The sequence below is a fragment of the Caretta caretta genome, chromosome 28, assembly GCF_965140235.1.
Source record: "Caretta caretta isolate rCarCar2 chromosome 28, rCarCar1.hap1, whole genome shotgun sequence".
Lineage (NCBI taxonomy): Eukaryota > Metazoa > Chordata > Testudines > Cheloniidae > Caretta > Caretta caretta.
The window spans coordinates 2155856-2288651 of NC_134233.1; the positions used below are offsets into that span (position 1 = coordinate 2155856).

The 132796-nt window shown below is 63.2% G+C and overlaps 9 protein-coding genes across 25 annotated transcripts in view; 3 read left to right on the top strand and 6 right to left on the bottom strand.

The window, feature by feature from the left end:
• Positions 1-4739: 4739 nt before the first annotated feature.
• EIF5A (eukaryotic translation initiation factor 5A) lies at positions 4740-12120 on the top strand. The gene is made up of 6 exons (XM_048833957.2): positions 4740-4849; positions 9645-9830; positions 9986-10090; positions 10211-10342; positions 10765-10838; positions 11054-12120. Exons 2-5 carry the CDS (start codon positions 9666-9668, stop codon positions 10825-10827), a joined length of 465 nt encoding a protein of 154 aa, XP_048689914.1. The 5' UTR covers positions 4740-4849; positions 9645-9665; the 3' UTR covers positions 10828-10838; positions 11054-12120.
• Positions 12121-14750: 2630 nt separating this feature from the next.
• GPS2 (G protein pathway suppressor 2) lies at positions 14751-22774 on the bottom strand. 6 transcript variants are annotated; one of them, XM_048833904.2, is made up of 11 exons: positions 22631-22774; positions 19875-19984; positions 18677-18789; positions 18332-18411; positions 17875-17957; positions 17604-17769; positions 17427-17513; positions 16429-16508; positions 15218-15313; positions 15075-15134; positions 14751-14952 (listed from the first exon to the last, which is right to left on the bottom strand). In XM_048833904.2, the coding sequence occupies exons 1-11, from the start codon at positions 22722-22724 to the stop codon at positions 14878-14880; spliced, it is 1044 nt and encodes a 347-aa protein (XP_048689861.1). In that variant the 5' UTR covers positions 22725-22774; the 3' UTR covers positions 14751-14877. The 6 variants fall into 6 exon arrangements, with proteins under 6 accessions (XP_048689861.1, XP_048689860.1, XP_048689857.1 ...); XM_048833903.2 differs by having other exon boundaries at positions 17604-17772; XM_048833900.1 differs by having other exon boundaries at positions 19875-20080.
• Positions 22775-23579: 805 nt separating this feature from the next.
• On the bottom strand, positions 23580-42781 carry NEURL4 (neuralized E3 ubiquitin protein ligase 4). Its single transcript, XM_048833572.2, is given in 30 exon segments — positions 23580-25229; positions 25324-25400; positions 25402-25490; positions 25959-26071; positions 26222-26366; positions 26645-26752; positions 26897-26990; positions 27199-27378; positions 27505-27663; positions 28514-28678; positions 29058-29207; positions 29849-29947; positions 30507-30722; positions 31391-31536; positions 31719-31847; positions 32529-32704; positions 33255-33333; positions 33953-34029; positions 34203-34401; positions 35110-35272; positions 35362-35447; positions 36157-36338; positions 36711-36981; positions 37120-37192; positions 37550-37638; positions 38002-38113; positions 38923-39221; positions 39811-39882; positions 41250-41628; positions 42507-42781. Coding segments are annotated over 30 exon segments (4506 nt in total). The 5' UTR covers positions 42681-42781; the 3' UTR covers positions 23580-25024.
• Positions 42782-42852: 71 nt separating this feature from the next.
• On the top strand, positions 42853-67876 carry ACAP1 (ArfGAP with coiled-coil, ankyrin repeat and PH domains 1). Of its 2 annotated transcripts, XM_075124150.1 has the most exons (23): positions 42853-43075; positions 43876-43994; positions 50762-50819; positions 52602-52721; positions 53571-53624; positions 53866-53924; positions 54810-54993; positions 56117-56161; positions 57492-57587; positions 59080-59154; positions 60362-60474; positions 60723-60774; positions 60990-61090; positions 61312-61423; positions 62248-62453; positions 64803-64872; positions 65112-65206; positions 65472-65638; positions 65938-66122; positions 66219-66328; positions 66550-66660; positions 66778-66827; positions 67115-67876. In XM_075124150.1, exons 1-23 carry the CDS (start codon positions 43004-43006, stop codon positions 67213-67215), a joined length of 2355 nt encoding a protein of 784 aa, XP_074980251.1. In that variant the 5' UTR covers positions 42853-43003; the 3' UTR covers positions 67216-67876. The 2 variants fall into 2 exon arrangements, with proteins under 2 accessions (XP_074980251.1, XP_074980252.1); XM_075124151.1 differs by lacking the exons at positions 42853-43075; positions 43876-43994 and adding an exon at positions 46326-46579.
• A 1262-nt stretch (positions 67877-69138) lies between these two features.
• LOC125628539 (monocarboxylate transporter 13) lies at positions 69139-77078 on the bottom strand. 2 transcript variants are annotated; one of them, XM_075124156.1, is made up of 4 exons: positions 76998-77078; positions 74377-74520; positions 71774-72541; positions 69139-69886 (listed from the first exon to the last, which is right to left on the bottom strand). In XM_075124156.1, the coding sequence occupies exons 2-4, from the start codon at positions 74468-74470 to the stop codon at positions 69624-69626; spliced, it is 1125 nt and encodes a 374-aa protein (XP_074980257.1). In that variant the 5' UTR covers positions 74471-74520; positions 76998-77078; the 3' UTR covers positions 69139-69623. The 2 variants fall into 2 exon arrangements, with proteins under 2 accessions (XP_074980257.1, XP_048689530.1); XM_048833573.2 differs by lacking the exon at positions 76998-77078 and adding an exon at positions 74869-75864.
• Positions 77018-82944, bottom strand: LOC125628646 (monocarboxylate transporter 13-like). 2 transcript variants are annotated; one of them, XM_048833885.2, is made up of 5 exons: positions 82836-82944; positions 82022-82300; positions 81669-81812; positions 79877-80644; positions 77018-77637 (listed from the first exon to the last, which is right to left on the bottom strand). In XM_048833885.2, the coding sequence occupies exons 2-5, from the start codon at positions 82236-82238 to the stop codon at positions 77483-77485; spliced, it is 1284 nt and encodes a 427-aa protein (XP_048689842.1). In that variant the 5' UTR covers positions 82239-82300; positions 82836-82944; the 3' UTR covers positions 77018-77482. The 2 variants fall into 2 exon arrangements, with proteins under 2 accessions (XP_048689842.1, XP_074980256.1); XM_075124155.1 differs by lacking the exon at positions 81669-81812.
• Positions 82945-88171: 5227 nt separating this feature from the next.
• LOC125628644 (monocarboxylate transporter 13) lies at positions 88172-100875 on the bottom strand. 4 transcript variants are annotated; one of them, XM_048833881.2, is made up of 5 exons: positions 100492-100872; positions 95115-95324; positions 94841-94984; positions 92976-93315; positions 88172-91927 (listed from the first exon to the last, which is right to left on the bottom strand). In XM_048833881.2, the coding sequence occupies exons 2-5, from the start codon at positions 95314-95316 to the stop codon at positions 91489-91491; spliced, it is 1125 nt and encodes a 374-aa protein (XP_048689838.2). In that variant the 5' UTR covers positions 95317-95324; positions 100492-100872; the 3' UTR covers positions 88172-91488. The 4 variants fall into 4 exon arrangements, with proteins under 4 accessions (XP_048689838.2, XP_074980254.1, XP_048689836.2 ...); XM_075124153.1 differs by having other exon boundaries at positions 91540-91927; positions 92548-93315; positions 100775-100875; XM_048833879.2 differs by having other exon boundaries at positions 91540-91927; positions 92548-93315; positions 100492-100871.
• A 13918-nt stretch (positions 100876-114793) lies between these two features.
• BCL6B (BCL6B transcription repressor) lies at positions 114794-120828 on the bottom strand. The gene is made up of 9 exons (XM_075123825.1): positions 120746-120828; positions 119990-120204; positions 119088-119309; positions 118264-118734; positions 117721-117833; positions 117175-117369; positions 115837-115967; positions 115382-115519; positions 114794-115126 (listed from the first exon to the last, which is right to left on the bottom strand). The coding sequence occupies exons 2-9, from the start codon at positions 120163-120165 to the stop codon at positions 114995-114997; spliced, it is 1578 nt and encodes a 525-aa protein (XP_074979926.1). The 5' UTR covers positions 120166-120204; positions 120746-120828; the 3' UTR covers positions 114794-114994.
• Positions 120829-123680: 2852 nt separating this feature from the next.
• TRIP6 (thyroid hormone receptor interactor 6) overlaps positions 123681-132796 on the top strand; it is a 10583-nt gene continuing 1467 nt past the window's right edge. Inside the window, exons 1-11 of one of the 6 annotated variants that reach the window (XM_075123824.1) lie at positions 123691-123993; positions 124704-124902; positions 125056-125201; positions 125561-125680; positions 126374-126964; positions 127502-127592; positions 127821-127990; positions 128735-128913; positions 129013-129133; positions 131239-131365; positions 132594-132666. In XM_075123824.1, coding sequence (XP_074979925.1) covers positions 124713-124902; positions 125056-125201; positions 125561-125680; positions 126374-126964; positions 127502-127592; positions 127821-127990; positions 128735-128913; positions 129013-129133; positions 131239-131365; positions 132594-132666 — 1808 coding nt within the window. In that variant the 5' untranslated portion in view covers positions 123691-123993; positions 124704-124712. Of the gene's footprint in view, positions 123994-124703; positions 124903-125055; positions 125202-125560; positions 125681-126163; positions 126965-127501; positions 127593-127820; positions 127991-128734; positions 128914-129012; positions 129134-129569; positions 130794-131238; positions 132667-132796 lie in introns of those variants that run through there. The other 5 variants (XR_007354259.2, XM_048833804.2, XM_048833803.2 and 2 more) reach the window with 5 other exon arrangements.

Here is a 132796-nt window from a genome sequence, read left to right on the forward strand (position 1 = left end):
CACACACACACACACACAGATCCTCTCCAGCAGGGGGCTCCGCACACACACAACCACACACACACACACACACTGATCCTCTCCAGCAGGGGGCTCTGCACACACACACACACACACACACACTGATCCTCTCCAGCAGGGGGCTCCGCACACACACAACCACACACACACACACACACTGATCCTCTCCAGCAGGGGGCTCCGCACACACACACACACACACACACACAGATCCTCTCCAGCAGGGGGCTCCACACACACACACACACACACACACACACACACACACACAGATCCTCTCCAGCAGGGGGCTCCGCACACACACACACACACACACACACACACACACAGATCCTCTCCAGCAGGGGGCTCCACACACACACACACACACACACTGATCCTCTCCAGCAGGGGGCTCCGCACACACACACACACACACACACACACACACAGATCCTCTCCAGCAGGGGGCTCCGCACACACACAACCACACACACACACACACAGATCCTCTCCAGCAGGGGGCTCCGCACACACACAACCACACACACACACACACTGATCCTCTCCAGCAGGGGGCTCTGCACACACACACACACACACACACACTGATCCTCTCCAGCAGGGGGCACCGCACACACACACACACTGATCCTCTCCAGCAGGGGGCTCCACACACACACACACACACACACACACTGATCCTCTCCAGCAGGGGGCTCCGCACACACACACACACACACACACACTGATCCTCTCCAGCAGGGGGCTCCACACACACACACAGATCCTCTCCAGCAGGGGGCACCGCACACACACACACACACACACACACACACACAGATCCTCTCCAGCAGGGGGCTCCGCACACACACAACCACACACACACACACACTGATCCTCTCCAGCAGGGGGCTCTGCACACACACACACACACACACACACTGATCCTCTCCAGCAGGGGGCACCGCACACACACACACACTGATCCTCTCCAGCAGGGGGCTCCACACACACACACACACACACACACACTGATCCTCTCCAGCAGGGGGCTCCGCACACACACACACACACACACACACTGATCCTCTCCAGCAGGGGGCACCGCACACACACACACACACACACTGATCCTCTCCAGCAGGGGGCTCCACACACACACACACACACACACACACAGATCCTCTTCAGCAGGGGGCACCGCACACACACACACACACACACAGATCCTCTCCAGCAGGGGGCTCCGCACACACACAACCACACACACACACACACTGATCCTCTCCAGCAGGGGGCTCTGCACACACACACACACACACACACACTGATCCTCTCCAGCAGGGGGCACCGCACACACACACACACACACTGATCCTCTCCAGCAGGGGGCTCCAGACACACACACACACACACACACACACAGATCCTCTCCAGCAGGGGGCACCGCACACACACACACACACACACACACAGATCCTCTCCAGTAGGGGGCTCCGCACACACACAACCACACACACACACACACTGATCCTCTCCAGCAGGGGGCTCCGCACACACACAACCACACACACACACACACTGATCCTCTCCAGCAGGGGGCTCTGCACACACACACACACACACACACACACTGATCCTCTCCAGCAGGGGGCACCGCACACACACACACACTGATCCTCTCCAGCAGGGGGCTCCACACACAGACACACACACACACACACACTGATCCTCTCCAGCAGGGGGCTCCGCACACACACACACACACACACACACTGATCCTCTCCAGCAGGGGGCACCGCACACACACACACACACACACACACACTGATCCTCTCCAGCAGGGGGCTCCACACACACACACACACAGATCCTCTTCAGCAGGGGGCACCGCACACACACACACACACACACACACAGATCCTCTCCAGCAGGGGGCTCCGCACACACACAACCACACACACACACACACTGATCCTCTCCAGCAGGGGGCACCGCACACACACACACACACACACACACACTGATCCTCTCCAGCAGGGGGCTCCAGACACACACACACACACACACACACACAGATCCTCTCCAGCAGGGGGCACCGCACACACACACACACACACACACACACACAGATCCTCTCCAGTAGGGGGCTCCGCACACACACAACCACACACACACACACACTGATCCTCTCCAGCAGGGGGCTCCGCACACACACAACCACACACACACACACACTGATCCTCTCCAGCAGGGGGCTCTGCACACACACACACACACACACACACTGATCCTCTCCAGCAGGGGGCACCGCACACACACACACACACTGATCCTCTCCAGCAGGGGGCTCCACACACACACACACACACACACACACACACAGACACTGATCCTCTCCAGCAGGGGGCTCCGCGCACACACACACACACACTCACACTCACACACTGATTCTCTCCGGCAGGGGGCTCCGCACACACACACACACTCACACACACTCACACACACACACAGGGGGCGGAGGGTCGCTAACCCTCCAGGATCGGCCTGGGGAATCTCAAGGGCCTGAAGATGAATCTTGAATTCGAGATGTCGCGGGATGCAACCACCGGCCAAGGACGACCCTACCGTGGGGGACAGGCAGGGGAGTGTCCCCCGTGGAGGACAGCGGGGGGGGGGGGCTGGGATGGGGTGACCCTGGGTGGGCTCAGTGGGGGAGCAAGGAGCGGGGTGAGCCAGGGGGACAACACAAGGGGGGCAATGGAGGAAGGTGACTTTGAGGGGGGCAGCATGTGGGGAGGGGTGTGACCCCTTGGGGGGGGCAGCACATGTGGAGGCAGGGAGGGGGTAACCCCATGGGAGGAGGGGGTGACTCGGGGGGGAACAGAGACCCGATGGAGGTAGGGGTGATCCCGTGGGGGGGGCGATCCAGGGGGGCAGGGAGGGGGTGACTTCATGGGGGGAGGGATGACCCTGTGGCGGAGGGGCTGATCCCGGGGAGAGGGTGACCCCGTGTGGGGGATGATCCCAGGAGGAAGGGGGAGCCCTTGGGGAAGGAAGGGGGTGACACTGTGGGGCAGCAGTGATCCAGGGGGCAGGATGGGGGTTACTCTGTGGGGGGGGGGTGATCCGGGGAGGGAGTGACTCTGTGGGGGGAGGGGTAACCCTGGGGGTTGACTCGGTGCGGGGAGTGGTGAGCCCGTGGGGGAGAGTATGATATTGGGAGGGCGGGAAGGGGTGACCACGTGGGGGGAGGGGGAGCCCTTGGGGAAGGAAGAGGTGACCTCGTGGGGGAGGGGCTGATCCCGGGGGGGCGGGGAGTGGATGATTCCGTGGGGGGAGGGGTGACCCCGTGGGGGAGGGGGCTGATCCCGGGGGGGCGGGGAGTGGATGATTCCGTGGGGGGAGGGGTGACCCCGTGGGGGAGGGGCTGATCCCGGGGGGGGTGGGGAGTGGGTGACGCCGTGGGGGGAGGGGTGACCCCGTGGGGGAGGGACTGATCCCGGGGGGGGTGGGGAGTGGGTGACGCCGTGGGGGGAGGGGTGACCCCGTGGGGGAGGGGCTGATCCCGGGGGGGGTGGGGAGTGGGTGACGCCGTGGGGGGAGGGGTGACCCCGTGGGGGAGGGGCTGATCCCGAGCGGGGGCGGGGAGTGGGTGACGCCGTGGGGGGAGGGGTGACCCCGTGGGGGAGGGGGCTGATCCCGGGGGGGGCGGGGAGTGGGTGACGCCGTGGGGGGAGGGGTGACCGCGTGGGGGAGGGGGCTGATCCCGGGGGGGGCGGGGAGTGGGTGACGCCGTGGGGGGAGGGGTGACCCCGTGGGGGAGGGGCTGATCCCGGGGGGGGTGGGGAGTGGGTGACGCCGTGGGGGGAGGGGTGACCCCGTGGGGGAGGGGCTGATCCCGGGGGGGGGCGGGGAGGGGTTGTTAAACACCCCCAATCCTTGGGGATGATTGGTCATATTTTTATTATTATATTAGCCTAATTAATATTAATTACTTTGCATAAATTTGCATCTGTAAGGACGGAAGAGGCGCAATTTGACGGTTGCTATGGTAACCATGGCGGCCACCCGGCTTCCGAGATGGCGGCCCTGCTCCCAGCGGAGGGACACTCTCTCCTCCCGGCTCCCGCTCTATGGTTCTCCCAACGGGTTGAAAGAGGGCAGGCCGGAGGGGCGGTTAGAAGTGCGCATGCGTGCAGTGGAGATTGGTTCGCGTGGAGAATGGCACGCATGCTCAGTAGGGAACCCAGCGCGGTGGAAGGGCACGTGGGCACCCTGTAATAATGAATGGAGACGGGGGGGGCTCCTGCGCGCATGCGCATCGGACCATTTGCGGCGAGCAATGAGGCAGGCGTTTTTCGGATGCGCATGCGCCTTGTATGGGTACCAGGATGGAACGAGGCAAGGTGCCTTGTGTACGCATGCGCATGGCACCGGTATGTGGGCAGGGGCCGGCTGCGAGGCGGGTTTGGTCCCGCCTCTGCGCACGCGCGCTGTCGGCATGGCGTGTGGGGTGGCCGGGCAGAGCTCCCGCGACTTGGCCGGCGTGTGGGGAGGGGTGGGGCCTTGCCGCTCTCGCACGTCCCTTTCCCAAGCGCGCCTGCGCCGCGATGGCCGCCGGGCCGGCGTGCCGGAGCTGCGCAGGCGCGGCGCCCCCTCGCGCAGGCGCGCTGCGGCGTGGGCGTCCCCCCTCGCGCCGCTGTCAGGCGGGGGGCCGCCTCGTTTGGGTGTGGGGAAGCATAAGTGCGCGTGCGCACTGCGGGCTGGGTTGCAGCAGCAGCAGCAGGCAGGCAGGCAGGCAGAGCCAAGCGGCGGCGGCAGCGGCGGTTGAGCTCGCGGTCGGGTGAGTGCGCGCGCGCGTGCGTGCGCGGCCGGCTGGCCCGTGCGCACGGGAGCGAGGCCGAGTGGCGGTTGGGCGGCCCCCCTCCCCCTCCCCCTCGTCGCGCGAGCGCGGCCAGGCCGCGCCGCCCCGCCCCTCCCCCCCCGGCCCCACACCGCGTGGAGAGGCCTGGCTGAGGGGAGGGGGTTGGGGTTGGGCCCGGGGGGGCCCTAAGAGGGGGGGGAGGGAGGCCTGGGGGTGGTATGGCCGTCCCCTCAGGGCTAGTGGGGGGGCTGGGGGTCCCCTCAGGGCTAGAGGGGGGCTAGGGGACCCCAACCCCGCCCCTAAGGGCTGTGGGGACTGGCGGGGTCCCCTAAGGGCTGGGGAGGAGCCCTTAGGGGACCCCAACCTTACCTCTAAGGCCTATGGGGGCTGGGGGGGTCCCCTAAGGGCTAGGGAGGCTATGGGGGTTGGGGGGGTCCCCTCAGGGATAGAGGGGGGCTAGGGGACCCCAACCCTGCCCCTAAGGGCTAGAGCAGGGTTGGGGTGGGCTGAGGAGCAGGGGGGTCCCCAAAGTGCTAGGGGGCAGGCTGAGGGGTCCCCAAAGTGCTGGGGAGGGGGTTGGGGCAGGCTAGAGGGGGACTCCTGGGGGGGCTGGGGTCCCCCAAGGGCTTGGGGGTCCCGTAAGGGCTGGGATCTGAGGGGGGCTTGCCTACCCCCTGGAGGGGAAGGAACCATGGAGGGGGAGTTTGAGTTCTCCTGGGAAGTTGGGGGGGGGGGGGGTCTTGCTGTGGGGGATGGGAAGGTGGGCCTCCTTGAAAGGGAAGGAGTAGCTGTGATCTAGTTGGTGGTCCTTGGTTCCTCCTGATGGGGGGGGGGGGGGGAGAAGGGGAGTTAAGGGTTTGGGCACCTCCGAGGGGGTGAGGGGGGGACTTGGGTCCTCGTAAGAGAAGGAGTTGGGGGGGTGGCCTTGGGTCCACTTGTAGAGGTGGATGGGGTCTGGTGGGGTCCCCCTGGGAACCAGGGAGAGGGGAGGGAGGAATGAGATCAGGTTAGCTGTGGGGGGAGGAGGCCCTTGGATTTCCTGACAGAGGGTTAGCTAAGGGGGCCCCTTATGGGGGCAGAGTGGGGAGGGGATGAGGAAGGGGGGGTTTGGGTCTCCTTAGAGTGGGGAGCAGAGGGGAGGGGTTGGTTCTCAATCATTTTAATTTCCTCCAGAGCAAGGCATAAAGGGGGTGAGGGGGACCGTGGGTTGCCCTAGAGTGAAGAGGATTTGGGGGAGGGTCCCCTTAGCAGGGTGGGGGATTGTAGTGATCTCTGTGGTTTTCCCCTATAGGATAGAGGGGTTTGGGGTGTGGGGGATTCCCCCTAGGGAGTGGGATGGGAGGAAGGAGAGTTGGGGGGGGCTGGCTGTGGGGATTGAGCAGGCCATCTCCCAGGGAGGTGTCAGGGTGTGGGGGGAATCCCTCTTGGGGTCACACCTCCTCCCCATGGACGATCCGCTGCCTCTGGGGGGAAGAACTGGGGTTCAGGGACTGGGGTCAGGACTATGAGGTGAAGGGAACTGATGAGGGGATAGATGGGGGAGACGCTCGCCTCCCTCTTTAAAGGAAGATCTCCACCTTTCCCCCCAAAAATGCGTCTGGAGAGCCTTCCTTTCACTGAAATTGGGCGGGGGAAAGGCGTCACTGCTGGTGGCTGGGCATTGCTTAAGAGACCCCCCCAGCCCCATGCTGTGGGTAGAGAAAATGGGGGTGACTGGTGCCTGGATCTGCACCGTGTCTTAGACCCCTTTCTTGAGGGGAGTCATTGCTCCCTTCAGTGTTGGGGTGGGGGGCTCTAGGGGTTGGAGGCCTGTTGTAAGGAGTATGATGTGGTTGGGGGGGGGGTGCAAAAGGCCTCTAGAGTGAGGTAGGGCAGGGAAACTGAGGCAGTCCGGAATCTGCAGCAGGGTTTTGGGGCTATAGATTCCAGGTGGCTTGGGGGGTGCAAGGGGGGCCTCTACCATGGCCTAGGAGGGTTTTTAGAGGGAGATCAAGGCAGCGCTTTCCAGCACAGGGTCGGGGGGTGCCCTCCCTTGGTGCCAAAGTGGCCCTTGTAATAATTCCCAGGATTTGGGGGGCAGGAAGGCAAGTGGGGGCAGAGAAGTGATGGATGAGTGGCATTGGGTACGCAGGGGGCAGCCGACCTCGACTGCGGGGAGCTGGGGCTCGGGCCGGGTTACAGCTGCAGCAGCCACCGAATGACGCATGGGGCAGAGCCGTGGGGCAGGGAGGGCCCTGGCTCCGCATGGGGCGTGTGTGGGAGGGAGCTGCCGGGCCACCGAGCCGGCCTGGTTCCTTCCCCAGCGCTCGGGGCAGGAACTTTTTTCAGCTGCTGGAGTTTCCCCCCCCCCCCGCCCCCCACAGCTGCAGACGGAAGCACGTGTGTGGAGCTGCGCGGCTGTCACCCGGCGTGAGCTATGGGGAGCAGTTGTGCTGATCAGTTACGGGGCGGGCGTGGGGGGGGGCGAGTTGAAAACCGCTGGGCCTGTGGGCCTTGTTTGCCGGTCATTACACCGACACACACAAGCCGGTCCCCTGCGATGGTGACGATCCGCTGCCTCCGGGAACCGTTCACCCTGGGGTCTTGGCCCCGCTCCCTGCAGCCTGCCTCAGGCTCCCCCCGGGGCGGGAGAAAGAGCCCCCGCCCCGTGGCTAGCGGGCCCTGCAGGGCGCTTGCCTGCTCTCGCCTTTTCTGGCGTGTCACGGCGCTTGGCAAGCAGACCTGGCCGCCTTGCTCTGCTATGGTTGAACCTAGGTCAGTGATGAGTCATCTGGTCCTCGCCCCCACGCTGGGGGGGGGCAGGAGAGAAATCCAGGGCTGCTACCCATGCCCTGACTTGCTTTTGGGGGGGGATCTCTGAGAAGGGGGAGTTGGGAGCAGAGCTGGAGAACAGGTGCTGGGACTCGCCTCGAATGGGGGTGCCAGGATGCCTGGGTTCTCCGAATCGGCCCTTCATGGGTGGGGGGGGTTTATCGCTCCATCCTAGAGGGGCAGATGGATGCCGTTAGCCCCGCAGTGGGGCAATGGGGAAGTGATTCTCCCAGCTTGCACATAACCCAATGGCAGAACCAGGGATGGAACCCAGGAGTCCTGGCTCCCAGCCCCCGGCTCTAACCACTAGACCCCACTCCCCTCCTGAAGGAGGAAGGGCTGTGAAGCAGGACTCCTGGGTTCCTCCCCGCCCCAGCTATGCCACAGATGTGCCCGAGTGCCCCCTCTGCAGGCTGGCTCCTCCCTGTCTGCCCTGTGCCTGGGGCTCGCTGGGGGAGGGGAAATCCCGTGGGGCAGAGGTGACTCTGCTGGAGAGATTTCCCCAGCTGCCACGTGTGCTGCCCCCGGCCCCGTCCCTTCAGCTTCCTAATGCAAATACAGGACACTCGGCCTGGGAAGGGGTCCTCCCGGGAAGGGGGGACGTGGGCTAACGGGCACCCAGCCCTGCTGGCCAGGAGGGGGGAGCCGCTACGCGCACTGTGGGGGAGAGTTGGGAGCCCAGGTGGTTACTTAACCCAAATCCCTCTAAACCGGTGCTGCTCTGGACTCCAGTGTGTTAGCCCCCTGCTAGCCCGGCCCTGGGCTCCCTCACTCCTGACCCGCAGCCCCCTGCTAGCCCGGCCCTGCCCCAGCCCGGCCGGTGCCCCTCACTCCCGCCCCAGCCTGGCCAGTGCCCCCTCATTTCTGACCCACAGCCCCCTGCTAGCCCAGCCCCAGCCTGGCCGGTGCCCCTCACTCCCGACCTGCAGCCCCCTGCTAGCCTGGCCGGTGCCCCTCACTCCCGACCCGCAGCCCTCCGCTAGCCCGGCCCTGCCGTAGCCTGGCCAGTGCCCCTCACTCCTGACCCGCAGCCCCCTGCTAGCCTAGCCCAGCCCCGCCCCAGCCTGGCTCCCTCCTGTCCCCCAGCTGGCTGCTGCCTCTCCCCAGAGCTGGTGGCAGCCAGGTGCTCTGGCCCCTCGTGGGGAATGTGCCTGGGTTGCCCTACACTTGGTGGGCTCGCGATGCCAGGCCACCCTCCCCATATCTCTAGGGCTGGGCCTGTCTCCTCTGTATTCTCCTGTCTCTGAGGTCATGGCGGGATCGGGGGCACAGAGAGGAGGGTCTGAAACCAGGTAGGGCCAGGGTGAGGGATGGGGGGCTGGATCTGGGGGGGGCTGTAGGTTGCCCCTTGCCTGGGGTGGGGGCTGATCATTGATCAAGCGTTGGACTGGGCCTCGGAGCTGCAGGCCCTGGGTGCGTTGTTCTACCCCCTCCCTCTAGATGCTCTAGGACAGGGACTCTCTCTTGTTGTGGGGCTGGGCAGCACTTACTGGGGTGTGGGGGAGGGCAGAGGGGTCTGCGTAATCCCTGGTGTGATTTGGTGGGGGCAGGTCTTGGGGGGGAAGGGGAGGGTTGTGTAGCCCCTGGTGTGGTGAGCGGCCCAGATCTCAGGGTGGAGGGGGTCTGCCTAAGCCTTGGTGTGGGGGGGGGGGTGGGACCCAGATCTTGGTAAGGCAGGGTATGTGTAGTCCCTGGTGTGGTGGGGGGCCCAGATCTTGGCGTGGAGGGGTCTGCAGAAGCCCTGGTGACGGGGGGGCCCAGATTTCAGGGGTGTCTGTGTGTGTATGGTGTCTGCATAAGCCCTGGTGTGACGGGGTGCGGCCTGTGTAAGCCCTGGTGTGATGGGGTGGGCCCCAGATTTTGGGGGCAGGGGTCTGTAAGCCCTGGTTTGATGGGGGCAGGGGTCTCCGGGTGTTACTGTAACCTGCCTGCTCTCACCCCCCTCCTCTCCCCCCCCCCTTAGTTCCTCTAACGCCCGATCACCATGGCCGATGACCTGGACTTCGAGACCGGCGATGCCGGGGCCTCCGCCACCTTCCCCATGCAGTGCTCGGCCCTCCGCAAAAACGGGTTCGTGGTGCTCAAGGGGCGCCCCTGCAAGATCGTCGAGATGTCCACCTCCAAGACCGGCAAGCACGGCCACGCCAAGGTATGGGGCTCTGCCCGCCCTGCCCTGCGCCCGCTCGCTGGGGGAGAGCTGTGTGCCCCGGCACCATGGGTTGCCCGCAGATCTCGGGGTAGGACCCTCCCGGTGGGGCGGCTGATGCCCAGCCCCCAGGGTGACTCTGTCCTGGCTCCCCCCAGGTGCACCTGGTTGGCATCGACATCTTCACCGGGAAGAAATACGAAGATATCTGCCCTTCCACCCACAACATGGATGTGCCCAACATCAAGAGAAACGACTTCCAGGTAAGGGGAGGTGCCCGCGGACTAATGAAGATCTGGGGCGCTCCCGTCAGTTTCGCCGAACCCCTTCCCAGAGGTGGCGTTTGCTGGGCCTGGCTAAGGGGCCCCCCTCTTGCCTTGCAGCTGATCGGGATCCAGGACGGGTACCTGTCCCTCCTCCAGGACAGCGGGGACGTGCGGGAGGACCTGCGTCTGCCCGAGGGGGACCTGGGCAAAGAGATCGAGCAGAAATACGACTGCGGAGAAGAGATCCTGGTAAGGGGGGGGGCGGGGGGAGCAGGTAAGGGGGCAATGCTGGTGGCCCCCCCAGATCAAAGGGGCAGGGGATTAACACCCCTTTGCTGTCCAGTGTGGCTCAATCTCACCAGTGGGCTCCGGCTCTCGGCAAACTCAGGCAGCTCTGAGTGATGAGCTCGGGCTCAGCTGTGACCCCTGTTACCATAATACCCGGGTCCCCTGGCGGCAGATCTCAAAGCACCTCACAGAGATGGGGAAACTGAGGCCCGGAGGGGAGGGTGGTGACTTGCCAAGGGTAACCCCACCAGCTGGGACTCGAATCCAGGGCCCTGTTTGCTCCAGAAGCATCTAGAGGCTGCCCCCCCCCACCCCAGGAAGGGAGCTGGGGGGGGGGCAGGATCTTCTGGAGCATGGCCCCCTAACCCCTCTCCTCCCCCCAGATCACTGTGCTGTCCGCAATGACCGAGGAAGCTGCTGTCGCCATCAAAGCCATGGCTAAATAAAGGAACCACAGGTGGGTGCTGGGGGGGTGGGGGCATGGGGGGGGGCATGGAACGGACATGGGGGGCGGGGAACCTGGACCTCCAGAGCCAAAGGCACTGGCCACTTGTGGGCCTTGCTAGCCAAGCTTGGGGCAGGCCTGCCAGCCTCTGCAGGGCCCAGCTGCTGGGGGGGGTGTGGTGGGGGGGAGGCAGTGGCCCCCCCGTAATTGCTCCTTCCTTTTTCCAGGGCGGCGACAGCAACTTTTACTACAAACCAGAGAATTGCAACCCCCCCAAAACCGGCTCCATGTGGCTCAGCCCCCCCAGATCTCAGCCCCCCCATGAAACTCCCTAGCCCCTGCCCCCGGGGAATTAAAACGAAGGAACAAAAATCCTTTTAATTTGGTCTTTTTGTTGGTTCTGGAAGCTGATTCTCCCCCCTGCCCTCCTGGGGGGGGGTTGTTTTTGGCTCCCCCTTTTTCCCCCCTGCTCCTCCCCTGGGGTGCTTGGAACACTACATCGGTGTGAGGAAGGGGGGGATTATTTAAAGGGGGGGTTGAGAGAAATTGACAGAAGTGGGGTGGGAAGCCTCCCTAAGCATTTTTTTAATGTCCTCCCAAACCCTGCAGAGGGTGGGGTCCCCAAAACCTGGCCATTGTGGATCTCAAACCAAGAACCCCCCCAAAGTCCCTGCAGATCTCAGGTCCCCCCAAATCTAAGATCCCTTTGAAAAATGGGTGGGGGGGTGCCCCAAACCCAGGAGTTCTTGGGTCCTTTTGAAAATGGAATCTCAGCCCCCTCCCCCTGCAGGCCAACACCCCCCCCCCCAGCCCCCCTTTTTAGCCTCTCCTAGGGCAAAAAGGCTAGTGAGTGACTGGGGTGGGGTGAGGGCGCAGCATCCTGCTGCCTCCTCATTGGTCGAGGTGACCTGAGCTGTCTGCTTCCTGTTGTCTCTCCCCCCAGCTGTGGGGCAGCTGTTGCCAGGGGTGATGCCCCCATTCTGGCCCCACCCCCCCTAAAAGGGCACCTGTCTGCCCTGCTGTTTGGAGGACGGGGCCCACCTGGCTGAGGGGCGTAGCTGCTCCCCTTCCCTACTGCTGCGCGGGACCCAGGGGTGTACCCAGCACCCCCCTGGTCGCCTCCCTGCTGGAGCTCTCGGGGTGGGGGCAAAGGGGGGGTGTCCTGGGTCACCCACTAGCCCCCCTTCTCTTGCCCCCTTCTCCAGGTTCATCTCTCCCCCCGCCCTGCTGTCAAGGGGTCAGCACCCGCCCCCCACACATTTGTTAATCAGCCTCAATAAAAGTTTAATACGAAGCTCTGGGGTCGTGTCTCCTGCTGTGTCCGGTTCTGGGGGGGAGCGAGTGGGGAACCCCACTGTCTCCCTCTCTTCCCCATCCCCCACCTGGGGTGTTCATTTCCTGTCCTAAATGGGGGGAGGGACTTGCCCCTGCAGGAGGGGAGAGGCCAGCTCCCCTCTGTACCCCTCCCCTTTCACATCCTGCATTGCAGAACTGGGGGGGCTGTGTTCCTGGCCCTGATCTCATATATAGGGTGTCTCCGTCATGGTGGGTTTGATGGGGGGACCCTGATTTCAGTTGGGGGAGGGGTGTCTGGGCAGCACCTGGCACAAGGGGGGGCCCAGCTCATGGCAGGGGCCCCTGATTTCAGTGGGGGGGGGCAGTCTGGCCCTTAGTGCCCCCTGCGTTTGGCTGGAGGCGGAGCTCAAAGCCCTGAGTTTTAATGGGGCCCCAGTGTCTCCTCTCCCTACCCCCCCATGCCCAGCTGGGAATGAAACACTGGTGGGAAATCCATGTGGTTTGGGGGGCACAGGGGAGCGATTCCTCCCTCACCCCCCAAAATCTGAGCCTGGGGGCTGGAGCCCACCCTGCCTGCTGCCCTGGCTCCAGCTCCTCTGCTCGGGGGCCGGATGCGCTTCCCCTGCGGGCTGAGGACAGGGGGGGACCCCACCCCCAGGCCTGAGGCTGAGCCCTGGCCTGCCAGGTGGGGGGGGGGTGTGTGTGTGGGGCAGCTCCTGCGGAGGTAGTCTCTCTGAGAGGCCTGGGGCAGCCAGTGACTCCTTCTTGTGGCCAGCTTGGGGGGAGGCCCCCCCTCAGGGCAGCAGCTATGGGGGGGCTGAGTTACATGTAAGGGCAGGATGTGGCAGACAGGGGGTGGGGCCAGGCATCCCCAGGGGGTGGAGTTACATGCCAGGGCAGGATGTGGCAGACAGGGGGTGGGGCCAGGCATCCCCAGGGGGTGGAGTTACATGCCAGGGCAGGATGTGGCAGACAGGGGGTGGAGCCAGGCATCCCCAGGGGGTGGAGTTACATGCCAGGGCAGGATGTGGCAGACAGGGGGTGGGGCTAGGGACACCATGGGGGCAGAGTTGTGACAGAAGGGGGGCGGGGCCAGACACACCAAGGGGGGGAGTTATGTGACACAGGGGGCTGAGTTACATGCCTGGGCCGGATGTGGCAGACAGGGGGTGGGGCCAGGCATCCCCAGGGGGCAGAGTTACATGCCAGGGCAGGATGTGGCAGACAGGGGGTGGGGCCAGGCATCCCCAGGGGGTGGAGTTACATGCCAGGGCAGGATGTGGCAGACAGGGGGTGGGGCTAGGGACACCATGGGGGCAGAGTTGTGACAGAAGGGGGCGGGGCCAGACACACCAAGGGGGGGAGTTATGTGACACAGGGGGCTGAGTTACATGCCTGGGCCGGATGTGGCAGACAGGGGGTGGGGCCAGGCATCTCCAGGGGGTGGAGTTACATGCCTGGGCCGGATGTGGCAGACAGGGGGTGGGGCCAGGCATCCCCAGGGGGCGGAGTTACATGCCAGGGCAGGATGTGGCAGACACGGGGTGGGGCCAGGCACACCAAGGGGGCAGAGCTGTGACAGACAGGGGGCAGGGCCAAACACACCGAGGGGGGGAGTTACATGCCCAGGCAGGATGTGACAGACAGGGCAGGGCCAGGCACACCAAGGGGGCAGAGTTATGTGGTGGGTGGGGGTGGGGCCAGGCCCACCCAGGGGGCGGAGTTACATGCCAGGCCATGATATGACAGGGGGTGGGGCCTGGGGTGGGGGGGGGAGACGAAGACCAGGCAGCAGAGAAGCCGGGGGGGGGGGAGGTCCTCCCCATCCCTGGGTCACACAGCAGTACCCCCCCACCCCTTCCCCAGAGACCACACGCTGCAAGTAGAGGGTCCCCGTTTATTGGGGGTGTCACAGATATCCAGGGAAGGGTGAACCCCTTTCAAATCCCTCCTGGCCAGAGGAAAACTCCTCTCACCTGTAAAGGGTTAAGGAGCTAAAGGTGACCTCGCTGGCCCCTGACCCGAATGACCCACGAGGGGACAAGATACTTTCAAAGCTGGGGGGGGGGGGAAAACAAAGGGTCGGGGGCTGTCTGGGGGATGCTTTGGCCGGGGACGGACCGGGAAGGGAGCCTGAGGGCGGAGCAGGTCACCTCGGGCGTCCGATTTCCTGAAATGGCGGCGAGAAGAGCTGTCCTGAATAGTGACTGGCCCTGGCTGTGTCTTTTTTTGTAATTTAAGGTTTTGCCGAGAGGGCTTCCCTCGGTTTCGCATCGAATGCCCCTGTAGAGTATCCCCCAGCCCGAGTTTACAGAGCTGAGTCCGTCACTGCCATTAAAAGTCGTCTTGTAAGGAAACCGAAATGTGTTTTCATTGTTCTCAGAGCCGAGGGTTTGGGGCTGTGGTCACCTATGCAAATGGGTGAGGGTTTTTAACCAAACCTTCCCCAGGAAGTGGGGTGCAAGGGTTGGGAGGATTTTGGGGGGGAAAGACGTCTCCAAAGGACGTTTCCCAGTAAACCCCGTTAGAGTTTGGTGGTGGCAGTGGAAAGCCAGGGGCAAAGGATGAAAATTCATTTGTACCTCGGGGAAGTTTGAACCCAAGCTGCTGAAAGTAAGCTTAGGAGGTTTTCATGCAGGTCCCCCCCTCTGTACCCTCGAGTTCAGAGTGGGGAAGGAACCTTGACGGGGGGCAGGGGGCCGCGTCGGCACGGGCCCCTCCCCAGAGCTGGGCGCCCCGCGGCCCGGGCGGGGGCTCACTTGTGGTAGAAGCGCTGGCCCTGGATGAAGGGGAGACGAGAGGCCGGCTGGCCGCTGGCGGGGAAGCCCGACTGCAAGAGACAGACAGACAAGGGTTAACGAGGGGGGGGGGCTGGGCAGTGGAATCCTTCCCCCCCCCCCCAGACTGTGCCCCCGAGGGGCTGTGCCAGAGTCACCCCCCCCACACACTCACCGTGTGGGCCTGCTGGGGGGTGGAGCCGTGGGGGAAGCTGCCAGGGGAGGCCAGGCCCGACTGTGGGGAGCAAAGACGGGTGAGTTAGAGATGGGGGGGGGTTGGCCCCCCAGAGAATGGGGTATGGGGGGAGGGTTGCTCACCTTGCTGGCCGGCTGCATCTGGACAGGGAGCTGGGGGCTGGGCAGCAGGGTCTGGTTGGGGTGCAGGGCCTGGGGGTGCATCGGGCGCAGGGTTGACTGCGGAGAAAGGAGCAGAGTGTTGGGGAGAGACCCCCACCGGGCAGGGGCCCCGGCCCCATTCCCTCCCCGTCCCCATCCTGGGGCCGGATGGGAGCCGGCGCCCCCTAGAGGGGACAGGCCCCTGCCCCATTCCCCGCCCCCCTGAGCCAGCCAGTCCCCGCCCTGGGGCCGGATGGGAGCCAGCGCCCCCTAGAGGGGACAGGCCCCTGCCCCATTCCCCGCCCCCCTGAGCCAGCCAGTCCCCGCCTGGGGCCGGAGGGGGAGCCGGTGCCCCCTAGAGGGGACAGGCCCCTGCCCCATTCCCCGCCCCCCTGAGCCAGCCAGTCCCCGCCTGGGGCCGGATGGGAGCCGGCGCCCCCTAGAGGGGACAGGCCCCTGCCCCATTCCCCGCCCCCCTGAGCCAGCCAGTCCCCGTCCTGGGGCCGGATGGGAGCCGGCGCCCCCTAGAGGGGACAGGCCCCTGCCCCATTCCCTGCCCCCCTGAGCCAGCCAGTCCCCGCCCTGGGGCCGGATGGGAGCCAGCGCCCCCTAGAGGGGACAGGCCCCTGCCCCATTCCCCGCCCCCCTGAGCCAGCCAGTCCCCGCCTGGGGCCGGATGGGAGCCGGCGCCCCCTAGAGGGGACAGGCCCCTGCCCCATTCCCCGCCCCCCTGAGCCAGCCAGTCCCCGTCCTGGGGCCGGATGGGAGCCGGCGCCCCCTAGAGGGGACAGGCCCCTGCCCATTCCCCGCCCCCCTGAGCCAGCCAGTCCCCGCCTGGGGCCGGAGGGGAGCCGGTGCCCCCTAGAGGGGACAGGCCCCTGCCCCATTCCCCGCCCCCCTGAGCCAGCCAGTCCCCGCCTGGGGCCGGAGGGGAGCCGGTGCCCCCTAGAGGGGACAGGCCCCTGCCCCATTCCCCGCCCCCCTGAGCCAGCCAGTCCCCGCCCTGGGGCCGGAGGGGAGCCGGTGCCCCATTAGAGGGGACAGGCCCCTGCCCCATTCCCCGCCCCCCTGAGCCAGTCAGTCCCCGCCCTGGGGCCGGAGGGGAGCCGGTGCCCCCTAGAGGGGACAGGCCCCTGCCCCATTCCCTGCCCCCCTGAGCCAGCCAGGCCCCGCCCTGGGGCCGGGGGACTCACCGAGTCGGTGAAGCCGGACTGCTGGTTGGCGTGTTCCAGTTGTTTCTGCAGGGGGATGGTTGTGCTGGGGGGAATGAAACCTGTGAGAGAGAAAGAAGGGGGGGCCGGGCTCAGTGCTGGGAGGGCAGCCGATGAAGGGGCAGGGCTCCGTCTCATGCCAGGCTCAGTGGGCAAGGAGGGGGGAGTGTTGGGGGTCTCATGCGGGCGGGGGGTGTCGGGGGTCTCACCTGGCCAGGCAGGGGAGAGGGGTGTTGGGGGGGTCTCATGCGGATGGGCAGCTGAGGGGATCTCACCTCGCTGGACGGGGGAGGAGGTGTCGGGGGGGGCGTCGTCTCACCTGGCCGGGGGGGGAGGAGAGGTCTCACGCGGGCGGGGGGTGTCGGGGGTCTCACCTGGCCAGGCAGGGGAGGGGGGTGTTGGGGGTCTCAGGCGGACGGGCGGGGGAGGGGGGGATCTCACCTGGCCGGGCGGGGGGGGGAGTGTTGGGGGTCTCAGGCAGGCGGGCGGGGGAGGAGAGGTCTCACGCGGGCGGGGGGGGTGTCAGGGGAGGGGGGGGTCTCACCTGGCCAGGCAGGGGAGGGGGGTGTTGGGGGTCTCAGGCGGAAGGGCGGGGGAGGGGGAGATCTCACCTGGCCGGGCGGGGGGGGGCAGGGAGTGTTGGGGGTCTCGGGCGGGCGGGGGAGGAGAGGTCTCACGCGGGCGGGGGGGGTGTCAGGGGAGGGGGGGGGTCTCACCTGGCCAGGTGGGGGAGGGGAGTGTTGGGGGTCTCAGGCGGGCGGGCGGGGGAGGAGAGGTCTCACGCGGGCGGGGGGTGTCGGGGGTCTCACCTGGCCAGGCAGGGGAGGGGGGTGTTGGGGGTCTCAGGCGGACGGACGGGGGAGGGGGGGGATCTCACCTGGCCGGGCGGGGGGAGGGGGGTGTTGGGGGTCTCAGGCAGACGGGCGGGGGAGGGGGGATCTCACCTGGCCGGGCGGGGGGGGGTGCGTCGGGGGTCTCACCTGGCTGGGCGGGGGGGAAGTGTCCGTGAAGTGCGTACCCCGGCGGCTGCTGCGACAGGTACTGCATGGCGGGGAAGGCCGAGGGGCCTGTGGGGCAGAGAGCGGGGGGGGGTCAGAGCTCTGTCCCGGCCCGGGGCCCCCCCTCGCCCTCCCCGCCCCCCGCGGGCCCCGACTCACCGCGGATGGGCTGGCTGCTGGCGTAGCTGACGGGCCCGGCCTGGCCCGGGGCGAAGTGCTGGGCCTGCCCCACGGCGTAGGGGCTGGGCCCGGCCTGCCCGCTCTGGTACTGCCCGTGCTCTGGGGTGCCGGGCGCGAAGGCCGGCTGGGTGGCGAAGTGCCGCGGCTGCTAGACAGAGGGGGGGGCGGGGAGGGGGGGGGGGTCAGTGGCCCCGCAGCGACCCCCGCCCCGCGGAGGGGATCTGCCCCCACCCAGCCCCCCGACACTCACCGTGATCACGGGGGGCGCGAAGATCTGCTTGCTCCGGTCGGCCGAGATCAGCGTCCCGGCCCGGCTGTGTCCGCCGGGGCTCCCTGCCGAGAGAGCGGGGTGAACCGGGGGGGGTCCCACACTCGCCCCCCCAGGACTGCTGCCACCCCCGGCCTGCCCTGGGCTCCCTCGCAGCCCCCCGGCTGCTCCAACCCCCTCCCACCTGCCGTGCTCCCCCGCCCCCAGCCTTCCCCACCCCTCCGGCCTCCCTGATCCTCCCAGTTCCCCCCACAGCCCCTTCCCCACCCCCCCCGCCCTGCCTGTCACCCCATAGCCTCCCTGATCCTCCCCCACCCCCCGGCCTCGCTGTCACCCCTGCAGCCCCCCCCAACCTTCTGCACCCCCTTAGCCTTCCCATCACCCCTGATCCTCCCCCTGGCCTGCCCTCAGATCCTGCCCCCCAGATCCGGCCCCGTACCCTGCATGTTGAGGATGTGGGTCCCGGCGTGCGCGACCATGCCCTGCTGATAGGGTGCCGCCGTCAGCGTGGTCAGGTCGCTGTAGGGGTTAAGAGTGAGAAGCGGCTGGCACGGGGCCCGCTGCCCCCCGTCTGCCCCGCCACCCTGCCGCACGCAAAGTCACTGCAGCAGGGAGTTCCCCAGTTTAACACAGTCACCTCTTCACCCACCGCCCCCACCCCCGCCCAGTTCGCGCTTCATCCCAGTGCTCTCTGGTGGCCCCCCGAGCCAGGACAGGACCCTTCCCGCCCCCCCCCCGCCAGGACAGGACCCTCCTGCCCACCCCTCCCCGTTCCCCACCTCACCTCTGCTCCTTGCGCCGGCGCTTCTCCTCCTCGTGCAGCACCTTCTTCAGCTGCAGAAAGAGCTGATGCTTCTCCTCCTGCAGGGCCTGGAGCCTTTCCCCCAGCTTACTGATCTGGGGGGGGCGGGCGGGGGAGGAAGTGGGGCAGCTATACGTATATCTATTGATATGGGGGGAGCCCCTCCCTGAGGACAGGGCCTGGAGACCCGTTGCTGAGGGGGCCTGGGATCCGGGGGAGCCCCTCACAGAGGGCAGGGCCCAGAGACCCATTGCTGGGGGGGGCTGGGATCTGGGGGAGCCCCTCACGGAGGGCAGGGCCTGGAGACCCGTTGCTGGGGGGGGGGGCGTTGGGATCCGGGGGAGCCCCTCACAGAGGGCAGGGCCTGGAGACCCATTGCTGGGGGGGGGTCTGGGATCCAGGGGGAGCCCCTCACAGAGGGCAGGGCCTGGAGACCCGTTGCTGGGGGGGGGGGGGGGGGCTGGGATCCGGGGGAGCCCCTCACGGAGGGCAGGGCCCGGAGACACGTTGCTGGGGGGGGGCTGGGATCCGGGGGAGCCCCTCACAGAGGGCAGGGCCTGGAGACCCGTTGCTGGGGGGCGCTGGGAACCGGGGGAGCCCCTCACAGAGGGCAGGGCCTGGAGACCCATTGCTGGGGGGCGCTGGGATCCGGGGGAGCCCCTCACAGAGGGCAGGGGCCTGGAGACCCATTGCTGGGGGGCGCTGGGATCCGGGGGAGCCCCTCACAGAGGGCAGGGCCTGGAGACCCCATTGCTGGGGGGGGCTGGGATCCGGGGGAGCCCCTCACGGAGGGCAGGGCCTGGAGACCCGTTGCTGGGGGGGGGGGCTGGGATCCGGGGGAGCCCCTCACAGAGGGCAGGGCCCGGAGACCCGTTGCTGGAGGGGGGGCTGGGATCCGGGGGAGCCCCTCACGGAGGGCAGGGCCCGGAGACCCGTTGCTGGGGGGGGGGGGGGGGGGGGGGCTGGGATCCGGGGGAGCCCCTCACGGAGAGCAGGGCCCGGAGACCCACCACGGGCATGGGGAGTGCCATGAACGGGGGGGGCGGGGGGGGATGACTGATGTCAGACTGCAAGTGCGGGGGAACCCGGATCCCCCTACCCTGCCCGGCTCACAACCCCCGGCCCCAGCAGGGTTGAAGGGGGGGTGGGGGACCCCCGCGACCCCCCCCCCCCAGCTCACCTGCTCTTTGGTCTCCTCCAGCGACATGCGCTCCTCCATCTCCTTCTTCCGGCGCCGCTCCTGTTCCTCCCTCATCTTCTGCTCCATCATCTTGTCCACCTCTTCCTCCTCTGCGGGGACACAGCCGGGGTCAGGCCGGCCGCCCCCCGCCCCCGGGGGGGGAGATCCCGGCTGATGCAGGGGCCCTCGCGTGGAAACGCTCCCAGCTGAGGACGGCCAACTCGTCACAGCCCGTCCCGCCCCCAGGAAAAACACACCACCACAAGAGCCGGGGAGCGGGATCTGCGGGCCCCCCCCCCCCCCACGCACACACGCTGAGGGGCCGCACAACGGGGGCCGGGGGGGGGGGCGGCAATTCAGGCTGGAAAGTAGCGGAAAGTTTCGACGTGTCGGGGGGGGGGCGGGGCAGGGGGGGTTGCAGCCGGTTTCGAAGGGAAACCGGAGTCGATCCGAACCACGGGCCTCCACGGCTTCCCGTCCCTTCCGAGCGTGGGGTTCCCCCCCTTTTGTCATCCGCGGACCCCTAACCAAGTCTGCAAGGCAGGCGGGGGGCCCCTTTGGAAAGGGGGGGACCGAGGGCGCGGCCCCACGGACCGTGGGTCGCAAACGGGTCCCGTCCAAAAGGAAGACGGCGAAACCGCAAAATTCGTTACAACTTTGCGGCCCAGCCCCCGTTCTCGGGGGAAATGTCTCCCTGTGGGGGAGTGGGGGGGGGGGGGGGTGCGGGCCAGGCTTTATAAACCCGCCCCCCCCTCCGTTCCCCGTTTAATTAAATAAGAGAAAGCTCCGGCCTCGTTAGGGCTCCTGTTCGTTACCAGCCACCAGGTTTAGGCCGGGCGAGCGCGGAAGGAAAGGCGGCTGGCTTGGAACGGGGATCCCCGGGCGGGCTGGGCTTGGGGGGGGGGGGGTGGCCCCGGGGGTCCCTGGCGAAGGCGGAGGAGGCTGGTTGGGGACCGCATCCCAGTCACCCGATTGGGCTCCAAGGGAGGACGTGGGGTGGGGGAGGAATTGGGAGGGCGGGGCCCCGGGGGAGAGAGTTGTGGGGGTGCCCAGGTGGCAGCAGGAGGTGGGGGAGGGTGGGGGGGGGGTCCCTGGGGCAGTATGGTGGGGGAGGGGTTTGAGGGGGTAACCCGGGGACAGTAGGATGTTGGCGTTTGGGACAGGGGGTCAGTGGGGGAGTGTGGTGGGGGAAGGTGTGGGGAGTTGGCGGGGGAGCGTAGGAGGGGCTGGGGGGGTCCCTGGGACAGTATGGGGGGGGAGGGGACCGGGTCTGGGGGGTCCCTGGGGCAGTACAGGGGGAGGGGAGGAGTCTGGAGGGGGTCCCGGGGGGGAGGGAGGGGTCTGAGGGGTCCCTGGGGCAGTACTGGGGGAGGGGAGAGGGGTCTGGGGGGTCCCTGGTGGGGGGAGGGAGGAGTCTGGGGGGTCACTGTGGCAGTACGGGGGGGAGGGGAGGGAAGGGGTCCCTGGTGGGATCCTGGGGCAGTACGGGGGGGAGGGGAGAGGGGTCTGGAGGGGTCCCTGGTGGGGGGGAGGGGAGGGGTCTGGGGGGGATCCCTGGGGCAGTACTGGGGGGAGGGAAGAGGGGTCTGGGGGGTCCCTGGTGGGGGGGAGGGGAGGGGTCTGGGGGTCCCTGGGCGCAGTAATGGGGAGGGGAGGGGTCTGTGGGGGGTCCCTGGGGCAGTATGGGGGGGAGGGGAGAGGGGTCTGTGGGGGGTCCCTGGGGGCAGTACGGGGGGAGGGGAGAGGGGTCTGGAGGGGTCCCTGGGGGCAGTACGGGGGGAGGGGAGAGGTCTGAGGGGTCCCTGGGGGCAGTACGGGGGGAGGGGTCTGTGGGGGGTCCCTGGGGGCAGTACGGGGGGAGGGGAGAGGGGTCTGGAGGGGTCCCTGGGGGCAGTACGGGGGGAGGGGAGAGGTCTGAGGGGTCCCTGGGGGCAGTACGGGGGGAGGGGAGAGGTCTGAGGGGTCCCTGGGGGCAGTACGGGGGGAGGGGTCTGTGGGGGGTCCCTGGGGGCAGTACGGGGGGAGGGGAGAGGGGTCTGGAGGGGTCCCTGGGGGGGGGTGGGGAGGGGTCTGGGGGTCCCTGGGCGCAGTATGGGGAGGGGAGGGGTCTGTGGGGGGTCCCTGGGGGCAGTACGGGGGGAGGGGAGAGGGGTCTGGAGGGGTCCCTGGGGGGGGGTGGGGAGGGGTCTGGGGTCCCTGGGCGCAGTATGGGGAGGGGAGGGGTCTGTGGGGGGTCCCTGGGGGCAGTACGGGGGGAGGGGAGGGGGTCCCTGGTGGGGGGGGGAGGGGAGAGGTCTGGGGGGTCCTTGGGGCAGTATGGGGGGGAGGGCTCTGGGGGTCACGGGTGGGGGGAGGGGCCAGGGGTGTGGCTGATTAAGGCCCCGCCCCCACGTCGGTGGTGGGGGCGGGGTCTCGGCGGGGGCGGGGTCAGGAGGTGGGGCGGGGCTGGAGCCGCCAGCCCAGGGCGGGCCGGGGAGTGTCAGCTGATCGGTGACGTGGGAGGCGTTGCCGGGTGATGCCGGAGTTGAGGCGCGCGCGTGGAGTTGAGGGGGCGGGGCTGGGGGCGCTGTTGCCGGGTGACGCCGCGGCGCGCGGAGTTGGGGGGGAGGGGGCGGGGCTGGGGGCGCTGTTGCCGGGTGACGCCGCGGCGCGCGGAGTTGAGGGGCAGGGGGGCGGGGCTGGGGGCGCTTGTTGCCGGGTGACGCCGCGGCGCGCGGAGTCGGGGGGCGGGAGGGGGAGGAGGGGGCGGGGCTCACCCTGCCGCTTGCGCTCGCGCTCCACCATGACGTGGCGGTGCAGGGCGCGCGCCATGGCCGAGGAGAGCTTGGGCCGCTCCAGCAGCGCCGGCATCTTCGCTCCCCGCCGGAAAGCCCCGCCCCTCCCCCGCGCTTCCGCTTCCGGGGCACGGCCCGCCCCGTGGCCCGGCCCCTGCGCCTCACAGCGAGGCTTGGCTCCGCCCCCGCGCCTCACACGGCCCCCGCCCCCTCCTGGCGGGTCATAGCGAGGCTCCGCCCCCCCTTGGTTCACAGCGAGGCCCGGCCCAGCCCTTCAAAGATCCCCGCCCCCGAGGGTCACAACGAGGCTCGGCCCTGCGCCTTCCGCTAGCTTCACGGGGAGACGCGCCCCCCGCACCCGCGCGAGAGCGAGGCTCGGCCCCGCCCCCGGCGCGCAAGAGCGAGGCTCGGCCCCGCCCCTCGCCCAGTGGTGGCAGCAGTGGGATCCCGACGAAGCTCGAACTCCTCTCCCGGCGGGGGAGGGGGGACAGACCTGCCCGGTTCCGAGGCATGGGGGGGGGCAAGGAGGAGAGGCAGGCAGCAGAGGGGCCCCCACCGGCAGCATGAGGCCAAGGGGCAGGGCCAAACCACTCCTAGAGAGGGTGGGGGACCCCATTGCTCCCCCCCAGAGCCAGAGAAAGGGCCCACCCCCAACTGGGAACCCAGCAGGGCAGGGGGCTCACCTCCCTCCAAGAATCTAGGGCATGGCTATGAAGGACTGTGCCCCCCCATTCTAGAGCTGGGGGGAGAACCCACCTCCTGGGGTACCCTGGGAACCCCACATCGGGTGCATGGGCATCACCTCCACGGCTGCAGGGAGCCACACAGGGCATGGGCCTCTGGGGAGGAATCACCGGGGGGGGGGTATTTCTGCACTAGGGAACCCCCCCCTCAGGGCTGGGGGTGACACACAGACACAGACACAGATGAGGTGGTTGCATGGCGGTTTATCAATCGGGGTAGGGGGGCTCCAGGGACACCCCCTCTGCACCCCACGTTCAACTCCACCTCACAACACAGCTCTGCCTCCCCCCCCCCTCACCTTACATGGAAAAGCAGCTTAAATAAAAACTTTAAAAAAAAAGTAACGGGGGGGGGGGGGTGGAGGGGAGCTGAACCTGCCCCCCTGCCCCACCTCCCCCCGGAAATTCACATTTCAACAACACCAACAGGTAATAAATAAGGAGGGGAGGGGAGGGGGGGAGAGACAGAGACAGGCTGATGTGTGGGGGGGTGGGAACTGGCACACTGGGGGTAGGAACAGAGGGCTGGGGGGGAAAAAGGAACAGGGTGGAGGAAAGTGGTAGCGGGGGGGGGGGCAGGGTCACTTAGCTGACACATCCCCCCCAGCCCAAGCAGGGGGCAGATTAGTAACCCCAGTAAGTGCTAAAATGCAACACACCACCCCCCAGATCAGGGGCTGGGGCACCCCCTCCACAATACCAGGAGAATCACCTCCCCCCAATCAAGGGAACAAAGAACAAGGGTGTGTGTGTGTGTGTGTGTGTGTAACAGAACAAATCCCCCCCACACTGCCCCTGGACTAGTCCAACCTCTCCCCCTGGCAATAATTGAGTCGAGCACTCCCCCCCTCGAAATGTTCAATGGAAAAATCCCAGCCAAGGGCACAGCTGAGCCAGCCGCCCCCCCCCAGAACAAAGGGCCCATGTGCTCTGGAGGAAGCAGTGGTGCCCCCCCCAGGCACAGAGAGGCACCCCTGCCCACGGCAATCCATCAGAGCATGCCGGGGGGGGAAGGGGGCATGTCTTCTCTACCCCTCCCAACTGGATTATTTTTGGGGGTCCCTCCCCCATCGAGGTAGATCCCCCCCCCTTTAAAAAAAATTAAGTCCTTCATGGTGCAATCAATTGCAACCCACTATCTCCCAGCATGCTGTACGAGCCCCCCCCCCCCCAAAAATCCTTAGCTTTTTCTATGTGCAAAATACAGCTCTGGCCACCAGAGGGAGCTGTGTGTATGGGGAGCGGATGTCCCCCCCCCCCAACCTTTAAAACAGTGTCAGACTCTTTGTATCTTGTCCAAATTCTCCCCCCCCCCCCCCCACCAGGCTTTGCCAGAGGAGGAGGGAGCCCCCCCCACAAAAGAAAGGCAGCCTCTTCTAGTGCCCTGCCCCCTGCTGGGCACGGGGGGGGGCACGTGGTGCAAAGAGACTCCCCCAGAAATACAGTCCTCCTCTGGAATCCGGGGGGGTGTCTTACAGCCAGAAGCCTCCCCCCCCCAGCGTCCGACACCCCCTGCTGGTCCAAGGTGTGCAGGGGGGGTGGGGAGAGATGTGCAGAGCTCCCCCTCCCCCAGGCCATGGGGGGGGTTGGTGTTAGAGCTCTCCCCGCCAGCCGCGGGGGGGGGGGGTGGGGGTCACTCCACACGCACCAGCAGGCCGTAGAGCACAGTAGCCCCCTTCTCCTTGGTGACCCACTCGAGCTCGGCAGCGCTGAAGCGGGGGTCCGGGGGCTCGGGGGCGCCGGCCGACGGGGGGCCCGGCTTGTAGGAACCGGGGCGCACGCACACCTGGAAGGCCACCTGCGCCCCGTGCTGCCGCTGAGACTTGGGGTCCCGGAATCTGTGGGGGTGGGGAGAGAGAGAGAGGGGTCAGGGACTCACTGCTCTCCCCCCCGCAGCCCCCCTGGCGCCCCCCGGTGGCGGGCAGGACTCACTGCACTTTGGTGGCGAAGGCCTCCAGGCCGGCGTAGCGCAGGGTGGGCGAGAGCAGGACACGTTGGGGCTCGGCCCCCCCGATCCGGGGAGCTGTTCTCGGGCTCATGGTAGCCCCCGCCCTGGGGGTCCGCCTTGGCAGGCCGGCAGCTCAGGATGGACGCACTGCCTGAGGGGGGGGGGGGGGGGGGGGGACGGGACAGCCACTCAGCAAGTTTGGATCCGTCCCCCCCACAGCCCCCCCACCCAAACACTGCCCCCCTCCGCAGGTCGGAGGAGTCTGCATCAGGCCTGGTCATGTTTGATGCATGTGACCCTCGGGGAGTGGAGTGGGGTCCTGCAAGGGGGGCTTGGAGCCAGGACTCCTGGGTTCACTCCCCAGCTCTGGGAGAGGAAGTGTAGTCTCATGGTTAGAGCAGGGTGGGCTGGGAGCCAGGACGCCTGGGTTCTCTCCCCAGCTCTAGGAGGGGAGTGAGGTCCAGCAGGGGGGTCTGGCAGCCAGGACTCCTGGGTTCTCTCCCCGGCTCTGGGAGAGGAAGTGGAGTCGAGCAGTTAGAGCGGGGGGAAGCCAGGAGTCCTGGCTTCCATCGCCAGCTCTGGGCGGGGCGCGATGGGCTCGGTACCGGATTCCTCCTACCTGCTCCCAACTCCCCTTGGTCCAGCATCCTCCGGACGGCGCCTACACTTGTGCCGTGATAAGCCATGTGCCACTTCTTACAGGTGCTGGCCACCTCCAGCTGGGGGTTCACCCTGCCGGGGCGGGGGGTATCAGAGCCGTGAACCTGCCCCCAAGCCCCACATCTCCACTCCAGACCCCTCCCCGCCCAGCCTTCCCCCTTCCAGTCCGATCCCCCTGTCCCCCAATTGGGACCCAGAGCCCCCTCCCGCCCAGACGGGTACCTGAGGTTGAAACGGCACCATCCGAAGGGCAGGGCGTAGTCCCGGGGGGGCTCCCCCCGCTTGTAATAGGCCTCGTCCCCCCGCAGCTTGTGGCATGACTCACAGTAGCAGAGGCTGAATTTAGGATCTTCCGCGAAGTAGTCATCTGGGAGGGAAGGGGGGGGCGCGAGTCAGGTGTTGGGCGGTGAGGGGGGGGAAGGCAGCCCCCCTTTTCCTTCCCCTCCACAGGAGAGCTACCCTGAGCCTGATGCATGGGGTGTTAACTCTGAACCCTAATGACAACATTCACCATCCAGCTCCCCCTAGCATGCGTTTGAAACCAGCCGGCCCCGTTTGGTCGCACACATGGCTCGATCCGGGGCGGCTTAACGAGGAGCAGGGCGCCCCACCCCGATGCCCACGGAGAGGCAGGTCCCGGCTCACCTGGCAGCAGGAGGAGATCCTTGAAGCGGGCGCAGAGGGCGTGGTACTCGCAGGTCTTCATGGTGTTCATGTCCACGGGGGGCGTCCAGCACACACTCTCCTTAATGCCTGCAACAGAGAAAGAGGGGATAGCCAGCCCGCCCCTGCCCCACACGCCCTAGAGGCTCAGAGGGGAGGGCACAGCCCCAGCCCCTCACCTGGGCAGATTCCGGCCCCCCGCCCAGCAGAGGGCAGCCCAACTCCATCACTCACCATCCACCATGTCCGCCTTCTCCATGTCTGCCTGGGCGTGGGGGTCCGCGCTCTCCCCTCCCAGCGCCGGGGTGTCGTTCGTTACTATGGTAACCTGGGGGGACAAATGCCCTGGTTGGGGGGAGCTGGGTGCCAGGGTTCTTTCCCTGGCTCTGGGAGGGCAGTGGGGGCTGGCAGGTTAGAGTGGGGGAGCTGGGAGCCAGGACTCCTGGGTTCTCTCCCTGGCTCTGGAAGGGGAGTGGGGGGGCTAGTGGTTAGAGCAGGGGGGCTGGGTTCTCCCCCCCTCCGGGGGTGGGGCTCACCTGCTCGCACTGCCCGTAGAGGTCGACGAGCACGTAGCAGGGGGTGGGGATGTCCTGGGCGGCCACCCCCTGGTCCATCCCGTTGACGTAGACGTGGAGGCAGCTGCTCGAGTCCACCAAGAGTCCCAGCACCGTCCCCTCGGGGCACGTGTCCAGATTGGGCCCGTAGTTCTCACAGATCTGGGGTGGGGGGGAGGAGAGACCATAGCGAGCTCCAGAAAGGCCCCCGGCCCCATTCCCCGCCCCAGCCCGCCGGGAGCCGGCGCCCCCTAGAGGGGGCAGGGCAGGCCCCGGGCCCGTCCGCACCTTGAGCGAGTTGTGGAAGACGGAGTCACGCTGCAGGAGCCAGGCGGAGCGCTTGAGGGAGCAGGCCGTGGCGGGGAAGTTGAGGCGCTCGGGCGAGGTGCCAATGACACCCAGGGACAGGGACGACGTCCACTGGGGGTTCAGGAAGTCGATCTGAACCTGGAAAGAGGAGGCGGGGGGAGAGTGGGAGAGTTCCCATGATGCCGTTGGAGAGGAAGTGATGTCAGAAGCCACTGGGACCCACCTCCCATAGGGCACCTAATGATATCACCCCCTGTGAGATCACACCCCCATCACGACATCACACACACCCTAGATGGACATGAGCAGGACCGACATCCTCCCGTCGGGAATTAGCAGGCCTTACACCCACCCCCATCATGACATCACATCCTTCCCTGACAGGAAGTAGCAGGTCCTACACTCTCTCGTGTCATGACATCACATCCTCCCCGACAGGAAGTAGCAGGCCCTACACTCACTCATGTCATGACATCACATCCTCCCCTGACAGGAAGTAGCAGGCCCTACACCCATGCCCCATGATGACATCACATCCTCCCCGACAGGAAGTAGCAGGCCCTACATTCGCTCGTGTTATGACATCACATCCTCCCCGACAGGAAGTAGCAGGCCCTACATTCGCTCATGTCATGACATCACATCCTCTCCTGACAGGAAGTAGCAGACCCTACACTCATGCCCCATGATGACATCACATCCTCCCCGACAGGAAGTAGCAGGCCCTACATTCGCTCGTGTCATGACATCACATCCTCCCTGACAGGAAGTAGCAGGCCCTACACCCACCCCCCATGACAAATAGCAGGCCCTACATTCGCTCATGTCATGACATCACATCCTCCCTGATAGGAAGTAGCAGGCCCTACAGTCGCTCATGTCATGACAACATCACTTCCTCCCCAGCAGGAAGTCGCAGGCCCTCCTCCCTTCCCCATCATGACATCACATCTTTCCGCGAGGGGAAGGAGCGGGGCCGGGGCCCCACCTGGAACAGCTGGCCCTGGGGCAGGGGCTGGGCGATGACCACGATGCCCTGGTTATAGCTGGCCACGCGGGTGGCCGTCAGGTTGCCGTTGGACAGCAGAATGTTCTTGCCGTGGTTCTCCAGGAACTCCATGGCGGCCGGCGGCATGGGGGCCTCGTTCTCACACTGCAGCCGAGGGGAGGAGAGTCACTCACCAGCTAGAAGGGACAGGCCCTATGCCCCATTCCCCGCCCCCCTGAGCCACCCAGTCCCTGCCATAGGCCGGATGGGAGCCAGCGCCCCCTAGAGGGGACAGGCCCTGTGCCCCATTCTCCGCCCCCTTGAGCCAGCCAGGCGGGTGGGAGCCGGCGCCCCCAGAGGAGAGAGGCCCTATGCCCCATTCCCCGCCCCCCTGAGCCAGCCAGGCCCCGCCCTGGGGTCGGATGGGAGCCAGTGCCCCCTAGAGGAGACAGGCAGCATCTCCTATTCTTCCCACCCTGAGGCTGGAGCAGGACTGGCGCCCCCTCAAGGAAAAAGGGCAAATGTCCCGTCTCCCTGCACTCACAGGCGTGGGCTCCTCCTCCTCCTCTTCCTCGCTGTACGTCTCAGAGGCGACAGACGGCGGCTTGGTGCCGTCCGACTCCTCCAGCACCGTGGAGCTGACGATGGAGACTGCGGTGATGCGGCCGTACAGATCCAGCACCACATAGACGTTCTGAGGACACAGGACACGGGGGGAGGGGGGGGCTGGCCGTTAGAGCGGGGGGGCTGGGAGCCAGGACTCCTGGGTTCTCTCCCCAGTTCTGAGAGGGGAGTGGGGGCTGGGACCGTTGGGTTTATCCCGCACTCGGAACGGACGATGCCGGGTCAGAACCAGACACGGCAGGAGCAGAGCCGTCCTGCCGGGGGGGAGGAGAAAGCGATGGGAGGGACACTCCAGTTGCTCACGGGGCAGCAACTTCTTGTCTGGGGAGGGGATGTATGATGTGATGTCACAGGAAGAGGCGGACCCTAACCCTCCCATGACATCACATTATATTCCCCCATGACATCACAATAACTCCTACATAGGAGAAGGTGGGGCCTATCCCCTCACGACATCACATCCGCTCCCAGCCAGGAAGAAGCGGGCCCTACCCATGACATCACAACCTTTCCCAGACAGGAAGTGGCGGACCGATGCTCATGACATCACACGTCCCCCCAAAAGGCAGCCCCCTTGGGGGATGCTGGCTGCTGGGGTGCAGGTCAGGGAGGGAGAAAGCTTTGAGCTCTATCCAGTGGGGCTCACGTGGGCTCTGCCCCCCCAGCACCTTCAGGCGGTTGGGGGTCCCAGCCCCAGGGCCGAGGAGTTACCTTGGCCACGCCGGTGGTGGCCGGCCCCATGTCCTCGCCGTCCACCAGGATGTGCATGGTGTCGTCCGCACAGCGCTTCACCCCCACGCGGTTCCCCACCTGCCGGGAGGGGGGGCCTGGGTCAGAGTGACGGGGCCGCCCCACAGGTCTGACCCATGGTCCCCTTGGCCCCATGCCCCCTGATCACTCCCCTCCACACCCCGGACCAGACCGCTGCCCCCACACATCTCCAAGACCCCTGTCCATCTGCTCCCGCAACCCCGACCAGACCGCTGAGCCCCTGAACTCCACGCCCCCTGCCCACCCCCACTGGCCAGAGTACTGGGCCCCCCATCCCCTCGCCCCCCCCATCCCCACACCCCATGCCCACCCCACCCCTGGGACCAGACCGCTGGGGCGCCTCCAGTCCCCCGCCACTCCTCCCACCCGGGGACCAGACTGCTGGGACCCCCCCCACCACCACCACCCATCCTCCCAGGACCAGACCGCTGCCCCCACAATCCCCATGCCTCCTGCCTTCTCCCCCCACCCCACCAGATCACTGGGCCTCTCCAGCCCCACATCTTCCTCCCGCCCCCACTGGACCTCTGGAGCCCTGCATTTCCCCTCCGATCCCTCCCACCGGCCTGCCTAGCCCCACAGCTCCCCCGCGACTCACCCCCAGCCTCTCCAGCGAGCAGCCATAGTTCTGTTTCTGCAGCTGGCCGTTGCGCCGCACCTCGGAGCCGGCCACCAGCCAGGTGGCCTTGGAGTGCAGCTCCAGCAGGGAGGCCGGCAGCCCCGTGGCCGCATAGGGCACCTCGGAGGGCAGCAGCGTGGTCAGCCCCACGTGGAAGGAGCCCGACCACTTCTCGTCCAGCTCCTCGATCTTCACCTGCGGATGAGGGGGGTGGGGGGGGGTGTGAGCACGGGGCAGAGGTGGGGGGGGGAAATCTAGCCCTAAGGGTCAGAGGTGACCGTGCAATAGGATGACCAAGTGTCCCAATTTTATAGGGACAGTCCCAATTTTTGGTTTTTTTTCTTATATAGCCTCCTGTTACCCCCCGCCATCCCGATTTTTCACACTTGCTCTCTGGTCACCCTACCGTGCAATGGGTGGGGGAAATCCAGCCCCAAGGGTCAGAGGTCACTGATCACTGGGGGGTCTGGCTCCAAGGGTCAGAGATCACCGAGCAATGGGGGAGGAAATCTGGCTCCAAGGGTCAGAGGTCACTGAATAGGGGGAATCAGACTTCAAGGGTCAGAGGTCACCGAGCAACGGAGGGCAGGAGCCGCTCCAAGGGTCAGAGGTCACGGAGCACTAGGGGGCAGGATCATGAGTGTAGCCCTCACCCCAGATCCAGGCTGGGGCACAGCTCCCCCTACAGACCCCAGGAGGAAGGCACCGGGAGCCACCGGGGCCCAGACTCACCCCCCTTGGCGACGGGGGAAGCAATCTAGCAGGGGCTGGGCTCCTCCCACTCTGGAGGGGCTGGTGAGAGTCCCATCCCCCCAGCAGGGGGCAGCAGATACCCCAACCCCGGGGGCGGGGAGGGAACTCACCTCAAAGACCTCGTCAGCCTTCAGCTCCTTCATGCTGAAGACGATCCCGTGGCAGTAGCCGGCCACACGCATGGCCCGGCACCCGTCGTCCTGGAAGGCCACGTTCTTCCCGCAGCTGCTGTGGAAGCGGTGAGCCACGCCCGGCACTGGGGGGAAGGGAGGAGAGATGGGGCCATCAACGGCTGGCGGGATGCCAGGTGGCGCAGTGCTGCAGGGCTCAGCAGGGGGCGCTCTCCCCTGGCAGGCCGGGTGGGGCTGCTCTCCACAGAGGGGCCCCTGAACTCAGCACAGAGATGCAGCCGCCTCTGGGCCGGGGCGGGGCTCTCACCTGGCGAGTGGATGGGGAAGGATTTCTCGGTGACGTTGCTGGTCGACAGGCTGTTGTCCATGGGGCCCGTGGCGCTGGTGATGGACACCTGGACGCACTGGCCGTACAGATCCACCACGGCGTACACCTCTGTGCCGTGCCACCGGGGGGAGGGGAGCAAAGGGTTAACCTGGCAGCAGATGCCACAACACACAGCTCGGCTATTCCCCCCCCTGCCCCGATCAGCCCAATGGGTCCATCCAGTCTGCTGTATTTCCACCCCCCCAGATCAGTATATCCCCCCCTGCACGAGCCCAATGGGTCCATCCAGCCACCTCCCCACCCCTGCCCCGACCAATGGGTCGATCAGCCTGTTATAACCACAGATCAGTCCAATGGGTCCATCCAGCCCCCGCCCCCTTCCGACCAATGGGCCCATCCAATCCAGTACATTTCCCCCCACCAGATCAGACCACTGGGCCCGTCCGTGGGGGGGGGGGTGGGGGGTGGACAAGCCGGGCCGGATCAGACCAACGGGCCCAGGGCTGGGGGGTGAGGAGGGGGGCTCACCCTTGGCAGGGGGGAGGCCGGATCAGACCAACGGGCCCAGGGCTGGGGGGTGGGGGTGGGGGCTCACCCTTGTCAGGGGGGAGGCCGGATCAGACCAACGGGCCCAGGGCTGGGGGTGGGGGCTCACCCTTGGCAGGGGGGAGGCCGGATCAGACCAACGGGCCCAGGGCTGGGGGGTGGGGAGGGGGGCTCACCCTTGGCAGGGGGGAGGCCGGATCAGACCAACGGGCCCAGGGCTGGGGGAGGGGGGGGGGGGCTCACCCTTGGCAGGGGGGAGGCCGGAGCAGGCCACGCCCTGGTCCACGCCGTTGATGAAGTAGTGCAGGTCTCCCTTGGCCGTGCGCATCATGCCGATGCGGGAGCCGGTGGTCAGCGAGTCCAGGTCGCAGCCGTAGTTGTTGCGCATGGTGTTGCCATCCTGCATGATGGCCGTGCCGCTGCGGGGGGGCAGGGAGGGGGGCGTCAGAAAGAGACACGGTCCCATCCCCTCCCAGGAGCCTGAGCAACAGCCCTGACCCCCCCGCCCCACTATATCCCAGCCCCCAGGAACCTGAGCCACACCCCCACCCCGTACCCCAGCCCCCCAGGAACCCAAGCCACGCCCCCCGTGTATCCCAGCCCCCCAAGCCGCAGCCCCATCTCCCCCCCTCGCTATATCCCAGCTCCCCGGAAACCCAGCCACGGACCCCCCCCCCCGTATCCCATCCCCCCAGAAACGCAAGCCACAGTCCCATCTCCCCCCCTCGCTATATCCCAGCCCCCCAGGAACACAGCCATGGACACACACCCCCCAGGAACCCAAGCCACGCCCCCATGTATCCCAGCCCCCCAAGCCGCAGCCCCATCTCCCCCCCTCGCTATATCCCAGCCCCCAGGAACCCAAGCTCCAGCCCCATATCCCAGCCCCCTGCCCCAAGGCATGGCCCTGCCTCCCCAGTGGCTGAGAGCCAGGAAATGCACCCGAGCCCACCGCCCCCCCACACTCACCTGAGCATCCAGGTGTCGTAGTCGATGTCCGTCATGGTGTTGGGGAACTCCAAGTCTTCAGGCCGGATGGCCGTGACCCCTGCCGGAGGGAATCCGAGCCGTGAGGGGCTGGAAGGGACCCGGCGAGGCCACCCCGCCCCACGCTCGCCCAGCCCCGCCATCTCCCGCGCGTCCCCCTCCCGTCCGAGCCCCCGGCCGGTTAGCCCCCCAGTTGGTTTTCCCTTCCTAAGTGGGGTACGGGGCGCTGGTCTTCACGGAGTTTCAACTCAGTGAGGTCAGACCAATTTGGCGCAGTCGGTCCGACTTCTGATCCGGCCCCCGAAAGCGCTGGCGACTCCTCCCAGCTCGGGGTAGCCACAAGTTCGGTAAATGTACTCACCACTCCGTCACCCAGGTGAGTCACGAAACTAAAGATGAGTGCCGAACCCAGGGCTGCCCCCCGCAGGACCCCACTCGCTCCGAGCTCCTGTCTTGCCAGGTCTGAATATGATTCGCCCGGTGCTGAGATGCAGCCACCTCTGGGGCGGGGCGGCTGGTTACACGGGGACCCCTCGCCCCGTGCTGAGATGGGACAGGAAATGAAACAGACCACCGACCCCTAGTGGCTCTATATGGGTGGGAGGGAAATTAAGCCAGGGAAGTGGGGCCGTGGGGCACAGGGACAACCCCCCGCCCATTTCCCCTTCCCCGTCTCTCACCTGCCTCTATAGAACCGGACCAGCGATCCACCATCTTCTGAATGACTATCTCAAAGAGTTCGCCGTCCCGGAGGGCCCTGCGCGGGGAGAGGGGAGAGCGATGAAGCCTGGCGCCGGTGCCCCGGGGCGCGGATACGGCTCGGGGCCGAGGGGAGGCTTCGGGGCAGAGCGGAGAGGGCAGGCAGGGGGCGCGCTGGGAGGCGGGCAGGGAAGGGGGGGGACGGCGCCCATCTCTTCCACACACACCGACCGGTTGGAGATGACGATGGCGTCGTTGAACTCGCTACGGCAGTTCTGGCGCAGGGCCGTGCGCCCGCCGTTGGTGATCACCGCGTTGGTGCCGTGCAGCTGGTGGAAGCGCAGGTCGCTCACCGAGGCCACGGACGAGGGGCTGCTGGGCGACAGCTGGTTGTTGCCCTCCGACAGGTCGTCGGGCAGCGGGAGGAGATCTGGGGGGGGGGAAGCGAGGGAGGCAGGGTGTTCCCGGGGTGCACGGGGGGCCCCCCCAGCTCTATCCCAGCCCTGGGAACCCCCCCAGCACAGAGAAACAGCCTCATTCCCGCCCACCCCCCATGACTATATCCCACCTCCTGGGATCCCCTGGCACCAAAACATGGCCCTGTTCCGTCCCCCTCCCAGCCATATCCCAGCCCTTCCCCACCCAGGATCCCCCGGCACCAAGACCCAGCCCCTCCCCTGCTACAGCCCAGCCCCTAGGACCCCCTCCCGGCGCTGAGACATGGCCTCATTCCCCCCCCGCCCCACAACTGTATCCCAGCCCCTGGGATCCCCTGGCACCAAAACATGACCCTGTTCCCTCCCGCTCCAGCTATATCCCAGCCCCCCACCCCCACCCCACTACATCCCAGGCCCCAGGATCCCCCAGCACCAAAACATGGCCCTGTTCCCTCCCCTCCCAGCTATATCCCAGCCCCCCCACCCCCACCCCATTCTATCCCAGCCCCTGGGATCCCCCGACACCAAGATTCCCCCCCCCAGCCACACACACATACCCCAGTCCCCGGGGAACCCCCGGCACCGAGACACAGCTCTGTTCCCCCTACCTATATCCCAGCCCCCCCCAGAAAGCACAATACAGCCCCGCGACTGCCCCCCGCCAGCTATCCCCCAGCCCCACACCAGGCCCCCCAGCTCACCCGTGTCGTCGAGGATGGTGGCCTGCGCCGCCTGCCCGTACAGATCCACCACGGCGTAGACGTTGGGTGGCACATTCCAGGCAGCCGGCCCCTGTGCCACCCCGTTGACGAAGAAATGCAGAGTCCCGTCCTCCTTGCGGACCACGCCCACTGTGTCGCCCGCCTGCATTGGGGGGGGGGACAGCAGAGGGGGTGAGGGCATTGCCTGGGGGCAGATTGAGGCACGCTGCCCCCCTGCTTCCCACAACTCACCTTGAGCCGGTCCAGATTGTGCCCGTATTCATCCAGGATGGTGGTGCCGTTGTGCATGACTCCGTTGCCCGTCATCATCCAGGTGCCTGGGGGGAAGAGGGGCCGGAGATTACTGGCGGCGCCCGGCCCAGTCACGTGGCTCGCCGTTAACCCGCGGAACTGCCTGCCACAGCGGGCAGGCTGGCGAAGGACCCAGGGACCAGCTCAACTGCGTGGGTGCCGTCAGCAACCTCCGAGGCATGACTGCTAGCCCCCCCCAAGTCATCAATTAATCCAGGGAACTACCCACCAGTCCAACGGGGGAGAGGTTAACCCAAGGAACTACTTGCCACAGGACTCAGCTACCAGGCCGCCCGGGGAGCAGTTAACCCAGGGAATTACCCGCCATAGGGCATTGCTGCCAGCCACCAATTATCCTGGGAACTACCAGCTGCCAGCACCCCCAGCCGGCAATTAACCCAGAGAACTACCCGCCACAGGTACCAGGCCACCCAGGGAAAGGTTAACCCGGGGAACTACCTGGCATACAGAGCACCCACCAGCTCTCTGGACAGCAGTTAATCCAGAGAACTACATGCCACAGGGCATGGCTGCCAGCTCCAGCCACCAATTATCCTGGGAACTACCACCTGCCAGCACCCCCAGCTGGCAATTAACCTGGGAAACTACCCACTGCAGGACACATCTGCCCGCCCTGGTGGGCCACTTTGGGGGCAGTTAGGGGGCCAGGTCTCTCCCGAAGGAAGCTAGCCACCTGCTAGAGAAGGGGCGAGGATGGGGCGCCGGGGCCCTGACCTGAGCGCAGGTTGGTCATGGTGGAGGGCAGCTGCAGGTAGGTGGGGTTGTGCGTGGTCACCCCGATCTCGATGGAGCCTGCCCACTTGTCCACCATCTTATCGATCCGCACCTGGAAGACCTCGTTGTTGCGCAGGGCCCGGTTGCTGAGGACGACACCGTGGTTGAAGTCGTCCGTGGCACTGGTGGAGAGAGATGGGATAGTTCAGACACGAACCACCGACCCCTGCGCGAAGATGCGGCCACCTCTGGGGCAGGGTGGCTGGCTACACATGGATCCCTCGCCCAGCGCTGAGATACGGCCACCTCTGATGCGGGGCGGCTGTTTATACAGGGACCCCTCTCCCGGCGCCAAGGTGCGGCCACCTCTGATGCGGGGTGGGGCGGCTGGTGACCCGGGGACCCCTCGCCCGGCGCCGAGGTGCGGCCACCTCTGACGCGGGGTGGGGCGGCTGGTGACCCGGGGACCCCTCGCCCGGCGCTGTGATACAGGATACGTGAGGGCCCCAGACCCTGGCGGGGGCAGCGGTCCCTGGGGGCAGGTTGGCACTCACTGCGGGCGGAGGGCCGTGCGCCCGTCGTTGACGATGGCCGCCTTCTGGCCACAGTTGGTGTGGAAAAGCAGCCGCTCTGGCTCAGGTTCGCCCACCCCCCCGGCCTCCAGGGCACGGCGCCCCACATCCGGGGACAGCGCCCTCATGATGGCATTGTTGCGCCGAAGCCGGTCGCTGTGGTTGTGGTTGTGGACGATGGTGACCTTCACCGCCATGCCGTAGAGATCCACCACGCCGTACACCACCAGCGGGGTCAGGGTGGTAGCCACGCCTGGGGGGAAAGAAGGGGAGACTCACACACCATGCGGCTACCTCTGGGGTGGGGCGGCTGGTTATAACGGCACCAGAGTAAACACTGCTGGCCAGAGAAGAGAGCGCCCCCTGCTGGGCACTCTGCTCCGCCCCATACCTTGGTCAATGCCGTTGATGTAGAAGTGCAGGGCATTGTTGGATTTCCGCGTCAGGCCAATGTGATCCCCCTCCTGTGGGGACAAGGTGAGGGAGGCAGTTAGTGGGAGCTGCAGCCGGGGAACCCAGTGAAGAGGTGAGGGCAGAGGTGGAGGGGGGGCTTATGGGGCTACAGAGGAGGTTGTAGCAGGTCAGGGGGTTGGAGTATGAGAGAGAAGTGCGGGGATACAAGGGGCTGGGGGCTTCGGAGGAGCCTGGTTCACACATGAGGGGTGCAGGAATATGGGGACCCCCTCATCCACAGAAGGATGGCGATGGGGTTTCAGGGTGCCTGCAGGGGGTTGGCTATGGGGGTTTTGTGGGCTCATCAGCAGGGGGGTAGCTAGGAAGGTTTGGGGGGCCAGCGGGATCAGTCTCGGGGAGCCTCTCACCTGCAGCTCGTCCAGGCTGAATTCGCAGTATTCCCGGCGTGTCCCTTTGCCGTTGGTCAAGATCCCACAGCCGCTCATCATGATGGTGCCTGGTGGGGGGGGCTCCCATCAGCCAATCAGCTGCGGGGACCTGCCCCCAGGGACACCCCCCCACCCCATCCTGCTGATGTCAAGGGGAAGCCAGCTGGCCACTTCTGGCTTTCCCCGCGCCCCCCATTCAGCTCCTTCTTCCCTCCCCCCAAATTCAGCCATCAAAAGAGCTGCAGAGGGGGAAAATTGAGGTAAAAAACTGAAATAGGGACCCACCCCCCCCCAAGACAAGGATAGAACCCAGGAGTCCTGGCTCCCAGCCTCCACCCTGTTCTAACCAATAGGCCCCCACTCCCCTCCCAGAACCAGGGAGAGAACCCGGGAGCCGGGGGAAGGCCAGGACGCCTCTCAGAGGCGGGTACCGGAGCGCAGGTTGGTCATGGTGGCGGGGTACTCCAGGCTGTTGGGGTTGTGGGTCGTAACCCCGATTTCGATGGAGCCCGACCACTTGTCCACCAGCTTGTCGATGCGGATCTATGGGGCAAAAGGGGTGGGGGTCAGGGGATTCACCCCTCCCCCAGCCAGTCGTCTGACCCCCACCCCCTGCCGCATTTTTCCCCCTCTGGCTGCACCCCAACTCTCTCCCCTCCTGCCCCAAACCCCTGAGATAATGCCGCCACGTGACATGGCTCCCCCAACCAGGTTAGCCCCTGCCCTTGCCCCCTTTCCGAGACTCACCCCCTGGGCACTCCTGGCCCCCCAGCCTCACCCCTCCATACCCTCCTACACACACTTTGTCTACAAGCCCTCCTGCCCCATCCCTCCCCCATGTGTTCCCCTCCAGGGCACCCCCCAACAGCGTGTGGCCCCATCCCCACCTCCAACATCTGTCAAACAGCACCCCCCCATTCCTCTTACATACCCCCCCACACCTCAAAACATCTTGCTCCCCTACCAATGCCCCTACCCCAGCCCCCCTATATCCCAAACCCCCCAACCCCCATCCCACCCCAGACCTAGAACATTTCGTTGTCCAGCAACTGGTTCATCATGACCACGCTGCAGCCCCCACCCCAGCCTGCAAGAACCCCATCCCAGCCCTCAGTGTGTGATTGACCAGGACAGCCCCCCCCCCACCCCGCAGCCCCCCCCATGTTGCCCCAGACCCCCAAGGACCTCTTTCCTGGCCTCAGACCTCGAACATCTTGTCGTCACTCAGTATCTGGCTGGCCAGGACCCCGCCCCAGCCCCACGTGTTCCACCAGAGCCCCTATCCCCACCCCCATCTTGAACATCTCATTGCCACCCCGCCCCAGCCCCCCCATGTTCCCCCAGCCCCCCACCTCAAACATCTCGTTGTCCCGCAGCGGCCGGTTGGTCATGACCACGCCGTTGTTGAACTCGTCCAGGGGGCGGCGCCGCTCGGCCGTCTTGTTGTTGTTGCTGAGCTTGATGAGGGTCCCGCACTTCTCGTGGAAGAGCAGGGCGTCGTTGGAGGTGAGGGGGACGGCACCACCGCCCCCCCCGCCCGGGGGCCCCTCACCTGCCGGGGGGCTGCTCAGGCTGACGCTCAGCAAGCTGCCGTTGTAGGCCGACAGGATGGCGTTGCTCACCACCTCCGACAGCTCCATGCTGGACAAGCCTGTGGGGTGGGGTGGGGGGCGGAGGGGGGAGAGAAACAGGAATCAGGTGCAGACAGATGGGGTGGGCATGGGGACAAGAACCAGGGACGGAAGGACAGATATATGTGGGATGAACCAGTGATGGATGGACAGATGTGGGAAGGTGGGAGGGAGAGGAATCAGGGACAGACAGGCAGACGTGGCGGGGAGGGACAGAAATCAGGGAGAGACAGGCGGGATGGGGGGCAGTAACGGACAGACAGATGGACGTGGGGAAGGAGAGGGAAACCAGGAACCGATGGACAGATGGACGTGGGGGGGGACCCAGGAATGGGACAGGCTTACACTGAGGAGCCTCAGTCTCTCCCGCTCCTCCCCGTCAAGCCCTCAGGGCCCAGATTTCCCACCCCAGGGCTAGGAGGAGGGGTCAGCCCACAAGGGGAAGCCCCGCCCCCTCCAGGCTAGGAGATGGGGCCAGGTGACTGGGAGCCCAGGGCCAAAGTTTCCCACCAGCGTAGGCCAGGCGGCACCAGCTTAGGGGTCCGAGCCCAGATCATGTTGCACCCCCCCCATGAGTGGTGTAGACGGGGGCTGGTCAGGGTCACTCACCGTTCTCAGACTCCAGGCTGTTCGGGAATTTATCCGGGCGGCTCTGGTTATGGGGCAGGGCCAGGGCCAAGGCTAGGAAGGCAAACACAAGAAAGAGAAGTGAAGCCAGGCCTGCAGTGTTATACCCCTCGATCCCAACCCGCAACCCCCTGCTAGCCCAGCCATGGCCCCCGCCAGCTCCGCCAATGCCCCTCACTCCAGACCCACGGCACCCTGGCGGGAGATAATCCCTCATGGACATGGGGAAAAAAGGCTGAGGAAGGCCAGCGGGACTGGCCCCGAGGCCGCAGAGGGACGGGCTGGGGCTCTGAGTAACCAGAACGGACCAGAGACACAGGAACAGGGTGGTCACAGAGGTTTCTTTAACTCTCTACTCCTGGGGGACATGTGTGCGTGTGTTGGTATTGTTACATCCACACTCACCGGCGGGTATTTGGAAATAAATTACCAAAATAATTGAAATTGGTGCCATTATGCAGTGTTATTTTGACAAATCAAATTGGCAGAATTTTAGAATATCGTGCGCAGAATTCTTTTATTTCTTGGCGCAGAATTCCCCCAGGAGTAAACTGGAAAGCAGAAGCTTCACACCCCTGGGTACAATGGGGGCCCGTTTAAATGCCTGGGCTGCCTCCAGGCTCAGCGCTGGCTCGGAGAAGGGGCAGCAGCCCGGGAATCGGTGCCCAGGAAACGAGCCAGACAAGAACCTGCACTTCAGCCTGTCAACAGATTAACACACCCCGGAGATTTGGATTCCCCCCCCCCCACAGCAGTGGTGACGTTGGTACCAGCTGGCTGACGGCATGAGGGGTTCGCAGGGATCCCCCAGGTCTGATGCCTCTAGGGCAGTGCACCAAAGGGCAGCATGCGAGAGCCAGCCAGAGACTTGCTGGTCAGCTTAACCCTTGCGAGATGTATGGGCGGGGGATATTGGAGTTTTCCGTCTATACTGAAAATGAAGTTCTTTGAATCCAGGAGTAAAGACGCCCGGCAGGAGACAGCAGACACTTGTCTCTGCGTCTGGCCTCAGAGTCGTCTTGCACACATTTATTTGGATATGGAGACAGCAGCTAATTGAGACTGGGGCGCTGCCAAGAAAAAACCCAGAAAAAGACAAGCAGCACGGGGCGGGTGCCGTTTACAAGTAAAGACAACAGGTCGGATGGCGAGTTAAGCGATGGTGTGAGGGGGGACCAGCAAACGAGGGTGGGTCATTTCAGTGAAGAGTCCCGCAGACACCCCGAGGGGAAGGTCGGGGAGTGCCTATCGCTAGCCGGGCGAGACACAGCGGGGCCGGCGTAGGATGCATTTGCTTTGGCCGTGGAAATCGGGGGGCCGACCCGCCGCGGACACACACGGGGCATGTGGTAGCGAGGTGTCCCCGGGAAGTGCTTGCTAGTAGGGAGAGTCTTGGGCGGCGGGAGAAGCAGGATCTCTACCTTCATCTCCTGCCGCGCTGTCCTCGGCCTCTTCCGGCTCGCCGGGCACGACAGTGACCTGCGTGCACTTGCCGTAGAGATCCACCACGGCCCAGACGCGGGGCGGGATGCCGGTGGCGGCCACGCCGCAGTCCTGCCCGTTGACCCACAGGCGCAGCTCCCCGTCGGCCGTGCGCTGGATGCCCACCCGGTCGCCCTCGCCCAGCTGGTCCAGGTCCTGGCCGTACTCCTCGAGGATGGAGCGCCCGTCCCGCAGCACCGAGCAGCCCGAGACGATCCACGAGCCGCCCTTCAGCCCCGTGGCGCTGCTGGGGAAGTCCAGGTGGTCGGGGTCCAGCGCCGTCACCCCGATCTCGATGGAGCCGCTCCACGAGTTCACCTGGGGGGGAAGGGAGGTGGGGGGAAAGGGGGAAAGAGACGGGGGAGTCAGGTTCTGGCTCTTCCGAGGGGGATCCCTCTTGCAGCCAGGACGGGCCCCAGAGGCCCCCCCATTCCATGGCTCATCAGGGCCCCCCCTTGCAGCCAAGGCCGGCACCAAAGCCCCCCCGCCTCCCCGCTCCCACCCCCCCCCCGGCCCCGCTCGAGGCGCTCGGCGCTCCCCCCCCCGGCCCCCGGCCCCGCTCGAGGCGCTCGGCGCTCCCCCCCCAGGCCCGCTCGAGGCGCTCGGCGCTCCCCCCCCCGGCCCCCGGCCCCGCTCGAGGCGCTCGGCGCTCCCCCCCCCCGGCCCGCTCGAGGCGCTCGGCGCTCCCCCCCCCCGGCCCGCTCGAGGCGCTCGGCGCTCCCCCCCCCCGGCCCGCTCGAGGCGCTCGGCGCTCCCCCCCCAGGCCCGCTCGAGGCGCTCGGCGCTCCCCCCCCCCGGCCCCCGGCCCCGCTCGAGGCGCTCGGCGCTCCCCCCCCCCGGCCCGCTCGAGGCGCTCGGCGCTCCCCCCCCCGGCCCGCTCGAGGCGCTCGGCGCTCCCCCCCCCCCGGCCCCAGGCCCGCTCGAGGCGCTCGGCGCTCCCCCCCCCGGCCCGCTCGAGGCGCTCGGCGCTCCCCCCCCCGGCCCCAGGCCCGCTCGAGGCGCTCGGCGCTCCCCCCCCCCCGGCCCGCTCGAGGCGCTCGGCGCTCCCCCCCCCCGGCCCGCTCGAGGCGCTCGGCGCTCCCCCCCCCCCCCGGCCCCAGGCCCGCTCGAGGCGCTCGGCGCTCCCCCCCCCGGCCCCGCTCGAGGCGCTCGGCGCTCCCCCCCCCGGCCCGCTCGAGGCGCTCGGCGCTCCGCACCTTGCGGTCGATGCGCACGGCGAAGACGCGGCCGGGCCGCAGCGGCTCGCGGCTCAGCACCAGCCCGTGGTTGAACTCCTGGCCCGGCTGGGAGCGCGCGGCGCTGCGGCCCCCCTGCGAGAGCGTCACCAGCTTCCCCGTGCGCGGGTGCAGCTCCCCGCCCGGGCCCGACATCCCGCCCCGCGCCCGGGCCGGCTGCGAGGACGCGCGCCGCCGCCGCGCTTGACGGCCGCCTCGCGACGCCTCGGACCGACGGCCGCCGCGCTTGACGGCAGCGCCGCCGCTCCTCTCCCCCAGCGCCGCCGCGCTTGACGGCAGCGTCGCGACGCCTCTGTCAGACGGCCCTCGCCGCGCTTGACGGCAGGCTCGTGACGCCTCTGTTCCGAGGCCGTTGCCGCTCCTCGCATATCGCGCCGCTGTGCTTTACGGCAGTCTCGCGACGCCGCCGGCGCGCTTTACGGCAGCGCCTCTTCTTTCACACGGCGCCGCCGCGCTTTATGGTAGCTTCAAACGTTTCCTCCCACGACGACCTCGCTTTACGGCAGCGTCGCGACGCGCTGCACCGCAACGTAAGCAGGACCTCCCCTCTTGGGAGGTTCATGGCGCTCTCAGGGCGGCCGCGCTTTACGGCACCGCGGGACGCGCCCGCCGCAGAGGCCGACTTTTGCGACACGCGGGAGGGATCGCTTTACGGCCGCGCTGTCGACTGCTTTACGGCAGCGTGGCAGCTACAAAAAGAACAGGGGCGGCTTCGCCTCAGCCACGTGTTACGGCGACGCCGCAGCGTCTGTCACGAGTGGCCCTCCGGGAACAGGCCCCGACCGCGCCTCGCCTCTCCCGCTTGGAGGGGAGGCGAGGCATTGGGGTTGGTTTACGACACTGTCGCGCTCCGCAGAGCCAGGCGCTTTTGCTTGACGGCAGCGCGGCCAAAATGCTTCCCTCTCCTTGCCGCTGTTGCCCGGGTTACGGGAGGGGGCGTGGCGCAATGGCGAGAAGCGATTGGCCCCAATGAGCATGCCTGGGGGAAGGAGCGCCAATGAGCAGCCGCGCGCTCGTTAGGGCCAAGGCCTGGGGCCCTTTTAATTAGCGCAAGCGATTGGTGCGGCGATACTGGGGCAATTCACTAAGGGGGGTCATGGGTGCAAGTATAATTCGTGCGAAGAAATATCTAGTGCAAAGTGGGACAATGAAGCTGCTTGTGCAGAGAGTCGTGTGAGCACGACATTCGTGCGAGGGGTTGGCGCACGACATTCGTGCGAGGGGTTGGCGCACGACATTCGTGCGAGGGGTTGGCGCACGACATTCGTGCGAGGGAGGGGTGCAATTATAATAGGTGCAGGTCGCTAACTCTAGGAGTTCCCCCTTACAGCTCTGCTCCTCGTGCGGCCTCCTATCACAGCAGGTGGACGGTTCCCGCGGGGCTGCCTCGTGTGGTAATAACGTGAAACGAGTCCGTGCGTTCGTGCAAATAATGAGTGCAAGCCGTGGGTGAGAATAACCACGGGGGGGCCCATCCCTCCTGTACGTAATTAGTGCAAATGACTAACTAACGTGGATAATAATTCGTGCAGCTCAGTGGGTGGAACTGTAGGCCTAGAAAGGGGACCATTCCGGCCGGCATTATGCCCAGTCGTAAGTAGCACTCCGAAAATTGGCATAGTTGGCATAAACTCGAATGAGTGGTGCAAATAATAACTCATTACCGCTAACAATTAAAGTCAAACATAACAATTGGCGGAGCTGAGCCCGCCTTCAGACTAGCGTGAGTGGCTCGTGAGTTCGGTGTCACTCCATGCAGGACCTGCTGGGGAGACCAGTATCTGTTGCACCCCAAATGGCTGCTAATTCCCAGAGGCACAGATTTTATGTCGGACGCCTCCCTAGGGGTGGGGAAACTTTTTGGCCCAAGGGCTATGGGGTGGAGCCAGAAATGAGATCAGGGCGCGGGAGGGGGCTCCGGGTGGGTGTGGGGCATGGGGTGAGGGCTCTGGCTGGGGGTGTGGGTGTCAAGGTTCCTCCCCCACTCTGAACTCTAGGGTACAGATGTGGGGACCTGCATGAAAAACCTCCTAAGCTTATCTTTACCAGCTTAGGTCAAAACTTCCCCAAGGTACAAAATATTACACCTGTTATCCTTGGAATGGCCGCTACCACCACCAAACTAATACTGGTTACTGGGGAAGAGCTGTTTGGACGCGTCTTTCCCCCCAAAATACTTCCCAAAACCTTGCACCCCACTTCCTGGACAAGGTTTGGTAAAAAGCCTCACCAATTTGTCTAGGTGACTACAGACCCAGACCCTTGGATCTTAAGAACAATGAACAATCCTCCCAACACTTGCACCCCCCCTCTCCTGGGAAATGTTGGATAAAAAGCCTCACCAATTTGCATAGGTGACCACAGACCCAAACCCTTGGATCTGAGAACAATGAAAAAGCATTCAGTTTTTTACAAGAAGACTTTTAATAAAAATAGAAGTAAATAGAAATGAAGAAATCCCCCCTGTAAAATCAGGATGGTAGATATCTTACAGGGTAATTAGATTCAAAAACATAGAGAACCCCTCTAGGCAAAACCTTAAGTTACAAAAAAGATAGACAGAAATAGTTATTCTATTCAGCACAATTCTTTTCTCAGCCATTTAAAGAAATCATAATCGAACACATACCTAGCTAGATTACTTACTAAAAGTTCTAAGACTCCATTCCTGGTCTATCCCCGGCAGAAACCAGCATATAGACAGACTATAGACAGACACACAGACCCTTTGTTTCTCTCCCTCCTCCCAGCTTTTGAAAGTATCTTGTCTCCTCATTGGTCATTTTGGTCAGGTGCCAGCGAGGTTACCTTTAGCTTCTTAACCCTTTACAGGTGAGAGGAGCTTTCCCCTGGCCAGGAGGGATTTCAAAGGGGTTTACCCTTCCCTTTATATTTATGACAGTGGGCTCTGAGGTGGGGCTGGGGATGAGAGGTTTGGGGTGCAGGAGGGTGCTCTGGCCTGGGATCGAGGGGTTTGGAGGGGGATCAGGCCTGGGGCAGGGGGTTGAGGTGCAGGGGTGCAGGCTCTGGGCGGCGTTTATCTCATGTGGCTCCCGGAAGCAGTGGCAGGTCCCTTCTCCCTTCCCTTCTCCGAGGCATAGCCGGACGTCTCTGCACGCTGCCCAGTCCGCAGGCATGGCCCCTGCAGCTCCCATTGGCTCCAGTTCCCAGCCAGTAAAAGCTGTGGGGGTAGTCTGCAGAGCAGAGCCCCCTGGCTGCCCCTACACCTAGGAGCTGGAGGGGGGCCATGCTGCTGCTTCTGAGACCCCAGTGGGAGTGGCCCCCGACCCTGCTCCCCCGGGCCGTAGTTTGTCCACCCCTGCTCTAGATTATCTAGCCTGCCCCCACCTGCGTATCACAGGGCAGGGAACCTCAGTTTCTTCCTCCCTGTATGGAGCCCAGCCATTTACTCTGGATTAAAGCATCCTCCAGAAAAGGCATCTGGTGTGGATCGGCCCCCAAGAGACGGAAAACGCAGCACTTCCCTTGACAGTAGCTAATCCGCCCTGGGACCCCTCCCCGAGGCGAGGCGGGGCCGGGCTCGGCGGCCCCCCCCCCCCCGTGCGCCCCGGGACCCCTCCCCGAGGCGGGGCCGGGCTCGGCACCTCCCCGTGCGCCCCGGGACCCCTCCCCGAGGCGGGGCCGGGCTCGGCACCTCCCCGTGCGCCCCGGGACCCCTCCCCGAGGCGGGGCCGGACTCGGCGGCCCCCCCGTGCGCCCCGGGACCCCTCCCCGAGGCGGGGCCGGGCTCGGCACCTCCCCGAGCGCCCCGGGACCCCTCCCCGAGGCGGGGCGCAGGGCGGGGCCGCCGGGGAGCCCGGCGCTCTGGCTGGTATCGGTCGGTGGCTCCTTGCGCGGCGCGCTCCGGGGCTGCTCTCGCCTCTCTCCCCAAAGGCGCTCGGGTGGTTTCGGAGCCTTCTCCGGGCCGGGCCGGGCCGGGCCGCCTGAACCTCAGTGGCCGGTTCTCTTCCTCCGTCCAGGATGACGGTGAAAGTGGACTTCGAGGAGTGTCTCAAGGACTCTCCCCGGTTCAGGTGGGTCTCTCGCAGCGCTGGGGCGGGGAGTCCGGTTCGGTCCCGGTGCCGGTCCTGTTCTCCCCCCCGGTCCCTTCCCCAGGGCAGCTTGTGCGCTTTTACGCATCTCTCCATGCGCCTCTGGCTTTGGGGCCAAGCGGTCCCCGGGAGCAAGGACATGGTGGGAGGCTGGTGGTTCCCCGGCTCTGTAGGGGGCTGGAGCAGTGTGTCCCCTGGGACCTGGCCCTCTGTAAATGCTGGTTTATTTTCGGGGGAGGGGTTAGCAAATGAGGTTATATGGGGGGGGCAGGTTGAGCTGTTGGGGAACCCCTCGGCCAAACAGCCCCCCCAATTTAATCTCGTGGGAGGTAGGGGGTCGCTGGGATGGTGGGAGCCATCTCCCCCGGCCTGAAAGTGCGGGGAGATCCCCTGTCTTGGGGAGGGGTACTGGGGGGCTCTGAGGTGACCCCTCACCTGCCCCCTATGCCTCTCCCCCGTAGTTCTCCACTCACCCCGTCCCCTCTCCAGGTGTCCCCCCTCCCCGGCACACATCATCCATCCTCCCACCCCTTCTGCCCTTCCCTGCCCCCCTATACACCCTGCACCCCACTCCTGCTCACAGCCAATTTCCTGCATGTGTCTTCCAGACACCAGTGAGCCCACGTGGCACGAGATTCCCCCCCACACACACACACACCCTGAAGCGGGGACGGGGGGGGGGGGGCAGGAAGCGGCCGGTGCGCAAGGTGCTGCGCAACCCAGAGGGCCGGAAACCAGAGCTGCGGCTGGGGAGGATGAGCAACTGGGGGCGGGGAAGATGCAGCTCCCCCGTGGGGATCAGGGGCCCTGGGGGCAGGGGACGGAGGGATGGACACACAGGGCTCCCCCCATGGGGATCACGGGCCCAGGGGATAGAGGGGACACACATGCCCCCCGCCCCGTGGGGATCAGGGGCCCTGGGGGCAGGGGACGGAGGGATGGACACACAGGGCTCCCCCCATGGGGATCACGGGCCCAGGGGATAGAGGGGACACACATGCCCCCCGCCCCGTGGGGATCAGGGGCCCTGGGGGCAGGGGACGGAGGGACGGACACACAGGGCTCCCCCCATGGGGATCACGGGCCCAGGGGATAGAGGGGACACACATGCCCCCTGCCCCGTGGGGATCAGGGGCCCTGGGGGCAGGGGATAGAGGAACGGACACACAGGGCTCCCCCCATGGGGATCACGGGCCCAGGGGATAGAGGGGACACACATGCCCCCCGCCCCGTGGGGATCAGGGGCCCTGGGGGCAGGGGATGGAGGGATGGACACACAGGGCTCCCCCCATGGGGATCACGGGCCCAGGGGATAGAGGGGACACACATGCCCCCCGCCCCGTGGGGATCAGGGGCCCTGGGGGCAGGGGATGGAGGGATGGACACACAGGGCTCCCCCCATGGGGATCACGGGCCCAGGGGATAGAGGGGACACACATGCCCCCCGCCCCGTGGGGGTCAGGGGCCCTGGGGGCAGGGGATGGAGGGATGGACACACAGGGCTCCCCCCATGGGGATCACGGGCCCAGGGGACAGAGGGACGGACAGATACGGCCCCCCATGGGGATCAGGGGACAGAGGGACGGACAGACTCACATGCCCCCCCCGCCCCGGGATCAGGGCCCCTGGGGCAGGGGACGGAGGGACAGAGCCACATGGCCCCTCCACAGAGATCAGGGGGCAGGGGATGGACAGACCCACATGGCCCCCCACAGGGATCAGAGTTCCTGGGGCCAGGGGACGGAGGGACAGACTGACACGGCCCCCCGCAGGGATCAGGGCACTGGGGGCAGGGGATGGAGGGATGGACCCACATGGCCCCCCCCCCCGCAGGGATCAGGGCCCTGGGGGCAGTGGACAAACAGACGGACCCACATGGCCCCCCCACAGGGATCAGGGGCCCAGCAGCACCAGGGGGCGGGGAAGGGTTTGCAGCCGGGTGCCAAGCACGGGGGTGGGGCAGAGCTTACACCCCCCCTCAGCCCCCGAGCTGCATTCCCACGCCCCGGTGTTGTTTGGGGATGGGGCGTAGCTTACACCCTCCCTCCCCCCAGGGATCTGTGACCCTCCGGGGGGGGGGGGAATCCCTCATTCTGTCTCACACTCACACACACACACACGCACCTGTTCCCCTTCTGTGTGTGTGTGTCTTGAATCTCTCTCACACACACATACACCCTTGTGTCCCCCCCTGCGTGTTTCTCTCATACCCCCCCCCACTCGCCGTGTACCCCTGGCTTTGTGTGTCTCTGTCTCTCACTCACACCCCTGTGTCCCCCCATCCGTGTCTCTCTCAGACACCCCCCCGCCACTCCCCGTGTACCCCTGTTTTTGTGTGTCTCTCTCTCACACACACACACCCCCCTGTGTCCCCCCGGCTGTATCTCTCTCATACCCCACCCCACTCCCTGTGTACCCCTGGCTTTGTGTGTCTCTCTCTCACTCACCCCCCTGTGTCCCCCCATCCGTGTCTCTCTCAGACACCCCCCCGCCACTCCCCGTGTACCCCTGTTTTTGTGTGTCTCTCTCTCACACACACACACCCCCCTGTGTCCCCCCGGCTGTATCTCTCTCATACCCCACCCCACTCCCTGTGTACCCCTGGCTTTGTGTGTCTCTCTCTCACTCACCCCCCTGTGTCCCCCCATCCGTGTCTCTCTCATACACCCCCCCGCCACTCCCCGTGTACCCCTGTTTTTGTGTGTATCTCTCTCTCTGTCTCACACACACCCCTGTGTACCCCTGGCTTTGTGTGTCTCTCTCTCACTCACCCCCCCCTTTGTGTCCCCCCATCCGTGTCTCTCTCATACAACCCCCACTCCCCATGTACCCCTGTTTTTGTGTGTATCTCTCTCTCTCACACACACCCCTGTGTCCCCCTGGCTGTGTGTCTCTCACACACACACAAACACACACACCATGTCCCCCTTGGGGGGGGGGTGTCTCTCTCTCCCAGCCAGCCCCCCCGCCCCTGATACCAGTGCGGAGATAGGGCTGTCTAGGGTTAGATCGTCCCATAGAGGGACCCTCCCCCCAAGATCAGCCCCAACCCCAGAGAATCCCCCATTTCCCTCACCCCCCCCTCTTTTTGGGGGGGCTGGAGGAGGGCGCGAGGCCCCCAGTGCATGCTGGGACAGCTGGGAGCTGTCTTGGCCCCCTAAGTCAGCCAGTCCCCACCCTGGGGCCAGGTGGGAGCCGGCACCTCCAGAGGGGACAGGCCCCTGCCCCATTCCCTGCCCCCCCGAGCCAGCCAGTCCCCCCCTGGGGCTGGAGGGGAGCCGGCGCCCCCCAGAGGGGACAGGCCCCTGCCCCCTTCCCTGCCCCAGAAAGCTCGTCTCCCATGATCCTCTCTCCTCGCGTCATGGGTGGTTTTGCAGGCTTTATGTTTTCCATTTCCAAAATTGTCCCTGTCCCCCGCCCCCCCCCCGCCCCGGTCCATGCCGTCATGGTAACCAGTGCGGGGGGGTTGCCAGGCGACGGCGGGGGGGGGTGACAGGAAGCGGTTGTGGGGCTGATGGAGGTAGCAGGGCCAGGCCGGAAAGAAGCAACCGCAAGGGAGAGCGAGAGGCGGCTCCTGGGGCCGGGGGGGGGGGTGGTGGTGGTGAGGGAATGGGTGCCGCCGATTTACACCCCACCCCCTGAAAAAATACATCCCCCATTGACCCCCCCAGGAGCCCTGTCCCCTGCCCTATTGACCCCTGATGCCCCCAGGAGCCCCCCCACCCCATTGAGCCCTGACACCCCTGGGAGTCCCCTCCCCCAGTCCCTTCTGCCCCCATCTCCTAATGAGCCCTGATGTCCCCCGCCCTCCCTGTGGCCCCCAAATGGCTCCCCCAGCAGTCGAGCCCCCCCCGGCGCATGCCCCCCCAGCCCCGCCCTCTGCTCCTTCCCCCCCCAGCTGCTAACCCCTCCCCCTAGGCAGCCCCCCCTCCCTGTCCCCTGGGACCCTGATCCCTTCCCCAGCGCCCCCCTCCATGGACCCCAATACCAGCCTAGTCCCCGGCCCCGCAGCTGACCCCTCTCCCCTGCTGCCACGGGGTGCCCGCTCCAGCGATTCCTGGGGTGACCCTAGGATGACAAAGCGCCCCCCCCATGCAGAGGAAGGGTGTGGGTGGGCTGTTAGCGACCCCCAGATCTTCCTTTAACCCCATCCTGCCCCCCCAGGGCTGCCGTCGAGGGGGTGGAATGTGATGTCTTTGAGCTGGAGACTCGTCTGGAGAAGGTGAGGTGGGGGGAGGGGAGGGGAGGGGACCCAGGCGTCCTGATTGCACAGAGCTGTCCTGGGGGTCTGGATGGTGGGCAGGGGGCAGGTCCTGGGGGGCTAGATCAGGAGGCAGGGTGGGGCTGGTTCTGGGGGCTGGATGGAGGGTGGGGGGTGGATCAGGGGGCTGGATAGTGGGTGGGGGCTGGATGGAGGACGGGGGGGCTGGATCACAGGGCTGGACGGAGGTTGGGGGGCTAGTTTGGTGGGGCTGGATACTGGATGTGGGGCTGGATGGAGGGATGGGGCTTGTTCTGGGGGGCTGGATGGAGGGCGGGGGGCTGGTTTGGGGGGGCTGGATGGAGGGTGGAGGGCTGGTTCTGGGGGACTAGATTAGGAGGGAGGGAGGGCCTAGTTCTGGGGGGCTGGATGGAGGTTGGGGGGCAGGTTCTGGGGGGCTGGATGGAGGTTGGGGGCAGGTTCTGGGGGGCTAGATTAGGAGGCGGGGTGGGGCTGGTTCTGGGGGGGCTGGATGGAGGGAGGGGGCAGGTTCTGGGGGGGCTGGATGGAGGGCGGGGGCTGGTTTGGGGGGGCTGGATGGAGGGTGGGGCTGGTTCTGGGGGGGATGGATGGAGGGTGGGGGCAGGTTCTGGGGGGCTAGATTAGGAGGCAGGGTGGGGCTGGTTCTGGGGGCTGGATGGAGGTTGGGGCTGGTTTGGGGGGGCTGGAGGGAGGGTGGGGGGCAGGTTCTGGGGGCTGGATGGCAGTTTGGGGGCTGGTTCTGGGGGCTGGATGGAGGGCAGGGGGCAGGTTCTGGGGGGCTAGATCAGGAGGCAGGGTGGGGCTGATTCTGGGGGCTGGATGGAGGTTGGGGCTGGTTTGGGGGGGATGGATGGAGGGTGGGGGCAGGTTCTGGGAGGCTAGATTTGGAGGCAGGGTGGGGCTGGTTCTGGGGGGGCTGGATGGAGGCTGGGGCTGGTTCTGGGGGGCTAGATCAGGAGGCAGGGTGGGGCTGGTTCTGGGGGCTGGATGGAGGTTGGGGCTGGTTTGGGGGGGATGGATGGAGGGTGGGGGCAGGTTCTGGGAGGCTAGATTTGGAGGCAGGGTGGGGCTGGTTCTGGGGGGGCTGGATGGAGGCTGGGGCTGGTTCTGGGGGGCTAGATCAGGAGGCAGGGTGGGGCTGGTTCTGGGGGCTGGATGGAGGTTGGGGCTGGTTTGGGGGGGCTGGAGGGAGGGTGGGGGGCAGGTTCTGGGGGCTGGATGGCAGTTTGGGGGCTGGTTCTGGGGGCTGGATGGAGGGCAGGGGGCAGGTTCTGGGGGGCTAGATCAGGAGGCAGGGTGGAGCTGATTCTGGGGGCTGGATGGAGGTTGGGGCTGGTTTGGGGGGGATGGATGGAGGGTGGGGGCAGGTTCTGGGAGGCTAGATTTGGAGGCAGGGTGGGGCTGGTTCTGGGGGGGCTGGATGGAGGCTGGGGCTGGTTCTGGGGGGCTAGATTAGGAGGCAGGGTGGGGCTGGTTCTGGGGGCTGGATGGAGGTTGGGGCTGGTTTGGGGGGGCTGGAGGGAGGGTGGGGGGCAGGTTCTGGGGGCTGGGTGGCAGTTTGGGGGCTGGTTCTGGGGGCTGGATGGAGGGCAGGGGGCAGGTTCTGGGGGGCTAGATTAGGAGGCAGGGTGGGGCTGGTTCGGGGGCGCTGGCGGGAGGCACTGGTTGCGGGGAGAGTCCCCGTCAGCACTCAGTATTGGGGGGAAGGTACCGGGGGGCCCAGGCTGCGTGTGGCTGACCCCCCCCCCGTCTCCCCGGCAGCTGCTGAAGCTCTGTGGGGCCATGCTGGACTCGGGGCGTCAGTACTGTGCGGCCAGCAAGGCCTTTGTCGGCGGGGTGCGCGACCTGTCCCAGCACGCCCAGGGGGACACCATGATGAGCGTGAGTCTCCCATCCGGCCAGGCGGGGGGGGCCGGGGGGCCGATTCAGGGGGACCTGGGGCTGCGGGGGGGACCGTCGGGCTGGACTGGGGCTGGAAGAGCCCATGGGGCTGATTCAGGGGGATCTGGGGCTGGGTGGGCCTGTGGGTCTGATCTGGGGACGAATCTGGGGCTGGAGGAGCCCGTGGGGCTGGGCTGGGGGGCCCATGGGGCTGATCCAGCGGGGGCCAGGGATGATCTGGGGCTGGAGAGGGATGGAGGGGGCGATTCAGGGGGATCTGGGGCTGGGGAGGGCATGGATCTGATCTGGGGCTGGAGGAGCCTGTGGGGCTGGGCTGGGGGGCCCATGGGGCTGATCCAGCGGGGCTAGGGGGGATCTGGGGCTGGGGAGGGCATTGGTCTGATCTGGGGGGCTCCACTTGTGGGACCGCCTGGGCCATCACCTGTCGCCCAGGGGGCCCTGAGCCAGCTGGGCTGGGGGGTGCTTCAGTCCCCCCTCCCCCCCACCAATGCAGCCGTACTGATCACACGTGGGGGGTGAGTCCCAGCTCCCCTAGGGGGACTTGGGGGGCAGAGCTGAGGGTGCTCATCCCCCACCCCCAGTGTGACGCTAGGGGGTGCTGTGGTGACCCATTGAGCTGCATTGCTGCGGGTTCTCTGTAGCCTGGGGAACTCCCTGCCACATTACACTCTCTCAAGGCAGAGAGCGGTGCAAAGAGGAGGAACTTGGCCTTGGGGCTGGGGAATCCCCTTGGGTGGGGAACAGTACAGGGGCAGGGACACACAGCAGCTTGGGGAGGGGGCCCTGCTGGCCCCTCAGTCACCTTCTCCCCCTTGTTCTGCCCCCCAGGAGTGCCTGGAAAAATTCTCCGACAGCCTCAACCAAATGCTTGACAACCAAGTGGTAAGAGACGCCCCCCCCACACCCCCACTCACCTTCCAGCTCCCCCTTCACCTCTGCTTTGGGCCTCGCCCCCCAACACCTCTGACTCCTCCCCCTCCCAGCTGGCCCCCACCTCCTCCCTGCTCTAGGCTTCTCTCCCACCAATCTCTGACCACTGAGCCCCCCCATCTCTGATCCCATCCTTCCTCTCTCCCCAGCCCCCCAATCTCTGACACCCCCCACTTTTCCTGGCTCGTTGCAGGAGCTTCTGGACAGCACCCAGCAGTCGTCCCGGCATCACATCCATACCCTGGTGAAAGAGTGAGTTTTTGGGGGGGCTGGGGGGCGTAGGAGGATGGAGGGGGAACTTCCCAGGAGGGTAGCTGGGAGGAGAAGTTTTGGGAGGGGCAGGGTAGATGGTTAGGGGGTGAGAGGTTGAAATGAATGAAGGGGGGGCATTGTGGGGGTGCCCTGGTGATCTGGGGGGGCTGAGTGGATTCAGGATGAGGTGCCTGGATTGGGGGGGGGCGGGCGGGAGGTTCCGGGAGGGGGCTGGATCTGGAGTTGGGGGCTGGTTGGGGGTGGGGAGGCAGGCTGGGTTCTCGGGTGGGGGGGTGGGGGTGCTGATTCTGGGTTACGGGGGTAGCAAGGGGCTGGGTTTGGGAGGGCAGGAGGCCAGTTTCGGGGCCCCCCCCAACCTCCTGCTGTCCCAGGGACGTGAAGCGGTTCAAGGAAGCCCAGAAGGAGTTTGAGCAGGGCAGCGAGGGGCTGGGTTTGGGGTGGGGCTGGGTTCGTGGGGGTGGTTTCAGGACCCCCCCGACCCTGCGCTGTCCCAGGGACATGAAGCGGTTCAAGGAGGCCTGGAAGGAGTTCGAGCGGGGCAGCGAGGGGCCGGGTTTGGGGGGGTCTGGGTTCCTGGGGGTGGTTTCGGGCCCCCCCCCGACCCTGCGCTGTCCCAGGGTCATGAAGCGGTTCAAGGAGGCCCGGAAGGAGTTCGAGCGGGGCAGCGAGGAGCCGGGTTTGGGGGGTCTGGGTTCGTGGGGGTGGTTTCGGGGCTCCCCCTGACCCCCCGCTGTTCCAGGGACATGAAGCGGTTCAAGGAGGCCCGGAAGGAGTTCGAGCGGGGCAGCGAGGGGCTGGGTTTGGGGGGGCGTCTGGGTTCGTGGGGGTGGTTTCGGGGCCCCCCCTGACCCCCCGCTGTTCCAGGGACATGAAGCGGTTCAAGGAGGCCCGGAAGGAGTTCGAGCGGGGCAGCGAGGGGCTGGCCAGCGCCCTGCACCACAACGCCGAGGTGCCGCGTCGGAAGCAGCACGAGGCGGAGGAGGCTGCCCAGGCCCTGCAAACCGCCCGCACCAGCGCCCGCAGCCGCGCCCTGGACTATGTGCTCCAGGTGGGCACCGGGCATGTGTATGTGTCTGGGATCAGGTGTGTCCAAAAGCCCTGGCGGCTCCGGTCAGCAGCACCCACCGGGCCGTTGAGTGGGCCGGTCAGCGGCCCAGTGGGGCTGGCAGGCTCCCAGGAAGCAGCCGGCATGTTTCCCCAGCCGGCTCCTCTGCGGAGGGGCAGCCAGGGGGCTCCGCACGCTGGTCCCGCCCCAAGCGCCGCCCCTGCAGCTCCCATTGGCTGGGAACTGTGGCCAATGGGAGCTGTGGGGGTGGTGCCTGAGGACGGGGCAGCGTAGGAGCTGGAGGGAGGACATGCCAGCTGCTTCCAGGAGCCGCTTGAGGTATGTGCCGTCCGGAGCCGGCACCCCTGACACCCCCTGCACCCCAATCCCCTGCCCCAGCTCTGATCCCCCTTCCGCCCTCCGAACCCCTCGGTCCCAGCCCCACCCAAGGGCCTGCACCCCAGCCAGAGCCCTCACCCCCCTCCCGCTCTCTGAACCCCTCAGTCCCAAACCTCTGATCCCTGCCCCCCCGCCCCCGCAGAGCCTGCACCCCCAGCTGGAACCCTCACTCCCCCCCAAGCCCCAACCCCCTGTTCCCGCCCTGATCCCCCTCCCACACCCCAGCCCCCTGCCCCAGCCAGTGAAAATGAGCAAATGAGGGAGGGGGGGAGAGTGAATGGGGGGGGGGGAATGGAGTGAGTGGGGGCGGGGCCTCAGAGGAGGGGTGGGTTTTGTGTGCATAGAAAGTTGGCAACCCTAGTCTGGAACCGGTGGAGGAATATGGGGGGCAGGGAAGAGGGAGGGGCGTGGGGTGGAGGAATATGGGGGGCAAGGAAGAGGGAGGGGTGTGGGGTGGGGGAATATGGGGGGCAGGGAAGAGGGAGGGGCGTGGGGTGGGGGAATATGGGGGGCAGAGAGTCCTGGGATGGGGCTGGAACTGGGGGAGCAGGAGAGGGGATGGGGTCTCTGGAACTGGGGGGTGTCTATAGGGGGGCTCGGGGGCTTCCTAGGATGGGGGGCAGAGCTGGGCGTGGAGAGCTTTGGGGGGAGGGTTTCTGGGGGGGGATCAGCCCCCCAGTTCTCTCCAGAATTGACCCATAGAGTTGTCCTCTCCCCTGCCCTCCAGATCAACGTGATCCAGTCCAAGAAGAAGTTTGAGATCCTGCAATTTGTGAGTTGGGTGATGGGAGGGGGTACACTGAGGAGAGGGGGGCCTGTGGGGGGCAAGAGGTGGGTGGGGGGTTCTGGGGGCAGGGGGGCTGTGGAGGGATTGGTGTCTGTGGGGGAGGAGATCTCTGGGGGGCAGGGTGAGTGTGAGAGAAGAGCTCTGGAGAGTCTGTATCTGGGGGGGCTGGGCAGTGCGTGGGGGGCAGGATGGGGGGCTGTAGGGTGGGGGCAGTGCGTAGGGGGCAGGAAGGGGGGCTGTAGGGTGGGGGCGGTGCGTAGGGAGCGGGATGGGGGGCTGTAGGGTGGGGGCGTTGCGTAAGGGGCAGGATGGGGGGCTGTAGGGTGGAGGCGGTGCGTAGGGGGCAGGAAGGGGGGCTGTAGGGTGGGATCGGTGCGTAGGAGGCAGGATGGGGGGCTGTAGGGTGGGGGCGGTGCGTAGGGGGCAGGATGGGGGGCTGTAGGGTGGGGGCGGTGCGTAGGGGGCAGGAAGGGGGGCTGTAGGGTGGGATCGGTGCGTAGGGAGCGGGATGGGGGGCTGTAGGGTGGGGGCGTTGCGTAAGGGGCGGGATGGGGGGCTGTAGGGTGGGGGCGGTGCGTAGGGGGCGGGATGGGGGGCTGTAGGGTGGGGGCGGTGCGTAGGGGGCGGGAAGGGGGGCTGTAGGGTGGGGGCGGTGCCTAGGGGGCGGGAAGGGGGGCTGTAGGGTGGGGGCGGTGCGTAGGGGGCGGGAAGGGGGGCTGTAGGGTGGGGGCGGTGCCTAGGGGGCGGGAAGGGGGGCTGTAGGGTGGGGGCGGTGCCTAGGGGGCGGGAAGGGGGGCTGTAGGGTGGGGGCGGTGCCTAGGGGGCGGGAAGGGGGGCTGTAGGGTGGGGGCGGTGCCTAGGGGGCGGGAAGGGGGGCTGTAGGGTGGGCGCGGTGCGTAGGGGGCGGGATGGGGGGCTGTAGGGTGGGGGCGGTGCGTAGGGGGCGGGATGGGGGGCTGTAGGGTGGGGGCGGTGCGTAGAGGGCAGGATGGGGGGCTGTAGGGTGGGCGCGGTGCGTAGGGGGCAGGATGGGGGGCTGTAGGGTGGGGGCGGTGCGTAGGGGGCAGGATGGGGGGCTGTAGGGTGGGGGCGGTGCCTAGGGGGCAGGATGGGGGGCTGTAGGGTGGGGGCGGTGCGTAGGGGGCAGGAAGGGGGCTGTAGGGTGGGGGCGGTGCGTAGGGGGCAGGAAGGGGGGCTGTAGGGTGGGCGCGGTGCGTAGGGGGCAGGAAGGGGAGCTGTGGGATGGGGGAGCTCGGGGCGGGTTAGGTGGGGGTCGGGGCGTAGCCCGGCTGTGACCCCCCCGTCTGCCCCCCAGATGCTGGCCCTGATGGACGCCCAGGCCTGCTGCCTGGAGCAGGGGCACCGGCTGGCCCAGCAGCTGGAGAAATACCGCAAGGAGCTGGGCGACCAGGTGGGGGACCTGGGCGGGGGGGGCCGGGGGATACGGGGGGGGGCAGGTCTGGGCGAGGACATGAGGGGGGCGGGGACTTCCCAACCGGGAGCCATGCAGCAGGCCGGACGCGGCGCGCACATCCTGGCCGGCGGCGCGGGGCCCGGGGGCTCCTCTGCCCGGAGACCATGTCACCGCCCCGGGGAGCCTGCGTCCGCGGCCTCCGGGCCCACCTCGGCCAGGTGGGTGCCGGACTCCTGGGTTCTCTCCCCGGCTCCGGGAGGGGAGCGGGGGCTGGTGGGTCAGAGCAGGGGGGGCTGGGAGCCAGGACTCCTGGGTTCTGTCCCTGGCTCTGGGAGGGGAGTGGGGGCTGGGGGGTTAGAGCAGGGGGGGCGGGGAGCCAGGACTCCTGGGTTCTCTCCCTGGCTCTGGGAGGGGAGTGGGGGCTGGTGGGTCAGAGCAGGGGGACGGGGAGCCAGGACTCCTGGGTTCTCTCCCTGGCTCTGGGAGGGGAGTGGGGGCTGGTGGGTCAGAGCAGGGGGACGGGGAGCCAGGACTCCTGGGTTCTCTCCCCGGCTCTGGCGGGGAGCAGGGGCTGGTGGGTTAGTGTGTGTGGTGGGGGGGATACAGTGTCGGGGGTGGGCTGTTGGCAGGAGGTCATAGGCCGCATGGTAGGCATGTAGTGGGGAGCTATGGGGGAATCAGACACCCCCGTATCGAGGAGCTGTGGGGGGAGGTGTTCACAAGAACAATTCCCCCCCCCCCCCCCCCCCCATAGCCAACTACAGCAGCTGCCAAGTTTGACACTCGCTCGGCCGCTTCCTGTTTTCACTTCAGGTTTCCTGCTCGGTGACCTCTGACCCCCCCCCCCCGGCTTAGGGGGGTTCCTGCTGGGGCGGGGTGGGGGGGGGGATGCAGGCTTGCTCCCCTCGCAGCCCAGATGTTAAGGGGAGGGTGGAAAAATCAACACGCACAGATGCTGTGGGGAGAGAACCCAGGAGTCCAGGCTTCCAGCCCCCCTGCTCTGACCACTAGCCTGCACTCCCCTCCCAGAGCCGGGGAGAGAACCCAGGAGTCCTGGCTCCCCGCCCCCCCTCACTCTAACCCTTCAGCCTCCACTCCCCTCCCAGAGCCGGGGAGAGAACCCAGGAGTCCTGTCTCCCTGCCCCCCCTCACTCTAACCCTTCAGCCTCCACTCCCCTCCCAGAGCCGGGGAGGGAACCCAGGAGTCCTGGCTCCCAGCCCCCCCTGCTCTAATCCACCAGCGCCCACTCCCCTCCCAGAGCCGGGGAGGGAACCCAGGAGTCCTGGCTCCCAGCCCCCCCTGCTCTAATCCACCAGCGCCCACTCCCCTCCCAGAGCCGGGGAGGGAACCCAGGAGTCCTGGCTCCCAGCCCCCCCGCTCTAATCCACCAGCGCCCACTCCCCTCCCAGAGCCGGGGAGAGAACCCAGGAGTCCGGGCCCCCACGGGCTGTCTGGGAAGTTCACCCTCCGTCCTTCCCGCCCCTGCAGCTGCACCAGCTGGTCCTGGAGTCGGCGCGGGAGAAGCGGGACATGGAGCAGAGACACATCATGATCAAACAGAAGGTGAGGGGAGAGGCTGGGGGGCAGGGGATGGGGGCAGGTGTGGGGGGAGGGGGGTCTCCGGTGGGTGGGTATGGGCGGGGCCTTCTGGGGGGGAGAGAGCTATGGGGGGCAGTGGGAGGAGCCTGTGGTCGGGGGTGTGGCTAGGGTCTGGAGGGGTGGGGCCTGGGCCAGAGAGGGCGGGGGTGAGGGCTAGGGATGGGGGGTGAGCCCTGGGGGTTTGTGGGTTGGGGCCAGGGCTGGATATGGGGCAGCAGCTGGTGAGGCGAGGTCTGGGGTGGGTGGGGGCGGTGCTGGGGTAGGGGAGCAAGGCCCAGGCCCAGGGGAGAGGGGCTGGACGCGGGGCCCTGCGGGTGGAGGGGCGGGGCCCTGAGTGGTGTGGGTGGGGTGTAGGCGCTGGCGTGGGGGGGGCTGGCGTGGGGGGGGCAGGACTGGGGGCGGTCAGGTGGGGCCGAGGGGGGCAGGGCTTGGTGGTGGGGGCGGGGCTGCGGCAGGTGGGGTGGGGGCTGGGGGCAGTGAACTGGGGGCGGGGCTCAGTGGGGTGGAGGCGGGGCTGCAGGGGGTGGGACGGGACCATGGGAGGAGGAGCCTGGCTGGGGCTGGTGGGGCGGGGCTCTGGGGTGGGGGCGGGGCTGTGGCTGGGGGCGGGGCCCGGGGCGAGGGCGGGGGCTGTGAAGAGGGGAGGCGGGGCTGTGGGGTGGAGGCGGGGCCTGGGGCGAGGGCGGGGGCTGTGAAGAGGGGAGGCGGGGCTCTGGGGTGGAGGCGGGGCTGTGGCTGGGGGCAGGGCCCGGGGCGAGGGCAGGGGCTGTGAAGAGGGGAGGCGGGGCTCTGGGGTGGAGGCGGGGCTGTGGCTGGGGGCAGGGCCCGGGGCGAGGGCAGGGGCTGTGAAGAGGGGAGGCGGGGCTCTGGGGGGGAGGCGGGGCCCGGGCTGTGAAGAGGGGAGGCGGGGCCCTGGGGGGGAGGCGGGGCCCGGGGCGAGGGCGGGGGCTGTGAAGAGGGGAGGCGGGGCCCTGGGGGGGAGGCGGGGCCCGGGCCCAGGGCGGGGGCTGTGAAGAGGGCAGGCGGGGTCCTGGGGGGGAGGCGGGGCCCGGGCCCAGGGCGGGGGCTGTGAAGAGGGCAGGCGGGGTCCTGGGGGGCCCGGGGCGAGGGCGGGGCCGTGGAGCGGGTGGGGCAGGGGCGTGCCCCCCAGTGACGGCCCGCCCCCCCCCAGGACCTGTCCCAGGACGAGGCGGTGCTGGAGGGGCGCGGGGAGGCGCCGGACGGGGTGGTGATGGAGGGGTACCTCTACAAGCGAGCCAGTAACGCCTTCAAGACGTGGAGCAGGTCAGAGACCCCCCTCTTTACCCCCCAATTCCCCCCACGCCCCCCCCCCCCGATTCCCCCCACGCCCCTCCCCACTCCCCTGCCCGGTGCACATCCACATCTGTCCGGGGGGGGCCCGAAGACCCCCGTGTCCCCCAGCCCGACCCACTTCCTTCCCCCCCGCCCCCTTATGGCACTCCCCCCCCAGGCAGGGGGCTGTGGCCCCGAACCCCTCTCCCCCCACTGACAGCCCCCCCGCTCTCCGCCAGGCGCTGGTTCTCCATCCAGAGCAATCAGCTGGTCTATCAGAAACGGGCCAAGGTGAGTGGGGGCCTTTGTGGAGGGGCTGGGGGGGGCCCCAAGGGGTCGGGGGGACGGGGCCCGGCCAGGGGTGAGTTGGGGGTGCAAAGGAAGGGTGGGGAGGCGGCTGGTCTCGGGGGGCAGAGGGGTGGGGAGGGGGGGCTTTCCTCGCTGCCCCCCCCAGGAGGCAGAGGGCTGGGGGGGCTATGGGGTGCTATCTCTCTGCCCCCCCCCAGGACGCATTGACGGTGGTGGTGGAGGACCTGCGGCTCTGCACCGTCAAACCCTGCCCCGACCACGAGCGGCGCTTCTGCTTCGAAGTCGTGTCCCCCTCCAAGTGAGTCCTGCCCCCCAACCCCGCTGCCCCCCAACTGCCCCCCGCGTCGGTGCCAAGCCCCTGCCTCCACCCGCTGCACCTCCCCAGCCCCGCCCCCCCCATCACCAGCTTTCTCTCCCCCTGCTCAGGCCGGGCCTCCCGCCCCCCTCTGGCTGGGGGGGGAAGGGGGGTCCCATGGAGCCCCCCCCAAATGCCCCATGTCGTTCCCCCCCCCCCCCCAGGAGCTGCATGCTGCAGGCCGACTCGGAGAAACACCAGCAGGCCTGGCTGTTGGCCGTGCAGAACAGCATCGCCTCGGCCTTCAGCGAGGGGCAGGCCGAGCCCCCCAGCCAGGTACGGCCCCCCCCCGGGGACCCCCCCAAACCCCCCCATGGCCTCAGCCTCCGGGCCGAGCCCCCCAGCCAGGTACAGACCCCCCCCGGGATCCCCCAAACCCCCCCATGGCCTCGGCCTTCGACAAGGGGGAAGGCTAAGCCCCCCGGCCAGGTACGGCCCCCCCCGGGGACCCCCCAAACCCCCCCATGGCCTCAGCCTCCGGGCCGAGCCCCCCAGCCAGGTACAGACCCCCCCCCGGGATCCCCCAAACCCCCCCATGGCCTCGGCCTTCGACAAGGGGGAAGGCTAAGCCCCCCGGCCAGGTACGGACCCCCCCCGGGGACCCCCCAAACCCCCCCATGGCCTCAGCCTCCGGGCCGAGCCCCCCAGCCAGGTACACACCCCCCCGGGATCCCCCAAACCCCCCCATGGCCTCAGCCTTCAGCGAGGGGGAAGGCCGAGCCCCCCGGCCAGGTACGGACCCCCCCGGGGACCCCCTAAACTCCCCCATGGCCTCAGCCTCTGGGCCGAGCCCCCCAGCCAGGTACCGACCCCCCCGGGAACCCCCCAAAATCCCCCGTGGCCTCGGCCTTCAGCCAGAGGCAGCTGGAGACCCCTTATCTGGTCGGGGGGGGTGGGGGCTGCTGTTGGAGAATGGGGGGTCTGTGGGGAAGAAGCAGGGGGCTCTGTGGGGAAATGTGGGGGCTGCGGGTGGGGAGTAGGGCGACGCCGTGGGGGAAGGGGGGCTGCGGGTGGGGAGCGGGAAAGGCCGTGGAAGTAGGGGGGCTGCGGGCCGGGAGCGAAGAGCCCAGCCAGCCCCCTAACTCCGCGCCCCCCCGCAGCACCCGGAGCGCCCCGCCTCGCTGGTGGGGGGCACCCTGGAGGCGTGGGGCCGGAGCCCGCGGGCGGGCGGGGACAAGCGGGTGCTGGACCAGGTGCAGCGGCTGGAGGGGAACGCGCAGTGCTGCGACTGCCGGGAGCCCGCGCCCGAGTGGGCCAGCATCAACCTGGGCATCACCCTGTGCATCGAGTGCTCCGGCATCCACCGGTACCCCCCCGAACCCCCCCGGGGCCCCCCGAGCCCCCCACTGCCCTCCCGAACCCCGATCTCCCCCTGCTCCCCCACTGCCCTCCCGAACCCCGATCTCCCCCGGCCTGGGCATCACCCTGTGCATCGAGTGCTCCGGCATCCACCGGTACCCCCCCGAACCCCCCCGGGGCCCCCCGAGCCCCCCACTGCCCTCCCGAACCCCGATCTCCCCCTGCTCCCCCACTGCCCTCCCGAACCCCGATCTCCCCCGGCCTGGGCATCACCCTGTGCATCGAGTGCTCCGGCATCCACCGGTACCCCCCCGAATCCCCCCCGAGCCCCCCACTGCCCTCCCGAACCCCGATCTCCCCCGGCTTCTCCCACTGCCCTCCCGAACCCCGATCTCCCCCTGCTCCCCCACTGCCCTCCCGAACCCCGATCTCCCCCGGCCTGGGCATCACCCTGTGCATCGAGTGCTCCGGCATCCACCGGTACCCCCCCGAACCCCCCCGGGGCCCCCCGAGCCCCCCACTGCCCTCCCGAACCCCGATCTCCCCCTGCTCCCCCACTGCCCTCCCGAACCCCGATCTCCCCCGGCCTGGGCATCACCCTGTGCATCGAGTGCTCCGGCATCCACCGGTACCCCCCCGAATCCCCCCCGAGCCCCCCACTGCCCTCCCGAACCCCGATCTCCCCCGGCTTCTCCCACTGCCCTCCCGAACCCCGATCTCCCCCTGCTCCCCCACTGCCCTCCCGAACCCCGATCTCCCCCGGCCTGGGCATCACCCTGTGCATCGAGTGCTCCGGCATCCACCGGTACCCCCCCGAACCCTCCCCGGGGCCCCCACTGCCCTCCCGAACCCCGATCTCCCCCGGCTCCTCCCACTGCCCTCCCGAACCCCGATCTCCCCCTGCTTCTCCCACTGCCCTCCCGAACCCCGATCTCCCCCGGCCTGGGCATCACCGTGTGCATCGAGTGCTCCGGCATCCACCGGTACCCCCCCGAACCCCCCCCCGGGGCCCCCCGAGCCCCCCACTGCCTTCCCGAACCCCGATCTCCCCCGGCTCCTCCCACTGCCCTCCCGAACCCCGATCTTCCCCGGCCTGGGCATCACCCTGTGCATCGAGTGCTCTGGCATCCACCGGTCCCCCCCGGGGCCCCCCGAGCCCCCCACTGCCCTCCCGAACCCCGATCTCCCCCTGCTCCTCCCACTGCCCTCCCGAACCCCGATCTCCCCCTGCTCCCCCACTGCCCTCCCGAACCCCGATCTCCCCCGGCCTGGGCATCACCCTGTGCATCGAGTGCTCCGGCATCCACCGGTACCCCCCCCGGGGCCCCCCGAGCCCCCCACTGCCCTCCCGAACCCCGATCTCCCCCTGCTCCCCCACTGCCCTCCCGAACCCCGATCTCCCCCGGCCTGGGCATCACCCTGTGCATCGAGTGCTCCGGCATCCACCGGTACCCCCCCGGGGCTCCCCGAGCCCCCCACTGCCCTCCCGAACCCCGATCTCCCCCTGCTCCCCCCACTGCCCTCCCGAACCCCGATCTCCCCCGGCCTGGGCATCACCCTGTGCATCGAGTGCTCCGGCATCCACCGGTACCCCCCCCGGGGCCCCCCGAGCCCCCCACTGCCCTCCTGAACCCCGATCTCCCCCGGCCTGGGCATCACCCTGTGCATCGAGTGCTCTGGCATCCACCGGTACCCCCCCCGGGGCCCCCTGAGCCCCCCACTGCCCTCCCGAACCCCGATCTCCCCCTGCTCCCCCACTGCCCTCCCGAACCCCGGTCTCCCCCGGCCTGAGCATCACCCTGTGCATCGAGTGCTCTGGCATCCACCGGTCCCCCCCGGGGCCCCCCGAGCCCCCCACTGCCCTCCCGAACCCCGATCTCCCCCGGCCTGGGCATCACCCTGTGCATCGAGTGCTCTGGCATCCACTGGTATCCCCCGAATCCCCCCCGGGGCCCCCCGAGCTCCCCACTGCCCTCCCGAACCCCGATCTCCCCTGGCCTGGGCATCACCCTGTGCATCGAGTGCTCCAGCATCCACCGGTACCCCCGAAACCCCCCAGGGCCCCCCCAGTCCCGCCCGAGCCCCCCACTGCCCTCCCGAACCCCAGTCTCCCCCAGCTCCCCCGGCCTGGGCATCACCCTGTGCATTGAGTGCTCCGGCATCCACCGGTTCCCCCCGAACCCCACTGGCTCCTCACTGCGCCCCCATCCCTCCACTGCCCCCTGACCTCCCCTTGCCCCCCTCCCAAGCCCCCCAGCCTGGCCATCGAGAGCTCTGGCGCATATGGGCCTTGGGGGGCAGCCAGGGGGCCCCCTCTGAGTCCCCCCCGGCTGACTCCTCCCCCCCTCTGTCGCAGGAGCCTGGGGGTCCATTTCTCCAAGGTTCGCTCCCTGACGCTCGACTCCTGGGAGCCGGAGCTCGTCAAGGTAACGGTGTGGGGGGGGGTGTCCGCCTGAGGGGTGTCTCACGAGGGGTGGGCTTAAGGGGGGCAGGGCAGGGGGTGACCTGGGGGGCTGTTTGCCCGTGGAGTCACACCCCCTCCCCATGTTGGTGGGTTGCAAGGTCTGGCCACTGGGCCACGGGATGGGGGTCAGGCCCGGGGGGGAGGGTCAACATCTGGATTGTGACTGCCCCCCCCCCGTGTGTCCCTTCCCTCCCCCCCCAGCTGATGTGCGAGCTGGGGAACGGAGCCCTGAACCGCATCTACGAGGCGCGTGTGGACGAGATGACGGTCAAGAGACCCCAGCCCGGCTGCTCCCGGTGAGCCCCCCCCAGCGCCCCCCTGAACCCTCCGGCCCCCTCCCCGTGCCTCTCCTCCAGGCTGGCAGCTCCCAGTGGTGCCCCCCCTGGCCCCGCCCTCTCCAGCCCCCCTCCGCAGCGCCCCCCGAACCTCCTGGCCCCTCCCCCAGCCCAGCTGCTCATCATGAGACCCCCTCCCCCACACGCCCACAAACGCCCCCACAAGGCTGTGTCCTCCCCCCCGCACCATCAGGGGCTGCCCCGTCTCACCCCCCCCCCCCCACAGGGCGGAGAAGGAGAGCTGGATCCGGGCCAAATACGTGGAGAAGAAATTCATCACCAAGTTGCCAGAGGCACGGCTGAGCCGGGGGGGGCGCCGGGGACCCCTCGACCGGGACCGGCCCCCCAGGCCCCCCCTCAAACCCAAACCGGGCAGCGTTGGCCGGGCTGCAGGTACCTGACAGGGGAAGGGGTTAAGATCCTGGGGAGGAGGGAACCCGGGGGGGGGGGGGGTGAGTGTAGGGCTGCGGGGGGGGGATGTGTGTCTGTGTCTAACCCAGCCCCCTTCTTCCACCCCTGCAGAGCCGGGGGGGGGGAGTGGCGTGCGGCTGTGGGGGGGAGGGACACATGGCTGGGGTGGGTGCAGCTGGGCAGGGGGACGCCTTGGGGCCTGGGTGTAGCCCGGTGGACGTGGCCAGGTGGCTCCCCCGTCCCTGATGCCCCCCCCACACACACTTTTCCCCCCGTTCCAGAGCCAGGGGAGGCCGGCTCCCCCCCTGAAGACCTGCGCAGCCTCCACCCGGGGGCGCTGCTCTTCTGGGCCGCTGGCCACCAGAACCTGCCCACCATGGCCGACGCCCTGGCCCACGGCGCCGACGTCAACTGGGTCAACGCCGCCGAGGACAGCCGGACCCCGCTGCTGCGGGCCGTGGCCGCGGTAGGCGGGGGGCGGGGAGGGGGGCCTTAGCTGGGGGGTGGGGTGGGGCGTTAACCCCTTGTGCCCCCGGCTCACTCCGCCTCTCCCCGTCCCCAGAACTCCCTGCTGGCCTGCGAGTTCCTGCTGCAGAACGGAGCCAACGTCAACCAGGCCGACAGCGCCGGGCGGGGGCCCCTGCACCACGCCACCATCCTGGGCCACACCGGGTAGGTCGGGGGGGGCTGGGGCCCGCCCAGGGGCCCGCCCAGCCGGGACGGGTAATTCGGGGGGGTTGCTGTTCCTCACCTGGCCACTAGATGGCGTCGTGGCACCCGCCACCCCGTGGATGCACTGGCGGCGAAGCTAAGCAGGGCCGGGGCCGTGTTGCCGGCCTGGAGGGGGGACCTTGTCTCCCCCACCCGCCTCTCACGGCTCTGCTCTCTGATAGGCTGGCCTGCCTGTTCCTCAAGCGGGGGGCCAATCTGAATGCGGTCGACATGGAGGGGAAGGAACCGCTCTCCATCGCCATAGACACGGCCAACGCTGACATCGTCACCCTGTGAGTCCCCTGCTCCCCCCCCCCCCAGGTTGGGATGGCGGGGGGGGGGAGGCGGGGGTGCTGGTGGAGGGGGAGGGGAATTTGTCTCATTTTCTGCCCCCCCCCACCCCCTTGCAGGCTGCGGCTGGCCAAGATGCGGGAGGCGGAGGTCGCGCAGGGACAGTCAGGTGGGTGTCTTGTCTTGGGGGCCCAGGGCTGGGCTGGCAGGGGCTGTGGGTCGGGAGTGAGGGGCTCCAGCAGGGCTGGGGGGGCAGGGCTGGGCTAGCGGGGGGCTGTGGGGTGGGAGTGAGGGGCTCCAGCAGGGCTGGGGGGGCAGGGCTGGGCTAGCGGGGGGCTGTGGGGTGGGAGTGAGGGGCTCCAGCAGGGCTGGGGGGGCAGGGCTGGGCTAGCGGGGGGCTGTGGGGCGGGACTGGGGGGGCACCTTGCCCCACTCCTACGCCCTTTGCCCTCCCAGGCGACGAGACCTACCTCGACATCTTCCGGGACTTCTCCCTGATGGCGTCGGACAACCCCGAGAAGTTGACCCGCCGCGACCTGAAACTCACCACCCTGTAGCCCCCAGGGGGGCCACCGCCGAGCCACCATCGCCTTTCATGTGTCTGTCGGGGGGGGGGGGGGGGGGGAGGGGGAGAATCCCCTCCCCCACTCCTGGCTCCTCCCCCTTCCCCGGCTGGGCGGGGCAGTGATGCCGTGGGGACTCCTCCCCCCCAGCCCCGGGCTGCCTTGTTAATTACCCCCCCCATTGTTCTGCTGCTTTGATGTGACTCTTGGGTAAGAGGTAATAGGGGGTAGGGGCCGATTTCCTGTCGCCCCCACTCCTGCCCCCTATCCCAGGCCAGGGGCTGATCTTTTGGCCCCCAGATCGCCCCCTCATTATAAGGCAGGGGCTTATCCTTCCCCCACCTCCATTATGGCCCCCCTTCTGGCCCCCAGATTCCCCCCTCCCATTTATGGGGCAGGGGCTAATCTCATATCCGCACCCGTCCTATTTATTGTTTCTATGGGACCACCCTCCCTGTTTGTTTTTTTAACCCCCCCCAATGTACACGCACATGGCCCCCCTCCTCCGGTTGAGATGTCTTCCTTCTGAGTGGGGGGCCCCCATCTCTGAATGGAAGGGAAGGAGGAGCCCCCCCTTCTCCGCCCCACTGCGGGAGCAGCGGGAGATCCGGGCAGCTGTACAAAGCTGGCATGCAATAAACAGACCAGGCTGGAATATCAACTCCTGCGTCCATCTCTGGGGCGGGGCGGCTGGTTATCCAGGGAGCCCTCGCCCGGCGCTGAGATGCAGCCACCTCTGGGGCGGGGCGGCAGTTTACACAGGGACCCCTGGCCCGGTGCTGAGATGCGCCCACCTCTGGGGCGGGGCGGCTGGTGACCCGGGGATCCTGTAGCTTCGTCGCCTGTTTCTCCATCTCCCACCACGTGGCGGCGTTGTCCATGAGTCTCCTCCCCTAGAGGGCAGCGTTGGGTTCACCCTTGGGGCTGGAGGGGGCAGCGCCTACCTCACCTACCCCACTCCCGGGCGTTCCCAGGTGGGCGCGTCCGGGAGCTTGGATCCTTGGGCATGGGGCAGCCCCCCTGGGTGCAAATCTGGGGGTGGGGAGCTGGTGAATTTCACCCCAGCCCTGCCACATGCCTCTTGTACCCCACCCAAATTGCCCCTTCTGCACCCCCCACAGGAGTGTGGAGATCTCCAGGTGACAGTGAGGTTCACTGTTCCTTCCTGCTCCCCGGGATACTAGGGTCCAGGAGTCCTGGCTCCCAGCCCCCCACCTGCTCTAACCACCAGCCCCCACTCCCCAGCCAGAGCCCGGGAGAGAACCCAGGAGTCCTGGCTCGCGGCCCCCGCAGCTCTAACCCACCAGCCCCCACTCCCCTCTCAGAGCCAGGGAGAGAACCCAGAAATCCCCGCTCTTCCCCACGCTCCACATCTGCAGCGTCTCCGTAGCCTCTTTCAGCCACACCCCCCGAAACCTCACGCAGGATTCCAGCCTGTCTCCTTTCCGCCTCCCTGTCTCTGCCCTCCAAGGGTCCCATTGACCCGGCTTGCCCGTGGGCCTGGGGCACCGAGATAAGGGCGGGTGGGGTTGGGCGCTGCTGATAAGAAATACAGCTGAAGCTTCAAAAGGGCCTCTGGGGTCAGCCGCGGGCTCGGCTCCCAGGGTGAACCTGGTGCCTACCCTGCATTTAACGCCGAGAGCGTGGTTTTCCGGCAAATGTTTTTTCAGTAGGGTCTACACAAACTTCAAGGGGAGAAGCCGGTGGAAGAGCAGACCTGAGCTGTAAAAATGGAGTAACCCTCTCAGAAGAGTGACTCTGGATTTAAACTATTGACTGAACTGGAGTCACTCAGGATTTACACCACTGAGTGAATTGGAGTGGCTCTGGATTCACACTGGTGGTATTGAGCTCAGTATCTGGCCCTTTTTGCACTGCAGCGACTCTGGATTTACACCGGTGGAATTGAGATCAAAGTCTGGTCCTCATAGCTTTTATTGATTGGGAGTGACTCTGGATTTACACCATTGAGTGAATTGGAGTGGCTCTGGATTCACACTGGTGGTACTGAGCTCAGTATCTGGCCCTTTTTACACTGCAGCAACTCTGGATTTACACCAGTGGAATTGAGATCAAAGTCTGGTTCTTATAGCTTTTATTGATTGGGAGTGACTCTGGATTTGCACCATTGACTGAACTGGAATGACTCTGGATTTACACCAGTGGAACTGAGATGTGAATCTGGCTGTTACGCTGAACTCTGGATTTACACTAGCATCACTGAGCTCAGAATCTGGTCCTTATATCATTGTCCGAACTGGAGCCACTCTGGATTTACACCATTAACTGAACTGGAGTTACTCTGGATTTACACCACTGGAATTGAGCTCGGAATCTAGCCTGCTGTGATTACCCTCCTCCCCCATTTCCAATGTCACTTCATCTCACTCCTCTCTAGGACGTTATTGTCCTGATTTAAGTGGGGACGGTTGTCCTGAGCCGTTCCCAGAGCTCAGCGCCCAGGGCTCCCTTGTGCAGGGGTGGTCTCCATTCTGGTGGGTTAAATTCCCAGCATCCTCTGGGTCACCTGACTGTTTGGGAGGAGAAGCAGTGGAACAGGAGCAAAAGTTTGGCACTGTAAAGAGGACCAGGCCCCCCGCCATGAGGAAAGTCCCAGATGCTATGAAAGAGACTGTGTAGCTCCCAGTCACATCCCTTAGGAAACCTAGTACACAAAAGAACACAAGTTATACCAATATTAGGGGTACCTAGAACCCAGCTTGCATCATTTTGTGACACCTACAATGTACCGAGTTGGAGTGGACTATAGTTTATATGGTATCGTGCATCTAGATCACACCATGTTACGCCAGTCTAGAACCCAGCGTGCCTATTTGTGTTACCTAGAATGTGCGGAGTCAGAATAGACAACATCTTATGTGATTATGATGCATCTAGAACACAGCATGTTAAGCCTACCTGGAACACAGAATGCATCATCTTTGTGCTACGTAGGACATATTAAGCTGGGGTTGACTATAGCTCATAGGCACTGCCTAGGATTCAACTACTTATGGCTACCTAGAACCCAGCATGCAGCCAACGGTAGGTATCTAAAATGCAGCAAGATTGGAATTGCGACAAAAGTCCCATGGGTAAAGTTAGGCACAACAATGGAGGCTATGAGCTATTTGTGACGAAGTGGGACTGTTCTTAATGTTTCCTCTGAATAGTGTGAGGGTACCTCAGTTTCCCCTAGGCAGTTCTTAAGTATCTAGGTGGGGGATGAGGGTGTATGATCGTTGCAGAGCCCTAGAGGGCAGGTGTGTGCAGGGGTCTGGACACAGAGAATGGCCGACACTCTGTTTCCTGGCAACTGAGGGCCTGGGCCATTCCCCCCTGCAAGGTGAGAGCTAAAGGGTTGGAGAACAAAGGAATCAGGTCCCCTCCTGGCCCGGAAAGGGACAAAGCCCAGAGGAGGGGGGGCTGGAGAGAGTTTCAGTTTGGGGCTGGCTGGGGACATGGAGTGAAGTGTAGATGGGGTTGTCTGCCTCACTGCCCCCCAAAATGGACCCAGCTGAGGGGTCCCGTTCTCTGCACCTACAAGCTCTGTGTTAGACCATGTTCCTGTCGTCTAATAAACCTTCTGTGTTACTGGCTGGCTGAGAGTCCCGTCTGACTGCGGAGTTGGGGGGCAGGACCCTCTGGCTTCCCCAGGACCCCACATGGGTGGACTCGCTGTGGGAAGCGCACGGAGGGGCAGAGGATGCTGAATGCTCCGAGGTCAGACCCAGGAAGGTGGAAGCTGTGTGAGCTGTGTGTCCTGCAGACAGGCTGCTCCCAGAAAGGAGACTGCCCCAGAGTCCTGCCTGGCTTCGTGGGGAACAGTCCCAGAGCATCGCCCGGGGACTCTGTGACAGTATTCACAACCCAGCAAGGTTGTGATTTCTAGAACATAAGCTGGAGTAGTCACCAAGAGAGTTTGAGCCTGCAGTTGTGTGCAGGTTACAGGTTTAGGGCTCCCTGGAAAACACAAGTCTACCTAGAACGCAGAGCAGATCGAGTTCCAATTGCCTAGAAAGCTGGATTCAGGAGATGCCCATGACCCACAGTGTTAGAGCTACCTGGAACCGAGGGAATATAGTGTTCCAACTATCCAGAAAGCCAAGTACTGGAGTTGTCCTTAACCAATATGGTTACAGCTATCTTGAACCCAGGCCTTCTAGTGTTCAAATAATCTAGACAGCTGGGATGTGAAGTCACGTCTAGCCCAGAGGGTTAGAGCTACCTAGAACCTAAGCATGTAGCATTCCAGTTACTCAGAAAGCCAGGTTCTAGAGCTGCCTACAGCCCATAGGGCTAGCACTACCTAGAATGTACAAATTTAGGGGGTGTGAACCATGGCCCCTGCGGTGACCCCAAAGGTTAGAGGGTGGGTGAAATGGTACCCAGACTGAAGAGATCACCTACAACCTGGTTCCTGCTTGTGGGTCACCAGAACCTCCCTGGCTACTTCACATTGGCTGATCCATGCCCGTGGAATGAGCAGCCAGGGGATGGGAGGTGCTTGCTGCCTAAAGTAGGGGGAGAAAGGCAAACTCCAAGACCTTACCAGATAACGGGGGGCCAGCCAGAGCCCCAAAACTCTCCAGTAGGTTTATGAGCCCAGTAGCTTCTGAGATCCGACCAGTCCTCACGATTTCCACCAGGCTGGAGAATTTCAGTGGGATAACGGCACCAGCTAAGAACCCATAGCAGATGTCAATGCCCATCAGGATGGGATAGGTGTGCCCAAAGGGAACCAGGAGCAGCGTGACGCCCGTCAGGAGGATCCAGAGAGTCAGGATGTGAAGGAGGCGGAAGGCCCTGCGGGCATCCAGCCAGCCAGCCACCAGGCGGCCACACAGATCGGTGGCACCCATCACGGACACGAGGCAGGCAGCCTGGTATTCGTCAAAGCCTATCTCGCGGGCGTGGGGCACTAGGTGGACAAAGGGGACAAGGTAGCCCAAATTCATCAACAGGCCAGCTACAGCAAAGGTCAGGAAAGGCCGACTGGCAAGCAAAGCCAAGCCAAACAGGGAGGACAGCTTCGCCAGCCACGACCTCTGTGGGGCTGGTGCCAGAGCCAAGTCCTCTGCCAGGGCCAGTGGGCGGAGGAGGGTGCCACATGCCACCAGGTGGAAGGTCAGGCCTGCCACAATCATGAGCCCTCCACGCCAGCCATAGGAGTCCACCAGGAACTGGAAGAGGGGGGAGAAGGCCAGCGAGGACAACCCAGGTGCAGAGAAGGCCACAGCGATGGCCAGCGCCCGGCGTCGTTTGAAGTAACGGGCAAGCATGGCCACTGAAGGGGCAAAGACTAGCGCGCCACCGAAGCCTGCAAGAGAGGTGGGGAACTGGGGTTATGGGGGTTGGATAGGTGGGCTCTCCTGCTTCGAGCCAGGAGATTGTGCTACTTAGAATGGTTTGAGTCGGAGTTGACTACAGCTTGTATGGATGCGTCTAGGATGCACCATGCTGAGCCAGCGTAGAACCCCGCATGAATCCTGTTTGTGCGACCTAGAACGTCTGGAGCTGGAGTAGACTACAGTGTATAGGCCTAGGACACATCTAGAATGCACCATGCTATGCCAACCTAGAACCCACCACGAATCCTGTTTGTGCGACCTAGAACATCTGGAGCTGGAGTAGACTGTAGTGTATAGGCCTAGGACGCATCTAGAATGCACCATGCTATGCCAACTTGGAACCCACCATGAATCCTGTTTGTGTGACCTAGAACATCTGGAGCTGGAGTAGACTACAGCTTACAGGGCTAGGATGCATCTGGAGCACACTGTGTTAAGACAAACCTAGAACTAGGTGTGATGATGTGACGCAGCAGGGAGGGAGGCGTGTTGACCTGGGAATGTGCCCTGGGGATGGGAGACCTGAGAGCCTGTAACCTGAGCCAGGAGGGGGAGGGGGAGGTAACACCTCTGCCCAGGAACGTGAAGACAGGCTGCAGGAGAGAGCCTGCTGCGGGAGTTTAGTTTCAGTTTGGGGCTGGGTGGAGGAACACAGGGAACCCCAGGGCTGGGGTCTAAGCTCTCTGCTCCCCCAGAAGGACTTGACTGAGGGGTCCTGGGTGTACCCACAAGTTCTGTTTTGGACTGTGTTCCTGTTGTCCAATAAACCTTCTGTTTTACTGGCTGGCTGAGAGTCTCAGTGAATCCCAGGAAGAGGGGTGCAGGGCCTGGACTCCCCCACACTCCATGACACTAGGCATGACTCCTGTCTGTGCTACCTAGAACCTACTGAATTGAAGTAGACTCCAGCTTGTACAGCTATCGTGCATCTGGAATGGCCCATGTTAAGCCAACCTAGAACCCATCGTGAATCCTGTTTGTGCTACCTAGAACATATTGGAGTTGTGAAAATGCAGCTCAGATTACACCGCAATGGTCGTTGGATCTGTATTGATTTCGCATTGGGGCGTCTGTGTGGCATGAAAACCTCCCCCCAAATTAGAACATTCTCATTTTGTCAGGTCCACATTTCCTTCAACTTTGTTTCCAAACATGCTCGAAATCAGAACATGCAAAGCTGAGATTGGTTCAAACTTTTCGATGCACCGCAAACTTCGACAAATGTCAGTTCTGACCCAAAATGCACAGCCCTCCTTCCCCCCCCCCCTTGCATCGGTCGGGAATTGCCCGCACACCAAAACCCCCATGTCCTCCCTCGCATTATCCGGACACCGGAGGCTACTGGGGAGGAGGGAGTGGAGCGGAGATTTCACAGCTCATTGGGTGGGATCAGCCCTTTGTTATAGTGAAGGCTGGAGCCTCAAAGCTCGAGAGCCTCGTTGCGCTGGGATTGGGACCAGGGTTTGCTGATCTAGAACCGGGTTTGCTGTTCTAGAATCTGGTTCTCCAGATCCTTCATTATAGAAGGTTCTAAGCTACAGCCAAGGGCCAGTCAATCCTCACTGCCCAAGCCCAGAGCATCCTTCTGTCCAGATTTTACCCAGAATGCCTTGCTTCCAGGAAGAGGCCTGTGCAATGGGCTAGACTCCCATGGTGCACTGAGGCTACCCAGAATCCCTTGCTCCTGGTCTTGGGTGAGGATGGTCCCAGAGTGCACTGGGTTACCCAGAAGCCCTTGCTCCCAGCCTTGAGTGAGGATACTCCCAGAGGGCACTGAGGCAGGGGGGGTTCAGGGGAGACCTACCTGAGAGCAGCCCGATGCTCAGGTACAGGTGCGTCAGGCTGGTGGCGAAGGACGCCAGGAACATGCCCAGCCCCAAGAGGATGCCCCCGGCCATCACCACAGGGCGCGTGCCATACTGGGTGCTGAGGGCAGTGCCCACTGGACCTGCAAGGGGCAGCAGAGGGATACCGGTCGGGCCCCGTTACCCTGCGATGCAGCTGACTCTGGGGGAGGAGTGGAGGTATGTGGAGCTCAGAGCACCCTCCTTTCCTGGAGGATGGTGCAATAAGTGGGGTTGGGAGAATCCCAGTGAAAAACAGCCGCCCTGCCCAAGAGGTGGGCGCATCTCAGCGCCGGGCAAGGGGTCCCTGTATAACCAGCCGCCCCACCCCAGAGGTGGCCGCATCTCAGCGCCGGGAGAGGGGTCCCTGTGTAACCAGCCGCCCCGCCGGGCAAGGGATGAGACATTCTGGTTAAAGCGGGGAGGGAGAAGGCTGGAGAGTCGATACTCACTAGCAAACAGCAGGATGGCTATTGTAATGGACGTGACCCAGGACACGCGCCCCGCCGGCTCCCCGAAGTGCCCCACAAACTCCACGAAGAAGACCCCGAAGGAGCGGATCACCCCGAAAATCAGCCCCGACTCCAGGAAGACTGCCAGGGCCACTAGCCAGCCCCAGCCCCCATCGGGGGGCTCCGAGAGGACGGGGCGCTCCATGGAGATTCAGTGCAGAGTGCCAGAGGTGAGTCTGGCATAATCAGCTGCCTCACTCCTCCCCAGAGGGGGTAGCCCCTCGGTGCTGGGTGAGCAATCTCTGTGTAACATTGCTGTGTGGCTGATCAATCTGCTCCACCCCAGAGGTGACTCCACGATGAACGGTCCCCGGGCAGCGCAGCAGGGGGGGTTGGGCCATGAATCAGCAGCCATGCCCTACGCCAGAGGTGGCTGCATCCCAGCGAGTGCCCTGCAGAATGACCCTGAGGCTGTTAACCTCGGGGTGGGTGAGGCTGCACAGAGGCCCCCTCGACCCTCTCCCGGCTCCGGGGACCCGGCAAACAGCAGCAGGGTGCCTGGCACCAGACGGCAACCCGGGTCTCAAAGGTTGGGCTTTCTTATCAATGAATTGTGAAGCGAAGTCCGCAGCTGAGAGGAGGCGTCTAATGGCAGCCCCACCCTTCCCCCCACCCCATGTGTTGCTAGGCTATGAACCCCATCAGTCTGGCCCCGGTGGGTGTGGGAGAAAACTGGGGGCAGCTGGTTAGCCAGGGACCCCTCGCCCGGCACTGAGATGCGGCCACCTCTGGAGCAGGGCAGCTGGTTACACAGGGATCATAGAATCATAGAATATCAGGGTTGGAAGGGACCCCAGAAGGTCATCTAGTCCAACCCCCTGCTCGAAGCAGGACCAATCCCCAATTAAATCATCCCAGCCAGGACTTTGTCAAGCCTGACCTTAAAAACCTCTAAGGAAGGAGATTCTACCACCTCCCTAGGTAACGCATTCCAGTGTTTCACCACCCTCTTAGTGAAAAAGTTTTTCCTAATATCCAATCTAAACCTCCCCCACTGCAACTTGAGACCATTACTCCTCGTTCTGTCATCTGATACCATTGAGAACAGTCTAGAGCCATCCTCTCTGGAACCCCCTTTCAGGTAGTTGAAAGCAGCTATCAAATCCCCCCTCATTCTTCTCTTCCGCAGACTAAACAATCCCAGCTCCCTCAGCCTCTCCTCATAAGTCATGTGTTCCAGACCCCTAATCATTTTTGTTGCCCTTCGCTGGACTCTCTCCAATTTATCCACATCCTTCTTGAAGTGTGGGGCCCAAAACTGGACACAGTACTCCGGATGAGGCCTCACCAATGTCGAATAGAGGGGAACGATCACGTCCCTCGATCTGCTCGCTATGCCCCTACTTATACATCCCAAAATGCCATTGGCCTTCTTGGCAACAAGGGCACACTGCTGACTCATATCCAGCTTCTCGTCCACTGTCACCCCTAGGTCCTTTTCCGCAGAAAAGGATCCCTCACCCAGCACTGAGATGCGGCCACCTCTGGAGCAGGGCGGCTGGTTACACAGGGATCCCTCACCCAGCACTGAGATGCGGCCACCTCTGGGGTGGGGCGGCTGGTTATACAGGGGCCCTTCACCTAGTGCTGAGATGCAGCCACTGCTGGGGCAAGACAGCACCAGGTAGAACCAGTACCAGGTGAGGGATCCCTGGATAACCAGTCGCCCCGTCCCAGAGGTGGCCATATCTCAGCGCCGGGCGAGGGGTCCTTGTATAAATATCTGTGGATCTCGGCTGACACGGAGCTGGCTCCCCCCTCTCTCCAGCCTCCCTGGAAGGCTGTGGCCAGTTCTGCGGGGGACACGCGTCACGAAAGCCATTCAGGGTGTGCAACTCCAGGGGAAGGAAGCCGAGCTAGTCAAGGCATCACATTTCTGCCATCAACTTTTGAGCTAGAGACCCTCACCACAGAGGGTCTGGCAGAGTCGCCGTGTGTCCCTCTCCCCACTTAGTTTGTTTTCCAATCTCCCCCTAAATCAACAGGGTTCTAGCTATCAATGCCTCGACCGTGCCCTGAAAGTTTGGAACCGATCGGCCGGGGCGGCCGGTTGCGACTGTGTTACGCACAGACAGACAGAGAAACGCGGTCAAAGGGAGGGGACGACCTTCACTAGCTCGGCCAATCAAGCGCAAATTTTTCATGGGGAGGGCGATTAACCAGGGGGGCCAATTTCCCCTGGAGTGGTGGCGTCTTCTCCATCACACGTGTCCTTTTAAATCAAGACTGCTAGCTCGACCATCAGATATGGGCTGTAGGCAGGAATGGCTGGAGTTCTCTGTGCCATGCAGAAGGTCAGACTAGGGGACCATTGCGGTCCTTTCTAGCCTGAAAGATCTAGGATGCTTTGGACACCAGTTTGCAAAGAGGAGTGAATCTGGACTGGGTAGCTTCCTCCTTCTATCTCTTATGCATCCTCCAACCGTCTTACGATGGTCAGCGAAGAAGCAGACACCTATCGGCTGGCTCTGTATACAGTACTCGCTGCTCTGCCTCCTGCTGACCTCTCACTTCTGATCTGGCTCTCTGGGACAACCCCCCAGGAGCTAAAGTCTCAGGGGTCTCCCCTGGTCTCCTCCTCAGTTGTTGAGTCCATGGGGCAGGAGAAATAATTTGGCAGGGCAAAAAGGAGCAAACTTCCAGCGAGGAGGAAAGCCCCTGCTACAATGAAAGAGGCTGTGTAGTCCCCAGTCATGTCCCGCAGCCAACCTAGAACATACAAAGCTTTGGGTTACCGAGAGCACACGGTGTGTGTCACCTAGAACCTGGAGCATCTAATTATTTAGACATGCTAGAACATACAAGTCTTTGTGTTATCTAGAATGCACTACATGTTACCTGGAACCCAGAATATCTAATTCTCTAGACATCCCAGAACATATGTGGCTTTGAGTTATCTAGAGTGTACAATATGCATTACCTAGAACCCAAAATGCCTCATTGCCTAGACATCCTGCACGGATTATCTAGAAAGTACTGTATGTGTCACCTAAGTCACAGAACATCTTGGTGTCTAGACAGACTAGACGGTACGAAGTGATGGGTTACCTAGAAAGTACTGAAAGGGCTACCTAGAACCCCAAAGCCTGGTGGTTTGGACAGCCTAGAACATATCTGCTTGACAGTCTCATGGGACTATGCAGACCACAGTCATGGATTATCTCAAACACATTTTCAGTGATACTTAGACTCCAGAATACCATATTCTATACATATCCTGCTGTTGTCTCTTGTCTTATACTTAGATGGTAAGGGCTTTGGGGGAAGGACCATCTGTGATGAAGTGGGACTGTTCTTAATGTTTCCTCTGAACAGTGTGGGGGTGCCTCAGTTTCCCCTAGGCAGTTCTTAAGTATCTAGTTGGTGGGATAAGGGGGTATGGTCATTGCAGAGCCCTAGAGGGCAGGTGTGTGCAGGTGTCTGGACGCAGAGGATGGCCAACACCCTGTTTCCTGGCAACTGATGCCCTGGGCCCTTCCCCCCTGCAAGGTGAGAGCTGAAGGGTTGGAGAACAAAGGAATCAGGTGACCTCCTGGCCCGGGAAAGGGACAAAGCCCAGAGGAGGAGGGGCTGGAGGGAGTTTCAGTTTGGGGCTGGCTGGAGACATGGAGTGAAGGGCAGACGTGGTTGTCTGGCTCACTGCCCCCCAAAATGGACCCAGCTGAGGGGTCCTGTTCTCTGCACCTACAAGCTCTGTGTTAGACCATGTTCCTGTCGTCTAATAAACCTCTGTTTTACTGGCTGGCTGAGAGTCCCGTCTGACTGCAGAGTTGGGGGGCAGGACCCTCTGGCTTCCCCAGGAGCCTGCCTGGGCGGACTCGCTGTGGGAAGCACACGGAGGGGCAGAGGATGCTGAATGGTCCGAGGTCAGACCCAGGAAGGTGGAAGCTGGGTGAGCTGTGTGTCCTGCAGACAGGCTGCTCCCAGAAAGGCGACTGCCCCACAGTCCTGCCTGGCTTCGTGGGGAGCAGTTCCAGAGCATCGCCCGGGGACCCCATGACACCATCTTTGGATTCTATACAGCTCCTAGCACAATCGAGTTCCAGTCCATGACAAGGGCTCCTATGTCTACAGTAATCAATCACTAATAATGTTCTAGCTAGCTGGCCGACATCAGGCATTAGCCTACATGATTTCAGGCTACAGAGGCCCACATGGGTTTATTGGCTACCTAGAACCCATACTTAGAACCCAGAATGCCACGATTTAGTTCTCAGGATTGGAGTCATCTTTAGATCATATGATTAGGGCTTTTTAGAGTTGTTAGAGCTACCTAGGACCCGGAGCGCCACAGCCTAGCACCCAGGATTGGCATCCCCTTTCGACCATATTCCTAGGGCTATTTAGACAATGGGAGGCTTTGGGTGACCTAGAACATGTTGTTCAACTAGAACCCAGGTCTTCCGAGTCCCAGGCCAGGACCTCGTTCTGGGGGAAGGTTTAATTCTGGGGGTTACCTGTAATTAATGGGTCACCTTCCTTTTTGTTTCCCTCCCTCCCTACAGCCCTCTCTATGAAGCTAGATTGATGAATTCATGCAAGAAAGGCTTAGAACTTGTGGGAGTGGGTGTCCACCCCCACACAAGACTGGAAGGGGTGATGGTGGCCAAGTAGGGACTCTAGGGGGTAGTCCATAGTTGTTCCCTGGGAGGAGGGAAGTGGGAGGCTGGCGAACCCAGAGATGGGGGAGAGGGGGAAGCCAGGACGTAGGGCAGTGACTGGAGAGCCTGTGAGCTGGAACCCAGAGTAGAGGGCAGGCCCGGGTTCCCCTACCAGCCCCTGGGGATGTGTCAGAGACCAGGCAAAGGACGGTGGGCTGCCTGGGTCCACTTGTCAGGAAAGACTTTTATCTGCCTCCTTCCTCAGTTTCTCCTGGCAGCAACCGTTCCAAATATTGGGTCCAAAAGGGACGGGGCAGCCCAGTAGGAAAGAGAACCTGGTTCCTTACCGGACAGAGGGGCCCCCACGAGGGAGCCAGCACTTTCCAGCATTTGCATGAGCCCAATCCCCTCCATGATGTGCCCCGTTCCCACGATCTCCGCCAGGCCGGAGAACTGGAGGGGCACCAGGGCGCCGGCGAAGAAGCCGTAGCAGATGCAGAGGCCCATCAGGAGGGAGTAGCTCTGCCCCAGGGGCACCAGCATCATGGAGAGGCCCGTCAGGACAGTCCAGAGGGTCAGGCTGTGGACCAGACGGATGGCGAAGCGGTCGGCCAGCCAGCCGCCCACCACACGGCCGCACAGGTCGGCCACGGCGGCCGAGGACAGGAGGAAGGCGGCTCGGTATTCGTCGAAGCCCAGCTCCCGGGCGTGGGGCACCAGGTGGACATAGGGCACGTAGTAGCCGGCATCCACCAAGATGAAGGCCGCAGAGAACAGGAGGAAGGGCCTGTGGCAGGCCAGGCGTGGCCAGCAGAAGGAGGAGAAGGCCGGCAGCTGCAGCCACCCTGCCTCCTGCACGGATGCCTTGTTGCCCTCCAGCTCCAACGGCCGCAGCAGGGCCCCGGCGGCCACCAGGTTGAAGGAGATGCCAGCCACCACCAGGAGGGCCCCCCGCCAGGCGTAGGTGTCCACCAGCAGCTGGAAGAGTGGGGAGAAGGCGAAGGAGGCCAGGCCTGCCCCCGAGACAGCCAGGCCCGTGGCGAAGGCCCGGCGCTTGCTGAAGTACCGGGCCACAGAAGCCACGGAAGGGGTGAAGACCAAGGCCCAGCCCAGTCCTGCGGGGGGGGGAAGGAAAGTGAACAGGTGACCAAAACCAGGATTGGTGGGTCTGATCTGGGGATGGGGCAGGTAGGACACCAGGCTGAATGGAGCATTCTAGATAACGCAAAGCATTGTATGTTCTAGGATGTCTAAACAATTAGATACTCTGGGTTCTAGGTGACACATGCCGTGTGCTCTAGGTAACCCAAAGCATTGTATGTTCTAGGTTGGCTGCAGGACATGACTGGGGAGAAAGAGCCATTGTCCCTTTAGCATCTGGCCTGGGGGTGGGAGAGTCATGAGCAATTAGAGACACGTCATCTCAAGCCATGCTGGCTGGGTCTGGGATGGGGGGAGGGGAAGTCCTGGTGAAGCCCGTGAGTGGGGGGTTCTAGGTGCCAGCTGCCATTGTGCTGGGTTCTAGATCACTGCTCTGGCCCTTGCTCTAGCTTGCCAGAGCTGTGGCGGGGAAGGAACTGGGTGAAATGGACTGGCCTGAGCTAGGCAGGAAATTGGCCTTGCGACGATCTAGGCCACGCTCGTGAGCATGGAGATCTGGGCTAGAGCAACTATGGATGATCCAGAGCAGAGGGTTCTAGAGCTCAGAAGGGGCAGCAGAGTCTGGGCCATGGGCACCACACTCAAGAACCAAGGCCATGGGAGGTGTGGGTGTGGGTGTGATTTTCCACTGCTTCGTGTGCCATGGTCTAGCTCGACCACCAGATATGGGCTGGAAGGAGGAGTAGGCAGCAGGGATGGTGCAGGAGGCCAGATTGGACGGTCCCCTCCTGGTCTTAATGTCTAGGACCCATCTGGGAGGAGGAATGGCTGCAGAACCCTAAAAGAGACCCCCCCCCGGTCCCAGGACCCTAACCTGAGGACACAGATGCCTGGATTTTACCCAGGAGCCCCTGCTCCCTGGGCAACTATAACTAGACCATGGTGCACTGGGTTACCCAGAAGCCCTTGCTCCCAGCCTTGAAGGAGGATACTCCCAGAGGGCACTGAGGCGGGGGGGAGGTCTCAGGGGGGACCTACCTGAGAGCAGCCCGATGCTCAGGTACAGGTGGGTCAGGCTGGTGGCGAAGGACGCCAGGAACATGCCCAGCCCCGAGAGGACACCCCCGGCCATCACCACGGGGCGGGCGCCATACTGGGTGCTGAGGGCGCTGCCCACCGGACCTGCAGGGGGCAGCAGAGAGACATGGGGCGGGCCCTGTTACCCTGCGATGCAGCTGACTCTGGGGGAGGAGTGGGCTTGCTGGGGAGCTCTGGGCTTCCCCCAGCAGGGGCTCTTTGGGGAGCAGTGGCTGGGGGAGGGGGGCTCCCAGCTACTCCACTTCTGTTCCTGAGATCTTAGCCCCCCACCCACGCCGGGGTCCCTCACTCACCCCCCAGCTGCTGCACGCTGATCCCGATGGAGGTCACCCATGAGACGCGCCCCGCCAGCTCCCCGAAGTACCCCACAAACTCCATGAAGAAGACGCCGAAGGAGCGGATCACCCCGAAAACCAGCGCTGACTGGAGGAAGCCGGCTAGCACCACCATCCAGCCCCACCCCCCATCGGGGGGTTCAGGGCATGCAAGTTCTGCCATGGGGTCCCCCATCGCTGTTCCCTGGAGACAGGAGATCAGAAGTTGCTGGGGGCTGGGGTGGAAAAACAAACCAGCTGAAGGGAAAGAGATGAGGGTCAGTCCATGAACTTTGATGCTGTGGATCCTCTGGCAAGCTAGTCTCCTCAATTCCTGAGACGCAGCTGGGGAAACTGAGGCACAGGGAGACAAAGGCTCCTGCCAGCAACTTACCAGCACAGCTGATGAGACAAGGCAGGAGTCCTGGCTTCCAGCCTCCTCCCCGACCTCCGCTACATCCCGCTCCCCTTGCTGGGTTAGAACCCAGGAGTCCTGGCTCCCAGTATCCCCCCTGCTCTAACCACTACACCCCACTCCCCTCCTAGAGTCCTGGCTTCCAGCTCCCCCTGCTCTAACCATCAGACCCAGCTCCTATCCCGGAGCCAAGGATAGAACCGAGGCGTCCTGGCTTCCATCCCCCAGCTGCTCTAACCACCAGATCCTGCTCCCCTCCCAGAGTCGGTGAGAGAACCCAGCAGTCCTGGCTCCCAGGCCGCCGCTGCTTTAACCCACCAGCCCCCACTTCCCTCCCAGAGTCAAAGAAAGAACCCAGGAGTCCTGGCTCCCAGCTACCTCTGGGTCTGCGCTGAGCTCTAGGAGTCCCAGGAGCGCCAGGGACAGGCTGGGGGCCGGGGGCTGCAGGCCGTGTCCGAGGGGGGGACGACTCGGATCACACGGCAAATAGGGGGGACAAAGTCCACTTTGTGTCCTCAAGAATTTCCTTCCGCTCCCCCGCCCCCCAGCCAGGCCACTGGCTCCTTCCCCCTCCCCCTTCGCTTTAAGACAGTGGTTCTCAAACGGTGGGTCGGGACCCCCATTTGAATGGGCCGGCCAGAGCTGGCCGAGAGTTGCTGGGACCCTGGGCCGAAGCCTGAGCCCCACCGCCCGGGCCCCAAGCCCTCAGGCTTCTGCTTTGTTCCCCCTGCCCGGGGCAGTGGGAGTCGAGCTTAGGCTTCGGTCCCCATTCCTGGGGTCATGTAGTCATTTTTGTTGTCAGAAAGGGGGCACAGTGAAGTCTGAGAACCCCCTGCTTTAAGGGCAGGACTGAGACAACTATGGGTCTTGAGAAGGAATGTACCTGGGGCACTGCCAGGACTCCTGGGTTCTCTCCCTGGCTCTGGGAGGGGAGTGGGGGCTAGTGGTTAGAGCGGGGGGGCTGGGAGCCAGGACTCCTGGGTTCTCTCCCCAGCTCTGGGAGGGGAGTGGGGGCTGGTGGGTTAGGGCTAGAAGCCAGGACTCCTGGGTTGTCTCCCTGGCTCTGGGAGGGGAGTGGGGGCTAGTGGTTAGAGCCAGGGGGGCTGGGAGCCAGGACTCCTGGGTTCTCTCCCCAGCTCTGGGAAGGGAGTGGGGGCTGGTGGGTTAGGGCTGGAAGCCAGGACTCCTGGGTTCTCTCCCCAGCTGTGGGAGGGGAGTGGGGGCTGGTGGTTAGAGCAGCCGGGTGGGGCTGGGATATCATCTGCTATTTTGTTACCCAGTTTTGAGAGATCCTTTTGTAACTCTTCGCAGTCTGCTTGGGACTTAACTATCTTGAGTCGTTTTGTGTCATCGGCCAAGTTTGCCACCTCACTGGATACCCCTTTTCCCAGATCATCCCCACTCTCCCCAGCTGCCACTCTGCCATCGCCTCTCCCGGTCCTTCTGCAATTTCCATTTCAGCTCCACCGATGGGCCGTGAAGATCCCCCGCTGGTCGGGGAGGTGGATCCCGGGGCTGCCTGGCTGCTCCCAGCCCCTCCCCGGGCCCCAGCTCGCTCGGGAACTGGTGCAGGCCCTGGGGCCGCTTGGTGGTTCCCAGCCTCTCTCGCGGCCTCAGCTGAGTCAGGAACCGGCTCCTTGGCGCGATCCTCCTCTTCCAACCGAGCAATCAGCTGTGCCTCAGTGAGCTTTCCAGTGGGCAGCCCTCTCTCCTTGCACAGGTCTACAATGTCCTTCTTAAGGAGATGGTGATAGGCCATCTCCTCGCTGTTCCCACGTGCTCACGGACTCACAGGCCTGTGCTCTCAGCTCCCTCTGCTCCCTGGGAAGAATCGACAGCCCTTCTCGGGGGTCTACTCTCTCTCGGGGTTAAGTCGTAGGCTCCTCCGCCTCCTGGAACTGCACCTCTCAGAGCCTCCAGCCCGCCCGTCTCCCGTTAATCCCCCTTCGTTTTACTGCTCTCCAGTCACTTACTGCAGGATGCTCCAACCACGGGGTGCAGTTTATCCCACTGCTGACACCAGTTGTCACCGAGTCAAGGCTCTGGAACTGCTCCCTACGAAGCCAGGCAGGACTCCGGGGAACCTCCTCTCTCTGAGCAGACTGTCTCCAGGGCAAGAAGCTCACACAGCTTCCACCTTCCTGGGTCTGACCTCGGCGCATTCAGCATCCTCTGCCCCTCCGTTCGCTTCCCACAGCGAGTCTGCCCAGGCGGGGTCCTGGGGGGGGCCAGAAGGTCCTGCCCCCCAACTCCACAGTCAGACGGGACTCTCAGCCAGCCAGTAAAATAGAAGGTTTATTAGACGACAGGAACATGGTCTAAAACTGAGCTTGCAGGTGCAGAGAACAGGACCCCTCAGCTGGGTCCATTTTGGGGCCAGGGAGCCAGACAACCCCGTCTGCCCTTCACTCCATGTCCCCAGCCAGCCCCAAACTGAAACTCCCTCCAGCCCCCCCTCCTCTGGGCTTTGTCCCTTTCCCAGGCCAGGAGGTCACCGGATTCCTTTGTTCTCGGACCCTTTAACTCTCACCTTGCAGGGGGGAAGGGCCCAGGCCATCAGTTGCCAGGAAACAGGGTGTCGGCCATTGTCTGTGTCTAGACCTCTGCACACACCTGCCCTCTAGGGCTCTGCAATGATCATACACCCTTATCCCACCACCTAGATACCTAAGAACTGCATAGGGGAAACTGAGGCACCCCCACACTATTCAGAGGAAACATTAAGAACAGTCCCGCTTCGTCACAAAGCCTGACCTTAAAAACTTCTAAGGAAGGAGATTCCACCACCTCCCTTGGGAACCCATTCCAGTGCTTCACCACCCTCCTCGTGAAAAAGTTTTTCCTAATATCCAACCTAAACCTCCCCCACTGCAACTTGAGACCTTTACTCCTTGTTCTGTCATCTGCCACCACTGAGAACAGCCGAGCTCCATCCTCTGTGGAACCCCCCTTCAGGCAGTTGAAGGCTGCTACCAAATCCCCCCTCATTCTTCTCTTCTGCAGACTAAATAACCCCAGTTCCCTCAGCCTCTCCTCATAAGTCATGTGCCCCAGCCCCCTGATCATTTTTGTTGCCCTCCGCTGGACTCTCTCCAATTTGTCCACCTCCTTTCCGTAGTGGGGGTCCCAAAACTGGACGCAATACTCCAGGTGTGGCCTCACCAGTGATGAGTAGAGGGGAATAATCACTTCCCTCCATCTGCTGGTGATGCTCCTACTGATGCATGGAAGTGACATCATCATGGTTATTCTTCACTGACTGTCTGCCCCAAGGGGATGCTTGGAAACACCCGAGAAACCAGGACTGAACCGGAGAAGGGTTTGATCTGTTTGCTGTCCCTTAGAATCACTTCACATCTATCTTTTGTAATTAATAAATTTGTTTTTGTTTTGTCTGAAACCAGTGTGTGGGAGTCATAAGGGGGAGGTTTAGGTTGGATATTAGGAAAAACTTTTTCACTAGGAGGGTGGTGAAACACTGGAATGCATTCCCTAGGGAGGTGGTGAGATCTCCTTCCTTAGATATTTTTAAGGTCAGGCTTGACAAAGCCCTGGCTGGGATGATTTAATTGGGAATTGGTCCTGCTTCGAGCAGGGGGTTGGACTAGATGACCTCCTGCGGTCCTTTCCAACCCTGAAATTCTATGATAACGAGGGATGGAAAGCTGTGAATATTTCCTCTCCACATTGAGAGAGTGGGTGAATTTCATGAGCTTACGCTGTACAGTTCCCTGTGCAGTGCAGGACGGTATAATTTTGGGTTTTGAGTATCTGGGCACTTCCTTAGCTGAAGCTTTCCCATGCAGGGGCTGGTCAGAAAGCCTGTTGACACGTTACCACCACTGGCTGTGTCCCTACCTGAATGTGCGCTGGTGAAAGTGTGAGACCAAGAGCGTGTCTGTAGCTTGTCACAGCAGTACAGTGTGAAGGGAGCCCCGGCTGGTGGATCAGGCGGGTACCATAGTTCTGGAGGGAAAACCTGTCACACCCACCCCTTAGGCATTGGTGCAGAACTAAGGGAAACTGAGGCACACACTGTGTAAAACTCACATGCAACATAACAAGGTGAAAAGCCTCACTTCGTCACACCGAGTTATGGTGTTCCTCCTAAGTTTAAAAGGGTCTGAACTTAGGAAAGCCCATAGATCAACCTGCTTTAACACATCATCTATGTTAAAGGTCGCAGACCTTATGTTTTAGCTCATAACATCTATCTAGCTGAAAAGTCCCAAACATATGTATGCCAACTTCACCTTAGCTCAACATACAGGGTGTGGGCTGCAGGTCCCTTGTGTTACAGCCAAAATATACTCTAATATAAACCTATAATAATCAAACAAATAATCAAACCCGTAAGAAAATAAGAAACAATATATAGGCAAGCAAGCTGGGTAGCCTTTGATGTATCTCATGTACCTGTTATGTTCGTCAGTTTGTTGCCAGGACACCTCCGTGGTTGACACATGTGTCACGAAGTGGGACTGTTCTTAATATTTTCTCTGAATACTGTGTGGGTGCCTCAGTTTCCCCTAGGCAGTTCTTAAGTATCTAGGTGGTGGGATAAGGGTGTGTGATTGTTGCAGACACCCGGTCTCCTGGCAACTGATGGCCTGCAAGGTGCCAACTGAAGGTGTTGGAGAACAAAGAGATCTGGTGGCCTCCTTGCCTGGAAAAGAGACAAAGGCCAGAGGAGGGGCTGGAGGGGGTTTCAGTATGGAGCTAGCTGGGGAAACAGAGGGAGGCCCAGACCCTGGGTCTGGGCTCCCGACCCCCCAAGGTGGACCTGACTGAGGGGGTCCTGCTTTCTGTACCTACAAGCTCTGTTTTGGACTGTATTCCTGTCGTCTAATAAACCTTCTGGTTTACTGGCTGGCAGTCAATATAATAAAGGCAAGCTAGCCCATTGGCTATAATCGCAGTGAATAGAACGAAAGGCAAACAACATCTCTGGAGCCTTTCGAAAAAATTGGCATAACATTAACCATCCGCCAGCCATCTGCTACCGAAGCTGATTTCACGATTACAGACGACAGTTAGCCCTGGTCTACGAGTTTAGGTCGAATTTAGCAGCATTAGATCCATTTAACCCTGCACACGTCCACACGACCAAGCCTGTTTTGTCGACATCCCTTGGCCCGCGCCGCTTCCCGCAGCCCCCTTTGGCTTGGAATGGCGAACCGCGGCCAGTGGGAGCCGTGATCGGCCAAACCTGAAGATGCAGCAGGTAAACAAAGCGGCCTGGCCTGCCAGACGGCTTACCCTGCCATGCCGCGTGCCAAAGGTTGCCGATCCCTGGTAATGCAAGGAGGCATTCAGTGGCAGAGACCAGGAAAGAATTAAGTGAGCATGAAGAGCGGAGGCAGGACGCGATGCTGAGGCTAATGGGGGAGCAAACGGACATGATGAAGCATCTGGTGGAGCTGCAGGAAAGCCAACAAGAGCACAGACCCCAGCTGCATCCATTGTATAACTGCCTGATCTCCTCCCCATGTTCCATAGCCTCCTCACCCAGACGCCCAAGAACGTGGTGGGGAGGCTCCGGGCACCCAGCCACTCCACTCCAGAGGATGGCTCAAGCAACAGAAGGCTGGCATTCTAATAGTTTGATTTGTAGTGTGGCTACAATAAGCAATGTGGCCTTGTCCTTCCCTCCTCCCCCACCGCACCCGGGCTTGTCTGTTACCTCATTTTTTTAATTAATAAAGAATGAATGGTTTCAAAACAGTAGTTACTTTATTTCGAAGGGGGGAGGGTGGTTGGCTTACAGGGAACTAAAATCAACAAAGGGGGCGGGTTTGCATCAAGGAGAAACACACACAACGGTCACACCGTAGCCTGGCCAGTCATGAAACTGGTTTTCAAAGCCTCTCTGATGCGCAGCGCACCTAACTGTGCTCTTCTAATCACCCTGGTGTCTGGCTGCTCAAAATCGGACGCCAGGCAATTTGCCTCAACCTCCCACGGGGCCATAAACATCTCCCCCTTACTCTCACAGATATTATGGAGCACACAGCAAGCAGCAATAACAACGGGAATGTTGGTTGCGCTGAGGTCTGACTAACAGCGCCAGCGCGCTTTTAAACGTGCAAAGGCACATTCTACCACCATTCTCCACTTGCTCAGCCTATAGTGGAACTGCTCCGTACTACTGTCCAGGCTGCATGAACCACGGGAGCAAGGGGTAGGCTGGGGTAGACGGTCTGCCATTGCTTTCACAGAGGGAGGGGCGACTGACGACATGTACCCAAAACCACCCACGACAATGTTTTTGCCTCATCAGGTGTTGGGAGCTTAACCTAGAATTCCAATGGGTGGCGGAGACTGCTGGAACTGTGGGATAACTACCCACAGTGCACCGCTCTGTAAGTCGATGCTAGCCACGGTAGTGAGGACGCACTCTTCCCACTTAATGCACGTAGTGTGGACATACGCAATCGACTGTATAAAATCGACTTAATTTCATAGTGTAGACATACACATTTGAGTTCCTTCCAAACTCTTGGGTGAATACCAGCTGGTCCTGGTGACTTACTGCTGTTTAATTCATCAATTTGGTCCAAAACCTCCTCTAATGATACCTCAATCTGGGACAGTTCCTTAGATCTGTCACCTAAAAAGAATGGCTCAGGTTTGGGAATCTCCCTCACATCCTCAGCCAGGAAGACCAATGCAAAGAATTCATTTAGTTTCTCTGCAATGGCCTTAATGTCCTTGACTGCTCCTTTAGCACCTCAATCGGTCAGGGGCCCCACTGGTTGTTTAGCAGGCTTCCTGCTTCTGATGTACTTAAAACATTTTTTTGCTGTTACTTTTTGGGTCTTTGGCTAGCTGCTCTTCAAATTCCTTTTTGGCCTGATTATATTTTTACCCAGAGTTTATGCTCCTTTCTGTTTTCCGCACTAGGATTTAACTTTCACTTTTTAAAGGATGCCTTTTTGCCTCTCACTGCTTCTCTTACTTGGTTGTTTAACCGTGGTGACAGTTTTTTGGTTCTCTTGCTAGGATTTTTTTAATTTCAGGGTATGCCTTTCAATGGAGCCCCTAAAATGGCGTCTTTAAAAAGTTTCTATGTAGCTTCCAGGCATCCCTGTATAACCAGCCACCCCGCCCCAGAGGTGGCCACATCTCAGCGCTGGGCGAGGGGTCCTGGTGTAACCAGCTGCCCCGCCCCAGAGGTGGCCGCAATTCAGCGGTGGGCAAGGGGTCCCTGAGTCACCAGCCGCCCTGCCCCAGAGGTGGCCGCATCTCAGCGCCGGGCAAGGGGTCCCTGTGTCACCAGCTGCCCCGCCCCAGAAGTGGCCGCATCTCAGCACCGGGTGAGTGGTCCCTGAGTCACCAGCCGCCCCGCCCCAGAGGTGGCCACATCTCAGCGCCGGGCAAGGGGTCCCTGTGTCACCAGCCGCCCTGCCCCAGAGGTGGCCGCATCTCAGTGCTGGGCAAGGGGTCCCTGGATAACCAGCCGCCTCCAAAGAGCCTGGGAAAGGCTGAATTACAAAGGGTACGAGCAATGCCCCAGACAATGGACAGGGGCCAGGATCACAGGGGGAGCCCAGGGCAAACTCCCTAGGACAGGATGGTTCTGGGAGGGGAGTGGGGTCTGGTGGGTTAGAGCGGGGGCCGGGGCTGGGAGCCAGGACTCCTGGGTTCCATCACCAGGTCTGCACCATACCTAAATTAATCCCTTTACTTGCTTATCTTTCCCCCACTCTGCACACCCAACCCAAGCTGTTTTGCCCAATCCTTGGAGAAACCTCCCTTGTTACTCCGTTAATATTCACCCACCCCGCTGTGAAGAGACCTGTTCCTTTCAATGCGAGAAAACTCAAGATGAACTTTCAAGCCACTTTGCTTCAATGAGGCACTTTTGACCTTTGGCCCACCTGCCCGGGGGGGGGCATTGTGGCCACTTCCAAGCTAAAGTCACCTTCGCTTGGGCCCCTTCCTCCCACGCGCTGGTTAGGGGCCCATGAACTCAGATGCCCGCTAGAGGAATTGGCTGGTTTTAATTCCCCCCCGAATGCAGCTCTGTTCCAAAAAAGGCGGCACTCGAAACTGCCACTTTTGTCCCCCGCCCCCATAAAACTGTCATTTTGCTAAACAACTCCCTCCCCCCTTTAATGAGCAAATCCTACATTTTGGAGGTTAAACTAATCCGGGAGGGGGGCCTTTACACCCATAACTGCATTTCTGGGACATCACTAACCCCCTGCCGCCGGAGTGGGGTGCAAAGCTGGGTGTCCATTTCCTGCCAGCCATTCACAGCAGCAAGTGGGGAAACTGAGGCAGGGGCCTACCGCACATATTATGGGAGTGGGCCTTTTATTTCCTGTCTGCATACACCTGCCACTGTGTAGTCCCCAGTCATGTCCCGCAGCCAACCTGGAACAGAGAAAGGGAAGAGTCATCCAGACCAACAGCAGGAAAACCCAGGGTGACCTAGAACAATAGCCAGAGAACATAGGGCAACCTAGAACATGAAGGCGATCTCAAATGACACAAGAGACAAGTGTGATCTAGAACAATATCTAGAGAGCACGCAGCAACCTAGAACATGGAGGTGACCTAGACTGTCATGCAAACACAAAGTGACCTAGAACAACATCCAGATAACGTAGGGCAACCTAGAACATGGAGGTGACCTGCCATTGATGGTGTGTACAGGGTTTCCCCAAATGAATGCAGCGGCCCGATCCTCCTCCCACTTTATAAAATGTTCTTTGTGTTAAACCCAGACTCTGATCCAATTTCTGCTCCTCGTTGGGGTCTTCATAGACTGAACCCTCCCCCGCTTCCTCAGCATCCTCCCCGAATTATGGACCTCCACAAAGGGCCTTAAGCTTCCAGCAGGCTTCTGGGAGGTTGGAGCCCATGGGAGGCACCGGTGGAGAACCCAGGAGGGCAAGGGTATTTATGTGCCTTATTTCTGTGAAGGAGCATCCTTCTCGGTGGAGATATTGAAGGGGATGGTAGGTAGGAAGAGAGGCAAAACTCTAGGACCCCTCCCCAGGCTGGAATTTACGCTCTGACCGCATTAGCCCTTCCAGAACCTGGTCCCGGTCAAGGAGTTCGCCCCACGGATCAGAGGATACAAACAGGGGATTAGGCCCAGGCTGTGATAATGGATTGAGGGGCCCCAAAAGAGCTGTGGGGTGGGGGGGTAGCTGTCCCTCCTTGGTTCCCTCCCTTCACCCAGCCACTGCCACAACCCCCTTGCAGTCACGCCGGCTCCCTGAGATCTTGGCTTCTGGCTGGCCAGTCTCTGTCCTGGGAGGAAAGTTCCCCAGAGGTCGGTGTCAATGCGGCCGGCTCCGCCCCGGCCTCCACCTTGGTGCCATGGCAGGCAGGAGGGGAGGAGCCCAGGCAAGAGAAGAAATTGGGCAGAGTGACCAAAACCAGGCTCCCCGACAAGAGGAAAGCCCCAGCTGCCAGGAAAGAGGCTGTGTAGTCCCCAGTCGTGTCCCGCAGCCAACCTGGAACAGAGAAAGGAAAGAGTCATCCAGACCAACAGCAGGAAAACCCAGGGTGAGCTAGAACAATAGCCAGAGAACATAGGGCAACCTAGCACATGAAGGCGATCTCAAATGACACAAGAGACAAGTGTGATCTAGAACAATATCCAGAGAGCACACAGCAACCTAGAACATGGAGGTGACCTAGACTGTCATGCGAACACAAAGTGACCTAGAACATAGGGCAAACTAGAACATGGAGGTGACCTACGGTGCCATAAGAAGCCAGGATGACTTAGATCAAAACCTAGGGTGACCTAGAAACAGGGCGACCTAGAACGAGGTCACAAGAACCTTGTGGGGTCTAGCTGGTTGGAACAGGGGGAACTGGGAGTCAGGACAGCTGGTTCTATCCCCACCTGGGGTTGGAGGGCAGCTAATGCCAAGCCGGATGATGTTCACATGTTAACCACTGTTCCCAAGACCAGGGTAGGGGCCAGGAGTCTTGGTTCCAAGAAGGACCAAGTCTATGACTTAAGGTTACAGGGGAAAGGGCAGGGTTGGGGATTGATTTATGGGGGAAGGAGGAGCTCATTTCCAATTAATTGAACGGGAGGAGAAGAAAGCCAGAGGCGATCTACCAGAGAACGGCGCTCCCAGAAGCCCACCGATGCTCTCCATCATCTGCAGCAGCCCCATCGAGCCAAAAATCTGCCTGATGCCCACGATTTCCGGCAGGATGGAAAAGACCACGGGGGTGAGCGCCCCGGAGAAGAACCCGTAGCAGATGCCGATGGCCATCAGCAGCGGGTAGCTGCGCCCCAGAGGCACCAGAGCCAAGGAGATGCCAGTCAGGGAGGTCCAGGCCACCAAGATGTGGCTGAGGTTGAAAACCCGGCAATCGGCCAGCCAACCCGAGAGGAGGCGGCCACACAGGTCAGCCACGGCCGCCACGGACATAAGGAAGGCGGCCTGGTACTCGTCGAAGCCCAGCTCCCGGGCCCGGGCCACCAAGTGGACGTAGGGAATGAAGTAGCCGGTGTTGATCAAGGTCACGGCCAGGACGAACCTCATGAAAGGCCAGTGGAAGAGCAAAGGCAGGCCAAAGAGGGTGGAAAGCTTCCCCAGGCAGCTCCCGCCGGGGTCCCCGGCGCCGGCCAGGTCCTCCTTGAGGGTCAGGGGGCGGATGAGGGCACCGCACACCACCAGGTTGAAGGACATGCCGGCCACCACCAGGAGGGCCCCCCGCCAGGCGTAGGTGTCCACCAGGAGTTGGAAGAGCGGGGAGAAGGCGAAGGAGGACAGGCCCACGCCAGTGAAGGCCAAGCCCGTGGCAAACGTCCGGCGCTTCTTGAAGTAACGGGCCACCGAGGCCACGGAAGGCGTGAAGACCAAGGCCCACCCGAAGCCTGCAAAAAAAAAAAAAGGGGGGGGGGCATAAAATACACAAGTAGGGCCCCCCCCAATCACATCCAGGTTGGTACGGCAACAGGCCGGACGTGGCCACAAATGAGACTGTTTTGGGCCCATCTACTTTTTAACTCGTTTTTCCAAAATGGCTGCTGTGTGGCTGCAGCCATTTTGAATGAGGCCCGGCTCCTTCCTCCCCCAGCCTCAGTGATTACCCTCCCCCCATATACTGATGGCCATTTTGAATGAGACCTAGCTCCTTCTCCCTACCCCCACCCATCAAATGGTGGCCATTTTGATGGTCCTCTCTTTCCTTTGATGCCCCCCCCGAACCGTCCCCCTCAGCGGCAGCCATTTTGAAAAGGCCCTGCTCCTTTCCCCTGTGGCCCCACAGTTCCCCCCATGGGATGGCAGCCATTTTGAAAGGGCCCTGCTCCTTTCCCCTGTGGCCCCACAGTTCTCCCCCACAGGATGGCAGCCATTTTGAAAAGGCCCCGCTCCTTTCCCCTGTGGCCCCACAGTTCCCTCTCCCCCCAACCCCCAGGATGGCAGCCATTTTGAAAAGGCCCCACTCCTTTCCCCCCATGCTCTCGTCCCTCCAAACAACTTCCCCACTGATTCTGCAGACGCAGTGGCAGCCATTTTGAAGAAGCCCTGGCTCCTTCCCCCTTGGGTCTACGGTTGCCCCCCACATGATGGTAGCCATTTTGAAAAAGGTCAACTATTTTAAAGCCCTAATTTAGTAGAACAGGAAGACTTCATGGTCTCCAACAGGTAGGCTTAGAAGAATTATATTCCCCCCCCCGTCCCCCATCGGTAAGTGTTGGTAAACGCCCATTCAGCTGTAGACACCCAAACCAACGAACAGATATGGTCAATCGATAGAGATCGAAATGTACAGATCAGCAAAGTAAAGTCGTGCGCCGTAAGGATTAAAGGAAGTATCCTGAAATCCAGCTTGGTCCGGACACGTGAGGGGGACCACTTCTGTTTTTATGGCTACCAAGGTCTAACTTTTTCAACCTCTACGCCTGTTGGTCCATACTTGTCCGACCAGCCCCCGCGGTTTCCCGCCGCTGTGCAAATTTCAATCCATAAAACCAGGGAGGAGAAAACAAAAGGTCGAACCCATAATCTTACGCAACCGTGAAAGCGTAAGTGGATAAAAAAAAAAAAAAAAAATCTCACAGAGACGCTTTAAAAGAAAGCGTCGAAACGACCCATCTAAATGCTCAAAAACAAACAACATCGAATGTTGCCAAGCCCACCAATGAAGGTTTAGCTCGGGTTGGCTGTTTGAACTCCCGGAAAAGGTGAAATGAAGATCTGAAAACCCGTCACCGGCAACATCCGGTCATTCCTGCCTGGAATACCGGATATTAGACCCAGAATCCCTTGCTCCTGGTCTTCGGCGAGGATGGTCCCAGGGTGCACTCGGTTACCCAGAAGCTCTTGCTCCCAGCCTTGAGCGAGGATACTCCCAGAGGGCACTGAGGCAGGGGGGGAGGCTCGGGGGGGACCTACCTGAGAGCAGCCCGATGCTCAGGTACAGGTGGGTCAGGCTGGTGGCGAAGGACGCCAGGAACATGCCCAGCCCCGAGAGGACGCCCCCGGCCATCACCACGGGGCGGGCGCCGTACTGGGTGCTGAGGGCGCTGCCCACCGGACCTGCAGGGGACAGCAGAGAGACACCGGGCGGGCCCTGTTACCCTGTGATGCAGCTGACTCTGGGGGAGGAGTGGGGTTCTCTCTCCTACCTCCAAAAGAGGGTCAGGATCCCCTGCCCCCCCGAACTCACTAGCAAACTGCTGCACGGCGATCCCGATGGAGGTGATCCAGGAGACCCGCCCCGCCAGCTCCCCGAAGTACCCCACAAACTCCATGAAGAAGACGCCGAAGGAGCGGATCACCCCAAAAACCAGCGCCGACTGGAAGAAGGCAGCCAGCACCACCATCCAGCCCCAGCCCCCGTCGGGGGGTTGGGGGTGCACCACCGGCATGGGGCTCACTGCAGGAGAGAGAGTGGGGCGTTACAATAGGCGCTTTTGTCCTGGGGTACAGGTCCTCCAGTCCCGGCCTCTCCCAGCAGGGGGCGCTGTGGGGCGCGGGGGAGCTCCCAGCTCCTCCAGTCCCGGCTTCCGAGCAGCTGCTTTTTCCCTCCCTTTGCATCTCTCACTTGGCCTCAAAACTGCCCCCCAACAAAGACTCCGTGCGCCCCCTTCCTAGCCTCCGGCTCCATGCCTGGGGCTCTGGGTGGCCCCCCACCTGCCCGTCCCCCCATACCAGGGGCCCCTATTCTCCCCCCATACCTGTGTCTGTGTGTCCCCCGTCTCTCCCTATGCCGGGGCCACCATCCCCCCCATGCCTGGGGCTGTGTGCCCCCCACCCCCGATCTTATTTCTCGTCTTTCTATTGGGGAGATTGGTCATTTAGGGTGTCAACACAGTAAGCTCCATTGGGGTGGGGGGACCATTCAGCTGGAAGACCCTAATTTCTGCCTTTCCCCGGTTCTTTGTTCTACAGGCAATCCCAGAGGCACGCGCCTGAGGCCAGGGGTTGACCCTCCTCCCCCTAAAATCAACAGGCCTCTCCCCACTGCCAGACCCTCCTGGGTGCAAAGTGGATGAAGATAGATCGGAACGACGCCCTCTCAATCCAGAGTCTCCACAGATATTCAGTGCAAGATTAAACCCGACGTATCACGCGCAAAAGGCGAGCGAAGAGGCCGCGACCCGGAACGACGGTGGCCGAAGAAAGTTCTACTGCACGTCGGAAGGAGGCTTTGCAATAAGTTTGGGCCTCCAGACCCTGGGTCGGTAGCAGGAATGCGTGTAAAAGTTTGCAAACGATACCAAACCAGGAGGGTTTCAGAGCAGCAGCCATGTTAGTCTGTATTCGCAAAAAGAAAAGGAGGACTTGTGGCCCCTTAGAGACGAATCAATTTATTTGAGCATGAGCTTTCGTGAGCTACGGCTCACTTCATCGGATGCATTCAGTGGAAAATACAGGGAGGAGATTTATATACACAGAGAACATGAAACAATGGGTGTTACCCTACACACTGTAACCAGAGTGATCAGGTAAGGTGAGCTATTCCCAGAAGGAGAGCGGGGCGGGGGACACACACCTTGTGTAGTGATAATCAAGGTGGGCCACTTCCAGCAGCTGACAAGAACGTGTGAGGAACAGTGGGGGGTGGAGGGGGGAAATAAACATGGGGAAATAGTTTTACTTTGTGTAATGACCCATCCACTCCCAGTCTCTTTTCAAGCTTAAGTTAACTGTGTCCAGTTTGCAAATTAATTCCAATTCAGCAGTCTCTCCTTGGAGTCTGTTTTTGAAGTTTTTTTGTTGGAGAATTGCCACTTTTAGGTCTGTAATCGAGCGACCAGAGAGATTGAAGTGTTCTCCGACTGGTTTTTGAATGTTATAGTTCTTGACGTCTGATTTGTGTCCATTTATTCCTTTACGTAGAGACTGTCCAGTTTGACCAATGTACATGGCAGAGGGGCATTGCTGGCACATGGTGGCATAGATCACATTGGTGGATGTGCAGGTGAACGAGCCTCTGATCGTGTGGCTGATGTGATTAGGCCCTATGATGGTGTCCCCTGAATAGATCATAGAATCATAGAATATCAGGGTTGGAAGGGACCTCAGGAGGTCATCTAGTCCAACCCCCTGCTCAAAGCAGGGCCAATCCCCAATTTTTGCCCCAGATCCCTAAATGGCCCCCTCAAGGATTGAACTCACAATCCTGGGTTTAGCAGGCCAATGCTCAAACCACTGAGCTATCCCTCCCCCAGATATGTGGACACAGGAGCGGTTGCAAGTGCCTTGGAGGGTAGGATTCAAATTCAAAATGATCTGGACAAACTGGAGAAATGGTCTGAAGTTAAGAGGATGAAATTCAGTAAGGACAAATGCAAAATGCTCCACTTAGGAAGGAACAATCAGGTACACACACACACAATGGGAAATGACTGCCTAGGAAGGAGCACTGTGGAAAGGGATCTAGGGGTCAGAGTGGACCACAAGCGAAATATGAGTCAACAGAGTAACCCTACTGCAAAAAAAAATCAAGCATCATTCTGGGCTGTATCAGCAGGATTGTCGTAAGCCAGACACGAGAAGTAATTCTTCCACTCTGCTCCGCATCTCATTCTGGGCACCACATTCAAGGACCGAGGTGGACAAATTGGAGAAAGTCCAGAGAAGAGCATCAGAAATGGTGAAAGGTCTAGAAAACACAAGGGAAGACTGAAAAACTTGGGTTTGTTTAGTCTGGAGAAGAGAAGACTGAGAGGGGGACACGATCACAGTTTTCGAGTACATAAAACGTGGTTACAAGGAGGAGGGAGAAAATTTGTTCTCCTTGACCGCTGAGGATAGGACAGGAAGCAATGGGCTTAAATTGCAGCAAGGGTGGTTTAGGTTGGACATAAGGAAAAACTTCCCAACTGTCAGGGTTGTTAAGCACTGGAATAAATTGCCTAGAGAGGTTATCATTGGAGGTTTTTAAGAACATCTTAGACAAACACCCGTCAGGGATGGTCTAGAGAATACTTAGTCCTGCCTTGAGGGCAGGGGACTGGACTAGAGGACCTCTCGAGGTCCCTTCCAGCCCTACAATTCTATGATTTAGCAATTCGTAACTCGTGATATCCAAGCAAACCCCAGAAGAACAAAACCAGTAGATTTAGGAGGGCGGGGATTTGGGGTGCATGCCCCCAAAAGCATGTAATGGCCAGACTGGGTCAGACCAAAGGTCCATCGAGCCCAGTGTCCTGTCTTCCGACAGCGGGCAACGCCGGACGCTTCGGAGGGAACGAACAGAACTGGGGCAACGCTTGAGTGATCGTCCAATGCTCGCAGAACCCAAGCCGGGGAACGTCCCCAGAAAACCATCCCCAGAGCTGAGCCCTTTAGCGAACCTCCAACCTCGACCACAAAATTGTCAGCAGTGGAGAATTCCCCCCCACACACACAGACCCGTTAGAAATTGCTCCAACAATTCAGAACACCAAACGCCCACCGGCCGGAGCGGACCGCAGTGACTTGTCCAAGGCAGCGGGAGATGGATTGACAGAAATAGCGGGTGGAGTGGAGAAGTAAACTCAGGCTCCCTGGAATATCACACGTGGACAGGGGTTGAGACATGCAAGGTTGTAATGGAAAAGGGGTATGAGAGAAAAAAGAAAAGACGTAAACTAGACAGTCGGCCCGCACTCTTTGCTGTTTGTGTTCTTCGATCTTTGCTTTCCGTCACCTTTAGGAGTTGACCGCATGGCAATTCGAGAGCCTGTTATGCCAGATCTATCGGGCTTTTGTGGAACCGTATTCACACCCTGCTTTATTTGGGTTTTCAAGGAAGTCTTCAAGCCTCCATGTACGTGATGCAGCGATCTCACTTCTTATACAGGAGTTTTACGGGAGCAAAGAACCGGTGATGGGGGTCTCGTGCGCGTCGCACCCAAGAGAGATGTGGACTAGATCGGTGGTCTGCAAACCTTTTTTTCTTGGCGACCCCAGTTGAAGAAAATTGTTGATGCCTACGACCCAACGGAGCTGGGGAGGAGGCGTTTGGGGTGTGGGAGGGGCTCAGGGCTGGGGCACAGGGTTGAGGTGTGGGCTGCAGGGTGGGGCTGGGAATGAGGGATTCAGGGTGTGGGTTCGGCCTCTGGCTGGGGCAGGGGGTTGGGATGCAGGAGGCGGTCAGGGTTCTGGGCTGGGAGTGCAGGCTCTGGGGTGGGGCCGAGGATGAGGGTGCAAGAGGGGGCTCCAAGTTTGGGGGGGCTCAGGGGTGGGGCAGGGGATTGGGCTTATCTCGGGAGGCTCTCGCCCACAGGCACCCCCCCGCTCCCCACAAGTTCCCAATGGCCTTGCAGTACTGGTTTGAAAATCACTGGTCTTGATAATACTTCATGAGCGCAGGGGACTGGACTAGATGACTTCTCGGGGTCCCTTCCCACCCTACAATTCTCCGAAGGGAAATTGTTCTGATCAACGGCTTACTTCATACTTCGCACTTCAACCCAGTTACCCAGGTTGTCTTCGGTTTTTTGCATCTTGAATAAGGGGTTCGCCATACACGGAGGCGACTGGCGCAAAGTGGATGAAGATAGATTGGAACATAGCCCCCTTAATCCAGAGTCTCCACAAGATTCAGGAGTAGCTCTGGCGCTTAAAGGCTTAGCTGACAAGATTTCATTTACACTTTCATTTCTGCTTAACTCCCACACACACAGGACCCGATTCTGCTTCCCCGTGAACTGGCTAATACGGATAATCCGCTTTCAGAGCAGATTTAAACGCACACCCAGCCCTCAATCCGAATTAACGTCCCAGTGTAGACAAACCCTTAAGACAGGGGTTCTCAAACTGGGGATTGGGACCCCTCAGGGGGTCCCGAGGTTATTACATGGGGGGGGTGGGTCACGAGCTGTCAGCCTCCACCCCAAGCCCCGCTTTGCCTCCTGCATTTATAATGGTGTTAAATATATAAAAATGTGTTTTTAATTTATAAGGGGGGCTCCGCACTCAGAGGCTTGCTGTGTGAAAGGGGTCACCAGTACAAAAGTTTGAGAACCACTGCCTTAAGAGGATGAGACATTTATCCCCCCCCCCCCTTCAGTGAGGGTTAAGAGTAAATCAGCAAAAAATTGACCCCCCACGTGCTGAACTCTTTAATCTTGCCACCAGGATTTTATTAACATCTTCGCCCCCAGCAGAGCCAAAGACATACCAGGGTGAACCCATCTCCATCACCCCCAAGATCGCATGCCCCCTCGCTGTCCTCCCCCAGCAGCTACTCACCCCAGAATCAGCCACACCAAAAGCAGTCAGAAGGGATCTAGTGGAGGGAGCTGCGATGAGGGGGGGGGTTTACCCCTTTAGCTAGGTGACTCCCCCACGCTCACTCCAGGGAAGGGGGAAGCAACAGCAGCTGGCGGGGGGTGGGGGTAGTATTGGGTCACCCCTCCCCCACCACCAGAGCGAGTGTGGCCAGGGTCAAAGTCTATCGAATCGCAGCAGGAAATCATGGACCTCCAAACACCATCTCCTCCCTCCTCCAGCCCGGAGGGGGGGGGGGGGTGGCGATCCCTCCCCTCCGCCAGGCGTTACACCTGTATACCCGCCTAGTCGCTGATCTCCCCCCCGCCCCCAATCCTTACCTGGCCGAGCATCACATCAGCCTCCGCTGCTCCCCCGAAAAAGCCAGGGCAAAAAATCCACCCCCCCTTCAGAAATCCCCCTCTGGGCGTTATACCCAGATACCAGCCCGCCCCCCCCCCCGCGCCGCCTTCCCGGGGGCTGGCGATCCAGGACGCCCTTAAAAAGCGGAGGGGGGGGGATGCGAGGATCAACGAACCCCACAAATCCGAAAAAAAACCCCCAAACCCACGTGTGTCCCCCCCCCGCGCCGGGCGCTCACGTGGACCGCCCTGGCCGCGCCACCTGGTCGCAACGTTCCAAGGGGGCGGGGCGCAGCGGCCGCGCCACCTGGTCGCAACGTTCCAAGGGGGCGCCCGGCCGAGCCGAGGCTGAAACTGCAGGGGGCAGGCCACGCCCCCTAAGCCCCGCCTCCCGCTCTCACCCCACCGGCGCAGGCGCAGCTGGGCTGTCCCGGAGCGTCCGCAGACCTGGGCTTGATTCGTGGGTCCGCCTCTTGTCCCTGCCCCCCACCCCCCCAACCGGGCAGTGTTGGGGGGGCTGTCCTGTGGCTGCACGGGGGGATATCGGGGCCTATGGGGCTGCACAGAGTGGACATGGGGGGGGTGTTAAGGGGTTGCACAGAGGGGGCATTTGGGGGGCTCGGGGCTGCACAGAGAGGATATCTGGGGGGCTGTGGGGCTGCCGTGTGCCCTGCACAGAGGGGACATGGAGGGGGGCTATGGGGCTGCACAGAGAGGACATCGGGGGGGGTATGGGGCTGCCCTGTGCCCTGCACAGAGGAAACATCTGGACAGGTGGGAGGGCTATGGGGCTGTACAGAGGAGGCATCAGGGGGCTATGGGTTGCTGTGTGCCCTGCACAGAGGGGACATGGAGGGGGGCTATGGGGCTGCACAGAGAGGACATCTGGGGGCACCATGGGGCTGCCATGTTCCCTGTACAGGGGAAACATCTGGGCAGGTGAGAGGGCTATGGGGCTGTACAGAGGAGGCATGGGGGGGCCTATGGGGCTGTCGTGTGCCTTGGCAGAGGGGGCACTGGGTTAGCTTTGAGACTTTCCCGTTTCCTGCACAGAAGGGGGAGTCAGAGGGCTATGGGGCAGCCCTGTGCCCTGCACAAAGGGTGCATTTGGGGGGCTATGGGGCTGCACAGAGAGGATATCTGGGGGGCTGTGGGGCTGCCCTGTGCCCTGCACAGAGGGGGGTGGGGTGAGAGCTATGGGGCTGCACAGAGGGGACATCGGGGCCAGGAGCTACCCTGTGCCCTACACAAAGGGGGCATTTGGGGGGCTATGGGGCTGCTCAGAGAGGATATCTGGGGGGCTATGGGGCTGCCGTGTGCCCTGCACAGAGGGGGCATGGGGTGGGGCTGTGGGGCTGCCCTGCGTTCTGCACAAAGGGGGCATTTTCTCCTCACGTCTCCCCACCCTCTGCCTTTGCTGCCGATCGACCCAAACCCGCCTTGCTCTCCCCTCGCCGGACACGGTGAATGATCAGTTCCCCTCCTCCCTTCAGTCACAACGACGGTGCGGCCGACGCCGCGGATTGAATCCAGCAGAAACGCAACCGGCGGCCGATGCTTCCCCCCGTCGTGTGTTTTCAACTCCCTTGCGGGGCTGGATCTAGCCCCAAATGCTCCTAGGCCGCTGTCGGATCCCAACGGCACTGAAACGGATCGTCCCGGTGGAGAGGAGGGAGTGAAAAACCCAGTGGTGTAGAAAGCCGAATGCTTTAACTTTCCTCCGACAAGGCATAGTCTTTGAGCTTCACGTTGAATCTCAGTTTGTGGCAAAATTGGAGGGATATAGTCTGCCTCAAGGTTGGCCCGGTGTGGTTTGGAAAACCAGACGGGCGGGCGTTTTTACCAAATAAAGGAGACAACTCCGGGCTGTCGCTTTTTGGAAACAGAAGCCCATGAAAAATGCTCCGTGTTTGGAGGGAGAAAAGTCACGATGAGACTTTGGGGCGCTGGGTTGCTTGTCGGTTGGCAGTGAAGAAGCCAGGAGCCCCATGAAAATAACCATCAAAGGCGGGGGGAATAAAAAAGTTTGCCGGAAAGAAGGGAACGAAGACACGGACTGAAGGCGGAAAGACCGAGTCAAAGGAGGAGGAATAAACTGGGAAATCAGACTGCGAAGAGCTACAAAGGGATCTCCCAAAACTGGGTGACCCGGCAACGCAACGGCCTCTGAAATTAAATGTTGATCAATGCAAAGTCATGCACATTGGAAAACATCATCCCAGCTCTATGCATAAAAGGACGGGGTCTAAATGAGCGGTTCCCCCTCAAGAGGGGGATCTTATCGTCCTTGTGGATGGCTCTCTGAAAATGTCCACTCAATGGGCAGCAGCCGCCAAAAAAGCCAACAGTATGCTGGGAATCGTTGAGAGGGATAGATAATAAGACAGAAAATATCCTATCGCCTCTATATAAATCCATGGGACACCCACAGCTTGAACACTGCGTGCAGATGTGGTCGCCCCGTCTCAAAAAAGATCTATTTGGGATTGGAAAAGGTGCAGAAAAGGGCAGCAAAAATTATTCGAGGTCTGGAACGGCTTCCGTGCAAGGAGAGATGAATAAGACGGGGACTTTTCAGCCTGGGAAAGAGATGACTAAGGGGGATATGATTGAGGGCTATAAAATTATGACCGGTGTGGAGAAAGTAAATAAGGACGTGTTATTTACTCTTCATGAACCAGGCGTCACCCAAAGAAATAAATAGGCAGCAGGTTTAAAACAAACAAAAGGAAGTATTTCTTCACACAACACACAGTCAACTTGTGGAACTCCTCGCCAGGGGATGTTCTGAGGACCAAGACTAGAACAGGGTTAAAAAAAGAACTAGATACGTTCCTGGAGGACAGGTCCATCAATGGCTATTAGCCAGGATGGGCAGGGACAGGGTCCCTGGCCTCTGTTTGCCAGAAGCTGGGAATGGGGGCCAGGGGATGGATCACTTGATGATTCCCTGTTCTGTTCCTTCCCTCTGGGGCCCCTGGCATTGGCCACTGTCAGATGACGGGACACTGGGCTAGATGGACCCTTGGTCTGACCCAGTCTGGCCGTTCTTAATAGCTGGTAACTTCTGTGAAGTGCAAGTCAGGTGTGGCAGATGTGCTGCTTTGGAGAACGCTGGAATATTGTATTGACTTTACAAATCGTCCGAGCCTCTCCGTGGGCCACGGGGTTACGTTTCCTGAACTCGGAGCGGAAGGGGGAAACACAAGAGGGGTAATTGACGCAAATCCCCCACATACCCAACAAGTCTGGGGAAGTTTTCCTGTGGCATGGACCGGTTGAACGGGCCCGAGAGACAAAGACCTTGTGCCTGTAGACCAGCCAGGAGGGAGGTCACCGGTGCGTCTGATGTCGCTGATAAACTGGGGAAGGTTCAGAGAAGAGTTACTGGAACGATTCAAAGATTTGAAAATGTGCCTTACACTGAGAGACACCAGGAGCTGGGTCTGTTTAGCTTCACGGAGAGAAGGCAAAGGGGTGATTTGATCCCCGGGGACCGGAGATTTGATTTATCTCTTCCATCTAACAAGAGCCGACGGCCGGACGTTGAAGCTAGACCCGTTCAGACAGGCAATCAGGCATCATATTTTTTACCAGAGGTAATTGTTAATTACTTTTAAAATAATTGCACCTTCTTTCCGGTCTGAATTGGTCTAGCTTCATCTTCCAGCCATTGGACGGCATTAGACCTTCCTCTCCTAGGGTGGAGAGCGAAATATATGTTCCCTACGTAGATATCTAGAGACAGGGATCCGGTCACCCCTCAGCCGTCTCCTGGTGATGCTTGGATCGCTCTAAGCCATGTTTTCTAATCCTGGATGATTTCTCCTGGCTCTTGTGGCCCGGGGAAATGCCAGGGTCCGGGCAGGCTGCAAAAAGGAGTGCAGATTCTCCCCCCAAACTGGTGGTTAACACTGAAGTTAGCCTCACCAACCAGTCACAGACTGTGCTCCTGATCCCCCATCCTGGTTATCAAGAAGCCGAAAAAAGGAATCACACAGCGCCCTGTATTGCATTCCAGTTGTCTGGCTCCCAATCAGCACCTAGGTCCAGTGCAGTGAGAAGTTACTTAAAACCTCTGCTCGCTATACAAAAATGTTCTTCTCACCCCCAAAAGGGCCGGCCAGGTTGGTGTATCCATCAGGTGTATCCCCGGGTTCGTTGTCCCGCTGATGGCCCTTGGCAGTCTGTCTGGAGGTGTCACCCCCAGGGGCACACCTGGTGCAAGCCACCCCTCAGCCGTCTCTTGGGGACGCTACATGGATCGGGCTCCGGGGTGGGATAGCCCGAAGCTGGGTTTCCTACCCCTTGAATGTTTCTCACGGCTTGTCTCCGGCCCTCTTCCAATTGATTGCCCTCCCCCTTGAACCATGGGCCCCAGCCCTGGAGGGAGGATCCGGGCAGCGAACCCCAGAGGGAACAGAACCTCTCCTCTCCTGCCCACCATCCCCTTTTCGATGCGGTCCAGGATCGCGGGCCCGGGTGGTGAGTTTTCCTTTCCCCCCGGGGGTGCTCGGCCCTGAGGCCCTGCCCCCACACCACCCCCTAGAATATCAGGGTTGGAAGGGACCTCAGGAGATCATCTAGTCCCTGCCTCGCTCCACCCCACAAGACCCCAACCCTCGCTCCATCCCCCTCCCCCAAGGCCCTGCTCTGCCTCTTCCTGCCCCCACTCCGCTCCCTCCGCGAGACCCCACGCTCGCACTGCCCTCTCCCCAAGGCTCCTCCCTTGCTCTGCCCCCTCCCCTGAGGCCCTGCCCCCACTGCACCCCTCCCCCGAGTCCCCTCCCTCGCTCAACCCTGTGCAATACCCCAACCCTCGCTCTGCCCCCTTCCCCGAGGGCCTGCTGTCGCTCCGCCTCTTCCCGCCCCCACTCCGCTCCCTCCCCCAAGACCCCACGCTCGCTCTGCCCCCCTCCCTCACTCCACTGCCTCCCTCGCTCTCCCCTTCCCCCGAGGCCCCACCCCCACTCCACTCCCTTCCCTGAGGCCCCGCCCTTCCTCCACCCCCTCCTGCAAGGTCCCGCCCTCGCTCTGCCGCCTCCCCAGGGGGCCTGCTGTCTCTCCACCTCTTTCCACCCCTCCCCCGAGCCCCCTCCTTCGCTCCACCCCCCCAAGGCCCCTCCCTCGCTCCGCCGCCCCCAGACCCCGCTCTTGCTCCTCCTCTTCTCGCCCCCCACTCTGCTTCCTCCCCCAAGACCCCACGCTCACTCTGCCGCCTCCCCCCGAGCCCCCTCCCTCGCTCCTCCACCTCCCTCGCTCTCCCCCCTCCCCCGAGGCCCTGCCCCCACTGCACTCCCTTCCCTGAGGCCCCGCCCTTGCTCCACCCCCTCCTGCAAGGCCCCACCCTTGCTCCGCCCCCCTCCCCTGAGCCCCCAATTAGCTGATCAGGGCGCCGGCCAACCGCTGTGGTTCCCACTATTTATTTTTCCCATGGGTGCCCCGGGGCTGGAGCCCCCAGGGCGTCGGCGCCGAAGATCACGGTGCCCAATCCCCCGCCACGAGGCCCCGTTGGAGAAGAACCGCGGTTCCCCCGGGGGGAGAGAGCAGAGCGCAGACGCCGGGAGTAGCGCAGTCTGGGGAAAAACCCCGGTCCGGAGGCGGAGAGAGAGGCCAGCGGGGATGGGGGGCAGGCCCCAGCGGTGGGGGGCCCTGAGAACAGGGCAGGATCCGGACTTCCAGGGAGGCCAGCTGAGAGGCGACAGCAGGCAGCCGGGCGTCGGGGACGGGCTGGCCCGGGCCCCCCAGCCTGCCGCTCGGAAAGGGGGGCTGAAGTCCCGGGGCAGGGGAGAGAAGGGTGCGAGGACTCAGAGCATGGGGCCCGGGACAGAGGGCTGCAGACCGGACGGAGGAATCGGACATCTGGATTCATTGCCCTGGAAGGGGAAGGGGCGAAGGTGAACCGGCCGGAGGGGCGAGTCAAGGGGAAGAAGCAGACCACCGGAGGACCGCCACGAGGGGGAGCACCTGTGATGAGCCAACCCTTGCGCTGGGTCGAAACCCTGGTTCCTCCGGAAATGTTACTTCACATAACGTGAGTGTTGTGTGTGTGACGCCCCCTGCTGGAGAGGATCTGTGTGTGTGTGTGTGTCCCGGCGGGGGGGGGGAACGAATTAGCGACACAATCCACCCCTTTTAGCAAAGCATTGGGTTGCTGCTCTTTTACCTCTGTTCTCTGCAGGAGCTTTTGGCAGCAGGCCTGATGCCGAGGTAGATGGGCCCTTGGCTCTGATGTGAGGAGGCGGGGTTGGGGGATTGCAGGCTGGGTGCGGGGGGGGAAGGGATTCCCGAGTGGGGCTGCCCAGGTCTGGGGCCTGGTGTGCAGGGACCCCTCGGCCCGCTGCTCGGAAAGCGCCTCCCGCAGCGGTTCAGTGGGTCACATCCTCCTTGCGCAGGTGGGGAAACTGAGTCACGGAGCCGCAACGCGGCTTGCCCTGGGAATCCTGTATCGCACTCTGGGGCTCCATCCACACACACACTGGGAATGAGGGAGAAGGAACTGGGAATGAACCAGGAATGAGAGGCCAGCTTCTGCCACTAGGGGGCAGCCCCGAGCTGCAGAATGAGCAGGTGGGGGAGGGGGTGTTTCCTGAGAGCTGGATCCGGTGCAGGGTGGGGGTGCGGGGGTCAGGGGTTGTTCTGGTTTTTCTTGGCCGTCGGTCCTGGAAGTTTCTAGCTGATCTGTTTCCTCCTGCCCGCCCCCAGCCGCCCCTTCCACTGGGAGGAAGTGTGTGTGTGTGGGTGGGGGGGGGGGTTAGGACTGGAGGCTGTGCATCCCCTGCCCCCTAAACCAGCAGCATGGGTGGGGGGGCAGTGTGCATGGGCACACACAAGGAAGGAGATGGGGGGTGCATGATTGTGCCCCGTGCATTGGCTGTTGGGGGGGGGCAGGGGTTGATGGGGGAGTGTTGTTGGTGGAGCGGGGCCGGGGGAGCGATGTGGGATTGTGTTTAGATGAGTTTTGTCCCACTGCAAACAGCGGGTGCGTTTCGGTGCTGGGCGAGGAGTCCCTGGATAACCAGCCGCCCCGCCCCAGAGGTGGCCGCATCTCGGCACCGGGCGAGGGGTCCCTGGGTCACCAGCCGCCCCGCCCCAGAGGTGGCTGCATCTTGGCACCAGGCGACGGATCCCTGTATACCCATCCGCCCCACCCCAGAGGTGGCCGCATCTCAGGGCTGGGCAAGGTGTTCCTGGATAACCAGCCGCCCCGCCCCAGAGGTGGCCGCATCTCAGCGCTGCGTGAGGGGTCCCTGGATAACTAGGCTGAAATAGTCCAAGGCACCATAGGATATCGGGACCAGGGCAGCAGGCTGGATACCGGGCTAGACGGGCCCGTCGCTCTGATCTGTCTGGGCTCCACTCTCTGCCTTCCTGGCCTCACCCCATCTCCCCCTGGCCCACGGCCCGGCCGCCTCCTTGGGGCCGTGACTCACCCCGGCCCTCCGGGTTCACTGGGGTGTGTGTTTGTGTGGGGAGGGCCCAGGGATGACGTCTTTGCACCTGTTTCCTGCTTCTGTGACTGTTGCGGAAGGAGCTGGGGGGGGACCCCCATGTCCGCACCCCACCCCCTTGCCGGCTCTGAGCCACAGGAAGGAAATCCGGCCAGCTGTCCTCTGGCTGTTGCAGAGGCATGGCTGCAGGGCCACTGGCAGAGACCGGAGCCCTACTGATCCTGGGGGTCTGGAGGATAGGGGTAGCCCCTCCCAGCATGATGCCCCCCAGCTCCTATACTGGGGTGGTGTCAGGGTTTGTGAGGGCCTGTGAAGTTGGGGGTTGTGTCTTGGCTGCCTGTGAGTAAGGCAGGGGAAATCCTCTTGAGTGGGGGGCCGTACGGGGCCCAGGACACACAATGCTACCTAGGGGGTGCCGGCTGCCATCTGGCGCCAGGGCCGGGGGACTGGCTGGCTCAGGGGGGCAGGGAATGGGGCACAGGGCCTGTCCCCTCTAGGGGGAGCCAGCTCCTATCCAGCCCCACAAATCGAAACTCCCCCCCGCACCTTTTCCGGAGGACTAGTGTGTCTAAGACCTGCTCCCCGCCCCCCATCCCCTCCAGAAGTGAACCTCATCACAGATCAAGGAGTGCAATTGTCTACACCTCTTGTGCAGGGGAGAACTGGATTAATAGTCGAGGGTCCCTGCTTTTGTATTAAAGGTGTAGGACGCCTGGGTTCTCTCCCTGGCTCTGGGAGGGGAGTGGGGTCTAGTGGATAGAGCAGGGGGAGCTGGGAGCCAGGACTCCTGGGTTCTCTCCCCGGCTCTGGGAGGGGAATTGGGGCTGGTGGTTAGAGCAGGGGGAGCTGGGAGCCAGGACTCCTGGCTTCTCTCCCCGGCTCTGGGAGGGGAGTGGGGTCTAATGGTTAGAGCAGGGGGACTGGGAGCCAGGTCTCCTGGGTTCTCTCCCCGGCTTTGGGAGGGGAGCGGGGGCTGGTGGTTAGAGCGGGGGGGCTGGGAGCCAGGACTCCTGGGTTCTCTCCCCGGCTCTGGGAGGGGAGTGAGGGCTGGTGGGTTAGAGCGGGGGGTGGGGGCGTTGAGAGCCAGGACTCCTGGGTTCTCTCCCGGCTCTGGGAGGGGAGTGGGGGACTGGCGGGTTAGAGCGGGGGGGGGGGAGGGTTGGGAGCCAGGACTCTGGAAGGGGAGTGAGGCCTAGTGGCTGACTCCGAATTCACCCCGGGGTTGCTGAGAACAGAATGCAGCCCTGCCCCCCCCTTTGCAGTTCGGGGGGTGACGCTGGCTTGACCCCAGGGAGCCTTGATCCAAATCAAGCCCCCGTTCCTCCCCCCCCCACCCCCCGCCCCCAGCTCTGCAGGAAGCTCCCAGATCAGGCAATGAGGCTCTGCGGGGACACTGCCAGGACACAGCTGCTCTGGGTCCATTGTTAGGGCAGGAAGCTGGGATGGGGCGTGTCTGTGGCCCCCCCTCCCGCCCCTCTTCAGTGAGCGCAGACAGCAGGACAGGGAGCCCGGACTCCTGGGTTCTCTCCCCAGCTCTGGGAGGGGAGTGGGGGCTGGTGGGTTAGAGCTGGGAGCCAGGACACCTGGGTTCCATCCCTAAGAGCTTATGGGTGAGTTCTGTTCCAGCTAAGACAAGTGGGGTGAGGGGGTGACACCCCCATTCTCTTTGTTGGCCTGCAGCAATTCAGCTGCTTCTTGCGGCTCTGTGTCCCATCCTGCCCAGCACCCCCCTCACCCGCTAGGAGGGAACCGGCCCACCCCAAGGCAGCCCAGCCCAGCCCCTGGGGCTTCTTTCCCACCCCAGAGGAAGACGCATGAGCTCTGTGGATTTCCAGGGGGAGGGGGAGAGAAAAGGGTGACTGGCCCAAGACTAAACAGTGAGTTTGGAACAGATCTGGGGAGAGAACCCAGGAGTCCTGGCTCCCAGCGCCCCTTGCTCTAACCATTAGACCCCACTCCCCTCCTAGAGCTGGGGAGAGAACCCAGGAGTCCTGGCTCCCAGCCTCCCCTGCTCTAACCATTAGACCCCACTCCCCTCCTAGAGCTGGGGAGAGAACCCAGGAGTCCTGGCTCCCACACCCCCTTGCTCTCAACATTAGACCCCCCACTCCCCTTCTCGAGCTGGGAAGAGAACCCAGGAGTCCTGGCTCTCACACTCTTGCTCTAACCATTAGACCCCCCACTCCCCTTCTCGAGCTGGGGAGAGAACCCAAGAGTCCTGGCTCCCAGCCCTCTGCTCTAACCACCAGCCCACACTCTCCTCCCAGAGCCAGGGAGAGAACCCAGGAGTCCTGGCTCTGACCCACCCCCCCTCGCTCTAACCACCAGACCCTGCTGCTCTCCCAGAGTCATATGGTAAAACTAAAGACCGGATCCCAGAAGAGCCGGTCGTGCCGTCCCCACAAAGGACACTGGATCGAGGTAGCTGGGTGGGATTTGTCATGGGCAATTCTGCTTCCCTCCCATCATTTGCATCTGAGTAGGGATTTTCATCTCCCCCCCCCGCCCCCACCCCCGCCCCCACATGTGGCTGCATCTCAGCGCCGGGCGAGGGATCCCCGGATAACCAGCTGCTCCACCCCAGAGGTGGCTCCATTTCAGTGCTGGGACGTTGGCCCGAGGGCAGCGCTAGGGGGCGCTGTGCTGCAGGATGTGGTGCTGGGGGGGCTCAGCAGGGGGCGCTCTCCTCTGGCAGGCAGGGCTGGCCCCAGGGCGGGGCTAGGGGGCCCTGTGGGGCAGGGAGTGGGGTGGGGGCTCAGCTGGGGGCGCTCTCCCCTGGCAGGCAGGGCTGGCCCCAGGGCAGCACTAGGGGGCGCTGTGGGGCAGGGAGTGGGGTGGGGGCTCAGCAGGGGGCGCTCTCCCCCGGCAGGCGGGGCCTTGCTAAACAAAATGCACCCGTGCATCTGTCCAGAAAAGCTTTATTGAAACCAGCCACCAAACTGCGTGTTGGGGTGCTACAGGGTGTGAGGCCAGAACCAGCTTTTGACAGATACCCCCCCCCCCAAATCAGCTCCAAATACCCCGCCCCGACCCAAACCTCTCCCCCACCAGAACACCAAGGCGGAGCCCTGACGTGAAAGCACATTTTGCCCCGCAGCGTTTTGTGACAATATATAATATTCCCATCTCTGCAATTTACCCCCGTTTGCATGTTTCCCGGCAACATGTGCTTGTAGCTGGGGGGGTGTCTTCAAATCCCAGAAGAACTACGGGAGTGGGGGAGGTTAAATATGCCACTGCACCCCTCCAGTAGCCAGCACTAGGAATAGCTGTTAAATTTCCCCTCTAGGGGGCGCCAGCTGTGAATTGGCCCAAGGGTGGGGGACTGGCTGGCTAAGGGGGGAAGGGAATGAGACATGGGGCCTGTCCCCTCTAGGGGGCGCCAGCTCCCGACTGGCCCCAGGGCGGGGACTGGCTCGCTCAGGGGGGCAGGGAACGGGGCATGGGGCCTGTCCCCTCTAGGGGGCGCTGGCTCCCATCTGGCCCCATGACGGGGAGATTGGCTGGCTCAGGAGGTGGGGAACGGGATATCTTCCTTATGTGTGGTAATGGGAACCGGTCCCATCGTGTGCGTGATAGAGAGAGAATAACTGACCCCTACTAGGTGGGGAGTAGGAGATGGGAGAGGGAGATGTGTGTGTTCCACGTCCATCTAGAGCCCCATTGTGTAGATGGTCGCCTGATCCCAACCTATCCCGTCTAGACTGCACTATCTATTCCTAGGCTAGCCATCCTAGACCACCCGGCCGATTCTAGACTGGATTAGTCATTCTAGACTGTGATAGCCTTCCTAGGCTAGCCATTCTAGATGGTGCTAGATGGGTCCAGGCTGCGGTATCCCTTCCTAAGCGATGGGTTCTAGAGTGGGCTACCGATCTAGACTGGGCTATCCATTCCTAGGTTAGCCGTACTAGACTGTGCTGTCCTGGATGGTGTTATCCATTCCTTGTTCATGAATTCGAGACTACGGTAGCCATTCTTGGTTGTGCTCTCCATTATAGGGAGCGCAAACTGTTCAGAGACTGTGTGTTCTAGATCGGGCTATCCTTCTAGATGGGTCTTTTCGTTCCAAGGTGATCCGTTCTAGGCTGTGGTATCCCTTCCTAAGCTATTGATTCAAGATTGGGCGATCTGTTCTAGACCACGCCACGTATTCCTATGTCGTCAGTTCTAGACTACGCTACCCATTCTAGAATGGGCTATCTATTCTGGGCGGCACTATTTGTTCTAGCCTTTACCATACATTGACTGTAGGTTCCCTTATCCATTCTATGCCACACTATCCATTCCTAGGTTGTTTTAGACTATGCTATTCTAGACTCTCCTTTCCCATCTGCTCTTCCCCCTGGCAATTGAAAGGTGATAAACTTCCCTCCTCATTCCAGAACCACAGCTCCCTCCCTTTTCCCCACATGGCGTGAAGCACCAGAGGTTCCAGACCTCTTCTGGAGCAGCAAAGACCAGTTGCTGCTGAAGTTTTCAGCTTTATTCTAGGGCCACTGTGATCCCAGATCCCTCTCTTGCCCCACTAACCTGCTCTGACTTTAATTGTTTTGGGGGGAGTAGGGTCCTCAGCCACCCATGACAAATATCTTACACCCTGCATTATTCCCAATCCAGAGGGATTCCTGATCTAATGATCCAGCCCATCAATCAGTTGTGTTCTAGACTCATCCATTGATAATCTAGAACCTTAGCTGGGACCAGAGACTAAACATTCCGCGTCGCTCTCGCTTTGGTCTCCAGAACTTGAAATGCCCAAAGGCCATCTGGCAAAGTGGATATGGAAGGGTTACAGATGAATAATCTAGAACCCCTGCTCTGGAAGCCCTTGAGCTGAGAGGTTCCACAATCTGGAGATAGAGACTCAAAAGAGCCTAGAACCCAGGATCTGGTAGACATGAAGCCTCAGAGGTTCTAGTATCTGGAGACATAATATTGAGAGGAAGCCTGGAAGTCAGGAACCCATAGGCAGAAGACCTCAGAGGTCATATGTTATGGGGGACCTGGATTATCTACATTTTAGCAATCCAGAACCTCTGTTCCTGAAACCTTTGATCTGGGTGGCTCCAGACTCGGTGGATGGAATATTTAGATTCAGAAAATACAGATTCTGGAACCCAGGATTCCGTAAAGAGGAGACCTCGGAGGATCTGCACTCTGGAGCTGGAATACGTAGACTCCCGAAGAACACAGTCTAGAACCCTCAATCCTGTAGACAAGACACCTTAGATGTTCTGGATCCCATATCCAGATAACTGTAGGTGTTCTACACTCAGAAGGTGGAACATTTACATGCTGGATAACATATCTAGAACACAGGATACATTAGGTTCCAGACTCCAACCAGATAAACTCCAGAAGGTCCCCAGACCTTAGGATCAAACTCCTTGCTTTGCTACACCTCACGCTTCCAGAGATCTCCAGCATGTCAAGAACCCTTTTGCAATGGACCTGCCCCAGTACGACTCTAGAGCCTTCTAGAGCAGGCAACTAACTAACACAAGGTCAAGTGGCCGAGCTACAAACGCCTTTTGCTTTTGCTCCGAGCATTGACACTGCAAAGCAAATTAAAAGCAGCAAAAAATACACCCCCCAACTTGGGGGGGGGTTAAAAATATAGATAGATATGGGTCAGAAAAAGCCACTGTCAGCAAAAAAATACATTTAATTCTTTAAAGAACCTTTGTGAAAAAAAAAAGAAGAAAACACTTTCTTAAACCAGCATCAAGCTGGAGGCATCAGTTGTCCACAGAGACAACGTGGGTAGGGGAAAGCTTAACTGGAGTGACTCTATATTAAAACTGGTTTAAGCAAAACTCCGGAGTCACCAGTTGTCCATAGAGACTTGTAGGGTAGGCTAGATCTTCAGTAAAGACTCCGTGGACAAATGGTGAATCTGGATTTTAGTAAAATCAGAGTCAATCCACAGAGATTTAGAGACTGGACTAGAACGTCTTTGAGGTCTTCATGGACAGCTAGTGACTCCTGATTTTGGTTAAACGGCTGTCAAACCAGAGACATTCAATGTCCCTAAAGATGTCCAACCTCAGTGAGAACTTAACTGGATTGACTTTGGGTTGACACTAGTGTCACCGAAACTGCAGAGTCACAATTAGCTGGCTAGAGAGGCTTCCAGGGTAGTTAAATCAGAGTCACTCCAGAGTCACTCCTCCCAGATTTAGATCGTGATTAGAATTTCAGTGAAGTCTATGCAAAACTGGCAGCTGCTGACTCCAGTTAAGCCAACGTCAAGCCGGCATCATCAGTTGTCCATAGAGATGTCCAAGGTAGGGGAGAATTCAGAGTGACTCTGGACTGAAACTGGTTTAACCAAATGAGATATTGCCTTCCAGAAGGAAACATAAATCAACTGAAAATTAAGTACAGTAGTTAAGAAAAGAGGGGGATGGGGATGGGGATGGGGGGGCGTGGTCTCTCACAACACTCTGCCTGCAGAGCTCTGACATCACTTCCTGTGCCACATTTACTTAAAGAACCAAGGACTCCTGGGTTCTCTCCCGAGCTTTGAGAGGGGAGTGGGGTCTGGTGGGTTGGAGCAGGAGGAGCTGGGAGCCAGGACTCCGGGGTTCTCTCCCCGGCTCTGGGTGGGGAGTGAGGTCTAGTGGTTACAGCAGAGGGCTGGGAGCCAGAACTCCTGGGTTCCCTCCCCAGCTTGGGGGGGTGGGGGAGGGAATGGCAGACCCACTTCAAAACACAGGGTGCAGATATACTCCCCCCTACACATATGGAACTGGGTCTTCCATAGACCAGAGAGACCACCCCCCTGCAGTCCATAGCCCCCCATGTCCCATAGCACCCCCCCCCAGCCAAGCCCAGACACTGCAGGACAACACATGCTATGAAAGGGAGTCACGACCAGCGGGCCCCTCCTGACAGGCCGGGAATTTCCCCTACCCCGACACGGCCCCCCCTGCTGGCAGGAGCGAAGTAGGCAGCGGTGCGGGGTGGGGGGGACCTGTGTCTCTCTCCTGCTCTCTGGTGAGAGGGGGAGGAAGCGCGGTCCCCGTTCAGCAGCGGGCGCCGGAGGGGCCGGCCAGCACTGCGTAGCGGATCTTGGTGTTGGTGACGGCCCCATGCTTCTGCCGCAGGTGAAGCCGCAGCTGGCTCTTGTGCCGGAAGTGCAGGTGGCAGGCCTCGCACTGCGGGGGGGGCCACAAGACGGGGGGGTCAGTGCCCTGAGCCGGGCGGGGGGAGAACCCAGGAGTCCTAGCTCCCAACCCCCCCCCCCCCCCGCCCCTGCTCTATCCCACCAGACTCCAATCCCGTCCCAGAGCTGGGGAGAGAACCCAGGAGTCCTGGCTCCCAACCTCCCTTGCTGTAGCCACCGGCCCCCACTCCCCTCCCAGCCCCGGGGAGAGAACCCAGGAGTCCTGTCGTCATCATCCCCCACTCACGTGATACGGCTTCTCGCCCGTGTGGATCCGGATGTGGCTCTTGAGGGTCTGTAGGTGCCGGAAGCGGGTCCCACACGTCTCGCAAGGGTAGGGCTTTTCACCCGTGTGGATCAACACGTGGGCCCGGAGGTGGGCGACCTGGGAGGGGAGAGAGAGGTGATCAGATTCCAGGGGGCTGCAGTACTTGGCCTGGCCTCCAGGGGGCCCTGCTTCCCATTGGAATCTATGGGACCCAGGGTGGCAGTACCCGGCCTGGCCACTAGGGGGCCCTGCTCCCCGTTGGAGTCTATGGGAGCCAGGGGCTTCAGATCCCACTGCTCCCACCAGTAGATGTTGGCCCTTATTGATTGCACGAGTTTCTCTCACTGCCCCTTGCCCGAGGCCTCCCCTTCACAGCCCCATATCTCTCCACCTGACCCCCACAGAGCCTACCCTGCCCCCCCCCCCACCCGCACCTGCACGAAGCTGGAGCCGCAGGTCTCACACTTGTAGGGCTTTTCGCCTGAGTGGATCCGCGAGTGGGTTTTGAGGTTCGCTGGCCGGTTGAACTGGGCCCCACAGACTCCGCAGCGATATGGCTTCTCACCTGGGGGGGACACAGGGGGCAGCTAGGGGGCGGCACCCACCTCCCCTCTGACCCCTCCCCATGAGCCCTCCAACATGCTCTTGGCCCCCCTGCTTCCCCTCAACCCCTTCCTCCTCCTGACTTTTCCCACCTCCCCTGACCCCGCCCACCTCCCCTGGTCCCCTCCCCCTGACCCTTCCTGACTCCACCCACCTCCCCTGTTCCCTCCCACCTCCCATTAACCCCGCCCCTGACCCTTCCTGACTCCACCCACCTCCCCTGGCCCCTCCCACCTCCCATTAACCCCACCCCTGACCCTTCCTGACTCCACCCACCTCCCCTGGTCCTGCCCACCTCCCCTGGTCCCATCCCCCTGACCCTTCCTGACTCCACCCACCTCCCCTGTTCCCTCCCACCTCCCATTAACCCCACCCCTGACCCTTCCTGACTCCACCCACCTCCCCTGGCCCCTCCCACCTCCCATTAACCCCACCCCTGACCCTTCCTGACTCCACCCACCTCCCCTGTTCCCTCCCACCTCCCATTAAACCCACCCCCTGACCCTTCCTGACTCCATCCACCTCCCCTGGCCCCTCCCACCTCCCATTAACCCCACCCCTGACCCTTCCTGACTCCACCCACCTCCCCTGGCCCCTCCCACCTCCCATTAACCCCGCCCCTGACCCTTCCTGACTCCACCCACCTCCCCTGGTCCCATCCCCCTGACCCTTCCTGACTCCACCCACCTCCCCTGTTCCCTCCCACCTCCCATTAACCCCGCCCCTTGACCCTTCCTGACTCCACTGACCTCCCCTGGTCCTGCCCACCTCCCCTGGTCCCGTCCCCCTGACCCTTCCTGACTCCACCCACCTCCCCTGGCCCCTCCCACCTCCCATTAACACCGCCCCTGACCCTTCCTGACTCCACCCACCTCCCCTGTTCCCTCCCACCTCCCATTAAACCCACCCCCTGACCCTTCCTGACTCCACCCACCTCCCCTGTTCCCTCCCACCTCCCATTAACCCCGCCCCTGACCCTTCCTGACTCCACCCACCTCCCCTGTTCCCTCCCACCTCCCATTAAACCCACCCCCTGACCCTTCCTGACTCCACCCACCTCCCCTGGCCCCTCCCACCTCCCATTAACCCCGCCCCCTGACCCTTCCTGACTCCACTCACCTCCCCTGGCCCCTCCCCCCATCCCCCTGGCCCCCCCCGGCACCCCGTACCGGTGTGGACGGCGCGGTGGGAAGCCAGGTTGCCCTTGTAGCGAAAGGCCGAGCAGCAGAGGTGACATTTGAACGGTTTGTTGTCGTGGGGGGCAGCCGCCGGGGCCTGCCCCCCATCCGCTCCCCCGTCCTCCCCCTCCCCCTCCCCCTCCTCCAGGCCCAGCTCGCAGGCCCCGCAGCCGTATGGTCCAGCACCTGCGGGAGGGGAGGGGGCCGTGAGAGGGTTCAGGGCATGGCCCGGGGGGGGTCCCCAATACTCAGAGCCCGCTCTGCAGCGTATGGGACTGGCCCATCCCCCCTCAGCGCCTATGTGGGACCAGCCCCTCCCCCGCCACAGCATATGGGACTGGCCCCTCCCCTCACCCCACAGTGTGTATGGGACCAGCCCCTCCCTCACCCCACAGCGCACATCAGACCAGCCCCTCCCTCCACCTCACAGTGTAAATGGGACCGGCCCCTCCCCCCCCACAGCACGTATGGACCAGCCCCCTCCCCCTCCCCCCCCCACACCGTGCAGGGGACAGAGCCCCCTTCCTCGCCCCTCACCTGTTGCGGGCCGGGGCCGCCCCTGGGGAAGGTGGGGGCAGGGTGGGGGCAGCGGGGCCCCCACCTGCCGGTGCCGGGGGCACACGGGGCACTGTGAGACGGCAGGGTGCAGCCTGTGGGGAGATGGGAAAGGGCGGGGGGGGCTCAGCTACTATGAGGCATAGCTCCCCCCAGCCCCCAGTGTATGGGGCCTGGGCCCCCGCCCCCCACTCACCGTATGGGACCAAGCGCCCCGCCCCTGTGTATTGGACCAGGAGCCCCTCTCACAAGCATATAGGACCAGAAGCCCCGATCCCCTCGGCATATGGACCCCTCTCCCCCACCCCAGCTTGGCATACGGACCAGGTGCCTCGCCCCCCCACGTATATGGGACCCGGCCCCCCCCTCAATTGACGTATGGGACCGGGCACCCCTCCCCCACTCAGCATATAGGCCCGGGCGCCCCTCCTCTTCCCAGCATATGGGCCCGGGTGCCCCTCCCTGTCCCAGCGTATGGGCCCGGATATGGGACCGGCCGCCCCACCCCCCAGCTCAGCCACTCACCCGCAGAGGGCGCCGCCCCCCTCTTCCCTGCCACGGCTGGCGCCTTGGTCTTTGCCGGCCGGGGGCTCGGGCAGGGTCGGGGGGCCGGGGGGCTGGGGGCCGGCCCCACCCCCTCCCCCGGCCCCCTCCCCCCGGAGCGAGTTCAGGACGATGAACTTGTATTTCTTCCAGTTGCAGGCCTTGGGGTCGGGGGCGCAGCCGCTGGACTCGCAGGGGGAGGCGGGGTGCCCCTCGGAGCGCGACGGGCTGTCGGGGGGGCCCCGCTCCCCCCCCGGGGGCGCCCCCCCGGAACCCTTCGCCGGCGGCCTGGCAGGAGCCGATCGCAGGGGGGCCCCCGGGCTCGGCCCCTCTGGGTGGGGACCCTCTGCGGGCACCGTCCCACTGTCATCTGAGGGTCCTTGGGGGGTGTCCAGGGATTTGGGGTCCGCCGGGGAGGGGAGGGGCTTGGGGTAGCAGCTACCGCGGTCGTAACTGCAAGAGAGAGGAATGAAATGAGGGGGAGCAGCGACCCATTCCCGCCCCACCACCCCGAGCCAGCCCGTCCCCGCCCTGGGGCCGGGTGGGAGCCGGCGCCCCCTAGAGGGGACAGGCCCCTGCCCCATTCCCTGCCCCCCTGAGCCAGCCAGGCCCCGCCCTGGGACCAGGTGGGAGCCGGCGCCCCCTAGAGGGGACAGGCCCCTGCCCCATTCCCTGCCCCCCTGAGCCAGCCAGGCCCCGCCCTGGGACCAGGTGGGAGCCGGCGCCCCCTAGAGGGGACAGGCCCCTGCCCCATTCCCCGCCCCCCTGAGCCGCTCGGCGGCCGGAGGGGAGCCGGCGCCCCCTACCTGGCCTGAATGAAGCGGTGACAGGCGTCCACCACGTGCTCCATCTGCAGGTAGGTGGCGGCGTTGAGCAGGGCGGGGACGGAGGCCGGGGTGAGGGGCAGGCGGGAGGTGTACATGAAATCCAGCAGGGCCTGGAAGCCCCCGGGCTGGATGGAGCCGGGCAGGGTGAGGACAGTGACCTCGCTGCCCCCCTGAGCCAGGAAGATGGAGTAGAAGAAGCCACTGCCGTGGGGAGAGAAGGGTGATGGGAAAGTGGGACACGGACTACAACTCCCAGCATCCACCGCGGCCCACCCAGACCACACTGGGGCGGGGCGTGGGGATAGACACCTCCCCTCTGGCCACGCCTCCCCTTCCCACACTGGGGCGTGGCCCAGACGCCACCTCCCCATGGCCACGCCTCCTCAGCCCCCTCTGCCCCACCCAGAAGGTGACTCAGAGTCTGGCCCGGCGGCCCGCCCCCACCCTCTCCCCACAGGACGGGGACCCAGCTGTGGGTCCGGATGGGTGTGGCCCCCCCCCTTGCCGTGTGGAGCCACCAACCCACAGCCATGTCCCTGCCCCACACAGAGCCGCCCCACGGCCACCACCCTCCCTGCCCCCACGACTCAAAGCCCGTTCCCGTGGCCCCCATCAGCCATGTCCCCACCCAGCTGTACCCCCTCCTTCCCAACCATGCCCCCTACCCGCAGCGTCCCCTCACAGCCCCGCCCACCCATTCACTGCCACACCCTCTTTAGCCACGCCCACCCTTCCAGCCACGCCCTCTCTAGTCAAGACCCCACCCTTCCCAGCCACACCCACTGCTCAGCAGCCACGCCCTCTACAGCCAAGCCCCAGCTGTTCCTAGCCACACCCTCTCTGGCCACGCCCCCAGACCGTCCAAGCTCCGCCCCCCTCACCTGCAAGCGGCGAGCACAGCCTTGTGGGCCAGCAGGGGGCGCCCCCCCACCAGCAGGGTGACATCGGTCAGGACGCGGCGGTGACGTAGCTGGTCCAGGTTGAGCAGCACGTCGCTGGCGTGGCGTGTGAACTCCCGGACGGAGCCCGCCGGGCCCCCGGCCCCACCCGAGCTCATAGTGACTGCGGACACAGGGGGGTCACCGCAGGCCAGGGCCTGGGGGGGAGACGGGGTTACTCAGAGGGCAGGGGGAGAGGGACACAGCAGGGGAGGGCAGGAGTCCTCCTCCCAGCCCCCCCGATCTCACCACCAGCCCCACTCCCCTCCCACAGCTGGGGAGAGAACCCAGGAGTCCTGGCTCCCTGCCCGCCCTGCTCTGACCCACCAGCCCCCACTCCTGTCTCAGAGGCGGGGAGAGAACCCAGGAGTCCTGGCTCCCTGCCCGCCCTGCTCTGACCCACCAACCCCCACTCCTGTCCCAGAGTCGGGGAGAGAACCCAGGAGTCCTGGCTCCCAGCCCCCCTGCTCTGACCCACCAGCCCCCACTCCTGTCCCAGAGTCGGGGAGAGAACCCAGGGGTCCCGGCTCCCAGCCCCCGGTCCTCTAACCCACCAGCCCCCACTCCGCTGCCAGAGCCAGGGAGAGAACCCAGGAGTCCTGGCTCCCAGCGCCCCCCCGCCCCGCTCTAACCCACCAGCCCCCACTCCCCTCCCAGAACTGAGGAGAGAACCCAGGCATCCAGGCCGTGACAGCTCACCCTGACCAGCAGGGACCCTCCAAGCTTCCTGCAAGCAGGACTTTGGGGGGGCGGAGTGCAATCTCCCAGCTGAACCCCCCAGTCCGGAGAACCAGCCTCCAATGGCTCATCCAGGCGGGGTCTCTTATAGTGTCCTGAGAGGGGGGGTGGGGGAAGTTCTCTCTCTAGTTCACATCCTTCCTGCCCCGGCCCAGCCGTGGGGAGGGAGTGGGGGGGGGGGGGGAGTATTAATAGACTTTTCAGGAAAAAGGCCGGAGAATTCCAAGATCCACAAACAAACCCAGCTCCAAGCTCCCCCCTCTTCTAACCCACCACCCCAATCCCGTCCCAGAGCCGGGGAGAGAACCCAGGAGTCCTGGCTCCCAGCCCCTCCTGCTCTAACCACCAGCCCCCACTCCCCTCCCAGAGCCGGGGAGAGAACCCAGGAGTCCTGGCTCCCAGCCCCTCCTGCTCTGACCCACCAACCCCCACTCCTGTCCCAGAGCTGGGGAGAGAACCCAGGAGTCCTGGCTCCCAGCCCCTCCTGCTCTAACCCACCAGCCCCCACTCCCTTCCCAGAGCCGGGGAGAGAACCCAGGAGTCCTGGCTCCCAGCCCCTCCTGCTCTAACCCACCAGCCCCCACTCCCTTCCCAGAGCCGGGGAGAGAACCCAGGAGTCCTGGCTCCCAGCCCCTCCTGCTCTAACCCACCAGCCCCCACTCCCGTCCCAGAGCCGGGGAGAGAACCCAGGAGTCCTGGCTCCCAGCCCCTCCTGCTCTAACCACCAGCCCCCGCTCCCCTCCCAGAGCCGGGGAGAGAACCCAGGAGTCCTGGCTTTGATCCCTGCTCAGTTCACTCCACTGCTCTCTTAAGGCACCCCCCCCCACCTCTCTTTTTAGATCCAGGAATTGGAAGCGGGGGGGATTTGTGGCAAGGGGGGGAGCTGCTGGGACTGGCTGATCCCTGAATGAAGTTACTCTATTTCCTTCTATTGTCCCGGCCTACGCTGGGGAGCCCGGAGTGTGGGGGGGGCAGGCAAGGAGGTGGGAATTGGGGGGCAAGGAGGGAGGAAACTGGATGTTTTTTTGGACCCTCACCCTTAGTGAGATGAGACAAAGACACATGGCGGAGGCAGCCAGGCAAGGGGTCCCTGGGTCACCAGCTGCCCCGCCCCAGAGGTGGCCGCATATTGGGGCTGGGCGAGGGGTCCCCGGGTCACCGGCCGCCCCGCCCCAGAGGTGGCCGCGTTTTGGGGCTGGGCAAGGGGTCCCTGGGTCACTGGCCGCCCTGCCCCAGAGGTGGCCACATCTCGGGGCTGGGCGAGGGGTCCCCGGGTCACCGTCCGTCCCACCCCAGAGGTGGCCGCATCTTGGGGCCGGGCGAGGGGTCCCCGGGTCACCGGCCGTCCCGCCCCAGAGGTGGCTGCATCTCGGTGCCGGGCGAGGGGTCCCTGGGTAACCGGCCGCCCCGCCCCAGAGGAGTCTCTGGGTAGATTTCTGGACACAAAGTCCATTGTGGTACAGTCACAAATGCAGGAAACTCCCAGTAGAGGCGGGGGGGTGGAGGGGGGGGTGCCCCTGACAGTGACGTCACACTGGGGGGGGCAACTCAGCATTTCAATTGTCATATAACCCAGATCTTAAAGTCGCGGTAGGGGCTAGAGACTCTTTTGATTGCACCAGTAGCCAGGGAGAGAACCCTGGAGTCCTGGCTCCCAACCCCCCTGCTCTAACCCACCGGCCCCCACTCCTCTCCCAGAGCCGGGGGGGAGAACCCAGGAGTCCTGGCTCCCAGCCCCGCCCCCGAATTTAGCCCACAGGTTAATCGCTCGGGTTCTAGGAACGTGTCGGTACCACCCTGTGGCCAGCAGGTGGCGCTGTCGGCCCGCGCATCACCCTGGCTTGCAGTGTGGGCCCCACGCCCAGGAGGGGGGGCTGGGAGGCAGGACTCCTGGGTTCTCTCCCCTCCTCTGGGAGGGGAGTGGGGTCTGGTGGGTTAGAGCAGGGGGGGCTGGGAGCCAGGACTCCTGGGTTCTCTCCCCTCCTCTGGGAGGGGAATGGGGGCTGGTGGGTTAGAGCAGGGGGGGCTGGGAGCCAGGACTCCTGGGTTCTCTCCCCTCCTCTGGGAGGGGAATGGGGGCTGGTGGGTTAGAGCAGGGGGGGCTGGGAGCCAGGACTCCTGGGTTCTCTCCCCTCCTCTGGGAGGGGAGTGGGGTCTGGTGGGTTAGAGCAGGGGGGGCTGGGAGCCAGGACTCCTGGGTTCTCTCCCCTCCTCTGGGAGGGGAGTGGGGTCTGGTGGGTTAGAGCAGGGGGGGTTGGGAGCCAGGACTCCTGAGTTCTCTCCCCGACTCTGGGACAGGAGTGGGGGCTGGTGGGTCAGAGCAGGGGGGCTGGGAGCCAGGACCTGGGTTCTCTCCCCGACTCTGGGACAGGAGCGGGGGCTGGTGGGTTAGAGCAGGGGGAAAGAGGGGGGTTGGGAGACAGGATTCCTGGGTTCTTTTCCCAGCTTTGTTATGTGACGTTGGGTCTGTCCCTTACTGCTGTGCCTCAGTTTCCCCTCCTGCGCTGCATCTCTTTAGACTGTCAGCATTTTGGGTCAGCGTCTTTCACTGTGTGTCTGGGCAGCGACGGGGGCCAAAACAGAAAACCCTGCCCCCCCCCCGTGGAACAGCTGTTCAGACTTTCCTGACAAGGCTGGAGAGGAGCCAGGGACTCAGAGTGGGGCTAGCCGGCCAGTCCCTGACCCAGGACCGGATGGGAGCTGACGCTCCTGGAAGGGGAAAGGTCCAGTACCCAATTCCCCACCCCTGAGCCAGGCCGAGAACCCAGGAGTCCTGGCTCCCAGTCCCCTGCTCTAACCACTAGACCCCACTTCCCTCCCAGAGCCGGGGAGAGAACCCAGGAATCCTGGCTCGCAGCCCCCCTTGCTCTAACCAACAGCCCCCACTCCCCTTCCAGAACCAGGGAGAGAACCCAGGAGTCCTACGCTGCCCCTCCCATGCCCCCCCACAGGAAGTGGTAGGAATTCCCAGCCCCACGTGACCCCTCTGGAATGTGGTGACGTCACCGAGGGGTCCATTAAAAAAGTTTTTTGGGAGTTGGGAGAAAAAAAAAAACTTTTCCGGGGAGTTTCGGAGCCGGCGGGATCCGGCGCCTCCGGGACCTTCCCCCTGCCCCTCACTGGGCTAGGGAACCCCCCACCCCACGAGTGGGGTAGGACAGGAGGGGCTGGGACCCCCCCCTCAACTGGGATTCCCGCATCGGAGCCAGGTAAGAATCGGGTCCCCACACCCCGCAGGAATTCTCCCCACGTGATCAGAGACACACACCCTCCCCGGCCAGGGACCCTTCCCCACTGAGACCCCCACTCCCTCTCCCAGGGACCCCTCCCCATTGGGAACCCCCTCTCTCTCCCTGGGCCAGGGACCCCATCCCCTTTAGCGCCCCCAGGGCCAGGGTCTCTACGCCAGGACTTTTCCTCCCCCGCCTTCCGCCCCTGGGACACCCCCCCCACACACACGGTTGGAATGGAGGGGGGCCGTCGTTCCCCAAGCTGAGTCCCCCCCACCCTGGAAATCCCCTCCCCAACCAGGGCCAGTGGGGCTGGGTGAGAGTTAGATCCTGCCCCTCCCCTGCCAAATCTAGACAGACCCAAGGCAGGCCCCACTCCCCTCCCACAGCAGGGGAGAGAACCCAGGAGTCCTGGCTCCCAGCCCCCCTGCTCTAACCCACCAGATCCCACTCCCTTCCCAGAGCAGGGAAGAGAACCCAGGAGTCCTGGCTCCCAGCCCCCCCTGCTCTAATTCACTAGCCGTCGCTCCCCTCCAGGAGCCACAGAAAGAACCCAGGAGTCCTAGCTCCCAGCCCCCCCTGCTCTAATTCACTAGCCGTCGCTCCCCTCCAGGAGCCACAGAAAGAACCCAGGAGTCCTGGCTCCTAGCCCCCCCCTGTTCTAACCTCTCTGCACCCCCCCCCTGCAGGTCCCAGAGATGTCCGGTCCCACCTGGCTTCCCCCAAAGCAGCTGAGCTCCTCGGGGTCTCCCGGCGTCTCGGTCTCGGCTCTGGCACTCGGCAAACCCCAGAAGAAATACGCCCCTGTTCCTGCTCCCCCCAGGCCGGCCCCCCAGGACCAGAACGGGGGGGGCATGAGTGGGACAGGCTACCAGCCAGCGGGCCCTGGTAAATACCTGGTTCCCCCCCCCCGCCCCCAGTACCCGAATGGTCTGATCCAGGTTGGCGGCAGGGCTGAGGGGGGGAATCTCGGAGGCGGTGGAGGGGGGAATAGAGAGGGAGGGGGCCTGTGGGTCTGACCCGTTGCTGTTTCCCCTCTAGGCAGCCTCCCCTCCCGTCCCCTGCCTTCCAGCTTCGGACCCCCAGCTGACTTGGAGCATCATTACCCATCAGCCCCAGGGGCCAAGGATGAACTGGGGGTGCCCTGGGGTGGCCCCCCCTCTGCTGGATGCGGGTACCACATGCAGGTAGGAGGAGGGAATGGGGCCCCTGGGCATTGGGGGGATGGGACAGGGATTTGGGGTGCTGGTGGAGAGGGGGTGACCTATATCCTATGCAGCCCAGTGCCTTGCCTCTGTGGGACCTTGGAGAAAGCATAAGTTTCCCATAATTCACCTGCCTTGGTCATATGGGGCACGTGGGAAGGCTCCTTCCTGACCATCTCATGCCTTGGAGCATGAGGCTTAATTCCCGTTACCCTGCGGAACTACCTGCCACTAGGACAGCAGCTGGACTTCCTGATCCCAGCTGACAGACCTGGGCAGTACCTTATAGCCCCCTCCTCCCCACACCGTAATCCCCTCCCCCTCCTTGTCTGTTTCCTTAGGGATCTGCCCTAGACCCAGGGCCCCACCGCCCCTCCAGCATCGACGCCCAAATAGACTCGCTCACCAGTATGTTGGCTGATATGGAGAATGCCGGCCCCCAACGCCGGGGGGAGAGGCAGGTAAACCCCCCCCCCACCGGAGGGTTCTGGGGGAGGGGGGTTTGACCTGGTGGGTTTTCAATGGCACAGCCTCTCCCACCCTAATGAGATTTCAGACCCTATAATCACGTCCTTCCAAGTACCTTCTTGCCCCTCTCCTGCCCACCACATGGCAACTCTAGCGCCTGATATCTCTGGAACCGGTGGACACAGGCTTCCGCATGTGACACCGTTGGAAAGTAGAGACCCTGGGCTTTCCCTTGGTATCACCCGCCCGCATCTCCCTCCCCCCGGTTTCCTGGGGATCGGCCACCGAAAATCACATTCCAACCAGAACCTCGGGGGGAGGGAAGTGGAGATGGTTCACGGGACGTCACAGTGGGCCTCCTTTATTGCCAGATATTTCCTGAGCCGGTGGGCATAGAGATGAGTGCCAGGCACCGTTGGAAAGCTACAAATCCAAGCTTTCCAATGGGGTATGGCAGGTGCTTCTATCCTTCACAGTTCACAAGAAATTGATGATTTCACAGAGTTGGCGTTGGCCTAGCAAGACTTGACGATCAACATGGATGAGTGGGGTTCCTTGGGGAACAATGGGTGTTTCAATGCGTTTAGGGTTGGGGTGGACTTGCAGGCTGGGGGGCTGGTAATATGGGGTACCCCCAAAGCCCCACACCAGCCTACGTCTCCTCTTTCCTCTCCTTTCTTCTCCAGAACTTCGACTCCGTCCCGTACCCGTCGGCCTCTGGCCCCCCGCAGCCCACCCCCCCCAAAATGCCCGGCCCCTACAAGCCGGGCTCCTTCGCCCCCAAGAACTCACCCTACGGTCCATCGCCCCAACCCGCCACCTCAACGGCTTCCTCTGGGCCGTCTCCCCAATATGGGGCAGGCTACCCGCGGGCACCGCCCGGGCATAAGCCCTACCCGCAGCCCATGCCCGCGTCCTACACCACGTCGGCCGGGCCGGCCTTCAACGTCCAGGTCAAAGTTGCCCAGCCAGTGCTGGGTTACGGTCAACCGAGGCACCGGGCCGAACAGGCCTACGCACCCCCCTCGCCCCGAGTGGGCCGCGGGGCCCAGTACGCCTTGGAGCCGGGCGCCAGGGGGGAGGAGGGCTGGTATCTGGAGCCGGGGGGTTACGGCAAGAGGCCGGGCAAGGGGGAGTGCTATGGGGCCGGGGGGCTGGCCAAACCAGGGGAGGCGGCTGGGGGTCCGTACCAGGCTGCCGCCAGGACCCCAGGCAAGGAAGAGACGGCGGTGATGGGGAAGGCGCCCCCTGGTGGTGGAGGAGGATACCAGCACCAGGTAATGTGAGAGGGAATTGGCCGGGAGTATGAGGGGGGGCAGGACCCCTGGGTCCTCTGGGAGGGGAGTGGGGGCTTGTGGTTAGAGTGGGTGGGGGCAGCTGGGAGCCAGGACGCCTGGGTTCTCTCCCTGGCTCTGGGAGGGGAGTGGGGGCTGGTGGTTAGAGCGAGGGGGGGCAGGGGCTGGGAGCCAGGATGCCTGGGTTCTCTCCCCAGCTCTGGGAGGGGAGTGGGGGCTGGTGGTTAGAGTGAGGGGGGGCAGGGGCTGGGAGCCAGGATGCCTGGGTTCTCTCCCCAGCTCTGGGAGGGGAGTGGGGGCTGGTGGTTAGAGCGAGGGGGGGCAGGGGCTGGGAGCCAGGATGCCTGGGTTCTCTCCCCAGCTCTGGGAGGGAAGTGGGGTCTGGTGGATTAGAGCGGGGGGGGGCAGGGCTGGGAGCCAGGACTCCTGGGTTCACTCCTGCTGGGGATTGTACCATCTCGTGGGGGGGGGGGGAATCAACGTGAGCGAAGCCTCCAGATGCGGTCTCCCTCCCCCCAGACCCCCCCGAGCCGCCCGGAGGAGGAGCTGGACAGACTGACCAGGAAGCTGGTGCATGACATGAACCACCCGCCGGCGGGGGAGTACTTCGGTGAGGGGGGCAGGGGGGTTACAGGGTGGCGAGTCGGGGGGCTTCGTGCTTGAGGGGTAGGGAGGGGGTTGCTGGGGTGGTTGTGGGCATGAGAGGTTGAGGCAGTGGGGGGCTGGGAGAGAGGTTGGTGGGCAGGGGGGCTGGAGTGGGTGGGGAGCGGAGAGGTGGGGGGAAGGGTCAGTGGAGGCGCTGGGGGGCCCCGTGTGAGCCCTGCCCCTCTGCCCCCAGGGCGCTGCGCCCGCTGTGGGGAGAACGTGGTGGGGGACGGGACAGGCTGCGTGGCCATGGACCAGGTCTTCCACGTGCCCTGCTTCACCTGCACCACCTGCCACGCCCGGCTGCGGGGCCAACCCTTCTACGCCATGGAGCGCCGGGCCTACTGCGAGGCCTGCTACGTCGTGAGTGCCGGGCCGCAGGACGCCTGGGTTCTCCCCCGGCTCGGGGAGGGGAGGGGGGCTGGTGGGCTAGAGCTGGGAGCCAGGGCACCTGGGTTCTCTCCTTGGTTCGGGGAGGAGAGTGGGGGCTGGTGGGTTAGAGCTTGGAGCCAGGACACCTGGGTTCTCTCCTTGGTTCGAGGAGGAGAGTGGGGGCTGGTGGGTTAGAGCTTGGAGCCAGGACACCTGGGTTCTCTCCCTGGCTCCAGGTGGGGAGTGGGGGCTGGTGGGTTAGCGCTTGGAGCCAGGACACCTGGGTTCTCTCCTTGGTTCGAGGAGGAGAGTGGGGGCTGGTGGGTTAGAGCTTGGAGCCAGGACACCTGGGTTCTCTCCCTGGCTCCAGGTGGGGAGTGGGGGCTGGTGGGTTAGCGCTTGGAGCCAGGGCACCTGGGTTCTCTCCTTGGTTCGGGGGGGAGAGTGGGGGCTGGTGGGTTAGCGCTTGGAGCCAGGACACCTGGGTTCTCTCCCCGGCTCCAGAAGGGGAGTAGGGACTAGTGGCTAGAGCAGGGGGGGCTGGGAGCCAGGACTCCTGGGTTCTCTCCCCGGCTCCGGGAGGGGAGTGGGGGCTGGTGGTTAGAGCAGGGGGGCTGGGAGCCAGGACTCCTGGGTTCTCTCCCCGGCTCCGGGAGGGGAGTGGGGGCTGGTGGTTAGAGCTGAGGGGGCCGGGGGGTGGCTGGCCCCAGGCCCACGGCTCTCCCCTCCCGCCAGGTGACGCTGGAGAAGTGCTCGATGTGCTCCAAGCCCATCCTGGACCGGATCCTGCGGGCCATGGGCAAGGCCTATCACCCCCAGTGCTTCACCTGCGTGGTCTGCCACCAGTGCCTGGACGGGGTCCCCTTCACCGTGGACGCCACCAGCCAGGTCCACTGCATCGAGGACTTCCACCGGTACGGCCCCGCCCCCCTGCTCTGTGGCCCCGCCCCCTGCCCTGTGGCCCCACCCCCGGCTCCCCTGACGTCCCTCTTCCCCTCTCTGTGCCCCCGCAGGAAGTTCGCCCCCCGCTGCTCTGTGTGTGGCAACGCCATCATGCCCGAGCCCGGGCAGGAGGAGACGGTCAGGATCGTGGCCCTGGATCGGAGCTTCCACATTGGGTGCTACAAGTGTGAGGTGGGGGCTGGCAGCCCGGATGCCTGGGTTCTCTCCCCAGGGCTGGGAGCGGGGGCTGGTGGGTCAGAGCAGGAGGGGGCTGGGAGCCAGGACGCCTGGGTTCTCTCTGCAGCACTGGGAAGGGAGTGGGTGATGGTGGGTTAGAGCAGGGGGACTGGGAGCCCGGACGCCTGGGTTCTCTCCTCGGCTCTGGGAGGGGAGCGGGGGCTGGTGGGGTAGAGCAGGAGGGGGCTGGGAGCCAGGACGCCTGGGTTCTCTCTGCAGCACTGGGAAGGGAGTGGGTGATGGTGGGTTAGAGCAGGGGGACTGGGAGCCCGGACGCCTGGGTTCTCTCCTCGGCTCTGGGAGGGGAGCGGGGGCTGGTGGGTTAGAGCAGGAGGGGGCTGGGAGCCAGGACGCCTGGGTTCTGATGGAGTCTCTGTCCCCCCCGCCCCAGGAGTGTGGGCTGCTGCTGTCGTCGGAGGGCGAGGGCCGGGGCTGCTACCCCCTGGATGGGCACATCCTGTGCAAATCATGCAGCGCCCGGCGCATCCAGGAGCTCTCCTCGAAGATCACCACCGACTGCTGAGGGCTCGGGGTGCCCAGCCCCCCGCTCACCCCCTGGTCTCTGCCCTGGGGGAGGGGCTCTGTCTGCCCCCACTGCCAGCAGCTGCTTTAGTATCCGTCGACTCGGGGTCCCCCTCAACCCCGTTCCTCCTATCCCCTATGGGGCAAAGGTCCTGCCTTGTGCCCCCCAGATTCCTGCCCCTGGCTATGTCGGCATCTATTAATATTGGGGGTTCCCCTGCACCCTGCTTCTCCCATCATTTTGGGGGGGCAGAACCCCCCACTTCTTGCTGCCCCCCAGCTCCATTGTCTTCTATTAATCCCTCTCTGCCCCGCATTTCTCCCTTCACTTTGGGGGCACGTTTGCACCCCCAGAGTCCCTGCTCTGCCAATCTCTGTTAATTCAGGGTCCCCTCTGCCCCTTGCCCCCCCAATTCCTGAGCACCCTAAAACCAACCAGGCCCCACGGTCAAGATGGGGGGGTGGCAGCAGAAGGGGGGTGGAATTAGCCCTGCTCTAATATTGGGGTGAGGGGGGACCCCCCCCTCCCCAGTTGGTATACACCGGAGGGCAGGGCTTTGTGGCAGGACAGGAAGTGAACCTGTCTCTTCCCCCCCCCCCAGCATGTCACCCCAATATTTCTCACGGGGGGGCAGTGGTTATATTTCTCCCCACTCCGGGGTTCACAGCCCAGCTTGGGGGGAGGGGGATGCTCAGGATTTGGGGTTTCTCCCCTCAATTTCTAGGTCAGTTTGTTTTTTGGAGGGGGGGGGGACGGGGACTGGCTGCCTCTCCTCCGAAGGAGCCCTGACTCCCCACCCATTTTGGAGGGGGGGGGGCGTCGGACCCTGAGCTGGTCTCAGGGGGCAGATGATACCCCATTAACAATCCCCTAGCAGTGCGTGTCAGGATGCCTGGGTTCCATCCCCAGCTCCTGGGAGGGCAGTGGGAGCGGGCGGAGCAGGACTCCTGGGTTCTATCCCTGGCTGGGGGAGGGGTTTCCTTCATCACCATTAACCGTTTCCATTGCATACTTCTCCCTCCCTCCCTCCCCCTTTCTGGGGCAGGGGGCAGTTGGATTAAAGATTTGGTTTTTTCACTCTTGGCAATGAAATGTCCTGCTTTCTTTTGTTCGGAGGCGTTACTGGGGTACCCTATGTGGCTCTGGGAGGGGAGTGGGGACTAGGGGTTAGAGCGGGGGGCGGGGGCTGGGAGCCAGGACTCCTGGGTTTTCTAGATTCCGATGCCCGGATGGCTGTGATCTGGGCTGCCCTGTACAACCCAGGCCAGGGGCCTGCCCTGAAAAATCACCCCTCCAAGTCACCCCTTAACCTTCTCGGCATTAAACTAAATGGCTGGTGCTCCGTGAGGCTGTCCCCATAAGGCAGGTTTTCTAATTCTTTAATCCTTCGCGTGGCTCTTTTCGGTCTCCCGTGACCGGGTCTGGCGCCCCGGCCGTCTTGAATTGGGGGCGCCAGACCTGGACACGGGAGTCCAGCCGCGGTTGCACGAGGGCCAAATTCAGAGTATACATCACCTCTCTGCTTCTCCTACTCCAGATTCCCCCGTTTATAAGTCCCAGGAGCGCATTCGCTCTTTTAGCCACAGCGTCGCCCTGGGACCTTGTGTTCAGCTGCTCCTCCACCATGACGCCCAAATCTCTTTCAGAGTCCCTACTTCCACCCTGTAAGTATGGCCTGTGTTTGTTGTTGGTATGTCTTAGTATGATTTTAAAACCTCCCCACCTCCTTACTGTCCTTAACTGTGCTGGCCATGCCTCTTTGTGGCCCTTTGCTTCCCTTATCAATGTACTAAGATTCCTAGTGTCTGATTTCTATTCGGTACGATCAATCTCCCCTTTTCTTCCATTTGTTCCATGTTCATCTTTTTATTGCCATCACTTTCCCCTCAGAACCAGGTCTTTTTTGGGGGGTTTTTTTGTTCTTGTTTTTAACTTGGCCGGCTTTTTTCCCCTTGAGTGTGGCACCTTACAAAGCGTCCTTCCACAATCCCCAAGCCACGGTGGCGTTTTCCTGGTCTGATCGGTTTCCTCCCGGCTGATTTGGCGCGGCATGGCTTTCCGCTTGGGGAAACGGGCCTTTTTAAAAGCACTGTGGGCGGGTGTATTAACGCCGGTTTGGATTTAGTTCTCTTCTCAAGGCGTGAGGACTTGTCGCGAAGCGGCAGTTTGTTTTTCGGTCCTACGGTCGGCTCCTCTTCAGGCGTGCGGACGAGATCTTCCGTGTCTTTCCCCGTATCAATGGTCAAGGCAAGAATTTGTCACCCGGTGTCAGCTGTGAGGTGACTTGAGGGTGCACTCGGCACCTGCCCTCTGGCCGACTGGAGCCCACAGAGCCCGGGGTAGGGCCGGTCCCACCCGTCTTTCCCCTGAAGGTGGCCCGAGCCCAAATCCTCCATCCTGTGAGCCGAGCCGGCAGGTCCTCAGGTCCCAGCTGCCTGGCTCAGGGGGGCAGGGAATGGGGCAAGTATTGGATAGTCTCTCTCGCTTGGTCGCCCCCCCCCCCCAGGGGTGTGTGTCTGGGTGCAGGGGGGGGGTGGGTGTCTGGGTGCAGCCACTGGGACCTTGCGGGAAGTGGGATGCCCCCCCTTGAACTGCCCCCCCCCAGCAAGCCCTGATCACTCCCCCTTTCAGCTGCCCTCCCCATCCCCTGCCTTCTTCCCATCCTCCCCCCTGCCTGTCCGCCCCTTCCCCTGCACCCCCTAGCGGCTCATTGGCTGGGCTGCCCCCCCACTCTCTTTGCGGGGGGTGCATATAAGAAGCAGGGCTTGGGGGGGGTGCTGGTCGCACACAAGTTCTGTCTGCTTCCCAGCTTGGTGTCAGGCAGCTGGTTTTGGGGGCGAGCCTCGGCACCATGGGGTCCCCGCTTTTCTTCCTCCTCTTTCTCCTCGCCAGCTCCGCGCTGCGCCCTGGGACCCCCGCGCCCGCCGGCGCCCCCCGGCTCCGTGCTCCCCACCTGGGGAGCCAGGTGAGATGGGGGGTAGGGTATGGTCAGAGTGCCCCTGGGGGGAAGGGGGAATTTGGGGGAGCTGCAGGGATTGGGGGGCTAGGGGGGGTCCTGCAGAGATTGAGGAGGGATGGGGGGACTCTTGCTGGAG

What these genes read in the sequence shown, in the direction of transcription:
- GPS2 (XM_048833899.1), bottom strand. Translation starts at nt 22,724, where the DNA reads ATGCCGGCGCTGCTGGAGCGGCCCAAGCTCTCCTCGGCCATGGCGCGC. An exon ending in TCGCGCCCCCCGTGATCACG is followed by an intron (nt 17,773 to 17,874) that starts GTGAGTGTCGGG and finishes CCCTCTGTCTAG; the next exon opens with CAGCCGCGGCACTTCGCCAC. An exon ending in AGTCCGGCTTCACCGACTCG is followed by an intron (nt 15,314 to 16,428) that starts GTGAGTCCCCCG and finishes CTTTCTCCGCAG; the next exon opens with TCAACCCTGCGCCCGATGCA.
- EIF5A (XM_048833957.2), top strand. Translation starts at nt 9,666, where the DNA reads ATGGCCGATGACCTGGACTTCGAGACCGGCGATGCCGGGGCCTCCGCC. An exon ending in GCAAGCACGGCCACGCCAAG is followed by an intron (nt 9,831 to 9,985) that starts GTATGGGGCTCT and finishes GGCTCCCCCCAG; the next exon opens with GTGCACCTGGTTGGCATCGA. An exon ending in ACTGCGGAGAAGAGATCCTG is followed by an intron (nt 10,343 to 10,764) that starts GTAAGGGGGGGG and finishes TCCTCCCCCCAG; the next exon opens with ATCACTGTGCTGTCCGCAAT.
- LOC125628539 (XM_048833573.2), bottom strand. Translation starts at nt 75,073, where the DNA reads ATGGAGCGCCCCGTCCTCTCGGAGCCCCCCGATGGGGGCTGGGGCTGG. An exon ending in AGCCATCCTGCTGTTTGCTA is followed by an intron (nt 74,521 to 74,868) that starts GTGAGTATCGAC and finishes TGCCCCTTGCAG; the next exon opens with GTCCAGTGGGCACTGCCCTC. An exon ending in GAGCATCGGGCTGCTCTCAG is followed by an intron (nt 72,542 to 74,376) that starts GTAGGTCTCCCC and finishes CCTCTCTTGCAG; the next exon opens with GCTTCGGTGGCGCGCTAGTC.
- LOC125628646 (XM_048833885.2), bottom strand. Translation starts at nt 82,238, where the DNA reads ATGGGGGACCCCATGGCAGAACTTGCATGCCCTGAACCCCCCGATGGG. An exon ending in CAGCGTGCAGCAGCTGGGGG is followed by an intron (nt 81,813 to 82,021) that starts GTGAGTGAGGGA and finishes TGCCCCCTGCAG; the next exon opens with GTCCGGTGGGCAGCGCCCTC. An exon ending in CGTGGGGGCCCCTCTGTCCG is followed by an intron (nt 77,638 to 79,876) that starts GTAAGGAACCAG and finishes TGTATGTTCTAG; the next exon opens with GTTGGCTGCGGGACATGACT.
- ACAP1 (XM_075124150.1), top strand. Translation starts at nt 43,004, where the DNA reads ATGGTAGCTTCAAACGTTTCCTCCCACGACGACCTCGCTTTACGGCAG. An exon ending in AGGCCGAGCCCCCCAGCCAG is followed by an intron (nt 61,424 to 62,247) that starts GTACGGCCCCCC and finishes GCCCCCCCGCAG; the next exon opens with CACCCGGAGCGCCCCGCCTC. An exon ending in AACGCTGACATCGTCACCCT is followed by an intron (nt 66,661 to 66,777) that starts GTGAGTCCCCTG and finishes ACCCCCTTGCAG; the next exon opens with GCTGCGGCTGGCCAAGATGC.
- LOC125628644 (XM_075124153.1), bottom strand. Translation starts at nt 95,316, where the DNA reads ATGCCGGTGGTGCACCCCCAACCCCCCGACGGGGGCTGGGGCTGGATG. An exon ending in CGCCGTGCAGCAGTTTGCTA is followed by an intron (nt 94,985 to 95,114) that starts GTGAGTTCGGGG and finishes TGTCCCCTGCAG; the next exon opens with GTCCGGTGGGCAGCGCCCTC. An exon ending in TCTGGGAGCGCCGTTCTCTG is followed by an intron (nt 91,928 to 92,547) that starts GTAGATCGCCTC and finishes TCTCTGTTCCAG; the next exon opens with GTTGGCTGCGGGACACGACT.
- BCL6B (XM_075123825.1), bottom strand. Translation starts at nt 120,165, where the DNA reads ATGAGCTCGGGTGGGGCCGGGGGCCCGGCGGGCTCCGTCCGGGAGTTC. An exon ending in GGGGGCGGCGCCCTCTGCGG is followed by an intron (nt 117,834 to 118,263) that starts GTGAGTGGCTGA and finishes ATCTCCCCACAG; the next exon opens with GCTGCACCCTGCCGTCTCAC. An exon ending in GCGGCCCCGGCCCGCAACAG is followed by an intron (nt 117,370 to 117,720) that starts GTGAGGGGCGAG and finishes CCCCTCCCGCAG; the next exon opens with GTGCTGGACCATACGGCTGC.